The sequence below is a fragment of the Tachypleus tridentatus genome, chromosome 6, assembly GCF_004210375.1.
Source record: "Tachypleus tridentatus isolate NWPU-2018 chromosome 6, ASM421037v1, whole genome shotgun sequence".
NCBI lineage: Eukaryota > Metazoa > Arthropoda > Merostomata > Xiphosura > Limulidae > Tachypleus > Tachypleus tridentatus.
The window spans coordinates 129,305,813-129,438,440 of NC_134830.1; the positions used below are offsets into that span (position 1 = coordinate 129,305,813).

A 132,628-nucleotide genomic window follows, 5' to 3' on the forward strand; every position below is an offset into this window, starting at 1 on the left:
CAATTTCCTTTCTTAATACAAATGTATTGTAATACACAAACAAATAGTGCAACTTATAATAATAGTTATTACAAATAGTTATCAGAAATAATGATCTATATTAAAAAACTTTTACAAACCTACAAACAATATTTTGTCCTTTATTTGGTCTGGAATTAAATATTTTATCGACAGTTCACGATGAGCGAATTAATTCTGAGTTGATATAGGTACAATTTGCTTAAAAGAGATTTCGCTGATCACTCGTGAGTTTTCACTCCTAAAGTTATATGTCTTCGTAAAAATACCAGTGTTCAATATTAATCTGCTGAAGTTAAATGTTTTCTAATGTTTGAATTCTATAAACGTTCCTGGTCAAATATCTCAAGTTCCCATTTAATAAGCATTAATCACAGTTATAGCTTCAGATGTTTATAGCATATCAACTGTAGCAAATTAACAATATATAGTGTCTCTTGGTGTATCGTGTTGATTTATAAGCGTTAGGCAAGAATACAGAAATTTCAGTTAGCCCAATAATACTAAAGAAAAGTTGATTCTTACTCTCGAGAATCTTCTATAAATTTAGCAAATAAATAGTAATTTCGAGTTACACGTTTGAAAGTATAAGTTAAATACATTTTTAAACATATTTAAACGAAAAAACTTCTCTATTAAAATAAATATATAATACTAAATCCGTCACAGTTGTTATTTTTCAGTAAGTTTTATTTTGATACATTTTAGGCTGTTTATCTGTAATAACATGTACAATTACCTCTACTTATTTTAACCTGTAGGTTGCTTTGTTGAATGTTTTTACAATAATGAAATTTAAAAATATCGTTTTAATCACCTGTAAAACTGCAATATTTGAAAATACGTTTAAAATTATTCATAATGTAACTAGATATACACTAGGGAAAGTACAGAAAATTTACGTAAGGCCTTGAGATATTCTCTACCACCAGGAAAACTTTGGTATAATGGTTACCTGGCTCACTTTGAGCTTTTGTTAAGAAAAAATCAAAACTTTTAATGTTTACCTACCTTGCAATGAAACATTGAATGAAGTTAGTACACACCAAAGCCTCACCTTTTCGGGGTTGCATTCCCATAATTTTGAATACAAACACTTTGGCATCAGCAAAGAAGAAATTATAGCCTCAGACATAGTCAAATACAATGGTAATATTGTCATTACTAAACCAGACAAAGGAAATGGTACAGTTATCCTAGATAAAGAAGACTACATTAAAAAAAGGCGCACAAGTAATTCGTAACACTACAAAGTGTTCTAAAGACCCGACCACTTCAAGAGAAAACAATCTGATTAAATACTTGTTAAACTTGAAAAACTAATCTCATAGACAATGATACTTGTAACATTAAATCGATTGGTTCTCATGTTGGGACATTTTGCCTAAGTTTCACAAATTGGATCACTCTACAAGACCTATTGTTTCCAAAATACGTTGTTTTAATTATAAACTGTTCAAATCATAATATTAATTTTAAACTGGTTGTATTTTTGATAGCTACACAGTGAAAAACAGCTTTCATTTTTCTGATAATGTCAGAAATTTTAAATCAGATGAATATGTTTATTTAGCCAATGCAGATACTTTGTTTGTTTGTTTGGGAATTTCGCACAAAGCTACTCGAGGGCTATCTGTGCTAGCCGTCCATAATTTAGCAGTGTAAGACTAGAGGGAAGGCAGCTAGTCATCACCACCCACCGCCAACTCTTGGGCTACCCTTTACCAACGAATAGTGGGATTGACCGTAACATTATACACCCCCACGGCTGGGAGGGCGAGCATGTTTAGCGCGACGCGGGCGCGAACCCGCGACCCTCGGATTACGAGTCGCACGCCTTACGCGCTAGGCCATGCCGGGCCTATATTAATGGACAAAGTAGATAATCTTTCAGACAACTTATGGAACTAGGATGTTTTGATGTCGGTTATTATCAGAAACCCACCTACAATGGATTTTACACCCACTTTAACAGTGTCGTTCCACTTAATATGAAAAAAAACACTGTGAAATATTTTGTGTCTTACGCCTATTATATCATAAATTTCCTGGAACTTTTACAATACTTTAAAAGTTAGCCCATTTCTGAAATACTTTAAGGATTGCACCATCAATAAAACCGTTCAACAATTATGTTTACCCAGGTGATTGAATAATAATATCTCGAAGCTATATCTCACATTCACAAATCTCGAAGAAGAAACTATGTATCATAATCAACAGAGTTGATTCACAAGTTCATTGTCAATTTGTGTTCAGAATGTGAATTATGTCTTAAAAATCGTATCCAATTTTACCAACAGTCATGCTTTATTTATGAGCTTTGCTGCAAAGCGTGCGAGAGCACTTACCACAAATTGACTGTTAGGAAACTGAAGATCGATTACAAAGAAAACTAATTCTCAGTTTATGGTTTGGTTTGTTTTGAATTTCGAGCAAGGCTACACAAGAGCTATCTGCGCTAGCCGTCCCTAATTTAGCAGTGTAAGACTAGAGGGAAAGCAACTAGTCATTACCATCCACTGCCAACTCTTAGGCTACTCTTTTGCGAACGAATAGTGGGATTGACTGTAAAATTATAACGCCCCCACGGCTGAAAGGGCAAGCATGTGTGTTGCAACGGGGATTCGAGCCTGCGACCCTCGGATTACAAATCGAGTGCCTTAACCACCTGGCCACGCCTGGCCAGCTTCATAGGGAGCTAGCTTGCTCAGTATTTTTCTTTATTCGCCAGTCATTCGCCCAGTTTTCCACTGATGAAGTTAAGTAATGCTTTCGTAAAAATATTAATGTCCGATATGAATCCACTGAAGTTAAATGGTTTGTAATGTTCGAAATTTACATACGTTCTTGACCAAATATTTGAAGTTCCCAATTAACAAGCGTTAATTACAATTATGCCTTCCGAAGTTTAAAGCACTCGATATAGTCTTTTGGTGCGTCATGTTGATTACATTTATAGATGTGAGGAAGTTTCTCAAATTGCCTAATTCTTTTTCGTATTTAAGCCTATTTCCAAACAATCATTTCTCTTTTGTCAAAGTCCACACACTCAGGTTCAAATACTTTAGGACTCTCTTTCGCGAAATAAATTATTCTTCCTATTACTTTTAATACCATTAGTTTAACTGTAACCTACCCCTAATGGCACAGCGGTATGCCTGTGGATTTATACTGATAAAAACCGGGTTTCGACACCCGTGATGGGCACCGCATGTGTAGTTCTTCGTGTAACTTTTTACTTAATAATAATCAACCATCCAAACACACTCTTGTATATATATATGTATCTTCCGTATCTTTTACGCGACATTACTTTGCTTCTCATCTGCTCTATCATTGTCTGTCAGCTGTTTTCCCACTGGTCTCACATTATTTCTAAGTTTACCACTAAATCATGTGCTAGTTACATATTCTCGATGGTAATAAATTTCTCACAACGTTGTATAATCTTTACATCATGAGATATGAATACAACATATGATTCTTACCGAGTTATCTAACTAAACTCATCATAACATTTTCTTCAAAATATTTGCTTCTAACTCTCTTGTTATGAACAATACTGACCAATCAAAAATATTCACCAATAAAATAAATAAATTAATAATATCTACACTAAAGGATCTTTCATATCATGACAATCATTAAAAAAAAGTCAAGACATAAGAGATGGGAATTTAAGAGAGAGCTTAAAAGAAAGAGACATATTATTTAAAGAGGAATTAAAAACAAAAATAATTTTAATTGGAGATAAGCCAGATGAAGCTATTGGAGACGTACAGAAAAATGGCAAGACTGAAAAAAGTACAGAAAGATATTAACCAATTACAGAATGAAAACAACAAACTATTGAAAAGCTGTAATTAATAATAAGTTTTCAGAGCTTAGCTAACAGTATCATCCAATCAGGAAACCAGCAGATTGAGTAGAATGATACTGTGGGAGGCATATCATTGATGGCTCAGTTATAAATAATTTCTAAAGAGAGTGGTTGAAATAGTGAACAGCAACATATTATTTTTGTTGCCCATTTAAAAATTTAAAAATTAACAACACTCATTAGTCTTTCATTCAATTATAAAATTTTATTCAATAGAATCAGAGTTTCACTCCAGAAGGAAACATCCAGAGAAAACTTCAAAAACAGGTTATGGAGGAAAGAAGATACCTTAACCGCGTATTGTATAACATTTGGAAACACTTTCCAAATATTCACCATAAATACTCCACAAAAAGTGATGGAGACATTGGCTACTAGCCAATTTATAGAGGTAATAACAGATGAAAATATGAGACTGAAGTAAAGTAGGTGTAGGTCTTTTACCTAAAGTGCATGGGGTCAGTTTATTAGGCTGACCCCATGTTGGAGAAGATATGTTAACTGTAATTCTGAGTTTATTATGAGCATTAAGATTTTAATTCAACAATGGACAAGTAAAATGGACAAGTTTATTGTTCGTATAAAATCAGGTGTGTCACAAAACTATTTGTAGTCAAGGTCTATCTATGAATGAATTAAATAGTTCCAGTTTGACTCCGACTATGACATTTGAGGAATAAAAATACTTTTTTCTATAATAAAGTTTGCATATTGCATATATATCTTTAATTTTTTTCAGTGTTCATGTAAATTTTATTTCATATTTATTATCATTCGCCACAAACTGTCATTAAATCAGCAATGTAAGGTAAAATGAGTTACTGATAACTCTGGTATCAAATACATAATACCTTGTTGAATGGTACTCTATAAATCATTATGGCATGTGCACATTGACCCCTTAACCACGTACTTAATGTTTAATAAAGCTCTTAGTTTGGTGACGGAGCTTGAATCCCAGATACAGATAAACAAATAAAACCATGGGATTATTGGAGCAAGTTGTACTAAATTATCAACTCCACATGATCATAGTCTAGAGAAACTGAAAGTATTAGTTAGACAACTATTCACACAAAATGAAAAAATAAACTTTAGAGACCTGATCAAGAAACATATTTTCAGTATATATGGAATATTAACTCATCCTAAATGATACCAGAAAGAGAAAACTATTATAAATGCAAAACGCATAGGCAATTAAAGATGAAACTTCGAAAAATTAGCAAATTCTAGAAAGCTGAATAGACAACACCCTAAAGATGAGTCTCACTGCTCCATCAAATAAAAGAATCAGTAAATAGCTATTCAGACATAAAAATAAGAATTTACTAGATATATAGTTCAAAGTTCAACTGAAAAGTCCATTTGCCCACAAAATATACGGAATTTGTTACTCGTGGAATTAATGGGTTTCCTGATGGTAACCTTGCAATTCGTTAAAGTTTTAATAGTCCAACACAGTTTTGTAATGAAAAATGGGGAATTATCTCCAGTAACACTGAAAGAAGATGGATTGATGTGAACAGAAATTAGACACAAAATTCGAGCATGATTGAAGTTGGAAATTATCCCCAGTGTAGGACGCTATTCTAAATCTCACGATGTGTTGGTAATTAACATCAAGGAAGAGTATATGTTTGGAAATGACTTCATGTGGAGACATGGATGCACGGAAAGCTACTGTTGAATATATTCCAGTGTTAAGCTTGAGAATTATTATTTAACCTATTCTTGACTTAAAAATTTAATGATTTTTTAGTTTTGATCACAAGAGTGTTAAACGTTAATTATTTTAAAAACAATAATTGTGGCAAGGTTCATTACGTAACTCTGTATGAGTTGTACAAAGTTTAGTTGTTGTAATAAGCTTTTGTAATATTTTTGACCTCATCTTACTTTAACCTTCTACGTTGTTCATTATGTTAATGCTGTTGCTACTAGAGATCTGATTATGTGTAGATTTTTTATGTTGAACATTATAAATAAATGTAGATATTGAAAAGAAGTACCTTAGTGAAAGTAAAAGTGTAAAAAGTAAAATTAGATTGTGTGTTTGTCATTTGAGCCATAATGGACGATTTTTAAGGCGAAAATATCACAGTTTGTATTGCATCAGCAGAGATAAAGAAGATTTTATCTTCTCAAAGTATGTTCCAAAGTAACTGAACCTTCCAATGTTGACTTTGATGAAAAGGAGACAATTAATTACAGCTCTGGATACATCTATAGTAACCAACAGTTAAAGGGGTGGTTTTGAATGTTTGTTTCACAGCTTTTGTTGTAACAACAAAAATAAAGAAAAATAATTCGTCTTGTCAATTGAATTATAAAGAAACTGAACCAGACTGTGTGAACAATTCACATGTAAAAGAATTTTTAAAACTTTGGATACAGCTATGTTGACCCACGGAATAGCATACATGAATTTATCACTGATTTTTCTTTTGCAATAACGAAGGAGAGAGAAAGAATAATTCGTCTTGTTAGTTGGATTCTAAAGTAATTGATTCAACTTGTGTGGACTTTTGGTATTTAAGGGAATTATTTAAAGCTATGGATACAACAGTGGTATCAATGCTTTTGTGCATACATTTCACTTATTGTGGATTGTGTGCTGTCTATTTATTATAGAACATTTCGCCAACAAGTCACAGATACCTACTATAATGAATTCTAGCTTTATAAAATCTGATAGCTATCTTCAAATAACTTTAGATTCTGTAACTAGGAGATTTCTGTGCTCTATGTGACAAGTATAAGAGTCAGGTTTCAGCACTATGAGTCATCATACTTACTACTGTGTCATGGGGGCATACTGGAAAGAATCAGTGGCGTCGTTTGCGTAATCTAAACGAACAAATAGTTCAAGTCAAACGTTATCTATTATAATTATCTTCAGATGTGCATTGCCGAGAAAGTTATCAACTGGTAATTTCAGGAAAGAACTTGCATACAGAATACCAACATGCTGAAAGGCCCTGAGTCCATTTCCAAATTATTACTGAGGATAAAGATACCAGTTTATTTGTGAAACCACCTACCCAAGATGGACTTCCCTGATAATATAGTAAGCGATGAAAAGCGGCCATTCCATCTTTATCCCCTAACACTTGGGGAATAAATCACCAAAAGACTTGATGGATAGACAGTATTGTGTAGTGGTTAATTTTTTTATTGAAAAATTAATTGTTCACGAAAGTTTTAGAATAAAACATCAGTGTAATTTGTTGAAACAAGAGTATTGTGTGAATGCTAATAAAGTAAAATAATAAGTTCATGAGTAATGGATGAACAATTAATAAGAAGTGAGTTACTAAGCATTTAATGAATAATTAAGTTCAGCATTAGTGCTAACCATTATTGTACGTTTAGCAAAAATTTTGCTAGCATGTTCATTTGTAAGTCAGCTTTAATTGAAATTTGTATTGTAATTTTTGTTTAAACATTTATTCTGATATTTTCTTCAATTTGTTTGAAATTGAAGAAGACCTCAGAAACAGTCCAATGTATACTAAATGTTTCAGAAAATACTCAGCAACGATAAAATTAAAACAACTGGTTAAATGAAGAATGGGATAGCCATAATGACAATGACATGATCTTAAATAAAAACAAAACTATTAAAAGCTAAGGTCAGATGAATTTTAATTGGTCAGAAGTTCTAACAGTGAATAATTTGAAGGAGTTGGGATTTCTACTTGGGTCCTAATATTTTTACAATGAAATATAAAATAAAAGATGATGCATTATTACTATCAACTTAGTTTAAATCTTAAACATCTCAATCAGATCCCCTTAACTCTTTTTTTTAATAAAATAATTTAAGAAATTACAGTCTTCTTTCATATTACAACCCCTTCATCCCAGACATCATTCTGGTAACTCTTTTCTGAAATCTTTCCAACAATTCAATGCCTTTCCTAAGACAAGAAGCCCAATACTAAACACAATATTCCAAATGTTGCACAAGTGACCTTTACAATGAAATTATAACAGCTTTAGACTTGTATTTAATATTTTTGTAGATACAACCAAAAATCCTATTTGCTCTGCCACAACCAACAACATACTGCTTAGATGGCTTTAAAGACTGATCAACTATTACATCAAGGTCCCTTTCTTTCATGACGTTATTAAGGTTATTCCCATCCAAATTATACTTATAATTAAAAGTGTGATAACCCACTCATAACAAGAGTTCTAAATCGTTTTGTAAATCAGCAACATCCTCTGCACAACCAGCAACACCCGATACCTTAATATCACATGAAAATTTAAGTAATTTAATTACTATTATTTTATCTATGCCATTTATGTAAATAAAAAGAGTAAATATCCTAAAACTGAGCTCTAAAGTACTACACTTGTGATATTAATTCAGTTTGATTGAGCTCTATTTGTAACAATCTTCTGCTTTCTTCCACCTAACCACTCTTCTATCTAATGTTTAAACTTGTTTTCCACATCTATGGAGAAAATGTTTTTACAGACCTTTTATATGGTACCTTACCAAATGCTTTCTGAAAACCCAGATACACCAAATCTCTGCCTTTACCCTTAACTAGATAAACAATAACCTTCTCAAAGAATACCAAAAGATTTGTGAGACAAGATTTTTCTCTTAGAGAAATCAGGTTGACTACCAAATAAAATTATAAACTCTATTAAATAAGTTTGCAACGGATTTTTAAACAGACTTTCCAAACCTTTTCACACAACTGATGTAAGGCTTATTGTATTTAAAGGAATAATTTAAATTTTACATTTTCAGCCAACCTTTTTCATGGCCAGATGGGTTAAAGCGTTCGACTCGTAATCTGAGGGTCGCGGGTTCGAATCCACGTCGCACCAAACATGCTCGCCCTTCCAGCCGTGGGGGCGTTATAATGTTACGGTCAATCCCACTATTCTTTGGTAAAAGAGTAGCCCAAGAGTTGGCGGTGGGTAGTGATGACTAACTGCCTTCCCTGCTAAATTAGGGACGGCTAGCGCAGATATCCCTCGTGTAGCTTTTTGCGAAATTAAAAAATAAAACAAAAAACCTTTTTCATAAATCCTTTTTATGTTTTAATTTCCTTTTTCTCAAACTTTAATTTTGTATCCAGCCTGGTTTTGTTACTTGCGGCTACCGTTTTCTTTCTATAAGGAGCATGTTAACCTCGAATATTCAAAAAAATATCTTTAAAAAATTCCTGCATTGGATCAGTGTCTCCAAATAACTCAGCTGCTCAATCCACAACAGATAATTCTTGTCGCATCCATTCACACTCCGTGGGCTTAGCAGATAGCTCAATGTGGCTTTGCTAGAAGAAAACACACACGTAAACACACGCATCCCTTCAAAATTTGTTTTTGAAAATTTGTAACCAAAATATCACTATCCCTTAATTCCATATGCAGCAAAACATCGTACCTAATTTTAGCAATGATTTACCCAGATGTTCTTCAATTTCTACCCTCTCCATCGTATTTATATTTGAAGTTAACAAATAAATAGAGCCAGGTTTCAATAGGAATAAGAAGGACTGAGACTATAAAATTGATTTCTACAGAGCTGTCTTGAGTATGTTGTGTTAACTCTTTAGCCTGTTAAAATATACTGATATTTACCTTGTTTATGTGCTTCATTGTAAAAATTCTACAACAACAAAATAAAACAATGGATACTTCAAGTTTACATTTGTGATGATGCATAAGGTAGTGTTTGTGAATTTTACTTACTACTTATCATGTTTACTATTGTTATCATTTTATAGAAACAAACAACCTTATCATCTTACTAGTATCATCTTACTAGGCTCTATCGTCCTCCCTTCTTGTTGTACCTTTCCAGTAGATCAACAATATGCTGCCGAACTTACTACACTAAAATCTGGAGTTCGCTTTCTCGCGGTGGACAAAGCACAGATAGCGCATTTTTGAAGACCAGAAATCCACTTGAAATAACAATGTAGTTCAGAACGGCTGGTATAGTTATTAATACTTTTATACACATACCAGCCATTCTGAAATGCATTAGGGCCCGGCACGTCCAAGCGTGTTAAGGTGTGCGACTCGTAATCTGAGGGTCGCGGGTTCGCATCCCCGTCGCGCCAAACATTTTCGCCCTGTCAGCCGTGGGGGCGTTATAATGTGACGGTCAATCCTACTATTCGTTGGTAAAAGAGTAGCCTAAAAGTTGGCGGTGGGTGGTGATGACTAGCTGCCTTTCCTCTAGTATTATACTGCTAAATTAGGGACGGCTAGCACAGATAGCCCTCGAGTAGCTTTGTGCGAAATTTAAAAACAAACAAACTGAGATGCACATTCAGATAGCGTATTGTATATCTTTTCCCTAAATGGCCTAGCGCGTTAAGGCGTGCGCTTCGCAATCCGAGGGTCGCGGGTTCGCGCCCGAGTCGCGCCAAACATGCTCGCCCTCCCAGCCGTGAGGGCGTTATAATGTGACGGTCAATCCCACTATTCGTTGGTAAAAGAGTAGCCCAAGAGTTGGCGGTGGGTGGTGATGACTAGCTGCCTTCCCTCTAGTCTTACACTGCTAAATTAGGGACGGCTAGCACAGATAGCCCTCGAGTAGCTTTGTGCGAAATTCCAAAAAAACAAACAAACAAATCTTTTCCCTAAACAAACAAACGGAAACATTTCATGCATCTATTGCCAGCGTCATTTAGTGTTGGAATTAAAGGATGTTAACTGGAATTGCTTTGATTTCGTTGTGTAGGGCTGTATCTTTGTAACAGAATAACGATTTTGCAGTTTCATAGTTTTTACGGGTTGTTAAACATTTTATTCTGTATAAATTTTTTGCATTAAGCACAAACAAACAAATGCATTACATGTGCGACACCAACTGTGTAGTCTGTGCAACTATTACTATACTAGTATTGTTAATGTTAGTAGAGTAAGCCTACCGTTGTAATGACAGGTTTGTTTTAATGAAAGTTTTGTAACTGTGATTTAAAATAACGTGGAAGTTGTTAAGACTTGCTGTTCATACTTAAGGTGAAGTGTGATCAAGTGTTTGACCGTCATTATTTTTTTGATTCTACTAATCACGCATATATCTATCTGAAACATGGGAAGAGACAGGTAAAAAGGCATAAGTTCTGGTTAACTGTTATTTTACAACTTTCGTGTTCCATTTTGTGATTTTATTTTTAATAAATTTAGTGATATTATGATCACGGTAAATTAACCAGTGTCATATGGAAGGAACTCATAATGTAGACTAATTTTTGAGAGTACAAAATGTAATTACAAATACAGTTATAAAGTACTCGAGAATCGAGTACACCAATTTGGATAAACGCTCAACATGAAACTGAAAGTTTTATTTTTATATAATTTTATTGAAATTGATACTGTGTGAACGCACTGTTGTAAAAGGTTTCAAGAAAGTCATTCTGACTAGTGCAAAATACACAATATGAAGTATAAAATTGTAGTTGTAAACAGATATCTAAACTTCATGTTTTTGAACTTTTCTCATGGTTATTGGTTAAATGTTTATGATTTTTAAGCTTTCCACATGCATTATAACATTAAAAGAAGAGTTGGTTAGGTTTTTGCAACAAATTTGAATTTGATTCCAAAAGGTATATTAAAGTACCAGACCAATTTATACTAATTAAACTGTGATAAGGTCTCGTTTAGAAATTAAAGGAGTGTTTAATTTTGTTCTCCATATTAACATTCAAAGGGAAATTATCATTGTTTCTTGATAGGTGGTTATAAATCACAAGTTTTTAACAGTATTTTAGTATACTTAAGTATTAGGTTTAAAATGAAGAATCAACAGAAGTATCAGGTAGATAAAATAAATTTATTTTAATTAAGATTAAAATTATTGTTCCCACTTTTATTACAGTGTTATTTGTTAGCTGTTAAGTCTTTAGTAAGTTATTAAGAATTATTATTATTTAGTTAAACATAGCTGAACATGTGAATATTTAGCTACAGTACAAGTTAGTAATAATATCAGTAATAATTATATTAAATAGGAATTTTAGTATTAGATTGCTAAATGGTGAAATACCTAATTTTAATTAAATATATGAATACTGGATGGTTAGATTTATGATACTATTAATATAAAATCTAGATAAGCAGTAAGAAAACCAGTATAATTAGAGGCAATTCCTGAATAAATGGATTGAAGTTTATAGGGTGTAATAGGTACCAGGATTAAGAATCACACATTTGACAGTAATTTTCAGATGGTTCAGAGAGATACAGCACTCTAAACTTGATACATTTGCTTTCTTGAGGAAATAATGTTGGATAAAATTGTAATATGAAAGAATGGAAAATAGTTGATGAGGAACAGAAATCAAGAAAATGCATACATGTGAAGTGTTTAGAGTTAGAGATTGTTTTGAGAGTGTGAAAAGAAAAGTGCTTGGTTTACCACATTACAACAGATTAAAAAGTAAGCATTTAAACCCAATCTTTATTTTTTAGGAAATTGTTGATTTTTCTTTTAAAACCCCTTGGTGTGGATTCCTCTACATGGTGGGGGACCTCCCATAGAAGGTTCTGTTCTTTCAGTTTATCTCCTCTGGGATCTAAACATCCACCGATGTGTTTGCCTTGCGTGGCGACCCGTGAAGGTCAGGAGAGGATCCTGGTGGTTGAGTGGTCTAACCCTAACACACCACTTTTGCCTTGAATTCCTTTAGATGGGTGGCCCCCCTTGGGTCAGTCGGCTGGTCCACTTGGGCTTGGGTCAACCAAATACCAGTGTTGGTAGTTCTCAACGGGTGTTGTGGACATTGTGTCTGATGCTGGTGTTTAGGTATAGTGCTCATGAAACTCTGGCGTTGCTGCAGTGTCCTTGCTTGACATTGTAGTGCGTCCCCTCATAGGGCTCCATGGTGGGTGAGGTCAGTGGGCACTGAAATTTTTTTTTTCCTATGGATCCTCCAAATAAAAATTTAAATAAAATAGTGAAAAAACAGCCACTGGGTAAATGACCACATCTTGAAAACTCTGATCAGCATTCTTCAACATCTGTACCACCAGTTGTACCTCATTTTCTCATCCTACATTCTCTTTCAGAAAAACTTTTAGGGCAAATGTCCCCCTTTTTTATTCAAAAGGGACTGGAGAAACTTGCTGGCTCTCCAAAGTCAGTATAGAAGCTTCAATCTGGAGACATATTGGTGGAAACATCCACATCCCAACACCATAAAGTCCTCTTGAATTCAAAGGCAATTGGGAATACACCTATTGAGGTTACACCTCATGCTACTTTGAATTCATCATCAGGCGTTATTGTTGAGAGGTATTTGAAGAACATCCCCGAGTCGGAGATTCTCGCTGGTTTCTCCACCCAAGGAGTTTCTGCCGTGAGGCACATCTCCACTCATAAAGATGGAGTTATGCTGCTGAAAAATATCCTTATTTTAACATTTACATCACCACTTGCACCAGCCACCATCAAAGCAGGTTATCTAAATTGCAGAGTACGGCCATACATTCCAAACCGTCTCCAATGTTTCCAGTGTCACAGGTTTGGCCACTCAAAGACATCATGTCGTGATTCCAAGACATGTGCTCGTTGTGGTGCTAAGGACCATGATGCCTGCGAGTGTGAAACAGACCCACACTGTGTCAACTGCAATGGTTCTCACCCTTCCTACTTTCGTTCTTGCCCTAAATGGTTGGAGGAAAAAGAGGTGCAGCATTTTAAAACAACTCATCACATTACTTATCCTGAGGCCGGAAATTGCTGTCTACCGCTTCATTTTGGACATATGCTGCTGCACTTTTTCCACAACTACAGTGGGAGTGCAGGCAGATCTCTCTGTGCCTCCAAGAGAATTGTTCTCAAAACAAATGAAAAGCCTTTTGACCTCCATGGTTAAAAAAGTTGATGAATCAACTTCTAGATCCATCTCTGTTCCCCCATACATTCCAACAAACACCAAGATCCACATCCTTTGGTTCCAGATACAGGCATTTTTCTGGATACATCTTTTTCTCCCACCTCAAGATGCAAAACAATCATTTGTTTGTGTCCTCAGTCACTGGAATCCCCTTTCACCAACAAAGACCTGCCCAATCGATCCAGGACGGGATCCATCGAGTGAGACAGACTTCTCCTGAATAAGGACAGTAAGGAAAATAGACATGATTGTAAACAGAAGGGTTCTCCAGCCAATTCACCTGTGTGTCATAAAAATGGCCACCTTGATACAATGGAACTGTCGAGGTTTATGTTCTAATCTGGATGACATCAAAACACTGCTTTCGACCATCCTGTATGTCTTTCCTTACAAAAACATTTCTGAAACCTGCCGATACAGGCACCTTTTTGGCAGTTTTCTCTGTACAGAAATGACAGGCTGTGTGATGGACGAGTACATGGAGGGGTGGCACTGTTGGTTGATCAGCATGTGCCCACCCTGTGTTTGTCACTCAGCACACCCTTGGAGGCCGTAGCTATCCGTGTTTCCTTGGGTCATACCATCACTGTTTGTTCTCCCTACCTGTAACCTGGAGAGACATATGATAAATCATTGAACATTGCTCTTATTGAACAGTTGCCATCTCCCTTTCTAATCCCGGGGGACTTTAATGGACATTATCCCCTCTGGGGAAGTGCTGTATTAATAGTAGGGGTTGCTGTATAGAGCATATGCTCTCTGATCACAACTTTTCTCTTTTCAGTACTGGTTTTTCCACTTGTTTTCACACTAGCCAGTTCTTTACTGCTTTTGATCTCTTGGTTTGCTCCCCTTTATTATTCTCCCATTTTTCATGGATGGTTGATAATAATTCACAAGGCAGTGATCATTTTTCTATACTTTTGAGAGAGACTGGCTGTGGTCAATGCCACCCTACCTGCATGCCCTGGTGGAAGCTGGATCAGGCAGACTGGTCCACTTTCACTGCTCTCGCAGAACTTGATCCTGCTATAGTCTGTCAGCTATTAATAGATGATTGTATGTAGCAGTAACTGACTGTATTAAACAAGCAGCTACTCAATGTATTCCTAAAATCTCGACACTTTTTCCACTATATCCTTGTCCATGGTGGAATCCTGCCTGCCACATGGCACGGAAGGCTCAAAAACGGGTCTGGGATACTTTCCGTAGATATCTCACACTTTCAAACTGCATCACTTTCCAGCGGGCCCCTGCACATGCTAGGTGGATAAGACGTTAAAGCCAGAAGGAATCTTGAATTAAGTTCACAAGTGGCATATCTTCTACCACCAGTTCAAAGGTCATATGGGACAGGATTCAAAAGGTCAGTGGGCACTACAATTCTGTCCCACTCTCGATCTTACTCTCTGATGGCCAAGAAGTAGCTGATGTCTGGAGCATCGCCGATACTCTAGGTGAAAGCTTTTGCCAGGTATCTAGCACTTCTGCTCGTTCCTCCACCTTCTTGGCCATTAAGACTTGGGTAGAGCATTCACCTCTTTCCTTTCAAACTGACTGTCTCTTTGACTGTAATCGTCTCTTTACACTGGTGGAACTGAAACTGGCCCTTCATCGGTCTGGCAGTACATCTGTTGGACAAGATGATGTATGCTATGACATGTTGTGCCATCTCTCTCCTTCTCTTGCTATTCTGCTATTGAGAAGGCTTACGACACAACATGGAGGTGTGGCATTTTGCAAGACCTCCATATATATGGGTTACATTGCCATTCACCCAATTTTATTAAAAAATTTTTAATGGACAGGAAATTCCAAGTTTGTATCGGTTCAACACTTTCCTGTACTTTTCTACACGAGCTTAGAATCCCTCAGGGCTGTGTTTTGAGTGTCACACTATTCAGTATAAAGATTAATACCATCACTGAACAACTTCCTCTCACTGTTGCAAATGGGCTCTATGTCGACGACTTTCACATCTCATGTCAGTCGTCGAACATGAGATATATTGAGCGGCAACTACAAACTGCCCTTGATCGTGTACTGAAGTGGACCATGGCAAATGGCTTTAATTTCTCTCTCTCTGAAACAGCTTGCATACACCTTTGCCATCAACGGGGGTATTCACTCTGATCCCGAACTTTGTTCCTTACCAAAGCATCCCACTAAGGGGTTGTGTTTTCCTTCCTCGGTGGGCCATACTTTCTCAGAACAGAGAATCTACTATTGCTCCTTTTGGCCTTTGTGTCCAGGTACATTTGGATGAATTGGGTCTGTCCTTGAATAATATTGCAGAATCCACTGGTCAGCCCATTCCACCATGGCTTATTACAGTCCCCAAATGTAACCTTTCTTCAAGTCATCTGAGGAAAGTAGATACTCCTGATTGGAAGTACTGTCTTTCATTTACTGAACATTTTTCGAACAATCTTTCCATTCCAATTTATACAGTAGGTTCCAAATCAGGTAATTCTGTGGGCTCTACCATGGTTTGTTGCAGTTCAGTGGTTGCTCGCAGAATCCCCTCTACAGCTTCTGTGTTCACTGCTGAACTGTATGCCATATCTCTTTTCCTGGATCATATTGAAGCTGAGCAGTACTCCAACTGCACTATTTATACTGACTCGCTTAGTTCTCTGCTGGCCTTGGAATCACTTCACATTGGTTCACATCCTGTTCTCGCTGATATTCAAAACCGACTTGCCCATTACTCAGTAACATCTACTTCTGTCCAGTTTTTCTGGATACCAGGCCTCATTGATATTCGTGGGTATGAGCTTGCAGACACGGCAGCTAAATCTATCTGCTCTGACACTGTAACCACTCTGCCTATTCCATACATGGACTATGGTCCTGTATTCAAGGCTTGGCTCTGTGTCAGCTGGTAGTCAACTTGGAGTGAGAAGACGAAAACAAACTTTTCCAAATAAAACCCTATATTGGACTTTGGCCATCTTGCTTCTGTAAGGATTTGAAAGAGGAAGTTGTTCTTACTAGACTACACATTGGTCACAGTTTTTTAACTCATCATTTTCATTTATCTGGAACTGATGTAGCATTTTGTAGTTTGTGTAACACTCATATCACTATAAGCTACATTTTACTTTCTTGCCATCATTACGACTCTTAACAATGGCACTGTTTTAAACATGTTCTGTCCCAAGGTTTGTCCATAACATTAGACAGTGTTATTGGTGATGGTGACACTGTCCACCTTGATAAAGTTTTTAGTTTTTTAATGGCCATTAATGTTTTTGTCATTTAAGTGTTTTAAATTTATACATTAAACCTTTTTTAATGTGGTTCTCTTTAAGAATCACAATTTCTAGTTCGATTTGAAAAGCAGAAAACGGCTGTAACATTAAATAACTCAACACCAGGACTGGAAAGGCCAACTTAGGTGACTAATGCTGATGTTTGAATTATTTATTTGAACTACCCTTTGGTCATTCTGGCAAGTTATTATTACAATTTTGCTGCATGTCTTTTAAAACTTTTATTACTTTTTGAAAATGGCCACAATGACACATAACCCAGAACAAGGACTGGAAAGGCCAACTTCAGGTGATTGACGGTGGTTCTTGTACTTACGTGTTAGTCTTCCTGGCGGGTTGTGATAATTACCATTATGCTACAGAAAGTCCTTTACAACTTCTCTTACTGTAGTTTCTCTCTTAACATTGTAGACTGGATGTCAACATTGGTTTTATGCTACTTATATTTTTAAATGCTGTTTGTTATACCTTCATTTCCTTTTATGAATTTTACTACCATTATTTTACTTTTACCTTTTTACCAGATGTTTGGTGCAGATAGCCCAGCTGTTTTGTGCCATAAAACACTAAATCAACCAACCAACCAACCAATCCTTTTAAAAACTCCTGTGCAGTGCTGGTCTCTGCTGCTGATGACAGAAACCCACACCATAAGTAAACATTATTTCAAAAAATTAAAACCGTCTCCATTGAACCCTAGCCTGATTTTATCAAATTTTAACTGCAGAATATGGTACAAAGAAATAATAGGCCTTATAATTTCATTTTCCAAGATAATTTTATAAATTTCAGTAAGATCATCTCTAATTCACTTTTTTTCAATCTAAACCAATCCAAGGAATTATCTGAGTATCCATCTTGTGAACACATTCCAATAAGTCAGTATCCTTTTTTATATTAGGAGACAAAAAACTTAAGTTGTATTCCGAGTGATATGTAACTAGTTATTCATATAAACATATCTGTCTCTTTTAACTTGTATCAGTACTGCTATTCAGTGGAATTTTGTAATTTTACTACTAGCGACACAGTTTGAATGACTTTTCTACTATTATGCTACAAGATTTTTCTTTATTCTCCCTGTTGAATAAGTTCCCATCTGCATTAAATGTCTGGTTCATTCACATGAGTTAAATGGTGCAGAAGCTAAGCAATGTACACATGGAAACTGCTTAACTTTTGAACAATTAATATGTAACAACACATTTAAAAGCTACATTACATATCAGTGGTCTTGGAGAGCCATATTGAGACAGTAAACATGTTTCAGAAAATGCAAAATGCAGGTAGAATGGCCACGAGATTTCTAAACAGAATACCTGAATTTCCTCCATAAACACTTTACCTCTCTATGGCTTGATTTTGAAGACTTTTGTACACATATGATATAATTCACACACTGTGAAAATCTTTTTCACTGAACTTATGGCTTAATGGTTGAGTGAAAAAATGAAAAGATAATGTTTCTTAAAGTTGACAGTTATTAATAATACATATTTTTGTAATTGTTTACATATTGCCGACATAGTCATGGGTGGAAACGGTCATGGCTAAGCTTACTATGAAAACACCTAGAAGTTTGTCAAACTAAACAGTGAGATGAAAATGAAATAATAAAGCTAGCTAAAGATACATGAAAATCATGCAGTATGTTAAAATCTTTACTGAAAACTTTGTTTTCATGGAAAATACCTGTGAATGATAAATAACAATAAGTTTAAGTCAAATATAATGTGTTGTTGGATTATTTAAACAGGATAGTAAGAATAGCCATAAATTGGTCAACCTTACTCAGGAATGATTTTTCTGGTGGGAAGAAAAAAAAGATCCAATATACCTGTCAGATGAATGTTGTAAATATGGGTGAAAATGGTTTTGTATTGCTTTTTATTTTTTTATGTAATTTGCACATCAAATAATCCATGTACTGTGCTTGACTGAAAACTTTGTTTTAGATCAAAATCTAATGATCATAGAATTACTGGAGAAGACATTTTTTCAAATCTTTAAAAAATTATTTCAAAAGCAGTTTATTTCAGATAATCTCCTCTAAAGTTACATTGTCATAGATGGTTAATGGGTTTTCATGAATTGTGAGACATTTGTAAAATGGACTGTAAAAAATTTTGCTTGTACACAATCATACTGATGTTTTGTTGTTCAACAAACATTAAATCTGCATTGTTACTTGAAACTTGAAGCTAACAATTATGTTTGTGCTATAAAAGTGAAGGATATCCTTTCTTTAATGCTACTTTCGTTGACAGTAATAATTAAAATTTTTAATTTTATTTTTTTACTATTATACTTTTAATATAGAATTTACTGTTTTTCAGCATTATCTTATGGATTTAATACTAAACCATCTATACTGGCTGAGCTTTGTGAAATATTATTGGGTTAAAAGCAAAAGTAACAAATTGGTGAAATAATGTGTTCCAACCTTTATGAATAAAAGCATATTTGAGAAGTTCTCTTTGTTATCTGGTTGCTTATGAGTTTGAAACAAGTAGGTAACTTGCTTTGATCAGAAATGAATAGTAACCCAAATGCGTTATCTTGACTATAATGAAAGTTCACTACCTGCCATACCCATTTTTTGTAAAGGGAAGACATAGGGGTCTCCCAATTAGTGACACCTGGGGAATCAGATCTGATCCTTAATTTAGACTATTTCACTCCTGGGAAAGGGCTTAAGAGTACATTTTAGTTTTGATGACTGTTAGTCTGTTAGTTTGGAGTTGACAGTTTTAAACACATGTACACACTTCTATCAAATAGTAGTTTATATTTGCATTAGTCCAACTTACCAGTTTATTCAAGTGATTGTGTGATATCTAAACATCTTCAATTTGATGAATCACATGAAATTTCCTTTAACTGGTCTAGAATTTTAGTTACTTCAATTGCAACTGCCATTGATCTTACTTATAGTGAGATGGAGACATATTCAACTCTGCAGTGGGCTCTGAGGCCACAATTGAGGATGATCCTTGATATTCTGGATGGAATTTAGATTCACTTTTTTATTTTAGTCTGTTGGCTTTTTACTCCCCTTTTGGGGCATTGTTGAGTTTGCACTGGGATCTGGGGTTTGATTCCCTCTAGAGAGATGGGTGCATTCAGTGGCCCAATATAGTTTTGCTCTAATGAAACAAATTCACAAAATATTCTAGTCAACAGTAATTAATGGTCTCTAAAGGAAAATGCTGTTGGTCATTTGAGAGTGTTATGTTTTCAACTTTTTTCCTGATTGAGTTCAAGCCTGTTCCTTGTTTGAAGGCTGAAAGGTCTGGGAGCAAAGTTTTAGTTTTTCTCTCCATTCATGAATATTGTGATTCATGTTCGAAGGTTTACTTTTCAGTTACATGAAGGAACAGTTATACCTTGTCTTACATGTTGTTGGAACTACTAGGTGGAAGCCATTTTTTACTATCAAATAATACTTCTGTTTCTTGAATTTTGTGGTGCTGAAGGGGTGTTTGTAATTAACATGTTCAAAACAGAGTAGATCCATGATTTCCAACTCTAACATCCACCATTTTGGTTTTTCTTTGACTTCACTTTGCAGGAAGACTGTCAAGATTACCAACTTCATTGATGAGCTGGATCTATTGTTATTGTACACATTGGTTCAGTTTCTGGCTTCTACATTCTTCCCTGTTGTAGTTGAAGTCTCAAATTTCATCAGCTTTTACAAGTGAATTATAATTCCACCCCATTTGTAGGTCCTGACTCCTGACATCAACTCCTTGGTAAATTCTTATCCAGAATGGATTCTGTCAATATCCAAGGGTTCTGCTTTTCCAATAAACAAAAACATTGCACTAACTGAAAAGATCCCAGGGTATGAGCTATAATGTGGGATTTTTACACTTCATAAAGATTGAACAATATAATGGAAAAGTGCAACATATAGCAAATATTGAACATGTTTTAGAGAAAATTAATACTGGTAAAGTTAAGTAAACAAAATCAAAAGGAAGGACTGCATTAAGAACAGTAAGTCCAAACCTCTGACTTATTATATAATTTGTTATAACCTAAAAACAAGCTGAAGCAAAAATAAATTAAAAATAATAAACAAAAAACACTGCACTAATTTAAAAGATTCCATCAAGACTCAGGCAGAACAATCAGCTATTTCCTTTTGGATTGTTTGTCTCTATGGTTATAACCATCACTTTACATTGGTAAAACTCAAGCTTGCTTTTCATTGGTCTGGCAGTACTTCGTGATGATGAGAAACCTACTTGTAGTAAAAATGTATTCTCAAGACTTAGTATCTGAATGTTTTCTATGGTTATGCTGTGTTTATTTTATTTGCAGTGATTTAAACCAATACATACAAATCTGACAAAAATACATAAAAGTAAACTCAGCAAAATAGTACTACAAATGAAATAAAACAACACAATCTCCTTTTTTAAAGACTCTTTTAACTTCAAGTATATTCTTGATTAACTAAGCCATTAAGCCTTAATGGCTAATTTTGACGTAATATTCCTCTTCACAGAAGTCCCAACTATCAAAGCATGCAGATAACTTTAGAACTTTACGTCCAAGATCCCAACCCATTGATGTACGTCCCCAGCAACCCTTATAGAATTCACTACTACCAAAACTAACTTTATGATCAGTGACCAAAACTACCTACAAATAAATGGCTTAAGTATGGGCAGTCCTGTGTCATCAGTTCTAGCCAAGATTTTCATGACACGGATTGAATCTCAAATAATCAATTCAGCCTTATACCTGCCACTATACTGGTACAGATATGTTGATGATACAATTGCTGAATTCACATCTAAAGAACATACACTTAGTTTTTCAACCATGGTAGCTTCATACACCCCAATATTAAGTTCATCTGTGAACATGAAAGAAACTAACTAGATATTATGTCTCAACCTCAAGATAACAAGAACCGATACACAGTTCAAAACAGAAATCCACAGAAAAATCACTCGTACTGGACGATACTTTCCCTGGGATTCAGCACATGAAACAAAACAAAAACTCAACATACTAAGAAACCAAATAAACACAGCCACAAACATATGCTCACCCAATAAAATTAATGATGAAACCAACAAAATAAAACAAAACTTCATCAGCATCAACAAATTTCCTCCAAAGACCATAGAAAGAATTACACATACAGATGAACAGCAAACAAACCGTAATAAATCTCAAGAAACAACAAACTATGAAACCTTACATTGCTGCATACTGTATATTCCCCATATCAGTGAAAAATAACTAATATTTGAAAAAAAACTTAAAACACAACATTCCAGTAAACACCAAATTTATTCAAAAAACCAGGTACAAAACTAAATTTATACTCTTTCAAAACTACACTGACAAACACAACAACATTATTATTTATAAAACACAATGCAACAACTGCCACAACTTCTTCATTGGAGGAACAAGCAGAAAAATGGAAACCAGATTCTAAGAACACAAAGACACTATGCATTTGTGAACGTTGCAAGTCAAAAATGCAACCACAGAAAAACACAGATACAAAGTAGGGAAGCAAATATAAACAAATGCAAAATCAAAAAAGCCCTACTTATGAAACAGCTCAAACCCAAATTAAGCCATTATAAAGGAATTCCTTTATATCTATACTAATTAATAACCTAACACCTAATTGTAATGCTCACTATAATCCTGTATCCACTTACACTCTCATTTCTGAAATGCACCTGGCAACAGTCAGTTACAAACTGTCTTTGTTAACCTGAAGATGACTTGAGAATGGTGAAATGTTGTTCTGTACTTTACTTTAAATATTTAATCCTCATCCAGTGATCTGGCAGTACAGTAGCTGGATATTCACTAGGAGATAGTATGCCCTCCCTCTAATGCCTTTCTCACTGTTTTTCTGGTTGTTTTTAACTGAATCTGGCAAGAGAGTGCTTTCCCTGATGCTTGTGCTGAACTATTGTTTTCTGTTTCCTTAAGCCTGGAAAAGATCCCAAGATTCCTTCAAACTACCGTCCAATTTGTTTGATGAGCAGGCTTTGTAAGATCTTGGAGATAGTGGTTAATGCTCATCTTGTTTGGTTCCTCAAATCAAATGACCTCCTCTTGCCCATCTAGTGGGGGTTATAACAATAGTATTTTAATGTAGATTACTTGGGAAGTCTTTTTCAAGCGATAATATCTTGTTTTTGAATTTTTTTCCTTGAGAAGGCTTATGATACTATGTGGAGGTATGGTTCACCCCTGACATTGGACAATGTCATTGGCAATGATGAACTGTCCACCTTATAAATGTATTTAATTTTTTAAGGACCATTGGTCTTTATAACTCTATTTAAATTTTTATTCAACATTAGGCCATTGTTTTAACTTAAAATCTTTTTACACTTTATAATAATTTTACTGGTTATTTGGGGCAGATAGCCTTGTTGCTTTGTGCCATAAAATGCCAAACAACCAACCAATGTAAAAACTACTGACACAAGTGGTGATTTATTGGTTCATTTTCAAGGATGATGTACTTTAGTTGTTGACAGTAAAGTAAACACAGAAAATAAATGAGAAGTGTTTAGGACTTCATACTTGTAAGAGAAGTACTTTGAAACTTTGAGAATAATAATAATAGCACGAGAAAAAGACGCAGCTGCTCATTTTATTTTTAATTTTATAACATCTTTTCATTATACTGTTTGGAGTTGTTTACAGGCTTGAAGACTCAAGTATATCATTAAAAAGTCTAATAAAATATTATTTTATTGAAACAAATCTGTTTGAAATGCAGCTAGGAGATTTTAAAGATTATACAAAAGAAATGAGATTTTGTGGTTGAAAACAGTATTTTTAATCATAAAAGGAGAATGACTTCCCTTTGGACTAGTAACAAAACTGATTCAATATGCTCATAAAAAATCTTTAGTAAAAGTACATCATTAAAATATTTTATTTTTTGTGTACAAAAGACTTGTAATGTTTAGTAAAGGTATATCAAATTTGTGACAATTCATTAACTAAGTTAAAAATTATAGTGTAAATACTTAACATATGTAAACGTGTATATGAACTTGTGTATGTCATACTCTGACTGTTGCAAAAGGAGTAAATAAGATAATGAATTTAGGTCATCATAGCTTGGTATGTAGATGAAATATAGATTGAAATCTTTTTAGTAATGTGATAGCATCACCAAAGAAAAAATATTTTGTTATATTGGTAGATAAGTCACACAAGCTGTCATGGAAGCTACCTTTTGTTATTAGTGAATATAATAGAATTTCAGGATGTATTTCAATTTTAGAGGTATATTGATTGCCTGTCCAAATAGCTAATTATCTCTCAGTACAAGTCACCAGTTAAGCAACAATTAAAATATTATATAGTGTTTTAATTTTTTTATCTAACAAAATAATATGAACTTATTTAAAATATTTTTGATGTTAATATTTGAGCTCCAAAATTCAGCTCTTACAAATTCTTATATCTACTTTTGTTCTTAGGTGCACATAATATTTCTAAAAGACCATAGTTATTGAATTTTTATTTGTCAAAGTAATTGCGTGAATTATCTTATTCAATAAGAGTCTAGTACTTTTATCTTAACAATTTAATAATTTCATTGCAGGTATTCTCGAAGGCGTACAAGGTCTCGAAGTATATCAAGCAGTCCAGAACGAGACAGACGACGACTAAGTCGGTCACATAGTAAGGAACGATCTCGACGTTCTAGAACCCCTGAGAGGTTTCGTCGCTCACGTTCAAGAGAAAGGAGGAGGTGTAATTTTGATTTTTTTAATCTGTGTATTGCAATAATAAATTGTATTTTATACAGGGACCTTGAAAGGCTGGATCTCTTAAGTATTTTGTGTTTGTATATTTGAACTTATTTCAGGAAATTTGTATCGAACATGAACATTCACACACACAAATTTTGGTTCATATGTGTGAAAAAATATTTTTAAATGTATTAATTTTAGTGTTCTAATGCTGGTACTAACTCAGAAATAACTGTCATTGTCAAACACATTTATACTTGAGATTTTTGTTGGGTCAGGCTAGCTACTACATAAATGTACCTGTGTAAACAACAGCAGAGGTAATGGAGTTCACATTATTTCCTCTTTTTTACAGCACCTAAATCATCCAAATATCAGTGAAATGAAAGAGTACAATTGGATTGATCTGCATATTTTTAATTGAGCTTTCAAGCAAGTGATATGTTAGTCATATTATGTTAGTTCAATTTTCATACCAGCTTGTTTTATAATAAAAAATGACTAATCAGATTATCAGTAGCTTGTTTTTAAGGCAGTTGATAATTGATTATGTCCTAGTTGAAACCTTGAATATGAATGTTAGTCAGAAACCAACTCTTGTTTTGTAGGGTTTTTTAAGGTTTTGAGGGTCTACTTTATTGTATTTTATTCTCTTCCTTTCTTGCTGGCAATAAAGATTGCAAGTGACTACTTTGATTCTCTCTGATAATTGTTGTTCACACTTGGAGATTTGCCAATCAGTTTAGTGATGGGATAGCAGTACCTTGTCCCCACATTTATCAGAACAGCATGTTTTAGTGTATCACTGCCAGGAGGAGGTGTATTTAGATTTTCAACAGATGGGCCTCCTTTTTGAACCTGTGATAACTTTAAACAGATCTCAGTTTTCTTGGATGTCTTACACTTATGACTATTGTGAGGTATTTATCTGTAATCTATCTTTTGTTTCAAGCTTATCAACATTCCCTTCAGCAATATGAAGACAAGTTGGAGAATTTGCTGACTTCTATCTCAGCAAGATTTTCTTCCATTCTTTTTTGGGTTTTCTGGCTGGTTGGTTGTTTGGATTTATGAAACAGAAATACTTTGCTAGAAAGTGTTTTTTTACTGTCTTCTGCTCTCAGGGAGTTGAAGGAGGTGTCTTTTCTCTGTCTCAGGTTATTTCCTGTAGTTCCAGTTTTGTTAGAACCATGAATTGATATAGTCCATTGACAGTCTTCTTTATAATCATTAGCTTCTCGTCTTTCTTTAGCATTGGGTGGTAATTTTGGAGTGTCGATCTGTTGTGTTTCATGACTTCATCTTTAGGTTCCTATAATAGAGTCAGTCCTTATGCTCAAAGATCTTTGGCTTAGGTGAACTGATGCCGTTCTTGTTGGTGACTGTCCTATGGGTGAGGGAGCAGTGGGACCACAATTACATCACTTTCTGGGTGCATGGAGTTATTTCACCAGAGTTCATGGAAACTCTATGCTCTGGCTTCAGGGCTGGTCATTCAGTTTACATCACCTCCACTTTTATCTGCACAACCTGTTACTTTTTCACTCCAACAGACACATGGTGAGTTGAGCTTCATTCCCAGGTCATAAGAGAGTTGTTAGTTAAAAGGGTAGTAGAAAGGGGATCATTCTGGTTCTTCTGAGATTTTATTCTCATTTATTTGTTGTACTCAAAGATGACAGGAGATTGGTGTCCAATCATTGATCTGTTTCAACTCAACCAATTTTTAGATCCTCCTTGCTTTACAATGGAATCTTTTTTTAACCTATGATGGCATGGATGACCATATTTGTTGTCACTGGTGCTTATCTCCACATTTCCATAGCAGAATCTTCCTGAAGGTTTCTCAGGTTTGTGTGTAAGGGTCAGGTGCTACAATTCAGGTTTTTACCTTTTTGATCTTGTCTTAGCACCTTATGTTTTCTTCAGTTCAAGTTTTTCTTATCACCTGCATTCTTTGGGCCTATGCACACATCATTATATGGATGACTGGCCTCTTCTGGCAACATCCTGTCAATTAACAGAACAATGCTCATAGACTCTCCTTTCAGAAATTGCAAAAGCAAGTTTCTTTATCAGACTGAAAATATCCATTTTTGTCACCAATGCAATTTCATGTTCATCTGAATGTGTTTTTTAATACTTACTTAAGTTGTGTTCAACCAAACCCCATCAGGCTTCAAGCCATGGAAAGAGTAATAAGGCTTTCACTTACATCTCTTTCTCTTACTGCAAGGATGGCTCTCTCTCTCTTGGAGATGAGGGCATCCTTCAAGCATCTCATTCCTTTGGGATGAGTACATATGAGGTCTCTTCAGTTGTCACTGCCTAACCAATAGATCATGCATTCTGATCCTTTAGATCATTCTGTCTTCTTACTTAGGAGCAACATTGTCAATTGCAAATGGTCCTTGATTCGGAATAACACTACTATTGGGGTACCCATTCCACCACTTCATCCTGAGATTCGTCTGTTCAGAGATGAGTAATATTTAGGTCTGGAAATCCAGAGTATTTGAACAAAAGATGAGTCTACCCTCCATATCAACATTCTTAAATTCCTTGCAGCACATTGTTAAATGATTCAAGGTCTGTCTTTCTTGAAGAACAAAATTGTCATGATCCGTTTCAACAATTCCACAGTGGTATTTCAGATTTCTCATGGAGACACATTCTCAAGACCTTTGTTTTTGTATCTTGGATCTTCTCTGCTGGTTTCATTCCCATCATATCAGTCTCTTAGTATGTCATGTTCTAGGAGTGATGAATTTAAATGCAGATCATTTGTCTCAACCCAACCAGTTACTTCCAATGGAAGTATTACATTAAGAGGTGTTCAAGTGGATCTACTCTCAGTTCTGGTCTCCAGTGAATGATGCTTTTGCAACTCTTTGGAATCCTCAACTGTAAGTGTTTTGGTCTCCAGTAACTTGTCTTGAAGCATTGACAGTAGTTGCTTTCAGTTAAGAATGGACAGGTTTATGTCTGTACACCTTTCTCCCAGTTTGGCTATTGCTCTGGGTTCTGACTATGGTTCGTTCCACTCCCTGTTTACTTCTTTTGGTTGCACAATATTGGGCCTCTATCTCTTCCACATTTGATGTCTCTACTGAGACAACCTCAATCAAAACTTCTTCACCCACGTGTTCTGAAAATCAATCTTCGTGGCTGGAAATTATGCAGTATTTTGCCTGACATAAGGCTTTAACTTCTGAGGTTTCTCTATATTTAACTAAATCTCTCTGTAAAACAGTTATAGTCACTTATAAATGGAAATGATATATTTATTGTCAGTGGGGTATTAAAAGGAATTTAAAACTTTATCCTAAATCACTTATCACATCATGTGTTAGGACTTGGGTATCTGAGAAGGGTCTTGCTTTATCTATTCTGCTCAAATCATTTAGTATTTTTTAGCCAAAATGACATTTTCAATTATCTAATTGTGATGTTACAGTTGTTCAAAATTCATTTTCACATTGTCCTTTTGAGTCTATAGCTTCATGTTCTTTGTTTTTACCTTTCTCTTAAATTATTTTTTTGTTGTTGGAGGTGTGTGAATGTCATTAGTCTTAGTTGTTACTACTCATAAGCATAAAATGCTTCATAATTCCACATTTGTCTTGCTTTACCCTAATAGGTCTCTTTTTCCAAAGACTTTGGCAGCCAGGGATAAAGGAAAAGATCCTTCTCATTGATCTACTTGCTTTCTATTTCTCACAGTTATGATCAGTTTGATATTGATCAAATGTTATGTCCTGTCAGGGGCCTCAAATGTTATGATGTTCATACTAATGTATTTTGAAATATTAGGAATTCACTGTTTATTTAATGGGATTCTTCAGTTTCTCTTGATTTGTATTTCATAACCCTAGTGAGGTGGTTTTGAAAATTGATTCACATGGGCTACAATGGATTATTGTTACAGGAAAGAAATTGTTTGTGTCACATCTTACTAGACTTGTCATATCTCTATGTCATTAGCCACCTAGTTAAATTTCCTCTTGGAAGACATGCAAACTGTTGTATGGACTATTCTTAATACTTTTGCATTTTATTATTTACGTGATCTGACAGTTTTCTCTTCTGAGGGTTTTCAACGACCCATTGTTGCAATTTTGACCAAATCTGTTACACTTTAACCAGAGATGTGTATTTTCCTCAGTCATATACTCTTTTACCTCCAGGGTCCCTTTATTTTTCACTGGATCCTACTCTGTGGTGAATGTTGCTCAGATGGGTATTCTTTCTAATTTCAATTTGGCACTAGCAACTGCTTTCACTATAATTACTACATGTTGTATAGAAATGAGATGTTTCATAAGACTATCTAGGCATCTATCAGAAGATATTACCATGTTACCATGGAATGCCACTCATGGACTATTGTCAGTAAAGCTAAAGAAGATCCTACTCATCCTTGATGACCTTCAGGTTGAATAATGCAGGGTCAGTTTGCTTTTAAAAATATAGGAAACTTGGTTTACCTATAGCAGTGTTTCTCAGAACTTCCTAATGTGTATTATGCCCTCCCCCAACTCTACAAGTGGAGCTCAGAAACCCTTAACACTCCCATTTTCTGATTTCTGGGTAGCAGACAGATACTTTTCTTTCAGAGTGTTCAAGTGCATTGCTCCAGTCTCAGAAGAGGGTGCTCTCCTACTCATATTCCTATGTTTTTTCCCCAGATGTCAGTAGTAGCGCCAGTCTCCTTGGGAACCTATTTGTAATTCTAGTTTATATTTGACACTACACAAACTGGGTTGGGTGTTCATGGTTTTTTTCCTTGATCAATGTTGGTTTCCTACATTTTTCACTCCACCCAGTTCACCTACACATAATTAAAAATGGCCACCTTCATACAATGGAACTGCCAAGGTTTACATTCTAATATGGATAGCATCAAAACACTGATTGCTTCCAACCATACTCTGTGTCTTTTGTGACAGGAAACATTTTTGAAACCTGTTGATACAGTCACCTTTCTTCTGTTTTCTTTGTACAGAAATGACAGGCTGTGTGCTAGATGAGTGCATAGAAGGGTGACAATGTTGGTTGATCAGCATGTGCCCACCCTGCCCACTTTATACACCCTTGAAGGCCATATCCATGAGTGTTTCCTTGGGTCGTACCATCACTGTTTATTCTATCTACCTGTTGCCTGGAGAGACCTATGATCAATCAGACCTTGATGCCATCTCCCTTTGTAATCCTGGAGGGCTTTAATGGACCTCATTCACTCGAAATGCTGATATTGATAGGAGGGGGTTGCTCCTTAGCATATGTTCTCACATCACAACCTTTCTCTTTTCAGTACTGGTTCTTCTACTTATTTTCATGCACCTAGTCAGTCCTTTACTACTATTGATCTCTCAGTTTGCTCTCCTTCACTATTCTCCCATTTTTCATTCAGGGTTGACAATAATCCATGAGGTAGTGATCATTTTCCTATAATTTTCAGAGAGACTGGCCGTGGACGATGCCACCCAACCCGCTTGCCCTGGTGGAGGCTGGATCAAGCAAACTATTCCTCTTTCACTGCTCTAGCAGAACTTGATCCTGCCATTGTCTGTAGGCCATCAGTAGACAACTGTGTGGCAGCAGTAACTGACTGCATTATACAAGCAGCTGCTCAATGTATTTCTAAAACCTTGACACGTTTTCCACTATATCCTCGTCTGTGTTGGAATTCTGCTTTCCACATGGCATGGAAGGCTCAAGAACTGGCTTGCGATACTTTTTGTAGCTAACCCATGCTCTTGCACTTCATCGCTTTCCAGCAGGCCCATGCACATGCTAGGTGGGTAAGATGTCAAAGCCAGAAGGAATACGGGATTGAGTTTACAACCAGCATATCTTCTACCACCAGTTCCAAAGTCATATGGGACAAGATTTGAAAGGTCAGTGGCCAATATAATTCCCCTCGATCTTGCTCTCTGATGGCCAAGGAAGTAGCTGATACCCAGAGCATTGCAGATACTGTAGGTGAAAGCTTTTGCTGGGTATCTTGCACTTCTGCTTCTTCCTCCACCTTCTTAGCCATCAAGATTCAGGCAGAGCGATCATGTCTTTCCTTTCAAGCTGATTTTCTCTATGACAATAATCGTCCCTTTACACTGGTGGAACTCAAAATGGCAGTGCATCGATTGGACCTGATGATGTACACTACGAAATTCTGCACCATCTATCTTCTGCTTCTCTTGCTATTCTTCTGGTTGTTTTTAACCAGATCTAGCAGGAGAATGTTTTTCCTGATGCCTTGCACCAGGCTATTATATTACCATTCTCTAAGTCTGGGAAGGATCTAAGATTCCTTCAAACTACCATCCAACTGCTACAACGAGCTGTCTCTATAAAACCTTAGAGAAGATGGTTAATGCTCATCTTGTTTATTTCCTTGAAACAAAAAATCTACTTTCGCCAGCCCAGTGTGAGTTCTAATGACAGCACTCCACCATGGACCATATGATTTGACTTGAAACGTCAATCAGAGAAGCCTTTCTCAAATGACAACATCTTGTATCAATATTTTTTGACATTGGGAAGGCTTATGATACAACATGGAGGTGTGGCATTTTGCAATATAACCTCCATATATGTGGGTTATGTGGCCATCTGCCCATTTTTATTAAAAATGTTTTAATGGACAGGAGATTCCAAGTTCGTGTGGGTTCGACACTTTCCCGTTATTTTCTACAGGAACTTGGAATTCCCCAGGGGTGTGTTTTGAGTGTCACACTTTTCAGTATAAAGATTAATGCCATCACTAAACAACTCCCTCTTACTGTTGCAAACAGGCTCTATGTTAATGACTTTCGCATCTAATGTCAGTCGACAAACATGAGGTATATTGAGCTGCAGCTACAGACTGCCCTCAATCATTGTATGAAGTGTACCACAGCAAATGGCTAACTTCTCTCTCTCTTTTGCCACCAATGGGGTATTTACCCCGATCCTCAACTCCATATCGGTGCTGCCTGTGGTTTCTGAGACAAAGTTTTTGGGACTTATCTTTGACAGTAAGCTGACCTTTATACCACACATCATGCAGCTATGGGTTAAATGTACAAGAGTACTGAACATCCTCCATGTCCTCTCTTCCACCACTTGGGGAGCTGATTGATGTTTTATGCTAAAGATATATCGTACTCTTATTTGATTGGAACTTGACTGGATCACTGGTCTATGGCTCTGCCATGAATTTGGCCTTAGAAGGCTGGACCCCATTCATCACCAAGGATTTTGGCTCCACACTGGGGCTTTCAGAACTTCCACAGTTCAGAGCTTATACACAGTTTCATGAACCTTATTTGCACCTTCACAGTCTGCAACTGTTTTCACTATATGTTATGAAACTTTGTTCCTTATGAAGCATCCCACCTTGGGTTGTGCTATCCTTTCTTGGTGCGCCATACTTTTTCAGAATGGATGATCTGCCATTGCTCCTTTTAGTCTTCGTATCCAGAAGCAGATGGATGAATTGGGTGTGCCCTTGAATAACATTGCTGTATCCACTAGTCAGCCCATCCCACCTTGGCTTCTTACAATCTCCAAATGTAACCTATCTTTAAGTTATCTGAGAAAAGTAGACACTTCTGATTGGAAATACTGTCTCTTATTTGCTGAACATCTTTTGATCCATCCTTCCATTCCTATTTATACAGATGGTTCAAAATCAGGTGACTGTGTGGGCTCTGCCATGGTTTGTTGTGGTTTAGTGGTTGCGTGCAGAATCCCCTCTACGTCTTCTGTATTCACTGCTGAACTGTACACCATTTCTCTTACCATGGATCAGATAGAAGCTAAGCTGTACTCCAACTGCACTATTTATACTGACTCGCCTAGTTCTATACTGGCTCTGAAATCGCTTCACGTTAGTTCAAACCCTGTTCTCGCTGATGTTAAAAAACCAACTGGCCCATTTCTCTTTAACATCTACTTCTATCCAGTTTTTCTGGGCCACGGTGGTATTCACAGGAATAAGCTCGGTGACACCACAGCTAAATCTCTCTGCTCTGGTACTATCACTGGTGTGTCTGTTCCATACATGGACTATGGTCCTGTATTCAAGGCTTGGCTCCATGCCAGTTAGCAGTTGATTTGGAGTGAGCAACGTGAAAACAAGCTTTTCCAAATAAAACCATACATTGGACTTTAGCCATCTTCCTTCTGTAAGGATCGGAAAGAGGAAGTTGTTCTTACTAGACTATGCATTGGTCACAGTTTTTAACTGATCATTTTCTTTTATCTTTGACTGATGCACCAATATGTTGTGTGTGTAACACTCAGGTCACAATTAGCCACATTTTACTGTCTTGCTGTCATTGAAAGTCATAAGGATGGCACCATTTTAAACATGTTCTGTCCCAAGGTTCATCCATAACATTAGACAATGTTATTAGTGATGGTGACACTGTTTACTTTGGAAATGCTTTTAAAGGCCATTAATCTTTCTAATGCCATTTAAGTTTTGTAGTTTATACATTAGACCATTTTAATGGGATTCCTTTTAAGAATAAAAGTCAATCTAGTTCGATTTGAAATTAGAAAATGGCTGTATCATCAAATAATTGGAAACCAGGACTGGAAAGGCCAACTTCAGGTGACTAAAGCTGCTGTTTAAACTACTCCTTAGTCATCCTGGCAAGTTATTATTAAAATTTAGCTACAAGTCTTTAAAACTTTTATTACTTTACTTTCTCAAAATAGCCATGACATCAAGTAACTCAGAACCAGGACTGGAAAGGTTAACTTCAGGTGACTGATGGTAGGTTTTGAACTTACCTGTTCTGTCTTTTTGAAGTTATGATAATTACAGTTATGCTACAGAAAGCTCTTTACAACTTGTATTATTGTAGTTTTTCTCTTACTGCTGTAGACTAATGTAAACATTGGTTTTAATGCTATTTATGTTTTTTTAACTTTATTTTGTTTTACCTTAATTTTCTTTCACAAATTTTACTAAATTTACTTTAATTTTAACTTTTTACCAGATATTTGGCACAGATCGCCTGGCTGCTTTGTGCCATAAAACACCAAACAAATCAACCAACCTAAATTGTTCATGGAAGGAAATTTATTATCTCCTTGTAATTCAGAATGTGAAGTGGTCTCATCCTCAGCCATTAATTGAGCACAGATTCCACATCCTTTTCATAACTTCAGGGGCAGTTGGGATACTACTTTCTCACTTGGTTCATAATTTTAGACCTGATGAGTTCTATTCCTTTGGTTGAGTACAGCATATACTAGACAAACCTGTCATTCTAAGCCTAGGGTGTTGCTTTTTAGACTTTTTCAGGTGGAGGAGAAAGTTTGTCAACTTAGATGTTGCTTACTTTCTTGTCGTGCCTTCTGGTGCTTCAAAACACATCACCCTATAGTTATATGTTGGAATCTAATAAAATGTAATATATATAACATTGCAATCGAATAACTCTCACCACCAATGTCAGGTATAGGTGCAATGGCTCCTTAATTCCAACCTCAAGTTGTGGAATCTTATCTATCTGGTTGGGGCTGGCCTATACTGATGATTACTTTTATTCTATTTTACCTTTGATACAGGAACTAGGTTCAAGGTGAAGAGCATACTAGTTATGGATGTAGTGTGGTTTCCTCACTCTTGCACCATCTTTATGTTGGTACAACACTGTTCTATATAGATGTCTGCACCAGCCACTCCACCTTCTCAGTGAGGGATTCAATCTATATTGTCAGTGGAGGTATGTATGTTTTGGAAGTTCACATTTAATACTTACCTCCATTACACTCTTCCACCTCATTACCCACTAAAAGATGGTTTATGCCTTGAGAATGTGATTACATAATCTAAATGAGGTGCTTATATACAGTATCTAGGTAGAGGGTGCATTGAAGTTGGTAGAGAATTTTCCAAATTAGAATTTGGCAAGGGCAATTGAATGGATTATAAAAGACTGCAGCAAGTGTGTTCAATGCTTGGAGAGGCAAAGAGTGGAAACTCTAGAGATCATGAAAAAGCCATATTTTCAGTGGAAGTAAGCATTGTTGGAAATACATTTTCAGTTTATGAAGAGGTTAACTTTAGGTATTTATTCAATATTGAATGGTGTGACGTATTGCACTCGTGAATGACTGACTGCTTATAGATAATGGCTGACTAAGTAATTTTACATTCAGTTCACCTACGTGACACTTGAGTACCATTTGAAAGCTTATTTTGACAATATCTTTTGCTTTACCATCTTTGCTGTATGAAGTGTGTTCTATTCTTCATCTGTATAGTGTCCAACCAAGTGATGTCCCACTTAGATCTCCCACCCAAGTAACTCTCATGCTTTATGGGTCTTTCCATTGTTATGCTATGTTTACAGAAGAGAGATCACTTTTCCAAGTTGTTTATCTACACTATTCCTTCCATCATCTTCAGTGTTATATTCTAGAACTTTATTGTTGAGAGAGGTAGATAAATGTTTCAGATGTTATCATTTTACACATCTGAAAATATTTTCAGACAAATAGTGACCTCTGTACACACACATACACACATCTTTCCTTCCTACTTCTGGTTTATTTTTTCCTTAACAGGAATGAAGTTTTGTTAACATGGTAATGCTCATTGGGTTTATTGTATATGTAGGATATTTCCTCTTCTATTGCTAGAGAGCTGTAGTATAATGCTGACTACATTATAAGCTGGTGCTAAATACACTAATATTTGTAGGCATAGGAACTTTGTTCAAGGCATGTGGCATGTGCAAAAATCATCACTGCGATTGTATGAAGTAATAGCTAATTCTTATGCAGAGAGTTACCTATCTGAAATGCTTTTTCAGTTAGAGAAAAAGTTATATTTTTAGTTCTTAATTTTTTAAAATAAACTAATGTTTCGTTTATATTGTGTTACGAAATATAAGCTGATTAAAAACTTTAACTTTGTTCAACACATTTAATTTTAATTGTTTTTATTTGATGTTCAAGGTGTTCAGCTACCTGGTGTTGTTCACATTTTAAATCATATCTAAAATTTTATCACATTTTCACTTATAAAAGTGTGGGAATATTATCATAAAATTCAGTTTTTTTGGAATGAAACAAATGAAGGGAAACAAGCTTGTTCATAGGCTTTGGTTGTAGACTGAGTTCTTCTGAACAAAATCATTAGTTAATGTGCTGTTTCCATTTGTATACCAGTCCTGTTTCAAGTAAGTGGGTTTACATTTTGTAGTGCACAAACCTCAAACCTGCACACACTGAAGAATTGTTTGGTCGTAACAAACTAGGAAAGAAGTTTTAGTGGAGATAACCCATAATTACCTTTCTGCCATGTCAGAGCAGGCGAATTTTCTAACTTGTTAGTAATCCCTCTATCGTATATTTTTACCAGAATAATTTGGCTGATAGAACTTCTTTGATTTTATACAAAACAAAGCCATACAGTTCTGTCTTATCAATATGAAACATGGTTTTTTTAGACCTTCCATGAGTGGAATGCTTCATCGATATTCTTTCAGACCATGCTACTTACCTTTACTCAAAGAATTAGCTCATGCCTTTCAACACTTTTGCTAAAAAGTTTACCACATTAATCTGTGCTAATCAAAAAAAAAAAACCTTTCATATTTGCATACAAGTTTTTCCTAGTCTATGATGCAATCAACATTAGACTATCCCCTCCACCAACAGAAGAGTGGCCCAACCTTTTTGAACATTTTGTGTAAACAAAAAGCATTTTCTTTTCTTACCTGCTACTGTGGTTAGGTTTGTTATTTTTCTTAGACACTTTGCCAAAGAAAATATCTTTGGTACTGTACTTGTAACTGAAATCTTCTTCTAATAGCATTTATTATCTTTTTTATATTAATTTCATATATTTATATAACCAAACCATAAGTTTTGGGTGATATATTCATGAACAAAAATTATTTGGTTTTATTGACGTGCTTATTTTAGTATTAATTCAAATTATTTGTTGTCTTAGCTTTGTGTTAATTCTTAGTTGCCATGTTTTCCCTGACTATTGGGACACTTTTTTCATAGAACTCCAATTCTTTAAATCTTTTTTTCCTGCTTTGGGATTTTTATCTTCACTTACTTTGATTCTCTCTTACCTTAGAACTACCTTCTTGTTTTCATATTTTACTTTCTTAGCTCTTTGACTGTCTTTTGTCTGAGGCTTTACATCACAAATTTAACAACTTTACTAGGAAAGGTTTCTTCTTCCTGATGTCCACACTGCCTCAAATTTTCTTCACAATTGCTTGGATAAATTTATTTCTTTGTTTGTATGATTTGCTTGTTGAGAAGCTTTACTTCCTGGATTCAAGACTCCTTCACTCTTATCTCAAACAACTCTGTATACACTTTTGCTTTAAATATACTTGTTTGGGAGTTCCTTATCATTTGGAAATGGGCTGAAGCAATGCTGCTTATTTTCATTGCCACCTATATAGGTTTAGGGAGACCCAGCAGGTTTCTTGTCCTCTTGAGTTTCCTGAATCCCTCTTGCTATCCTAGGAAACACTTATTTCTTGAATCTTCCCTTGGCTCTGTTTTTTGCAGGAACTTGTCTTATTCCTTTTGCATACCTGAGGACTCATTTTGCAGAAGAACCTTGCACCACATAGACGTACTTTGTCTTTCGAGGCTCAAGCCACATCTATTTTCAACCAGAACCTAAGGACTTTTGTATTGAAGATGCACTTGGAGGGTCTTCATTTCTACTAATATATGGATAATTGGCATCTCATATCCCCATCCTGGAAGACATTCTGTAGGACATCCACCCTTCTCTTTAGGATAAGCTGGTTAAAGTTGTTATTGTTGACCCTTACATATTAGCTGACTTATTTGGGTATCTTTATTAACTTGTTTGATAGATAGATGCAACCTTCACCATTGGTTTCCAAAGCTCTAACATACCTTCCCCCCTCCTGTTTACAAGAGGATTTCTCTCTTTTGGGAATTCAAACCTTTCTAGTGCCTTTTATTCCTCTGGACTTACCCACTCTTATTTCTCCTATCAGTCAATAAGGACGTACTTTGGTAAATCTGTTGTCAAGCTCTAATGCTTATGTTTTTGCCCTGTATTCATAAAAGCACCTCATTCCAGGTTGTTTGACTTTTTTGTTATTGTCATGTCTGAGAACTTTGAATGTAGTGGCAGATAACTGTCTCTATTGGACTGGGCCATCCTTATAGAGTGGCCCTTATTATCTCTAATGTTTGAATATATTTGTTCTCACTTTGGAAGTCCTTTTCTTGATGCCTTTGTGACTACCCTTAAAATTAAGTTTCCACTCTTTTAATAACCAGTTCCAGACTAGATGTCCTAGTATTGGATGCTGTGAATGAGGACTGTTCAACCTTTACCTATGTGCCTGCTCTCCTTTTCTAATACTTTCTAGTGTGCTGTCTCTAATTTGCAGCATCTCTTGGCAAGATTTTTTTTTTCTCCCTTGGTCAACTCATTGAGGGGCTTTGCTGAGTTTGCTTCTTGACTCTTCGGGAGTCCCTATCTTTTCCATCTTGGAGGTCCATCTTACTTGATTACTTCTTGGAGGGGGATGAGGATTGATGACCTCGGATATATTAGTATCACATTACTTGCATCATATTGTGTTTCATTAACCTGTAGATTTTGTCTTACTCCATTCATGATTTTCCAGTTTCCAAGAGGCATTTAAGAAAAAAAGAATGAGGAATGAACCCACTGAATAATTGATGTTGTCTCACAGGGAACATATTTCTTTATCCAAAAACCAACATTCAATATTCTTAGTAACCCATTGCACTGTTTTTCAACAAAGGACTTTAAGGACTGTTTGGTCCATGCATTTCTGGATGTCTCCCCTGTGCAAAAATACTTTTGATATTCATTTAGAAGGTGCTAGAAGTTATTCAAATGAAGTATAAATAACCTTGCATTTTATTTGGATAAATGTTCTTCCCTAGTTGAAGTGATACAAACTGCATCAGCCAGCTTGTACAGATTTCCACCCTATGCAGTTTTTGGCTTAGACAGGTTTTACTGTATTTGAAAGTCACTGATATTTGTTAGTTTTTTTTAATGGTAGGAAATATTTACTAATATTACATTTACTGTTATATGTTCTTGCTGAATAATTTCTATTATGCTTCACAGTCATATAAAATTACAAAATATAACACCATGGCTTGACATTGATTCAATTTAGGACTACTTTCAGCGTTTCTTAATTTGGCGATGAGTGAGGATCAGGTAACAGCAAAGGTATGTTGTCATTGACAGCAGTTTATGATTCATGTTACAAAATTTGTTAATCCATTGTTATGGATTTTAAAAGTCATTGGTGGTCACAAGATATTTTTATTTCAATCAATTCACAATATGTAAACAGCTAGGTTCTTTGAAAGACTGACTTTGTTTTATGCAATGACAAGTAAGAATAAAATGTGAAATTAAATGTTTAGTCTGACAGATGAAAAAGGTTTAGAAAGGGGATACTACTGAATTTGTCTTACAACTGTAGCAATGTTTTTTTAAAGTAATCCAAAATGCTTGTTTTTTAGTAGGTTTTATGTATACATTATAATTCTCATGCAATGTATAATCTAACACACTGAATATTTTTTGTAAGATGAACAGAAGTTTCAATGAGAAATAACTTAATTTCAAAGAAACATAATTAGTACATATTGATGTTTTATTGATACAATTGAGAAAATTTGTGTAGAAAATACCATAGGAAAATACATCGAAAGTTATTAAATATACATATGTTCTTCTAACAATATCAATTTTTGGTTGTCAGCTTATATGGTTATTTAATGTCACTACAACAAAACATGATACTTAATTATTTTTATATTGTGAAATAATGTTAACATGCAGTATAATGAAATTTTTAATGGATGCAAGATAAAAAAAAAAAAAGCTGAGTTTCCTGTTAACATTTCACAGTATAAATTCTTTCCATAGTAATGCTAAACAAATATGATCAGTTTGTGATTTCATTTAGCTGTTAATTTGGAGACATTTAAAGTATGTGAATTTAGGTGCCCAACTTAATAAATGAGTTGTAAGTAGGCTTTGTGTACATTTTACTGTTGAAAGAATGAAGTTTTTGAGACTTATTTTTAAAGTGAAAATAATGACCTGGGAATAAATAAGAAAATAAATAAATTAGAAAAAACTTTATTCTAATTTTGAATGAAAAATAAATTACCTATCAGATTGCAAGTGAGAAATTTACAATATAAAAACATAAATAATTTTGCCATCCACTTTCTTTATTTGTTGCATCTGTGATAATTTGAGTCTATATCAAGGTTTTCTTTAATGTATGTATCTATTATGAATGCTCTATATTGAAAAATATAGTGAATATCATTTGGTTCCTTGATTTTTTTCAGTTGTGAAGTACCGTATTTTTCGGTGTATAAGACGCACTTTTTTTTTCAAAACAGGGATCTGAAAACCACCCTGCTTCCTATACACCAAAGGAAAAAAATGTATGCCTCCCTAGGTATACACCGTACCTTATACTGCAAGGTCCGAAAACTAGTGCAGCGAACCTTTACACTTCCCTGGGCTTGTTTTCTTTCTCTTATAAGATAAAGAAAATGGGTTATTATGGGAAACGACTGTAGAACAGTGTTCCATTAGGAGGACCTTTCTTTAATTTAAATTAGATATTGTACTAACAATACTAGTCATATCCACAGAGAACACAATAAAAACATATAACTTTGGAAATTGATAATAATTGTGAGCACAAAACTCTATACTGGCAGCTAACGCAAGTTCAAAATATAAGGAGTGTGTACACACCAAGATGGCTGCTGATGGTAGTGAAGATTATATCCTGTTTGAGGAAAGTGGTGACTCATATTAAAGTGAACCTTCAGAACTTGATTTCAATGACAATGAATGCAGTGATGCACAAGATTTTGAAGGTTTTTGTAATCAATGAATAATGTTTTTGCATTGAATATACAAAACAACCTTGTTTTATTTCCTTTTTAATACTGCTTTTAAATACTTCAATGTTTATGATGAGTAAGCAGATTTTTGTTTCCTTAATGCTTAAAATTACCAAACTTTTTTTCTTTCCCAAAGTGTGGAAACTGTAATAAAGGTATTTAAAAAATGTGATGTGAGCAATTGCCTTAATGGCAACAAAGATGTCATTGTTTGAGGACAAGTGAGAGTGAACTTTCAGAAATTGGTTTTAGTGAATTCCATGATGCAAAAGAAGATTTTGAAAGTTTTTGTAATAAGTGAGCAATGTTTTGATGTAAATGTATGAAACAACAACATTTTATTTTATTATTCTTTGGTATACTTCAGAGGTAGTGCTCATAATAAAATAAAATGTTGTTATAAAATAAATTTCATAAAATATAAAATTTTAACAAAAGATTTTGGATTGATGATCACACTAATCTACATAAAAAAAATTGACAGAATTACTGTATTTTTCAGTGTATAAGATGCACTGCTATTTTCATGGCTATTTCAGGGAAAAATATTTTTCACAGTTATCATTTATTTATTTGTAAATTATTGAATTCAGAAGTCGTTCACCTTTTCGACGACACTACAGAAGATCACGATCACCTAGACGCCGTCCCAGGTCTAGAGAGCGACGATCACGTAGTAGGGATAAACAATCTGATAATCACGATCGAGGCAAAGGTAGTCACTTGACCAGTAGAGACTCTTCTAAAAAAGGAATTGATGGGGAAGAAAAAAAAAGTGATGAAGCACTGAAAGGAACTTTTGAGAAATTTGATCAGTTAGATAAGGTGAAAGTGTAACTATTGTTTGTTAAATAATTATTTTTTAATGTTCATTAATATAGAATAAACATTTGTATCAAAAAGATTTTAGAACATAGAATGTGACTATATAGACTGAGAGTTCCATAGTGATATGAGATACAATTTAATAGTTCCACACAGTAAATGAAACCATTTTAATTTAGTCTAAGTTTTTGGAAAAAGTGTTATGAAGTTTCAATTTTAAATTTGCATATACATAAGATATTTTGTAATAATAATATTTGTGGCTTACTTGAATTGTAAAAATATAGCAACTTGCTGTTGAGCAGTTTTTCAAGTATATTGTTTTATTTGATGTTACGAATTAAATTTATTATTCTTAATCCTCTTGCCATGTCATCCTTTATTGCACATACTCACAAGGTGTTTAGTGAGTTTACTTTCTGTTTTGTTTACCAGTTAGTGTAGCATCAAACTGTAACTAATAATCCATATTTTAAGAGTATATATGTTTTAAATTGTTAATTTAATGAAGAAGTATTTAAAAAATCCTGAATTTTTCCTGGTGTGAGAAATATGATATTTTTTTTCTAGGTATATTTCTTCTCTAATTTATTCACAACCCTTCCAGTAAGTGTGAAATTTAATGTGAATTATGCATCATAATATCAATGTCAGTCAGACAAAGCATAATTTTCATAGACTTGAATCTTGTTTGGTTACAGAGCCAACAAATAAAAAAATCAGATTCCTCTTGCCACATCCACCTGTCACATCATCTCTTTCAGGATTTGTCAATAGTTGTCTTTTATATTTAATACTATATTACTTATAACCAGTGGAAACCCATGGTTTTCAATTTTAAACGACATATTATATTGCATTATTTTCTGCAGAGAATTGTCAGCTTCTCTCTCAATACAACCTTTGTTTCCACAAGAAATATGTTGAATAGTGTGAAGGATTTTGTAATGGCTTTTGATAAAAGTACCTAAAATGTAAAATAGGGAATCCTTTGGGTTGGTTGTTATGTTTAAATTATGTAAAATAAAGGATAGTATTATATCATTTTACTATGTATTTTACTAAGGCATACATGTGAGCAGCTTGGAGTAGCACATGCCCCAAGTGATTTACAACTTTTAAGGATACAAACAGTTGTTAGACATGGTTCAAAAGGCAATAAATAATAAAATTTAAGTATAGATAGGTGTATACTGTTATGAGGTAAAAACTATTTAGGATAAACAAATGTAGTTTAACGTTATGACTTGTAAACATTTTAGAAAGAAAGAAAGGGTAAATTAGATCTATTTCAATTGTTTTGCTTTGGTGTTTACAAAGGTGGTCAAATTGACCTTTAAAAAAATAAAATATAGTTCTGCTGAAAACAAATGATTGCAATGTATTTAGGATGTTTCAGAGAATATGCAAATGAAACTTAAGATTTTTGAGATGAAGAAAAGTATTTTCAATCTCAACATGAAAAGCCCTTTGAAGTCAGAGTAGTATTCACAAACAAATCTTTATTAAATATACTTTACTATAGAATCTGATTTTTGTTTGAAAGTTAGCATTATCAAAATTGTAACAAGTACAAAGTGGTCATATATTTGGTCAATTCGACTGATCCCTTGCAGAGATAACTAATGAAGCAATTTGATTTTTCTTATGAATATACAGGAAGCTCAACAGAAAGAATTAGAATTAGAAATGCAGAGAAGAAGAGAAAGAATAGAGAAATGGCGTGCTGAGCGTAAAAAGAAAGACATTGAAGAAGGTGGTGGAAGTCAAACACTCATTGTAATGCCCCCTAGTAAAAAATGGTCCTTAGAGGATGATGAAGATGAGGAACCACCTTCTGAATCAGGAAACAAAGAAGATATGGAAGAGGAAGAGGTTGATCCACTTGATGCTTTTATGCAGGTATTATTACTTTTTTAACTTCCTGTTACAGTATTTTCTAGTTTACTGAAATACTTCCAAAGATAAACCTTATTTTGTGAGAAATATTTAAACCCACACTTTATTCCTGCAAACATTGGTATTAATGCTACTGAGGAGTAAACTATATTATTTAGAATACCTGAATGTTATCAGAAACAAAACTTTTCTAATGCAAAATAACACAAAAACTAAATCTTCAGTGAATTGTCACTGAATCAATACAGTTAAGACATTTCAAAATTGTGTTATTTTTAGCAAAAATCAACATGCTGTTCTACTAAAATCAGTGGTTCTGATTTACAGGTAAAATTTTAGATTAAAATTTCTAGAACTCTAACCCCTTAATTTTGTCCCAATGTACAAAATTATATTAAACAACAAACTTCATCCATTTTGGACAATATTTAGAGGTTGCTGACTGAGATCAAGGTTCCTGACTGCAGTGGCCTTGTACCATATGTATCATATAATATGAAAACATTTTTTATATATCATGAATGAATTATTGGAAGTATATTATTATTTTATTGCATATATGATTTTGGTATGGTTAGTCACTTGCATTGTCACCATTTCCTTATTCTTGTTATGAAGGTGCATCTTCTATGATCCTGCATAACTTGAATAAGGAATTGTTTCTGTTCTTTCTTTATTATAATGATGTTACACTTCACAGGAAAAGCCACACCCTTTACAGCATTTTCAGTTACTACGTTACGTGTAGTTCTGTTCATGGTACCTCCTTGTAGTCATTCTTAGCTCCTTTAACTTGGGATCATAATCCAGTAATCTAGGTGTAATTTCAAGGTATCTCAAGTAGTTTGTTGCATTCTCTTTAATGAATTCTTCAGTTTACATGCCCTAAGATTCTCTGATATTCTGCTAGATGCATTTTGGGGTCCATCTGTGCCTTCTTTTTCATTTAGTACCTCTACCATTTGTCTCTGGATACAGCTTAACCAAAGAATATCAAACCATTGAGTTCTACATTGAGATACTATAAATGTCTAGCAAACCTTTGAACAGCAGGTTTTGAATGCAAACACACAACACATTGTGGTTGTTTCCTTTTAACCCTCTCTGCATGGTAATCCTTTACTGCACATCATGAGATTCTTAATAGCTTAAATTCCAAATGTAATTAAACTATAATTGTTATACCAATTAATGTAACATCAAAATTGTTGCTGCTAATCCATAGTTTAATAGAATATAAGTTTTACATTCTTAATTCAATAAACAACTATTGAAAAAGCCCTGAATTTTCCTTAGTGTGAGAAAGTTGATTTCTTTTTTGTCATGTCATCCTTTCTTCTGTAATTTATTCACCACTCTTTCAGTATGTATGAATTATAATGTAAATTACTCATTGTCAAAACAACTTCACTCTGATAAAGCATAATTTTATAGCCTTCAGTCTTGTTTGGTTATAGAGCCATAAAATAGAAAATCAGACCTCTCTTGCCATACCCACTTGTCATATCCTTTCTTTCTGGATTTGTTAATAATTCACTCCTACATTTAATACTATATTATTTATAACCAATAGAATGCCAAAGTTTGTATCTATCAAATGATGCATTATATTACTTTGTTTTCTGAACAAAAAATTGTCAGTTCCTCTTTTAGTACAAATTTCGTTCCCATGGGAAATGCATTGACTAGTGTGGATAAATTTGTAATTACTTTTTTTCACATAGTTAGAAAGCCAAATAAACTGTGACAGTTATGGCACATTGTCTGCATTTTGTCTATTATTATTCTACGAACTTTGGTGCATTATTTAGTTACATAAAAAATTATTTAGTTCATTAACACATTGACTAACAACAATATCAGATGGTAGTTTTGTTGCTGAACAACATGACATGAGGTCTTATGAAAATGCTCTGAATTTTCTATATTTTAGAAATTGTTAACCTATCTTATTTTTACCAATAATTATTATTTGACTATGCAACAATTACATTTCTTGAATTATCTTAAGTTTGATTGGCTCACAAAAGAAGTTCTGATGTGTAACTGCCTCTTTGTCATTCAAACTTTATTTCGGTCAGCTATGAAGTGCTAGGTTTTGGTGTATTATGGGGTGGGGTGGTAGTACTTGCTCTGTTATTTCTGATGGGCCACACACTAGTTTAACCATAAATAGATGTATGCTGTTATGAGTTTAAAGCTACTTAAGATAAACAAATGTAGTTTCATGTTAGAATTTGAAGTCATTCTAAAAAGAAAAAAAGGGTAATTTAGATTTATTTTGATTTTTTTGTGTGTGTTGGTTATGAGGTCAAATTAACATCATTTACAACTGGAGTGGAGAAAATAATAGACAAAAAATAAAAAGTTTTACTGAAAACAAATGTTTGAAATGTATTTCAAAGATTTCAAGATTATTGAGACTACAAATTTTTAATAATAGCATGAAAACCATTTAAAAATACTTCATTAGAAAAGCTTAAGTTTCTGGGTACAGAAGACTTTTTTTCCCAAAAATCTCCCAGATTTTGTAAAATTTATTGTATAAATACTGAAGTGTAAATGTGTATATGAACTTCCTGTATTATAGAAAGCCAGTTATGAAAGAGTCAAGTCATTTGATTCCAAACTCAGGAAGAATTCAGTGTCAAAGAAAGTAGGAATTATTACCCTTAATGCCACTGTTGGGCTAGCATTTCATGGAGGGTTTGGAAGGAAAGAAAACATGTACATTCACAAAGGTCTAGTGTGTGGTTTGAGATGATAATGGTGAAGGTATAAGGCCACAGATTATCAGCAAGCCAAGAACAGAGGAGTGAAAAGTTTCTCCTTCATGCTGACTTTAAATAGGGAATGTAGCAAAACCATTGGGTGGGGATCAGTAGATCCAATGCCCTTGATTTTGATCTGGAAAGATAAACATGAGTATCCCAAGAACGATTCACTTTTATTACCAATAATCTGAATGATCTGTCCCGATATTACCTTAGCTGTGGACCTAGAAAGCTTGTTGATTGGTGTGAATGAATTTCAACAGGTATTAACTAAATTTGGGGGAGATATGTGGGAGTGTGCCATGCTTCAGAAGTGGCTGAAATAGTTTAAAAATTCACTAGTTAATGGATTACAGTTCATTGCTTTACTACACAATGTGTTTACTTATTTGAGCATCCTATCTTTAACTAAAGAAATATTGGTAAAACTGATATAAGATATCAGTAAGATATATTACTAGAAGGTAGGTTGGTATCTGTAAGGTATTTTCATTATGCTGACCGATTGAATCTCTAGTCTATTAACAAGGTTTTTGGACATAATTACAAAGAGTTGTAGTACCATATTATGCTGAAGGTCTGGTGCAAGTTTTATATATGTGTATAATGTTTTAAATTCTCCTGATTTTCTTCAAGTAATGCAATCTCTCACTCATTTTAAGAATAACATTACTGATATGATTGCTTCATCTTAGTTTAGAGCTAGAAACTTAATTGATATAGATAAGATGACTTGATTGTCATATAGCTTTAATTTTTACTAGTGATATTTTTTTTATTTTTGTGCTTAAACATCTGTAGAAAATAATGACTTGCATTTGAAAGAGCAGAATTCATCTTTTACTCAACAAGACATTTCAGGAAGTTAAGGTCATTGTAAAGAACAGAAATGGCATCAGGAGTAGTGTACCATGCCCTAGGTAGACATGAATAACAAAGATAAATTTGTCACAGAGTTCTCTTTTCTTACAGCCAGTGATTTTAAATTGTCCCATAAACATTCAGATGTTGAGGCACATTATGCCATGGCTCTCCATCATACATGATTCAGTGCTACAAATTGTACTCCACTAATAAAAGTTATGGTTAAATAAAAAATCTTTTGATAATTGTCTCTAGGTTTACTGTCCTGAAGTTGTGCTGTAGCAAACTCATTTACATTGTTCTTAACTGTCTCTGTGGCTTCAGTTAATTCATCATGATCAGCTATAGTTTCATAATCAGACTAATCTTTGTATTAAGAATGTAGTGTAATAGACTGAGTACAAATGGCTTATGACAAATATAGTTGTAATCATTCTTCACCTGCTTGTAAAAGATATACATACTATAACATTGTTATTGTATTAGATGGCTTACAAAAATAATGGTCCACTCACCATTGTGTTTGTTGTATCCTGGAGACCTGAAGAACTCTGTATTGAGTGAATTACATTGTTAGTGATGGATATTAAAAATATACTTCTGTTGGAATATTACTATTATACACTCTTCTAATTTTTTTATAATCCCTAAGAAACCAGATGAAGAATGTAAAAAATGTAATAGGCCTAGTACTATTGTCTTATGACAAATATAATTGTAATATTTTTCCACAAGCTAGTCAACATATATGCATCATAACAATTGAAACAGTGTAAGCTAAAATGATACATGAGAATCTTTTAACGTGCTTATATATCCTCACAGGAATTCTAGAAACTACTGTAATGTCATACAGGATATTCCTCAAAGAGAAAGTAACAGCATAAACTTTTTATAAATGGAATTTTCTCGAACATTCTGAATCATGTAAAATGTGTTAGAGTGTTCCATAATAATATGGTTTAATATTCCAGAATAATCTAGAATTTTCCAGAATTATTTGTAATGTGCAAATGTAATGCAGACTTTAAAGTAAAATTTCAACTAACCAAGTGCATTCCAAAAATATTCCATATGGATAACATTTGGTATGAATTATTTAATTATGTATTGGAATAAAATAAGTGGGTGAGATTGTTGTAAATCAAAACTTCAGAAATCTAGACCACCCTTATAATAATTCTCATTTATATATGTGAACTGAAATTTTAAAAATTTTATCTCAGTATGTGTTTGTTTTTGTTGTTAAATGCATCAACTTCACATTCTGTTGCTTATTTTGTAAAATTTTGTGTACATATTTTTAGTCTTATCTATATTCACTTAGTAAATGGGAGTACAAATGGTAATATTAACTCTTACAAGTACTTACCTGGATGTAAAGATCCTACACTATATTGTACTATTACAAAATAGGAAAAAATAGTTTTTGAAAATAATTAGAAGCGAGGTAATATCATTCATTCATCATAAAGTAAACTTGTAAGAGAAAAATATTTTTAGAAATTTAATAGATTGCAAGCCCGTCATTATTTGGATAGAGAGTCTATATGAATCCCACACAAGTAATTATTGTTGAAATGATTTTCCACATTTCACTAGGGAATTCAAGAAGATGTTCGTCAGATGCACAACAAAGGTGTGAAAAAAGATCCAGACACTGAGGTAAGCTTTCTGTAAGAATATGTAATTATTGCTTGTGACATTGAATGTTAAAAGATATATTTCTTATTCTGTTAAGTAATTTATAAAATAGAAAACATTTAAGGATATGATATAAAATAATAGTTTAAACACTTAGCTGTTTCACTGGCAATAACACAGCATCATTTCACACTGGTTAAAAGTAGTTGATGTTTCACTATTAGTTTATATCTCATATTTGGCTGTTTTGTACCTATAAATTACTGCAACTTATGAGAAATCTCCATAAGCTCAAATGTGGTAACTAAGTATTATATTTAAGTAGATCGATTAGATTATTGTAACATGTATATTGCTGTTCCTCATGTTTAGTTTCTATTGTATATTAATATTTAGGAAAAACAAAGTAAAGTTACAGTTATTATGGGGGTAGCCAAGAAACAGAGTAGTACAAGAAAAGGTGAACTGATTGAACAAGACCAGGATGCTTTAGAGGTTAGTTTGCTTTGATCTTTCTTTACAGAAAATATATCTGTTTGAGCTCTGTAATGTTGTTGAGCATTCCAGTTCTTGTTTTAATTGAACCCACAGCTAAAACAGTTCTTATCATCAATATTTAGAAATATGTGAAATAATATTAATAACAAAAATATATATACAATTAAAATAGAAAAATTTAACAAATAGAAGTAATTCCATTAAAATTTCAACCATGTAGATATTTAATACATAAAGTAGCATTAGTATCTCTTACATCCAGTGCTTGAGGTATGGTAGGATGAAGGAGAATGTCATCCCACTTATTTTCTGTAACAATCCTGTTACTTTTTAGTATACTGTAAATTTATAAGAAAAGGGAAATGTTTGGTAGATGATGAAGTATTTACCATGGCAGAGGATATGGGAAAGGAATTGTAAGATGCAAATGAGGTAAATTAGTACATGCAAGCTTGGTCAGTGTGAATTAGTTCAGAACCACAAAGTAACCAGTAATAGTACACACCTGCTTATACTTACTTCCAACACATAAGCTGTAAATCATTCAGGAAATATGCAACTTATATTAACATATCAAATGGTGAAACACATAAGTTGTTTGTAAGTATACCTTGTGAAAATTGTATTAGTAGTAATAGTATTTTTTGTTATTTTACCTAAGCTAATGTAATACATTTCTATTTGTTACCTTTTAGGTACTTTATAACAACAATAAATGAAAAATACACATTAAAAGCAAGAAATAAAGTACCAAACTTCAAGAAATTCACAAATCATCCTATTTCATCTTTTCCTCCAAGCTCAAGCATTGCTTATGTATATTTTGCAAATCCTACACTTTTATTTTCAGAATATAAATATTTACTAAAAAAATATTTGTATGCTAAAAATGATTGATTTTGAATACATAGTAAATTGGTCTGGATGTATTGCCAGTTATGAGTGAAATTATGTTGATGAGAAGTGATATAATTTTGTCTGCAATATGTAATCATGCTTTTTGTTACAGTATTCTTCAGAAGAAGAAGGAGAAGATTTGCAAACTGCTATGTCTGACTTACAAGCAAATAAAACAAAAAAAATGGTCACTATCTCCAGAGATGATATTTCTTACATGCCATTTCGTAAGAATTTTTACGTTGAGGTTCCAGAACTTGCAAAAATGACTCAAGAAGGTGCAAAACTCACCTTGCCTATTAAATTAGTCTTCAATTAAGTAGTTGCAAGTGTACTTTATAAAAATTATTTTTTATTTTACTCCCTACAATAGAAATACTTAACTAAATTGTATTGTTCGTAAGTAGAACAATCTTACTAAATAGAATCTAGCTTGGGTTTGAAAAAATTTTTTGATTTTTTCTTTTTTTATGTTTTAAAATTTCCAAATTTTTTTGGAGACTGTTTTAAAAAAAAACATTATTGTTAATTTTCTTTTGAAATTGACTTTTTTGTTTATCACAAAGTACAAGTTTATACAACAAGTTACTTTCAATTTGGTTTCTATTTATAAAGTTATTTCTTTTGATACTTTGTTTTACTGATTGCAGCAGTTAATTACCACATTTATTGGTAACCTTGGACCAAGTCTTTCAAAATGATGACAGTTTAGGCTAGACAACAGTATTTTTGATAACATACTTGAACAAAATAATTTTATATCCAGTTAACTCTCTCACATGGGCTTGGTTCACATGACCTCTTTGTAATTGTTTGAAATTTTTTTTTTAGATTTAATATTTCTAACTTTAAATATAATGTGCATGTCTTCACAAAGTTTTGCCATATTTCACTTAATATTATAAGCCTTTAACTTACAAAAAATCATATTTCATAGTGAGGTATTTTAATAAAATAAAGATTTGACCATGAATATATTGAGTATTTGTTTTGAATAGTCTGTGTGCAACATAATTTTCATGTTAAAGATACTTTCCCTTCTCTCAAAAATCTTGAACTTCCTTTGTGTAATCTCTAAGACCTTGTAAATACATTTCAAATGTTTTTTTGTTTTTTTGTAAAACTTGATAGTTTATATGTTATTCACTTTAACCTAATTCAAAGCATTGTCACTCAAGTTGACCAACCTCATAACCACCAAAAAAAAAAAATCAAACTAAATCCAAATTACCCTTTTTTTCTTTTCAAGAATGACTTCATATTGTAATATCATACCACATGTTTACATACCTCTAAGTTCATAACAGTATACATCTATTTATAGAATAATAGTACACAAAAAGTAGACAAATACCATTACATCATAATAATTTTCTGGCTTTCTAATTCTGTGACAACAGTTGCTACTAATTTACCCATATTGGTGTTAACTTTCTCACAGGAATGATCTTCATGCTCTGAGTGAAATTGGCATTTAACTGTTCATTAGATAATATTATACAATACATCATTGAATAGAAGAAAACCTTGTTTCTATGGATTATAGGTAATATATAGTTAAATGTTAGATTGAACTATTAACAACTTATGAAAGAGAGGATGTGAAAAGCGGGTCTGACTTTCTATTCAGTAGCTCTGTAACTAACCAAAGTTGTAGTAAATGTGATTTCTCTGAGCAATGACAATTGTGTGGAGAATAATTTACGTTTAATTATACTTTTTCGAGGAGTGGAAGATAAAATAGGGATGATGGCATGCTAAGAGAAAATGTACATGTGTCACACTATGGGAAATTCAGGATTTTTTTAAATATTGCTTTGTAGAATTAAAAACTTGTATACTATTAAAATATGGATTATCAGCTAAGATTTTATGCTACACTAATTGGTATAACATAAACAAAAAATAGTTTAATATAACTTTGAATGTAAGACACTAAAACTATGTGTCTTGCCCAGTAAAAAATACACAGGTAGATACGATTAAATAAAAAATACAAAATCCTGTGACCCTTTATTCTCAATTTGCCCCAATGAAGAAAGGTCCACCTTTTGAAAGCACATGTATTATATATAGGATGTTGTAGTTTTGTCTTAAATTGATTTTAGTATCATAAATATATATTTAATTAAAAATAGTTTCAAGATATAAGTTCTTCTCTTTATGTGCATTGTTTGAATATGGTAAAATTAAAAATAATATTCAATGAATAAGAATTTTAGTTATTGGAATATTTAGCTGCTATCTGGCATGTTTGTTAAACCCACCAAGCTTATTTTATGAAAATTTCATTGGTATTCAAACAGATGTTATCTTGCATAATATTTTCAAGATTTGGAAAAACATCTAAAGAAATTATTAAAAATTTAAACTTGTGATATGTTCCTATGACTTCTAAGATAAATATTAAATTACATTGTTCTTCTCTGGAAAACAAGCTTTGTTTGTCAGTTTCTAAAAAAGAAAAAACGAATTGCTCATCATCTTATTCACTCTACAAAAGTAAGTAGATAATTAGCTGTTGTGTTCAAAGATGTTTTTTTTACATATCTTTCAAGTTGAGTTCCCAAATTAGTTCAGATTACACATTGTGTAGTCATAAAAGTGTGAGAATGGAAGGTTTTTGCTTATAAACTACAGTAAGGAAGGGATAAAAGGAAACATTATTTTCCAAATAATAGGTGTATTACTTAAAGCATTAGGCACATTTATTTTTTTGTATTTTTATTTGCAGAGATAGAGGTATATCGAGCAGAAATGGAAGGTATCCAAGTCAGGGGGAAGAATTGTCCTAAGCCTGTTAAGACTTGGGCTCACTGTGGTGTCAGCAAGAAAGTTTTAGAAGTACTAAAAAAGTATGTTATAGCACTGATGCTTTTTCTCTCCCTGATTATTAAAATCACTGTGTGATGTTTTAATAGAATTAGGAGTTATAGTATACTTAATTTTATGAATTTGCTATTTTGTATGTAAATTTTGAAATGGAAAGCTACAGTTTAGTAATTTATATACAAGTAAAGATTTGTGCGTGTATATTTTTGTTTATATGAAAGTGAGATATGAAAATATTCCACTGTTGAACTGTGTTTGGCTTATGGGTTTACTTTTTTAATATAGCAGCAAAAACATAATTGAATTAGTTTTTCTCCATAACAAAAACAGTCCAAGTTAAAGAATCAGAGGAAATAAAAAATATAGTATCCTTATTTTCTGATCTATCTTTCTATCAGCTAAATAACCTTTTTTTGTGTGAAATGTTAACCAAAAGCAATTATAGTTTTATTAATGTTCCAATGAATAAATCAGCATTTATTACTTTAGAGTTTGCTTTACTTCTAATAACACTGTTTTGTCACTAGAGTGTGCTTTCCTTGACAAAAGCTATTATTTACAAAGTGACAGTCAAAAAGTAAAATTGTATTGGATAGTCTTACAGCTAAGTACCAAATATTGAGTAACCAAACAGCTGATATACTTCAAACAGTTTAATAGCTTCCTAGGATATTTGAAACTATGGAATATGTAAGTCATGATCAAAATAAAAATGTCTTTTTGATATGAGGTAAATAATTCAGACTGAGTAGGATATGATAACAATACTTTAACAAAGAATAATAAAGGTAATTTCAGGTGAATATTCATGTTATAATTTCCCTAGGCTAGTTTCTACAACTGCCAATAATAGATTATATGTACATTAATTGTTAATAAACATAAACCTGTGTGATAATGATTATGTAGTTACCATGCTAGCTTGCTATATGTGGTGGTCACAAATATATAGTCTGTACTTTTTCTCTGCTTTAATGTTGTTGTCAGGTTTGTGATTTTTCTGACACTTTAAGGTGAGCAGGTGAGGAATTTCTTTTATGAGTATTGTCTGATCAGTGTGTGTTTGAGTTTATAGGACTTTTACTGTGTAAAGAAATTTGTATTCAATATTTATTGTAAAGAGAGCTGTTTCTGGTAGTCCATAACTTTTGTGTGTGTGTTTATTTACTAATTTAAAATTACTCTTCATGCAGTTTATATTAGATCTTCATCAAAATTCATAGTTATGGTGTAGGTATTTCATATGTTGTTAATCATCTGTGAAACCATGTTGTCTATTTGATGAAATTCTAAACTTTGTTAATTGACTTTCCAAAGCATCCTTTATCAGTTTTTTCACAACTGGTGTAAGACTGAAAGACCTGTAATTACTGGGACAACTTCTTTTACCTCCCTTGAAGATAGGAGTTACATTAGCTAATTTCCAATCTATAAGTTCACTATTCAAGAACTTACAAGAAATTGTAACAAAAGGCTCACATACCCAATTCTCAACCTCTTTTGAAACCCTTGAGGAAATATCTGGCCTACGAGCCTTGTCACTCTTTAAACTTCTCAATTTTAGTTTAACAAGCTCAGAATTCATGCAGTTGTTTTGTTCAACTTTGTTTTCATCTGTCAGTTGGTCAAGATGAGAAACACTGCTTAAGTCTTCATTAGTAAAAACTGAAGGAAAACGGAATCCAATAACCTAACCATTTCATAATCATCAGATACAAGCCTTTATTATTATCCTTTAAGGGTTATATCATCATCTTAGCATTTTGTTTACTATAATGTACACAAAGAAATCCTTGCTGTTAATATTTATGTTCTTAGCCAAATTGTTTTCACATATCCTTCTGCATGCCCTAATTTCTTGTTTGACCAACTTTTTTGATCTTCTGTAATACCAGTCAATTTACATTTCTCTAAATAACTTAGCTGCCCAATTCACAATAGATAATTCTTGTTACGTTTCTTCAAAATTTGGTTATTTTGAAATATGGAATAAAAATATCATTATTCCCGATTTCCATATGCAGCAAACCTACTATAGTAATGAACACTTGTATTTATGTGTTTCCAATTTCCACCCTTTAAACCATTTCTGTATTAGAAGTTAACAATAAATCTAAAATAGCATTATTTCTAGCAGGTTCCCTGACTAATTGCAGAGATGCCAACCATTATGATTTGAGCATAATCATTACGACTTTGGTGTATACATTACAACTATATGCTCATACAGACAAATATTACGACTTGTTGCAACTCCCAAATTATTATATATTATATAAGCTTATACAATAAAATGATAAATTGTTCCCCCCAGGGCTTGATAGGGGTGAAAAGAAAATTTCTAGATAGATACAAAAAAATTTTGATAATAAGTAAAAGGCATAATCCAAATGGCTACTTGAGATAATCATGTTTGTGCTTGAAATAATAAAAAAATATTTGTATCTTTGACGTCTACCAATAGTTCGAGTGCGGTGCTTCTACATTACTGGGTACGTGGGGGAATCCACAGTTACGTCATCAGTGCTTGTCAGCCAATCAGCGCTTGCGTAGATGGGTATTTTTTTTTTTAATGGTATAGAAACACCTATGTGATCGTTTACAAGATGGAAAAAAAGAGGCCTTGTTCACCAGATTGTCTTGTTTCTGGCAAATCTAAAAGTACTACAACTGTGAATCAAAAAGTTAGGAAAGAGTATAGTGCAAAATATCTGGTCATTGCATCAAAAGTTAGTGACAGTCATGCATTTTGTACAGTTTGTCACATCGATTTTTCTGTGGTGCATGGGGCCTGCATATCCAAGGGCGTTAAAGCGTGCGACTCGTAATCTGAGGGTCGCGGGTTCGCATCCGTGTCGCGCCAAACATGCTCGCCCTCCCAGCCGTGGGGGGGGAGCTGCCTTCCCTCTAGTCTTACACTGCTAAATTAGGGACGGCTAGCACAGATAGCCCTTGAGTAGCTTTGTACGAAATTCCAAAACAAACAAACAAACTGTGGAGCATGAAGGGATAAACAATTGTTCTAGACATGCAAATTTGGCATCTCACCAACAAAAGGCTGAGGTGAAGACAAAAACGATACAGATAACGACATTTATGAGTAAGAATTCAGAATACGAAACCATAAATGCAGAAGTGATATTCATGCAATTTGTCATTGCTCATAACTTACCCCTAGCTGTAGGCGATCATGCAGGACATCTATTCAGAAAAATGTTCCCAGACTCTGATATAGCGAAAAAATATGGCTGTGCTAGAACCAAAACTACAGCCATTGTACAAATGTTGGGTTGTGAAGATGACAAAATGATTTCAAGCATACTTATTAACAGTGTTTACAGTTTAGCCACAGATGGATCCACAGATATGGATGAATCAAAACTGTATCCAGTCATAAATGAGCAATCTATAGCAGTAATAAATAATAATAGTTATAATAATAACATAATAATAAACAGCTTAGAGACATTGGTCAGTGCTAGTAGCTGCAAATAATAAAGGGCTCTGTCTACAATCATTACACTCAGTCATTTGAAATAGTTGGCATCTCTGTAATTGGTGAAGAAATCCGTCTTGAACAGTTTCCAGTAACCTTTCTCTCTCATCGTTTGACTTTATCATTTCTCAGTCAGTATATCTGAAATTAAAATCACTTATAAATATGACTTCATTAACAGCTGAAATCTTGATCTCATTGTGAAGTTTCTCACTAATTTCATCAGTTTCATCTTTTGATCTGCAACAAATTCCCACTAAGACCTTTTTCCCTTGCTATTCTTGTAATATGAGGGTCATGGGTTCAAATCCCTGTCACACCAAACATGGTCTCCCTTTCAGCCGTGGTGGCATTATAATGTTATGGTGAATCCCGCTATTCATTGGTAAAAGAGTAGCCCAAGAGTTGGTGGTGGGTAGTGATGACTTACACTGCTAAATTAGGGATGGCTAGTGCAGTTAGCCCTCATGTAGCTTTGTGCAAAATTCAAAACAAACCAAACTCTTGCTATCTGCAAACTGAAACCCAAATGGATTCAGTCTCCTTCCTGTTATCTTTAGTATTCTTAACTTGACAGGATGTAACTCACACTTTACATACTATCTTTACTACTCTGTTCTATTAAATAATTTATAACCATGTATTTAAAAAAAAAAAAAAAAATTATCATTAAAACCATCTGCATTAAATCATATTTCAATTTTCCCATTATATTAAAATCTTCAATTACTACTGCTCCTCACTGGCACAGTGGTATGTCTGCAGACTCGTATTACTATAAACTGTATTTTGATACCTGTGGTAGGCAGAGCACAGATAGCCCATTGAGTAGCTTTGTGTTCAACTCAAAACAGACAAATGAAATCTATTCCTACCAGTGCCCTAGAGTTGTGTTTTATTCTTATACTTCTAGCATTATAGTAGTAGGAATTAATCCTATTCTTATACTGATTTCTTTACTAAACTTTTCTCTATATATCAAGTTTGTTTCATTTAGTTTATCTTTGTCCTTACAATACAGTTGAGTTAATAGCCCTTGCAAACATGTCACACTCTCTCTGACTGAATTTTAAACCATTCATTCCAAAATGTCTCCTACTTTCACTGAACTAATCTCACAAGTCTAACCAGTTAACCCTTGCATTATTAATTTCAGCCTAACATTTAGCCCTAGTAGCTAACTCAACTTTGTTGCATGTATTAACTAACTTAAAGAGGTCCTTATTTTTATATTTTAGTTACTTTTATAATAGTAAATAAAGAATAAAGATGAAAAACAAGATATAAAGTATTTACTTATTTCTCTTTTTTGCTGTTGAATGTCAGTGACATTTAAACTTACTTCTTTGATACTAATGGTAATAGTACACTAAATAATTTTTATTTAATTGAATAATGCACCAAAGAATACAGAACAATAACATAAAAAGTAGACAGTTTCTTTCATCATAATTTTTCTGGATTTATAACTGTGCGATAAGAGCCATTACAATTTCACCCAAGCAAGTCATCTTTGCAAAAATTGACAATTTTCTGTTCAGAATACGTTGTCATACAATGCATCATTAGATAGATGAAACATTGGCTTTCTATTGGTTAGAGATAATACTAAATTAAATGTAAGATAGAACTATTACTAAATCCTGAAAGACAGGATGTGACAGGTGTGTATTACAAGCGGGATCTGTTTCTCTGATGGCTATTTAACCAAACAAAATTAAAGGCTATAAAAATGATGGTTTTTCTGAGCAATGATGATTTTATAGTAAGTTACATTAAAATTCATACTTGTTGGAGAGGGTGGTGGATGAAATAGAAAAAGAGATGTTTAAACAAAATGTTACCTTCCTCACACTAGTTGAAATTCAGGACTCTCTTTCTTGAAATACTGCTTTCTATACCATTTTTTTTCTTAAGGTTTTCTTTTTCTCACCTGTGATTGCCATTGTTCAAATGTCTACTTTGTTGCTTTTCACACCCCTTTCCACAGCACTTTGATACTTCTCTACTTGGTTCTATCTTTATCTCTTCAGACTTCAGCCATTTGAAAGGCTAACTGTCTTTTCTGTCTTTCTTCCTTTTATATCTAAGCTGTGTGATCGTTCAGACTCAGACCATCTCCTGTGTTCTGTTTACGTCATTCATTGCTACTTATTATAGACATCTTCTTTTCAAGATGTACCCCATTGGTACCACGGTAAGTTTACGGATTTACAACGCTAAAATCAGGAGTTTGATTCCCCTCAGTGGGCTCAGCAGATAGCCCAATGTGGCTTTGTTATATGAAAAAACACAAACTTTTCAAGGTCCCATTCATTGTCTGTTCTTACTCTGGAACCTCTCTCCTTGTATGTTTACTAGATGAGTGTATGTCAGTTCTTCTGATTGGTGTATTCTTTCCTGCATGCTATTTTGTATATCTTTATTGTAAAATTTTAATAGAGTAAATATTTCATTTATTTGCTTACATACTTTTAATGATAGTCCATCTTCACCTTGCATCCTACCCAGTGTGTGGTCTTTCTTCATATAGTATACTCATTTCCCTAATCTGTATCAAGTCAAGGGTAACAAAGAATATTATGCCTATCCATCATATTTCTTATTAGCCCACTCATTAAGGTGGGGTTTCCCACTGCTATGGTTTATATATGTTGTTCTGTGTCTGTTCCACATTGTAGTTCCATTCACTATTGTGAAAAAAACCCAGTGCTGGTGGAGTGGATACCTACTTCAATAGCTTTTGTATGTCAAATTTTCAAAATATTTTCTGTGTTAACCCATCGCTTTTTTCCAGATAAAGATCTTTGTAGTGGTTAGGTCCATTTGTGTCAGTGCACCTCTCCATAGTCTCTTTAATATGAAATCTCTTCCTGGTCTTCAAGTGAAACATAGAAGACCTTTCCCTTTCTTAGCTGCTGTTCCTAGGTGGTTAATATATAGATTTCCTTACTAATTGAGCTACCCCTTCAGAGGAAGTTTGAGTGAGTAACGTAATGTGATAAGAAGTAGAGCAGAGGTTTATGGAGTATAAATCATCCCTGATTGTACTGTATGCCAATTTCCCAGTGGTTTTTAACCAGCCAGATAGAGCAAAGTATTCTAATTGGGAGAAAACTTAGTCCTCATCAGAATGTATACCAAGCTGTCATTTCTCTAGCCTCTTTTCATCTTGTAAATCTGATCTACTGTGTGCAAAATGTTGGTTGGCCATGTATTTTTCTGTCCATCTCTGTGACACATTGATTTATTTTTGCCTTCCTCCGATCAAACTTTCATTTGGGCAGAAAGTTTACTCTGCATAAGAAGGATTTGGTCTACCATGAGTGCTACCTCTCTAGTAAACCCCCACTATTGGGTTTTACACTCCTTGAGCTATTACCATCTGATACTTCTCTGAATGGGGCTCATGTAGATTTTCTATTTTGCACTAATCCCCTTCAACACATCAATGTGAAATTTTACTACTGTGAACACAAAAGAAAGTGGATCATTTTGAGAGCTAACATTTTCCTCACTTGAAAATATATTTCCAGTAGATTCTTACCTCTTTTTATATCATCCAGCCCTTTCTCCTACCACTAGTGCACATCCTTCTGCCTCTTTTAGAATTTTGTTAAACAGTACAACATAGAAATTTTTTGAATTTGCTTGTTAATGGGTTAATAATCTTTGTAGAATGATTGTTTTCCATAAAGTTTGTATAAGCAAAGTAATATAGTGTCAAAATTGAGGGAAAAATGATAATTATATATTTTACACACACAGAAATCAATGTTTATTTGTGTTTTAGTTATACTTTTAAATTTAATGGCATAAATTCATAAAATAGTAGTTCAATAAGATTTTGAATGTAAGTGAACAAACATGATGACTCATGACCTATCATGATAGTTAACGTTTACTTAATAATAGCTACATGCACAGTAAGTGACTTGAAATTTCATGCAGTTCTAAGTTTAGTAACTGTACAAATAAATCACAAATAACATACTGTAAGTCTCCATTTGTGTTTTTTAATTTAAAATTGCAGTGTGTTATCAGTCAATATTAAATGTTTGAACATGGGAGCATATAATTTTAATTTACAGTAGTACAAAAGTTCAACAGTTTTAGTTGTTGTAAGCATATTTTCACATTTATAATTTTTGGTAACACTTCTTTATTTTGTTTGTTTTATGTGTCTTAGTTTGTGTCTCTGGATGTTGTCGAATATTTCAGGCATAACTATGAAAAACCAACACCAATTCAAGCACAAGCTATTCCAGCTATAATGTCTGGACGAGATGTTATTGGAATAGCCAAAACTGGATCTGGCAAAACTGTGGCATTCCTGTTGCCAATGTTACGACATATTCTTGATCAGCATCCACTAGAAGCTGAAGACGGACCAATAGGTAAAAAATAAATACATCTTAACACTAGTTAATGCTGTGAAAGGGTGAGTATCATTATAATTGGAGCATTTGCTGTCAGTTCATAGGACTGAGAATAAATCAGAGTTGTAATCTTTCTGTCACAAGTAGTTGCATTAAAAAAAATAGTTTTTCAGAGTAATAAGTACTGCAGTAGTAGTTACATTAAAGTAATGTTAGAGTAATTGTAAACAGAAGGATAAGTAGCAGAGTAATGATTATCAAAGCAGTGAAAAGAAGGGTAATAGTTTACAACAAAGTAAAGTTTAAATTAACAGGGTAATGGTTAACAGAGCTGTATCAAAGTAATAGCTGTCAAAGAGGTAAGTAGCAAAATAATAGTTATATTAAAGTAATGTTAATGTGGTAGAGTAGTGGTTATCAGATTGTGATATGTAATGGAATCATAGTTATATCAAAGTATTGTAGTGAGCAGTTAAGATAATGTTTAATTTTTACATGTATTATATTACTGCTTGTTGAAATATTTTGTGTTAGTTATGTGTTTAAATGATTTTGTAAAGATGGCACTGTATGTATTAACATTGGTAAAAACCTAATGTAAATAAAATTTGTGAATTAATGTCAATTGGTAAAAAATTATTATAAATTTTAGACATTCTGATATCTTATTTAATCAGTGTTTCAGCTTTAGGTCTTAGAAACATTTTTGACTAAGAGATAAATATATAGCACAGTAAGCAAAGCTTTTAAGAGTCTTGTAGTCTTTGTTGAGTCAATGAAGATTCCAGTATAAGAGAAACTGATTATTTAACATTAAGATTGAATAATTAGGCTATGTCTAGTATTGTTTATGAATGTGAAATATTTTGTACCAGTAGCTAATAAATTAGTTATCATGAAATACAACAGTGGCTCAATAGGGATTGTAAGGAATTGCACAAAACCTTAATATTGCAAATGTTCAAGCAAAAGACACCTTTATGATAAAGATTTAATTTAAGGAACACTAAATTTTTTTTAATGTTAAAGCGGTACATATATACAAGTGCACAAAAGTACACATCTGCTCAAAATGGTGCATTTGTAATTATTATTATTCTCTTGCCAGCCTACAACAAAAACAGCTTAGTATATTGCACTCAAACCTTTTGTAGAACACTAAATAAGTTACTGTGAATATTGTAGAGGTATTCAAAGGTTGATTTGTTTTTTTCTGTATTTTACTTAAGCTAAATAAAACATTCTTATATAATCAATGTTATCATTACCCTTTGAAGTAATTTTTTTTACAAATTGGTTTTCCTTTAAAAAGCTTAATAACAGGGTGAAACAGGAATTACCAACCAATAATAGATTGAACATTAGATTACTAACAATTAAGAGTTCAATATTCACTTGTTTGTACAATATAGAATCAGTGTCTTTAGGGAACCAACTTTTATATTTATGTATGAAGTGAAGGAGTAAGAAAAAAAGTCAATGCAAGTAAAATGTTATGACACACATTCAGAGACTTCAAGAGACATGAAGAATAAATACTACAAGAGACATGAAGAATAAATACTTCAAGAGACGTGAAGAATAAATACTTCAAGAGACGTGAAGAATAAATACTTCAAGAGACGTGAAGAATAACTACTTCAAGAGACGTGAAGAATAACTACTTCAAGAGACGTGAAGAATAACTACTTTGAGACACATTAAGGTTTATTAAAAGTAGTGTACTAGATGTTTGTGTTCTATTCCAAAACATTAACCTCCTTTCACACTTTGACTTTATCCCAACATGATTTCTGTTCTCTGTCTACTTAATCACTGGTATGAATTATATGTTGCTTGCTTCAGTTGTTATACCCCACTATACTGCCCATTGTGATTTTGATATCTTGTATGCTATGTTGTTGCCAACAACTCTGCTTCTAGAAATAGTGATTCAGATATGAAGTTGTTTGAAGAACAGAAAAATAATTCTAATATTAAGATTCATTATCCCCCATTTTGAGCAGTCACCAGAAGAGCACCATGGCAGATGATATTTTACACAAGCCCTGAGACCAAATCATATTGATCTCAGTGGAACATGTTGCACCTATAATCTAGTATACTACAAAGAATGTGGGAAACCCAAAACAAAAGGGTATTGGCAATAAATCATTCCCGAGTCAGTGCAAACAGCCATTTTGCCAGATAATGTCCAAAAGTTACTTGATCAACATTTTGAAAACTTTTATTGGAATGTGTGAAAAGAGTTGTTGAGGAATAGTGTTAAGCATGTAATGTATGTGTTGGGACCATCTAAATCTAGGAGAGCAACACTCAAACTGATCCTGACTGTAGCAGCATTGGAAACAACAGCAACCTGTGCCGTGGGGCCAATGCTAAAAACTGATTGGAAATACATAGAAACTAGTATCTATAGATTATCTTACAAAATAGCCAGAAGCTTATTTAATTCCAAATAGAAAAGTAGCTGTAGTGACAAAAATGTTCATTGATTAGGTTTCATACTAACCAGTAGAGAAACTTTAAATCAGCAGTATTTATATTTAACCACATTGCCTCTGGTGCCATTTTTAAATTTTGTTTCTGTATATGGTACTGCACTACATTAAAAATTTAATTAAACTACTTTACTATCAGTATATGTAAGTGAAAGTAATATTATAAGGTTGTTGTAATTTGAATTATCTTATTTAAATATTAATTAGTTTGTTTCAAAGGGAATCTTCTCTTTATTTTACCTGTCACCCCTTCAGTAACTTTGTACTTCAATGTAAATTTACTCATTATGAAATCTCGTTGATCAGACTAGCCATAATTTTTATAGCTTTTAATTTTATTTAGATAAAGAGTTATCCAATAGAAAATTGGAACCCTCTTGTCATATCCTTACTTTCTGGATTTGTTAATAGTTCTTTCTTACATTTAATTCTGTATTATCTCTATCCAATAGAAAGACATGGTTTTCATCTCTTCAATGGTGTATTATATTATATTGTTAATTTGAAATTGATGTATACCTTTACGAGTTTAAAGCTACCTAGGTAAAGAGAATGTAGTTTCATGTCACAACCTGAAGTCATTCGAGAAAGAAAAAAAGGGTAACTTAAATTTATTTTGATTTTTTGTTTTGTTTTGGTGGTTACAAGGTCATTCAAGTTTACCAACCCTATAGAGTAAGAATAGAGAAAATAACAGTTTAAAATTTTACTAAAAGCAGTTGTTTTAAATATATCTAAGAAGTTTTAGAAATTACCAAATTAACTTTCAGATTTTGGAGATGAAGAAAAACATTTTTAAGCTTCACAGGAAAATCACTAAACACAGACTATCTAAAACAAATACTTGGCTTATTTGTAATTAGTTCATTTAAAATACTACAATAAAAATATGACATTTTGTATGTGAAAGATGATGTTTGCAAAAATAGTTTTAAATATTTTGAAGATATATGATATGTTAAACATTAATAGTATCAAATTTATAATAAAGATTTTAAATGGGTCCAAAGAGGTCACATGATCAGTCATATCAACCAAACCTGCATTGAGAGAGTTAGATAAGAAATTTTTTTTATTACAAAATACAAGAAAAAATCCAAATTGTATTATTTTCTAAAGCTGCATACTTTTAAGAAAGTTTAAACTCACAAGAACAATTTCATCCACTGGTTTTATTTTTGGAATGAAATGTGAAGAAAGTGATGTTTCCAACTTAAAATTAGTAGCTGGTAGTAATAGGGTTAAGGAATGCTATGAATTACTGGAAATAAAGAAAACCAGCCTAACACTATCACACTCTCAGTTAAAAGGAATGATAGAATGAATCAATTTGAAAGTTGCAAAATTTAGTGAAGAATATAATATCAGTTGGGTTATTAAATTAACTAATATTGTTCATAGCCTAAGGGTCTACTGTACATATGAAGCAAAAGGCTGTACTCCAACCATAATGTGGGACAATAACATTGACTGTCAGTAGATATGATCATCAGAAGACCACTGAATGCCAGATAATATTTATAACTATGAGAGGAATCTGTAGGAACAGCTAGCAGAAAGATACCAACATGCAAGAAGGAAAACCTTATCTTAACAAGAAAGACAAGGGAGTATTACTATCATGTCAAGCCACATTCACATTAGTTTGATGCCGGAGGTCTTAGTTGTTTTCATACATTTTATAGGAAGAAAGGGAAGTTTTCAAAGCTGCAGAGGAACAGCTTTCAGATGTCACATGCTAGATAAATAGGGATTACCAAAAGAGGCTTAGGTGATCCTTGTGAATTGGCTGTGAAGGTACTGTGTTCTTGGAACAAGAAATACCAGAGGTCTGGAAAATGGCAAAGGAGCTGACATTCCAGGTGAAACTGATGAAGACCATACCCATTGCTCAAAAGCACTGGCATTCACTTCAATCCTGCCTGTGGTGAAAGACCAAGTGCTTCAAAGAAAGTTACTCAAAAAAACGACAGATTTACTGGTTTGATTGGGAGTGAACTATAGACATAAACAGTGTGAATTGTTTTCTTTATGTATTTTTAATTTTGCTTAATCATTTGAAATTTGGGCAAGGGATAGTTTTGTGAATAATTAAAATATTTTTATATGTATCAGAATTATGTTAATGTTTGTGGAAAAACATTTGTTCTATAGCTGTTTATTTTGGAAATTATTTCATAGAGAGGGCACTGTATGCATTACCATTGTTTGATAAAACCTTGTATAAGCAGTTTTCTTCAGTTTTGATTAAGAATTATATATACAGTTACGACAGAAAGTATTCATACCACTGCGTCGTGAGTAGTTTTTTCCTCATAACTTAAAAAGTATCATGATTATGATAATGAAAGTATAATATATTATAAATATTATACTTACACACATCTACATAAATTTTTATGTAAATTTAATGATAAATAAACCGTTTACAAACAACCAAACATAGGAGGGACAGAAAGTGTTTGTGCATCTACTTTAATGGTCAGTTGTGTAGCTTTACAGGTGAATTATTTGGTGTAATCTCTCCTCATAGCCCTCCATGATAGTTTGACAGTACTTGACTGGTATTTTCTTCCATTCTTCTTTAAAGAAGGCCTTCAACTCTTGCAAGTTTTTCAGATGATGCTGATGAAACCTGGTCTTCAACTCATGCCAAATGTTTTCAATTGGGTTGAGATTGGGTGACTCTGATAGCCACTCCAGAATGCTTATATGGGTCCTCTGCAACCAGGATTGCACATATTTTGATATGTGCTTAGGGTCATTGTCACGCTGGAAGATCCAATGATGCCCAAGCCGCAAGTTCTGAGCATCATTCTTGATATAAGTGCCTAATATATTAACGTATTCTTCTTTTTTCATGATTTCGTTGATGTGGTGAAGGCTGCCTACACCAGAAGAGCTGAAGGAACCCCATAGCATGATCAAGCCACTTCCGTGTTTAACTGTAGGGACGGTGTTCTTTGGAAGATTTTGTTCCCCCTTCTTACGGAAAACATTGTAAACTTCATTGTTGCCAAAAAGCTCAATTTTAGTCTCATGTGACCAAAGAATACTCTTCCAATAGGTAAAGGGTTTATCTACATGCTTTCTTGCATACCTCAATCGTGCTACTAAATGAATATGGCTTTAAATATGGAGTTCTACGAGGACGGCATGCTTTGAACCCAGAAGAACGTAACATGTTCGTAACTGCAGAGGTGCTTATTTCAACCCCAGTTTCCCTTACCAGTTTCTGTATGTCATTACGTGTTAAACGAGGGTTCCTACTAACTTCTCTGAGAACCTTCCTGCTGGTTCTCTCTGAAATTTTGGAGGGGCCTCCAGAACGAGGGAGGTTAGCAGTTGATCCTGTAAGCTTAAACTGGGAATTATGCTTTGAACAGTAGATTTTGGCACATTAAGTTGTGTAACAATACCAAAAAGAGACACACAAGACTTGTATTTTACAATAATTCGTTTTTTTAAATCAGTGGACAGTTGCTTTCTGTTTGCCATGATGACCAAGCAGATAATGATGGAGATGGCGCTAAATTGCTGGAAGTAAATGTTTTGCTGGCTAAATTCCAATAATTATGAACCTAGTGTCTAGTTCTGGAATGATATAATGTTGTTTATTTGCCAAACTAAACAAAATTTTTACAGGAATATCAGTTTTTTCACATGTGTTGAAATGTACAAACACTTTCTGCTCCTCCTATTTTTGGGTGTTTGTTTATAACCAGTTTATTTGTCATTTGATTTACATAAAAATTTATGTATATGTGTGTTAGTATAATATATATAATATACTATACGTCTATTAGCTTAATTGTGATACTTTTTAAGGTATGAGCAAAAAACTACTTGGGATGCAGGGGTACGAACACTTTCTGTCATACCTGTATGTAGTACAGTAGGTGAAGCTTTTGGAAGACTTAATTTTCTCAACGAGTCAATGAAAAGTTCACTATAAGAAAAACAATTTGGTTGTGTTGTTTAAAAACTGCATAGACCTGTCTTGTTTTGTTTGGGAAAGTGAAATTTTTTGTACAAATGACCAATAAACAAGTTATTCAAATTAATAATTATACTGTTCACTTTTGTTTTGATTGGCCCAGGATAATATTTAAGTAACAGGATGATAATTATATCAAAGTAACATCCAGGAAGCAGAGTAAATGGATGTTGATGTGACAAGTAGCAAAGTTATGAATATCCAAGTAACAAGTAGCAGAACAAAGAGTATCATAGTGATAAATATCAGAGTAATAGCTGTCAAAGTATGTGTGAGATTAATGCATCAAAGCAAAGAAAGTAGCAGTATAATGATTAACAAAGCAGTAAGTAACATATAGTGATAAGTAACACAGTAGAAGTTATTCTAAAATTCTATAAGTGAAAGCAAAGAAGAATATTTTATAACATTTGAATTGTACTACATCTGCCATGTTCAGTGCTTACAAGGTTTCAAACCTGATACTAGTACTCATCAGGCCAGCAGAGAGATGATAGGCATAATAGTGTTTTAGACATTGTATGTATATGTGTGTACATATTTTTTTGATGTTTTAATTTTCATTTATAAGGTTTTAGAGATTATTGAAATGAAATATGAGAAGTACAAGATGAAAAAAAATTTAAGTGAAAAGCATCTGGCACTCAGTAAATTTGCAGATCAAACTTTAATCAAAGTTTTGTTATAAATCTTAACTTCTTTTGTTAATAAAATGTTGACAGATTTCATAAAGATACATTTTGTAAACATCTGTTTTCACAGTGTTACGTCTGCAGTCATATTACTAGAAACCAGATATTGATACCTGAGGTGGGCAGAGCATAGATAGCCCTTTGTGTAGCTTTGTGCTTAATTACAAACAAAGTAATAGTGACATTAACTGTATTTTGTAAGTTTGAAATTATAGTAAATCTTACAGATGTTAATTCTCTGATGGACCATCCTCATGTGTAGGTTTAAGCAAGTTAATTGTAATTATTATGAATATTTATTTAAGCCACTTACAAATAAAGTTTTAGGGTAAAAATTAATAACATTGTTAAAGTAATGTTAAAATAGCAGAGTTATGATCATCTGAGCAATCAGTAGAGAAGTAGTTACATATTAATAATTTTAAAGTAGCAGAGGTGTCATTATCAGAGAAGTAAAAAGCAGTGTATTAGTTGCACATTATCAAAGTCATAAATATCAGGGGTAGTAACTATAGTAAATAAATGCCTAAGTAGTAAAGCTATGGTTATCAGAGTGATATGTAGCACAGTGATATAACAGTACATCTCCAATCTTATGACACCAGAAACCAGGTTTTGATACCCATTGTGGGCAGAGCACAAATAGCTCATTGTGTACCTTTGTGCTTAATTACAAAGTAATAGTGACATTATAGTAATGTTAAACTAGCAGAGTTATGGTTATCAAAGAAATAAGTAGCAGAGTGGTGGTTACTTGTAATAATTACCTAAGTATTGGCTGTAAAATTGGTAAGTAGCAGAGTACATATTATAAAAGTGGTTAGTTGTAGAATAATAGACATTATTAAAGTGATCAGTAGCAAAGTAATACTAATCTGTGCTTTTAATTTTTTATTTTTTTAAGTTAAAGAGTTTGAAGTGTTTGTTTGGTATGAAACAATGAAATGTTTTCTATTATTTTTAAAAATGCTTTCATATTTTTATGAAAACCCATCAGACACTTCATTTTCTAATTTTAAGCAGAATTTACGATGGTACTCTGGAGTTTAGACTAAAAACTGTGTTCTTTGTTTTGAATAATTGTTTGAGCACTAAGTTTGATTACTCAGCTTTGATTAACAACTGATCTTCCAGATATAACCCCCTCCATATGGATTCCTGTACGTGGTGAGGGGACCTCCCAGGGAAGGTTCTGTTCTATCTGGTTACCTTCTCTGGGATCTAAACATCCACCCACGTGTTTGCCATGCTTGGCGACCCGTGAAGGGGAGGAGAGGATCCTGGTGGTTGAGGGGTCCAACCCTAACACACCACTTTGGCCTCGAATTCCTGTAGATGGGCGGCCTTTGGTTGGCCCCCCTTGGGTCAATCGGCTGGTCCACTTGGGCTAGAGTCAACCAAGTACCAGTGTTGGAAGTTCTCAACGGGTGTTGTGGACATTGTGCCTGATGCTGGTGTTTGGGTATAGTGCACACGAAACCCTGGCGTTGCTGCATTGTCCTTGCGTGACTTTGTAGTGCGTCCCCTTGTAGGGCTCCATGGTGGGTGGGGTCAGTGGGTACCGAGATTTTTTCCTTTTCCTATGGATCCTCTAAAAAATTTAAATAAAATTGTAAAAAAACAGTCAATGGGTAGCGACCACGTCTTGAATACTCAGAACAGCAATCTTCAACATCAGTAACACACATTTTCTTATATTACATTCTCTTTCGAAAACCTTTAGGGCAAATGTCCCCTTTTTTTATTCAAAAGGGACTAGAGGGACTTGCTGGCTCTCCAAAATCAGTAAAGAAACTTCGATCTGGTGACATATTGGTTGAAACATCCACATCCCAACACAGTGAACTCCTCTTGAATTCAAAGGCAATTGGGGATATACCTATTGAGGTTACACCCCATGCTACCTTGAATTCTTCACGAGGAGTTATTGTTGAAAGGGATTTGAAGAACGTCCCCAGTCAGAGATTCTCGCTGGTCTCTCCACTCAAGGAGTTTCTGCAGTGAGGCATCTCCACCGCAAAGATGGAATTACACTGCCAACAAATACCCTCGTTTTAACATTTACTTCACCACGCACCTGCCACCATCAAGGCAGGTTATCTCATTTGCAGGGTTCGCCATACATACCAAACCCTCTTCGATGTTTCCAATGTCAGAGATTCGGCCACTCAAAGACATCTTGTCGTGGTTCCCTGACATGTGCTCGTTGTGGAGGCAAGGACCATGATGTTTATGACTGTGACATGAACCCACATTGTGTAAACTGCAATGGTTCTCACCCCTCTTACTTTCATTTTTGCCCAAAATGGTTGGAGGAAAAAGAGGTGCAGCGTTTGAAAACGACACATAACATTAGTTATCCTGAGGCTCGGAAATTGCTGTCCACAACTCCATCTCGGACATATGCTGCTGCACTTCATTCCACAACTACAGTGGGAGTGCAGACAGATCTCTCTGTGCCTCCAAGATAATCGTTTTCAAAACAAATGAAAAGCCTTTTGACCTCCGTGGTTAAAAAGGTTGATGAATCGACTTCCACACCTATCTCTGTTCCTCCCATACCTTCCAACAAACTTCAAGATCCACGTCCTTCAGTTTCAAATACAGGCATTTCTTCTGATACATCTTTTTCTCCCACCACAAGAGACAAAACAATTATTCGTTCGCGTTTTCAGTCACTGGATTCCCCTTCCAATAACAAAAACCTGCCCACCCGACACAGAGCAGGATGCATGGAGGTTGATCGACCTCCTCCGACTAAAGACAGTAAAGAAAAAAGACGTGGTCGTAAACCGAAGGGTTCTCCAGCCACTTCACCTACCCGTTCTTAAAAATGGCCACCTTGATACAATGGAACTGTCGAGGTTTACGTTCTAATCTGGATGATATCAAAACGCTGATTGCTTCCTACCATCCTGTTTGTCTTTCTTTACAAGAAACACTTCTCAAAACTGCTGATACTGTCTCCATTCGGCAGTTTTCTCTGTACAGAAATGACAGGTTGTGTGATGGTCGAGTACATGGAGGGGTGGCACTGTTGGTTGATCAACACGTGCCCACCCTGTCTTTGTCACTCAACACACCCTTGGAGGTTGTAGCCATCCGTGTTTCCTTGGGTCATACTATCACTGTTTGTTCTCTGTACCTGTCCTCTGGAAAGACATATGATCAATCAGATCTTGATGCTCTCGTTGAACAATTGCCATCTCCATTTCTAATCCTAGGGGATTTTAATGGACATCATCCCCTCTGGGGAAGTGCTATTATTGATGGGAGGGGCCGATCTGTAGAGCGGATGCTCTCTGATCACAATCTTTCTCTTTTCAATACTGGTTCTTCCACTTACTTTCATGCACCTAGTCAGTCCTTTACCACTATTGATCTCTTAGTTTGCTCCCCTTCATTATTCTCCCATTTTTCATGGAGGGTTGACAGTAATCCACTAGGCAGTGATTATTTTCCGATCCTTTTGAGAGAGACTGGCCGTGGTCGATGCCACCCTACCCGCGTGCCCCGGTGGAAGCTGGATCAGGCAGACTGGTCCACTTTCACTGCTCTCGCAGAACTTGATCCTGCCATCGTAAATCAGCCATCAATAGACGACTGTGTAGCAGCGGTAACTGACTGTATTACACATGCAGCTGCTCAGTGTATTCCTAAAACCTCGACACGTTTTCCACGATATCCTCGTCCGTGGTGGAATCCTGCTTGCCACTTAGCACGGAAGGCTCAAAAGCGGGCCTGGGATACTTTTCGTAGATATCCCACACTTTCAAACCGGGTTTCTTTCCAACGGGCTCGTGCACATGCTTCTTGGGTAGGACGTCACAGCCAGAAGGAATCTTGGATTATGTTCACAACCAGTATATCTTCTACCACCAGTTCCAAGATCATATGGGACAGGATTCGAAAGGTTAATGGACACTACAATTCTATCCCCCTCTCGATCTTACTCTCAGATGGTCAGGAGGTGACTGATGTTCTGAACATCGCTCACACTCTAGGTGAAAGCTTTTGCCAGGTATCTAGCACTTCTGCTCGTTCCTCCACCTTCCTGGCCATCAAGACTCGGGCAGAGTGATCACCTCTTTCCTTTCGAACTGACTGTTTCTTTGACTATAATTGTCCCTTTACCCTGGTGGAACTAAAAATGGCCCTTCATCGGTCTGCCAGTACGTCTGTTGGACCTGATGATATTCATTATGACATGCTGCACCATCTATCTCCTGCTTCTCTTGATGTCCTTCTGATTGTTTTCAACCGGATCTGGCAGGAGAATGTTTTTCCTGATGCCTGGCACCAGGCTATTATTTTACCTTTCTCTAAGCCAGGGAAAGATCCCAAGATTCCTTCAAACTACCGTCCAATTGATTTGACGAGCTGTCTCTGTAAGACATTAGAAAGGATGGTTAATGCTCGTCTTGTTTGGTTCCTTGAATCAAACAACCTCCTCTCACCCACCCAGTGTGGGTTCCGTCGACAGCACTCCACCACAGACCACCTAATTCGTCTTGAAACATCTATCAGAGAAGCCTTTCTCAACCGCCAACATCTTGTATCAATATTCTTTGACATAGAGAAGGCTTACGACACAACATGGAGGTATGGCGTTTTGCGAGACCTCCATACATATGGGTTACGTGGCCATCTACCCATGTTTATTAAAAATTTTTTAATGGACAGGAGATTCCAAGTTCTTGTGGGTTTGACACTTTCCCGTTCTTTTGTACAGGAACTTGGAGTCCCTCAAGGCTGTGTATTGAGTGTTATACTCTTCAGCATAAAGATAAATGCCATCACTGAACAACTCCCTCTCACTGTTGCGAATGGGCTGTATGTCGACGACTTTCACATCTCATGTCAGTCATCAAACATGAGATATATTGAGCGGCAACTACAAACCGCCCTCAATTGTGTACGGAAGTGGACTCTGGCGAACGGCTTTAATTTCTCTCTCTCCAAAACTGTATGCCTGCACTTTTGCCATCGATGGGGTATTCACCCTGATCCTGAACTTCATATCGGTGAAGTTTTGCTGCCAGTGGTCCCGGAGACCAAGTTCTTGGGGCTTATTTTTGATAGTAAACTGACCTTTATACCATACTTAAAGCAGCTTCGGGTCAAATGCACAAGAGCACTGAACATCCTCCGTGTTCTCTCTTCTATCAGTTGGGGGACAGATCGCTGTTAAAGGTATATCGTGCTCTTATTAGATCGAAACTCGATTATGGATCAATGGTCTATGGCTCTGCCAGACCCTCGGCCTTAAAGATGCTGGACCCCGTTCATCACCAAGGACTTCGACTCTGCACTGGAGCTTTCCGTACCTCTCCAGTTCAAAGTATATACATTGAATCTCATGAACCTTCTTTACACCTTCGCCGTTTGCAACTATCTTTACAATATACTTCGAAACTTCATTCCTTACCAAAGCATCCCACCTGGAAATGTGTTTTCCTTCCTCGGTGGGCAGTACTTTTTCAGAACAGACAATTGGATGAATTGGGTCTGTCCTTGGATAACATTGCAGATTCCACAGGTCGGCCCATCCCACCATGGCTTATTACAGCCCCCAAATGTGACCTTTCTTTCAGTCACCTAAAAAGGCAGATACTCCAGATTGGAAGTACCGTCTTTTATTCAATGAATATCTTTCAAACAATCATTCAGTTCCCATTTATACAGATGGTTCCAAATCAGGTAATTCAGTGGGCTCTGCTATGGTTTGCTATGGGTCATTAGTTGCACGCAGAATCCCTTCTACAGCTTCTGTGTTCACTGCTGAACTGTATGCCATATCTCTTGCCCTGGATTATATTGCAGCTGAGCAGTACTCCAACTGCACTATTTATACTGATTCGCTTAGTTCTATACTTGCCTTGGAATCGCTACACGTTAGCTCACATCCTATTCTTGCTGATATTCGAAACCGACTGGCCCATTTCTCATTAGCAGCTACTTCAATCCAGTTTTTCTGGATACCAGGCCATGTTGGTATTCGCGGGAACGAGCTTGCAGACATGGCAGCAAAATATGTTTGCTTCAGCACCATCATTCCTATGCCTATTCCGTACATGGACTATGGTGTTGTCTTCAAGGCTTGGCTCCGTGCCAGCTGGCAGTCCACTTGGAATGAGCAACGTGACAACAAACTTTTTCAAATCAAACCCAAAATTGGACTTTGGCCATCTAGCTTCCGTAAAGTTCGGAAGGAGGAAGTTGTTCTCACTAGGCTACGCATTGGTCACAGTTTTTTAACTCATCATTTTCTTTTATCTGGAACTGATGCACCAATGTGTAGTTTGTGTAACACTCAAATCACTATCAGCCACGTTTTACTTTCTTGCCATCGTTACAATTCTCAACGACGGCAATATTTTAAACATTTTTTTCCCAGGGTCAATCTGTAACATTGGACAGAGTTATTGGTGATGGTGACTCTGTCCACCTTGATAATGTTTTTAATTTTTTAATGGCCATTAACCTTTTTAATCTCATTTAAGTGTTGCATATTTATTCATTACACCTTTTTAATTGTGGTTCCTTTTTTACAGTTTTATCTCTCTCCTTCAATTTGACATTGGACAATGGCCAGAACATTAAATAACTCGACACCAGGACTGGAAAGGCCAACTTCAGGTGACTAACGCTCCTGTTTGAACTATCCGTTTGAACTACTCGTTAGTCATCCTGGCGAGTTGTTATTATACTTTTGCTGCATATCATTTCACACTTTTACTACTTAACTTTTTAGTACTGGCCATATTGACTCATAACCCAGAACCAGGACTGGAAAGACCAACTTCAGGTGACTGACGGTGGTTTTTATACTTACCTGTTAGTCTTCCTGGCGGGTTACGATCATTACCATTTTGCTACAGGTAGTTCTTTACAACTTTGTTGACTGGATGTCAACATTGGTTTTTACGCCATTTTCTGTTTTAATTGCCGTTTTGCTTTTATCTTTAATTACTTTTACAAATTTTACTCCATTTACTTGACTTTTATCTTTTACTGGACATTTGGCTACTCATTATTACGATTTTATGGAGTGTCTTTTAAAACTTTTATTCTTTTACATTTTGATACTAGCTGCTATGACACATAACCCGGAACCAGGACTGGAAAGGCCAACTTCAGGTGATTTACGGTGGTTCTTGAACTTACCTGTTAGTCTTCCTTGCGGGTTATGATCATTAACATTTTTCTAGAGTAAATATTTTACAACTTTGAAGACTGTATGTCACCATTGGTTTTTACACCATTTTCTGTTTTAATTGCTGTTTTGTTTTTACCTTCATTTACTTTTACAAATTTTACTCCATTTACTTGACTTTTATCTTTTTACTGGACATTTGGCTACTCATTATTACGATTTTGCGAAGTGTCTTTTAAAACTTTTATTCTTTTACATTTTGATAATAGCTGCTATGACACATAACCCAGAACCAGGACTGGAAAGGCCAACTGTAGGTGATTGACGGTGGTTCTTGAACTTACCTGTTAATCTTCCTGGCGGGTTATGATCATTACCTTTTTGCTAGAGTAAATACCTTACAACTTCTTATACTCTGCTTTCTATCTTAACATTGTAGACTAGGTGTCAACATTGGTTTTATACTTTTTTGTTTTACCTTCATTTCCATTTGTGTCTATTAATACATTTATTTATTTATTTTTATTTTTTTTTACATTTTTACCTAATGTCTGGCGCAGATAGACTCGCTGCTTTGTGCCATAAAACACTAAATCAATCAATCAATCAAACAACCAGATATAACTTTAAAAAAAAATTTGGATTTTAATTAAAGCATAACAGACAAGTAGGTTGTTGAACCTTTTGAGCATAAATTATTGATGGATGTTATGTATTAGTAAAGAATATGTTTCAGATGAAATTTTTAGGGTATTTTCAGTATAGCTAAGCTATATAGCACTGCATGGACACGTTTTATAAAATTATTCATGCACTGTATTGGAAACTTATTCTCAATTTCAAATGGTAAGAAAAGTCATAATAATTTAGAAGATTATAGCAAAAATAAAAGTAAGAATTAGAATGTGTATCATACTGCTGTTGTTATGAAAATATTATGATTAATCTGTGTGTGTTTATTTTTCAGGAATAGTAATGACACCCACAAGAGAACTTGCTATGCAGATAACAAAAGAATGTAAAAAGTTCACAAAAAGTTTGGGACTACGTGCTGTTTGTGTTTATGGGGGTACAGGTATCTCGGAACAGATTGCTGAATTAAAACGAGGTGCTGAGATCATAGTTTGCACTCCTGGTCGAATGATTGACATGTTAGCTGCAAATAGTGGTAAGTTAATTATTTTAAGACTATTACAGTTTTATTGCACCTTAAACTAAAATGATTTGATTTAATAAAATTAATGTCTTGCAGTGTCAGTAATTTAATAGTCAAGCATATTACAATTATTATGGTGTACATGACTTTTTACATGCTAGTGAAGCATTACTACAGTTGACTAACTTGTCATTAGGTGTTAGTATGAGGCCTGTTATATTTTCTAACTCTGTGTTCTATATCTAATCCTTTAGGGGTTTTCAGGAATTAGAAAATTTGTAGTAATAATATTTTAGCCAATGTATGTGCTGTATCCTATGCTAATGACACTTTCATTAAATTCAAACTTATCAAACCAGCTAGTACACAACAAACATAGTAGTGAGTCAGAATACTACTTATATAAGATATTTGTTACAACGACAGTTATGTATGAATGCCTTCAAGCCAGTAGAACATGGTTATATTATAAACAATTTATTTTTCTATTATATTTTTAGTTTCTTGGGGATTTTCAAGAGTTAGAGTGTATAAGAACAGTATTACAAACACACTGTGTCTGCCGAGCACATTTCCAGTAATTCTCTGATTTATTGATCTCAGTGTGAGCCTTACTGATTCAGTTGGTGCGACTACAGCAACAAAACAATAAAATTAGAAGTTAGCAGATGTGAAAAGGTTAAACTATTGTAGATAAATAATTTGGATCTTCTAAATCAAAATTATGGTCAAAGTAAAGGTAAAAATGGTGCCATTAATTTTGTTTCACATCTTGCATCTTTTCACTTTACTTTCTAGATATAATTGCTAATTATTTTTTGTACAAAAGACTTGTAAATGTACCATATATTGCCAACTTTTATGAAGAGGTATATAGTATATTTAGAATTATAAAAATTATTATATATGGCAGATGTAGAGTCATTTGTGTGATCTAGTGTGTGGAGATAGTTAATAAGATAAACATATACAATTAAACATACAGATATTTGACATTTTTACTCAAAAACACTTAAAAATATATAAAGCATCCCACCTGGGGTTGTGTTTTTCTTCCTCTTTGGGGCATACTTTTTCAGAACAGACAATCTGCCATTACTCCTTTTGGCCTTTGTATCCAGGTGCAGTTGGATGAATTGGGTCTGTCCTTGGATAACATTGCTGTATCCACTGGTCAATCCATCCCACCCTGGCTTCTTACAGTCCCCAAATGTGACCTATCATTAAGTCATCTGAGAAAAGCAGACACTCCCAATTGGAAATATTGTCTGTTATTTGCTGCACATCTTTTGAACCATCCTTCCATTCCTACTTATACAGATGGTTCAAAATCAGGTGACTGTGTGGGCTCTGCCATGGTTTGTAGTGGTTTGGGGGTTGCGTGCAGAATCCCCTCTACAGCTTCTGTTTTCACTGCTGAACTGTAGGCCATTTCTCTTTCCCTGGATCACATAAGAGGTAAGCAGTACTCAAACTGCACAATTTATACTGAATCACTTAGTTCTCTATTGGCCCTGGAATCACTTTACATTAGTTCATGCCCTGTTCCTACTGATATTCAAAACTGACTGTCCCACTTTAATGTCTACTTCTATCCAGTTTTCTGGATACTGGGCTATGTTGGTATTCACAGAAACAAGCTCGCTGACACTGCAGCTAAATCTATCTGCTCTGGCACTATCATTGCTGTGCCTTTTCCATACGTGGTCCTGTATTCAAGGTTTGGCTCTGTGCCAGTTGGCAGTCAAGTTGGAGTGAGCAATATGAAAACAAGCTTTTCCAAATAAACCCCTGTATTGGACTTTGACCATCTTGCCTCCATAAGGATCAGAAAGAGGAAGTTGTTCCAATTAGACTATGCATTGTTCACAGTTTTTAACTCATTGTTTTCTCTTATCTGGAACTGATGCATCAGTGTGTTGTCTGTGTAACACTCAGGTTACAATAAGCCACATTTTACTGTCTTGCCATCATTGTGACTCTCAAGGACAGCACCATTTTAAAACATGTTCTGTCCCTAGGTTTATCCATAATGTTAGACAGTGTTATTGGAGATGGTGACACTGTTCACCTTGGTAATGTTTTTAGTTTTTTAAAGGCCATTAATCTTTTTAATGCCATTTAAGTTTTTTAATTTCTACATTAGATCTTTTTCATGTGATTCCCTTTTAAGAATCAAAGTCCATCTAGTTCAATTTGAAATTAGAAAATGGCTGTAATGTCAAATAACTCAAAACCAGGACTAGAAAGGCCAACTCAGGTGATTAACAGTGGTTTTTGAACTTAACTGTTAGTCTTCCTGGCAGGTTATGATAATTACAATTATGCTAAAGAAAGTCCTTTACAACTTGTATTACTGTAGTTTTTCTCTTAATGCTGTAGAGTAGATGTAAACATAGGTTTTATGCTTTTTTTACTTTTGTTTTATTTTACTTTAATATCCTTTTATAAATTTCCTAATTTTACTTTAATTTTAACTTTTTACCAGATATTTGGTGCAGGTAGCCTAGTTGCTTTGTGCCGTAAAACACCAACCAACCAACCTACCTCCTTGAAAACTTGGATCAAATTAATGTGAAAGCCTTTTCAAAATTAAAATGGCAGGGAAAACTACTCTGGGAACACCCAAAGCTGTTGATTGGTTATTCACATGTCATATACTGTAGTAAAAATATATAAGCTATTGCTTCAAAAAAATGGAAAGAGTTGAACAGAGCCACCATGTTTTACTCTGTACATAACATATCTCAGCAAAGTAAAAAATATGAGGTTTTTATTTTATTCTAGCTTCACAGTATTAGTAATTTGACTTTCTAATTTGTACAAAATTGTAGGCTTAGTCTTTTGACTTAGTCATAAACATTTAATTTTAAACAGCACTGCATTCTATATGACTCACTGAAATCTATATTTAAATGTGTTTTTCTGATATTTACTTTTAAATTGAGAAATTAACTCATATAGGATATTAAAGTTTGAATTGTAATCTACCATTAAATTTCACACTGATAGACTTTACATTTATAAAACAGTAGCTCAATAAAATTTTAAATGTAAATCAACAAATTAGATGATATGGCTTTTGAGCTCTGACACATTGAGAAAGGGTTAATAGTTTTTTTAATTACATTTTTGTGTTTTTCTGTTTCTTTTAAAATCATGCAGAATTTGATTCAGCTATACCTAAAAATTCAAAATATTTTTCTTTTTTGGACAATTATTTCGTTAATAATATTTGCCAAAGTGTTAAAAGTAACTATGAATCATAGAGTTCATTTGGTATCGTGTATTCATGAATAGCATTAGGGGTTACTGGGTCTCAACAGACTGTTTTGAGAGAAAATAGTAGATGGGATAACAACCTTAATAGGTGTTTGAATTTTATGATATCTGTTAAATCCTGGTACACATAAAGAGATAACTTACAATATATAATTGTAATGATGTTAGAAAAACAAATAGGTTCAAGAAGCTTTGATAGAACATTTTAAGAACTCTAACTCAAGCTTTCAAAAGGATTCCAAGTTCCCCCTGAAGAAAAAAACATCTTTTTGGAAAGCTCAGGTTATAGGGTTGTCATTGTACATAATAGTAAAATGAAGCAAGTTTCACATTATATGTTGTTCTGTAAGCATGTTTTACACTTGTAGGAATGGCTGATATTCTCCAAGTTATAACATTTATAGAGAGAAATATTTAATAATGCTCTAACCTTTCCTCAATGAGATATTTTAAATTATCTGACCTTTACACCTTCAGAATTTTTATGTAACACAAAGATGTATACATATATTTGTATTATTCATTTGTTAAAGTTCTTCATGCAGTTAAAATTATTGCTCTGTGTTACATTTCATGTTTTCCGTTTATGATATATGATTCGTGAATCGTAAACAGTACTGAAACACGAGAAAAGTTTATTATAGTGTTTTCTTTGTTTTCTCATTAACTCTTATCTTTTGTTTCTCTCTCTTTCTCGAAGAACAATTTAACTTACACTGAGCAATAACAGAAGTATATCTCATTCAGCTTTGATAGAGATATCAAGCTGTTGTCAGAACAGAATTTGGGGTTTATTGCTTATACACATTTGCATTGAAGAATATATATAGACACTTCTACACAAAGGATTAACAGTTATGTTTTAGTAAAAAAAATTAATCCATCTGTTTTGATTTTGAATTTTATGAGAAAACTTAACTCAGTCTGTTTAGATGCTCATCAAGGTTTTATAATCTTCCTGTTTATTCTTATAAGTCAAAACATCTTAAATATATATATATATATATACTGTACATAAAACAAAGTTATAAACTTGTGTTATCTGCCTATATGAAAGAGATTGTTGCAGAAGTAAAAATGTTAGTTTGTATTTATAGGAAGAGTGACTAACCTAAGACGCTGTACATATGTGGTATTGGATGAAGCTGATCGTATGTTTGACATGGGATTTGAGCCTCAGGTAATAAGGTTACTTTTAACTATAACTTATTACTAAGTAATATATCTATATATTAGCTAGAGGACTCAGATCAGTGACTACAAATTTTATTATAGATCAGTGTTTTAATCATTAATCTGAGAGAAATGTTTTCACTTAATTTTTCTATTACTGATTTTGGCATACCAATTTTATTTTAAAATTTATACAGAACCACTAGTAGAATTTATTGTAAGAAAGCATTTTCTGCTGTATGGTAAACTTTCTCCTAGTTGGTTCTGCTTGATAGTAACAGCTGTTTCATTTTACTTTATTAATATTGGTAAACTAGAAGTTGTCCAATTCTACAACTACATAACAGAAGGAAAAAACAAAAGATTTTATGAAATTATGTATCAGATGTAGCTACATTCTGATAAGTATGTTATGAACAAAACTTGAATGAATAACGGAAATAAGAGTGAAAAACTTCTAAAGCTGACCTTGGATGTTTCTCTCTTCTTGATGTTCCTTCTGCACAGATCTTTTGTGAATTAATATTATATCTGACACATTACAATGCTTACTAAGCATTTAACTCTGTACAAGACAAATCATTACCTACTACTATGCATAGTTTACCCAAAATTATAATTTTTGGTGTGTGTTTTTCAGGAAATTTTTAAGTTTGTGCAGAACTTGTATAATCAGAATGAATAAATCTTTTTAGAAAAGTCAGGTATTATGCTTTTGATTATACAACATATTTGTGCATTTCAAATGTTTTGGCATAGCAAATTACAGTGACGTATTAGTTGTATTTACAGTGCTATAACAACTTTTTTGGAAACAGGTAATGAGAATAATTGATAGTACCCGTCCAGATCGGCAGACTGTGATGTTTTCAGCAACATTTCCACGACAGATGGAAGCTCTGGCTCGTCGTGTACTAACTAAACCGGTTGAAGTACAAGTTGGTGGACGTAGTGTTGTTTGTAAGGATGTTGAACAGCATGTTGTAAGTTGGTTAACTGGACTTCCTTTACAAATATTTCTTATCATGCTAGATATTTTGGTACTATCAAGGAACAGAGATTTTAAAAAGATATATTTTTTTTAATAAAGTGTTGGAATATTAATTATAGAATAGCTTTTGCTTGTGTATCTTTAAGCACACATATCTAAAAGATTATTTTTTAGAATTAAAATGCTTTATCAGTGCATTTTACATAACTGTTTAGCTGCTTTTTTGAAATTTATAAGTTCATGAAATTTGACTTAAGTGCAATTAAGTTTTACAAAACAAAAATGTTTCAGTACCTTGGTTTAAGCTTTAGTTCAAACCAGCATTTCCCAAATTTTTTCAGCAATGATACATTTTTGATTTCAGAAAGTTTTACAGAATCTTTAAAAAAACATTCTCATGTTAAAAAGTTAAAATGTAAAAAGATTATCATCAATTTATAGAACTTTATTTTCTTACAATTTTACTCTAATTACAATTAAACAATTTTTTATTCAAGGAAGAACTTAAGTCATAACTTCATAACACATAAACAAAGTCTGAAAGCAGTTTTTGCTTGTTTTGAATGGAAAAGTGCTGTTGCTTATTTTGTTGGGAGAGGTGCTAAGGAGTTGGATTCATGTGCAACATTCAGTCTGTCCCTTTATTTTTTGTCACAGTGTAGTTTGAGAATCCAGATTCATATGGTTATGTTGTAGTTGAAGGGAAGGAGCTCACAAACTGCATGTTTTGCCACATTTCAGTATTCTAAAGTTAGCCTGCTCCAAAAATTAATTAACAGAAGTTTATTGAAGGGTTGTTTTAGTGAGGAGTTGGAAATAGTATCAATCAAATTTTCATAATTTTTTACCAATAAACCAACTGGGCTGGCTTTAAGTGCAAATGTATTATGCACCAATTCATTGTAGTCATTTGATGGAAGCAAACATTCCAACAAAGTGAAATGTAAATCATACAAGTGCTGTCTAATGTCACTGAAAACATTTTCATCAGTGACAGAATTAATTTCAGAGAGAAGAACATTCAATGTTGGGAAACAAAGTTCCTGTTTTCTATGTATGTAATCCAAGTTGCTAGTCTCCACAACGTTAATAAAATTTTCTCCTTTCCAGTAAAAATGGTAACTTCCTTTTGTTACAGCAACAAATTCATTTAATTTAGTTTTTTTTAAAATATATCTACAAAATATACAAGTCTTGGAAAACATTAGGTATTTAACCCTATCGACACCAGTATCCTTTACTGTACATGACACAAATGTTTAGTCTTACATTCAAAATGTTATTAAAGTGCTTTTTGTTTATGTTGTTCCAATTAGAATAGCATAAAATATTAGCTAATAATTCATATTTTAATGATGTTTAAGTTTTAAGTTCTTAATACTACAAGGCAATATTTAAAAATAATTAAGAATTTACCCCAGTGTGACACATGTAACACATTTTTTCTTAGCATGTCATCATCATCCCTATTTTATCCACAACCCCTAAAAAAAAGTATGAAACTAAACATAAATTACTTTTTATAAAAGTATCATTGTGCAGATAAACCATATTTATTATAATCTTCAACTATGTGTGGTCACAGAGCTATCAATTAGAAAATCAGACCCCACCTGTTATATCTTAGCTTTCATAATTCATTAATAATTCAGTCTTACCTTTAATTATGTATTACCTATAGCCAATAGCAACTCGAGGTTTTCATCTATACAATGACGTGTTGTATTACATCATTATTTGAACTATTGAATGTCAGTTTCACTCAAAATACATGCATTGTTCCCACAAGAAAGTTGACTAGCTTCGATGAATTGTAATGACTTTTATCGCAGAGTAAGAAAGTCAGAAAAATTTTGAGAACTAAGGAAATTGGTCTACTTTTTGCATGTTATTAGTCTATATTGTTTGGAACATTATTTAATTGAGTAAAAATAATTAATTGCAATACTATGAGTAGTATAATAGATTAGGGTTAACTCATTTCAAGTTCTGAGAATAATGGAGAAAATTGGATCAGAAATTTATTTCTTGTTTTTAATGTTTATTCTGTATGTATAATTATGAAAGCAACTAATATGTAAGAATAAGGATATTTTTAGGTTAGTTATGATTAGATTAAGTAAAATAAATAATAATATAATAAAAATGCTTCACAAAGCATGTGTACAAGCTGCTAGTATTTGTACAACATGGTAGATGTAAGAGCTTGTGGGAAATGTTATTTTTTGGTGTAACATGACTGCTCATGTCCTGAGTTATTTTCAATTTGTAAATGGTGAGGACAGCAGTTAGTAACAGTTCAAAGAGCAATGAAACAAAATTTAATTATAAATAGATGTTTACTGATGTGAACATAGAGCTACTTAGGATAAACAAATGTAGTTTCATATTACAATATGAAATCACTCTTGAAAGAACAAAAGGTTAATTTATATTTATTTCAATTTTTTTTGGTGGTTATAAGGTCAGTCAAATTAACCAATCCCATCTTGAGTTAGGGTAGAAAAAGTAACAGATAAGTTACAAGTTTTAATGACAAAAAAAAGTATCCCATGTCTTAGGAGGTCTTAGGGATTACATAAAGGAAATCTGAAATTTTTGAGATAAGGAAATGTATTCTTAATTCTAACATGCCAACTACTTTGCTCACAGACTATTCAAAACAATTACTCAATATATTTATAAACAAATCTTTATTTTATTTAAAATACTTCACTAAAAAGTATGATTTTTTTTATTGTTAAAGACTTGTAATATTAATGGAAATACTGCCAAATTTTGTGAAGATATACACACTTATTGAAAATTAGAAGTATTAAATAAATCTAAAAAGACATTAAATAATTATGAGAGGTCACATGATTTGTCATATAGACCGAGCTTGACATGATAAAGTTGACAAACAAACTGATACACACAAAATACCAATACTTCATAACAAAGCTATAAGAGTTTCATAAGCACTTTGTCTTGTGACAACCACTTAATCTCCATATGAAGAAACAGCACTATGTGTTGACATCCATTTCTTTTCACAAAATTTTAAACAGTCTAGATTTCAGTTGTCAAGTTTCAATACAATTAATAACTTGAACTGATTCATCTTTTACAGTGACTTCTGGTGCAGCATAGTGACACAGTTTTGATTTGTGTTACAACACCAACTGTTTTCTCAATCACTGCTATGGACCATCATTGCACAATTTAACAACTAATTTCATGAAGTGTTTAATGGAGATGAATATTACTTCACAAGTTATGTTGCTTTGTAAAAGTTTACAAGTTCTTAACAGATTTGTCTACGTAATGCACAAACTTCAGCAATACTGCAAGCCCCGATATGTCATTCTTTAACTTAACTACTAAGGATGTTAGTATAGTTTAAGATAAATCTCTTAGAAAAAGTGAATTTGAAAGTAAATTTGTTTTTATGAAACTTGTATGAAGCACAAGTAAGACATTTTTATACAGTACTTTGTCTCAGTCTATGAAAGTTTTTTTAAAATTAGCACAGGTTTTCCACTTCACAATAATATTAAATATAGTCATGTGACATTTCTACAAGAAAGGTATTTTTCTTAAATTCATTCTTTTTTTTTTTGAAACTATTATTTTTCAAATGGTTTATGTAAAGGTTCACAATAAGAAATTTCAGTAAAGTCGGTTGTAAAGAGAAACCTTGATTTAAGCTTGGTTTTAATTTTTTTAATCCCTTTGTCTGCAGTGATCCTTCACTTTCTGAGTTTCTAAGCTCTCTCTAAACTTGTGCTATTAAGTGTAAATAGGACAAAAATTCAAAATTTGGTCACCTTGAGATGTCAAACTAATCATGATGTTGATTTTGACCAGGTGTAATTAACTAGTGTTTTCATGAAATTATTTTAGTTATTTTGTTGTTTGGATATCAAAATTTAAGAAAATTACTTGATGTAAGGTTAAGATATCATCACCAGCAACGTATACATCTCTAAAACATTAACTAATCTGTCGTTATCTGGTAAGGAACATACACAGTTTACACATGCATAGAATATTTAATAGTATTGTTTCTTAAACAAGTACATTCTGTAGATGTCTTTCTTGTTGTTTTATAAACTTCAGTCACTATTTTGAACTTAATATGTGATGTAATTTTTTTTATGTATTATTGGAAACATCAGAATATCCTCTCAAAATAGTTTTCTTACTGAAAAATTATAATATTTTTATAATGTTTGTTTTCTGGTAAATGATTACTATATAAGTATGTGTTTGAAATTATTCTGTTTTTCTGTTATAAAGTGTCCTTACAACTAACTGGTTATAGAAAATTAACATGGAAATGTGCTCATGTACCTTCCACTATAATGTGTCATTTTGCAGTGTATTTCTGATTTTATATATATACATGTAGGTGATTCTTGAAGATGAAGAGAAGTTTCTAAAACTGTTAGAGTTATTGGGTGTTTACCAGGAACAAGGCAGTTGTCTAGTCTTTGTTGACAAACAAGAACATGCAGACATGCTTTTGCGTGACCTCATTAAGGCATCATACAATTGTCATGCTCTTCATGGCGGCATTGATCAGTTTGATAGAGACTCCACCATCTGCGATTTCAAAGCTGGAAAAATTAGTGTTCTGGTATGTCAAGTGAAAATTTGAATCATTTCTATCTGTTTAAATAAAGTCTTGTTTTGTTCTCATTTAAAATTAATTCAGAAAGAAATGTTAATTATGCATTATGAACATTTTTGTAAATTTAACTCTTTCATTATGCAGCCATGCATTATTGTTCCAAGTGTACCTTTAAATTGGTATATTTAAAATTTAATTAAAGAATATGATTGTGGTGTATTTCAAGAAACTACATGTCAAAGAATAGTGTAGAAAGAAACAATATAATAATCTCAAATGATTATTTAGTTAATATCGTAAAAATTCAAAAATTCCGAAGGTTTTTGCAGGTTTCTGCATTTTTTATGAACAACAATCTATTTTTGGGAAATTCTTTCGCAACTCATAAGTGTAATGAATTTCATTCGTAATAAATGAATGACATAAATATTGCTGTTTCTTTTTTGTTTGTTTGTTTGTCTCCTCATTTCATCATTTATTGATTGATACCTTTGAGAGATTCCCCATAATTTCAACCAGTCCAGTGGCCTTGATGACGAGAAACCCACCTGAAGTAAAAATGTATTTCAGAATGGCTGGTATGGGTACCAACACTTTTACTAATAAAACAGAGAACTTTTCAATCTTCCTAGGTCATTTTCAGGTTAACAAAGAGAGAGTTTGCAACTGACCGTTGCTGGGCCCATTTCTTAAGGATGAGAGTATAAATGAGTACAGAATTATAGGGGGTGTTGCAGGTGGTTGTTAGGTTATTAATTAGTATAGGTATAAAGTTGTTCCTTTATATTGGTTTAATTTTGGTTTTAGTTGTTGTATAAATAAGTCCTTTTTTTATAAATGAGTACAGAATTATAGGGGGCGTTGCAGGTGGTTGTTAGGTTATTAATTAGTATAGGTATAAAGTTGTTCCTTTATATTGGTTTAATTTTGGTTTTAGTTGTTGTATAAATAAGTCCTTTTTTTACTTTTGTTTATATTTGTTTCCCTACTTAGTATCTGGGTGTTTTCTATGGTTATGTAGCATTTATTTTATTTGCAGTGTTCAAAAACATGTGAAGGTGTTTTTTGTTTTGTGTGTGTGTTCTTTGAATCTAATTTCCATTTTTCTGCTTGTTTTCCAATATAGAAGTCATGGCATTGTTGCATTGTATTTTATAAATTATGTTGGTGTTGTGTTTGTCAGTGTAGTTTTTACATATTATGGACTTTAGTTTTGTATCTGTTTTTGTGAATAAATTTGGTGTTTACTGGAATGTTGTGTTATGTTAAGGTTTTTCCAAATGTTGGTTATTTTTTTTGCTGATGTCAGAAACATATGGTATGCAGCAGTATAAGATTTTGTAGTTTGTTGTATCTTGGGATTTATTATCATTTGTTTGTTGTTGATCTAGGCATGTGCATATATTTTTTTCAACAGTTGTTGGAGAAAAGCTGTTGATGTTAATGAAGTGTTGTTTTATCTTGTTGATTTCATAATTAATTTTATCAGGTGAGCATAGGTTTGTGGCTGTGTTTATTTGGTTTCTTAGTATGTTGAGTTTTTGTTTTGTTTCATGTGCTGAGTCCCAAGGAATGTATAGTCCAGTATGGGTGATTTTTCTGTGGATTTCTGTTTGAAATTGTGTATCAGTTCTTGTTATCTTGAGGTTGAGAAATGATATCTAGTTAGTTTTTATCATGTTCACAGATGAACTTAATATTGGAGTGTATGAAGCTACCATGGTTGAAAAACTGTACCAGTAGTGGTGGGTGTAAGGCTGAATTGATCACTTGAAATTCAATCTGTATCATAAAAAATTTGGCTAACTGGTGACACAGGATTCCCCATACATAGGCCATTTATTTGTAGGTAGTTTTGGTTATTGAATATAAAGCTAATTTTGGTGGTAGTGAATTCTATAAGGGTTGCAAATTGGTTGCTGGAAATGTGTATCAGTGAGTTGGGGTATTAGATATAAAGTTCTAAAGCTGTCTTGCAGACTTAAATCCCAACCAATGAAGCCACAGAACACATACTTAGTTTTTTCAACCATATTAACTGTATACACTGCAACATTAAGTTCATCTGTGAACAGGAAAAAAACCAACCAAATAGCATATCTCAACCTCAAGATTACAAGAACCGATACACAATTCAAAACAGAAATTTACAGAAAAATCACCTGTACTGGACTATACGTTCCCTCAAACTCAGCACATAAAACAGAAAAACTCAACATATTAAGAAACTAAATAAACACAGCCACAAAACTATGCTCACCAGATAAAATTAATGATGAAATCAACAAAATAAAACAATGCTTAATCAAGAAATTTCCTCCAAAACTACTGAAAAAATTATATGCACATACCTAGACCAACAACAAACAAATAAACACAACAAAAACATAGATAACACCCAGATACTAAGTAGGGAAACAAATGTGAAGAAATGCAAAATCAAAGAAGCCCTACTTGTACAGCAACATAAACCAAAATTAAACCAATATAAAGGAATACCTCTATACCTATACTAATTAATAACCTAACATCTAACTGCAACATCCCTGTTTATACTCTTGTCCCTAAGATGTGCCTGGCAACGGTCAGTTCTGAACTTTTTTTTTTTTTAACATGAAGATGACTTAAAAAGGTCGAAACCTTATTTTCTGCTATATTATTGAAAGTGTTAATACCTATACCAGCTGTTCTGAGATGCAGTCCACTGGCTTGTTATTTATAATGCACACTTTTGGATTTGAAGAGTTTCCACAGCTAAGGGAGTAATAACTAATCTGATAATTATTCTGGTCTAACTGCAAGTAACTTCATTGCAGAATGAATCATTAAAAAATTTTCTTGTTCCCAATTTTTTGTAGTAATTTGTGTCCCAAATAAGGTGTAAACTCTTTGAAAATTACTGAGAGACCCAGCATTATTTTGTGACAGTTGTGTGTAATTTAGCAGGTTGATAAGGGTAACCAATCAAGAGCTGGAAGATAATGTAAAGAGGAGGAAGAGGTTAATGTCATAATTGTCAAGACTGGCATGTGTACATACTGTGATCATTGTTTTACTTTCGTGTTTGATATTATTTACAGTGCTAGTCCTCTGTTTGATTAATAATAATAATTAATGATATGTACCTCTGGGCTTATAATGTTGGGTATGTAAACAATGTTATTTCAGAATATCATAAACTTTCTTGTTAAAATTCTGAAAATATTAGCACATTGCCTTGTGTGTTAAGACAACTTATCAGCAATTTGTAACAAGATTTGAATACTTGAACATAGTGTGTTCAGAAATCATTCTGAAGTAAACAGAGGTGTAAATATTTTTCTTGTAGCACTTATTAACATATATCTTTATTCTGACACTAGTTTCAATTTATGTCTCAATGAAAATTAGATAAATATTTTTCTGTAACAAGACACACAAGAGTATTTAGGATTGGTATTTATAATAGTCTATTGCAGTGTAAACAGTTATCATGTAAATGTTGTGTAAAAGAAATAAAGGATTTACTGATAACTGTACTAAAGGTAGGTACAGGCAAGAACATTTTATAATCTTGTATGCCAAAAATAAGACAGTAAATTAATAAGGTTTTAAGCAAGCTACATAAAATTAGAAATTCTGAATATAATTTTTTGTAACAGTGATTCATAAGAGAATTTTGGAATATAAAAATTGAATTGATGCAAATAACAAATAATAAATCAACTTCTATGATTTTATTTCTCCATACAAATCTGATACTTTTTTATAACCAAGTGTCAAGCAGTTTGATTCATTAGTTTTAGCTTGTGAAATTACTAGTTTTGAGTGCATCAATTTAATGCACCCTGAGAATGAAAGAGCAAACTAGGATAAGAAAATTTAAAATGTAAATGTAATATTGTGATGATTTTCATGTAGATGGTTCTAGAGATTATGAAATATGAAAACTAAGATGAAGTGTTTTTAACATGAAAATCCTCTTGTACTCAAACTAATCAGTCTGTGTGTGACTGATTAAAGTGTAGAATAAAGTTTTAGTAGAAATACTTTACTGAAAACTGATATTTTTGTGTACAATATAGTTGTAATGTTTACTAAAAATTTTTTGTATTTCATGAAGATACATAAATTGAGAAGTATAAGCGTTAATTCTTCAGTAGGGTTTATTTCAAAGGACAGACAACATGTAGGATTAAACCTTATATTCTGACCAATTTAGCAAGGTAGAACTTCCTTGTTATTTTAAACCCTATATTTTTACTAAATACCACAGTTTTCATTTTGAAATAATTTTATATATCTAGATTGCTACATCTGTTGCTGCAAGAGGATTAGACGTCAAACATTTAATTCTGGTCGTAAACTATGATTGTCCTAACCACTATGAAGACTACGTTCATAGATGTGGGTAAGTCACACGTATGTTGATGGAAGTACCACACTGATTTTTCTGGACTTGTGTACATAATGTATTGAATAAAATTATAAAATGCAACCTGTAACTTTCTTGTGTGCTTGTTTCTAATGCAACCTGTAACTTTCTTGTGTGCTTGTTTCTATAAAACTGAATAAAATATTTCATTAATATATCACGACTTACATTCATTAAATGAAATTGATTTCTTAAATAGTTGTTTATTTTTGCTTAGAAACTACACATAAATTATATTTCCTCTCTGTCTAACAGTACATATTTGTACTTGTTGTGATGTCTAATTGCACATTTTGGTTCAAAATTTTGCTCTTTTCATTAATTAAGTAATTGAAATAAATAGTGGCCTTGAGCATTGAGATAGTTAATTCATTAAGTAATATATAGGGTTTTAAAAAATACCTGAAGAATTCAAGCATTGCTGTTCTTCAGGTAACTAAATGGAAGTTTATGGATCTTTTATGTGGAAATGCACTTACTAATATTTTATTATGTGATGATATGTGTAGCAGATGTGATTGTGTTTATGCAGATCTGTTGAAATACCAATTTTAATGTTAATATGTAGTGTTCATAGTCTTATGAAAGTTTTTTGCAAACTTCACTTTTTAACTACTTGCATATCCTTAAACAGTACCTAAGACGTCAGTGAATCAAGGTCAAATCAGCTTTTTTCTTGTAATTAATTTGTTAATTGCTAATACAATTGTCTTCAAAGAAAAAACTTGTTAACATGAAAGTTACATTAGAGAACAAGAGCCCATTATCTCTTCTAGTACTGATTACATATTGTAATTTATCTCAGACAAATCTTTGATTTATTTTGTTATGCATTACAGTTTCAAAAAGCTGGAAATTTTAATTTATAAATTAACTGAATGTTGTTATGTATCACATTTATGATATTTTCCGAGATCGATGTACACAATTTTCTTACTTAACACAAATGTATTTTAATATACAAACAACAATACAATTTATAATAAGGGTTTTTGCAAATGTTGATTTATGTACAAAATTTGTTAAACTTATAAACAATACTAATTCTTCTATCTGGTATGGAACTAAATATTTTATTGATGGTTCATGATGAGCAAATTAATTCAGAGTTGATATTGTTATACTTTGCTTAATAGCTAGCTGGCTGACCTCGTACTGTTTACAAGATGACAAGAAACCCACTTGAAGTAAAAATTTATTTTAAAGACAGCTGGTATTGATATTAAAACTTTAAAGTATGTAGCGTTATGAGACTTAAGCTACTTGGACTAAACACTTGTATTTTTGTGTTATAATATGTTATTATTCAAGCACGAAAAAAACATAATTTATATTTATTATCTAATTTTATATGATGGTTATAAAGTTAGTTAAGTGCCAGATCCCACATAGTTACAGTGTGGAAAATAACAAACTTTGTTATTATTGAAAACAAGCATTTGAAACCTATTTAGAGGTTTTAAATATTTCACTAATAATATTTGAGATTTTTCAGATGAAGATTTTTTTTATAAAATCATAATGTGAAATCAGTTGCAATCAGACTAGTAATGAAATAAACTTTGTTTTTGCAAACAAATCTTTAATTAAAATATATTGTTAAGGAAATTTGATCTTTGTACACAAAATACTTCTAATCTTTACTAAAAGTCTATAAAATTTTGTGAAGATACACTTGCTATATTAAATGTATCAAAAGTTGTAGTGCAAATGTGTAGATGAACTTGTGTATATATCATATATATATATTTTATTTGTCTTTACTTATGTATACTTGATAGTTAATTTTCTACAGGCACAGGTCGGGCAGGAAAGAAAGGCTATGCTTATACATTCATCACTCCAGATCAGGGCCGTTATGCTTGTGATATTATCAAGGCTTTAGAACTGTCTGGTATACCAGTTCCAGCTAATGTTCAGGAACTCTGGGAGATGTACAAAGTTAAACTGGAAGCAGTAAGAGTTCATAAGATGTTTGTTTTTGTTGTCATAAACATTTTTGACATTACTCTTAAGTAAGCATTACATGTTGTAACTACAAAGTGAATTTTCTTACCCGCATACTTTCAGTATTTGGTTTTTTTTTTTTCAGTAATCTAAATTTGTCTTATAATAAATTTCAGGTATACTGAACCTGAATGCTATATTTATGTAAGAGAGAATAGTTCAGTTTTTATGATGGGTTAATGAAGTATTCTGTGAGTAAACTATTTGCATGCAGCTTCTGAATTAGTAATTTTGCTCAGAACAAAATCTTTTTACAGCATTAACCCTATGACTACTGGCTACTAATTTTTTCAGTAGACTGTCATCATAGTTTGTTCTAAAAATAAAATTTATGGATGAAATTGTTTAAAATTTGATAAGAATGTTCCTGAAAATAAGTAGTTTCAGAAAAACATTTAATTTTGATTTTTTTTACTATTTGTAAATTATAAAAATCCTTATTTAATGCAGATATTTACACTTGCACTTTGAATAGTTCACCTGCAAGGTGATTTCTGTATGAAATATACAAGTACTTTTTTTTACCTTACAGTTTTCACATTTCATTTGTATAATCTCTAGAACCTCATAAGTGAATATCAAAAGTTTTCTAAGGTAAATATTTATTTTGTCCATTTTCTCTATTATATCACTAACTCTGTCAGTTATTTATGAACATACAGTGCAATGAAATGTTTAAGATTAACAAATGGAAATACACACATACATTTCAGTTCTTAGTAGAAATCCACTAGAATTGTGTTTTCTTTTGTGCATAATTTCACATATTATAGCTTATTTCTAGTTGTCAACTTTCCTTTCAAGTTCTTCATATGTTATATTGTATGCCCATATGTTAACTGATGCCTGTTGGTATTTCAGCAGTTTCTGTGTGGAGACTTGTTCAAGAATCCATATGATGTGCACATCATTTTGATTATAACCTTTCAAAATCTAGGCAATGAATTCATCTTATAAAAGTCATTAAACTTTTCAAATTTTTAAAACAGACATAATACATATTTAACTAAAGTATAAAAGTGAAACCTAAATACAATTTAACTATATTTCTAACTATAGCACATTTAGGCAAAAAGCATTTACATCTACACTGCAAGGAAAACTATGAGCTAGTTTCAAATTAACTGTTGATATAGTCTAAACCCATCTCTATCTAATGTCTGTACATACTGGTGTCAACTACTTATGCATACATTGTAGATCTCTAGGCAAAGTATAGAAGGTGGGCATGGCAGCCATCAAGGGCTGAAAAATTATTTCCCTTTCCCAGTGAATACAGTTGTAGGATTCTAGTTCTCACATATCATTTTGGTCAAACACCCATACAGTTAGTGTGTAGGACAAACTTGTGTACATTATCAGCTTGTATATTTGTTAAAGTTAAGATTTTCCAAAACCTGGAGATCACGTGACATTAAAACTGCAGTTTAAATGATTAAATGAAAAACTTCCTTAAAAACAAAGTAATTAAACTTAGATAACATAAAATTATAACACATCTAACAGTGTTACTTTTATTGACATGTGTTTATAGTACCATATGCAGAAAGGAATTTTAAAATGACACTGGGAGTAATAGGGTTAAACGTTGGTGAATTTACAAAATGAAAATTAGCATATTTATTCAAAAATAATTAGGACCTTCTTAAATATGTTTTATATTAAGAAAATAAGTTTGTTCAGAGTGTAAAACAAATGAATATTTTGATACAGTTAATTTTAGATATGTTTATTTACAGCATTCAGAATATTTTCCTTAAAGAAATATTTTACAAATAACTAGTAATTTATGTGTTCAACTTATATATATGTTAAGGTGCATATGAGAGCCGACAATATGGTTCTTTTTACCAATTTATGATCTTCTATCTACCACACTACAGAAAAGGACAGTGACTGTAGTAATGCTTCAGTTATCTGAGATTTTCAATTATCCACTGTTTTTTGTTTCCTCCAGATATACTCAAAGTATTTGTGTTGTTACATTCTAGACAATAATTTACATGTTTTTGAAAATTGCTGCTTAGAAATTAATTTTATTTACAAAAGTTCAGGTGTTACATAATATTCAAGGTTTTGTATACAGGATCAGACCCGTGTACACAAATTGTAAATTGGTTGGTTCATGCCTGGCCATGCTTCTTTTATTTTTAGATGTTAAGACAGGAATACCAAATATATGTGGTTTAGTTAACTTTATTTGATTAGTGGTCAAAAACATAATGTACAAAAATAAACATTAAGATTTCTTAAACATTTCACTTATTGTCCACTGCTCTGTGCTACATGGTGAGCTCCCTTTTACCATGTATGATTGACCACATGATTGCATACACACCAGTTCTTCTTCTACAGCAAAATCATCCTCTTCCCTAGAGATTAACTGGTAACATCAGTCTGTTTAACAAAGATATTTTTCATAATAATTTTCAAGCAGGGAATTTTGCTAATTTTTTACTAATTTTTCACAAGTGATGGAAGGGTTTGAATGCATTTCTGTGTTTGTAGCAGTAAAAATCTTAATTTTAGGAGCTAATTATACCTATATTACCAGTTAAATTCAACTAAAAAGGGAATTTACAATCAAAAGATAAAGTATTATAGGAGAGAAAGTGAACTTGTGTAACTCATGAAATTCAGAGTAATTGAGTGTGAGTGACTGACTGACACTTGGCTTTTATAATTATAACTTTTATAATTTTTCATGATGATGTGAATAAGTTATAGTGAAAATATTATAAATTAAAACAAGAAATTTAAATATATTTAAAAAAATATTTCTTAGTTTTGACAATGGGTTAACTAGTGAGGTACTTTAGTGCCTCAATTACTGTTTGCTATCTTCCTTTTTACTTTTCCTAAACTAGCACTAGTATACTGTAATTTGTATTTAGAAAAACTTTATGCATTCGTTAATTTTATGAATATCTACATTTAGGAAGGAAAGAAAGTGAAGAGCAGTAGTGGGTTCTCAGGTAAAGGGTTCAAATTTGATGAGGCAGAAGCACAGTTGGCCAATGAGAAGAAGAAATTTCAGAAAGCAGCTTTAGGTCTACAAGATTCTGATGATGAGGATGCAGAAGCTGATGTAACTTGGATGTTTACTTTGTTTTTTATTTTAAGTGTTTTGTAATAAATAAACTGTAAGAAGTGGAATAGCAAAACATGTATGTGTGTCAGCTCTTTGGAACTTTATATATTTTAGTGTTATTGTAGATTTATAATGTATTGATAAGGGACAATTTTAGGAAGTTCTCGTAATAATTCCAAAGTCTCCATAATTACTTTTTATTTACTTAAAATTCTGAAGAATCTTTTGATAGTAAAGTTGCATTAATTTCAGTAAGCTATCTTGGCAGACAACAATCTTGCATGTTGTACGCACGAAGACAAAATGGGATATTAATTTAAAAGTAGATGATTACATTCTTTTAAATCTTATATCAATTTCTGTAGGAAGCAGTTTTCTTGATAAAATGCTTTACAGACTTGCTAATGTAGAAATATTGATAGCTTGTTAAAAACTATGTAATAAACTCACACATAATGGTTTCAACTAGCAACAAATTGTAATATTTTTGTTGCAATAAAACAATAATCTTTTTGAGTAAATTCTGGTTTACAGGAGAAGTAAAGACATTGCTATGTTACATTGTTGACATTTGTTGTTTAAGTTACATATTAATAACATCAAATAGAATAGAATAAGATGTTAACAGCATCATAGTCAGTCATAAAAAAAAAAAGTAACAAGGCAGGTAAAAATACATTAAAAAGTCTCTCAGGCATGTTCTGTTTTAAAAAGTGTGATTACCTGAAGTAATCTTTGCTTATAAAAAGTAATACATATATTTCACACAAGTGGTTTAAACTAGTTTACTGCATCCTACTAAAAGCCAGTGAAAGTTGATGAGGTTACTATGGTGTCATGATGAATAACATAATCTTGACACTTAAACCATTCCTCTGTAGGGGAAATGTATGTTCTTTGTTTATTTAATTGTGTTATATCAAATCTATTTCCTTACATATGATTAATACATGACTTTAATTGTTGTGCCTCATCAATGCCAATTTATTTGCAGATATACACACACACACACTTTATTATAATCTATTGTATTTCTATTGTTGCATCTTTTATCTCAAGTAACAATTGTTTGTGTGCAAAAGCAGCATCATAATAAGTATACTAATTTTCATATTATTATAATTGTTACAAATCAAATTGATCTTGATATATTTTGCACTTATTCTAGACCTGAAGTGAGATATTTTATCTTGAATATTTTTTATTTTCAATTTAATGTTTCTGTTCACAGTATTAGAACACATCATCAAATTTTATTGTTTGTAATGCTGAATCTCAAATTCTATCTTGATAAACAAGGTTTGGAGGGAAATATATATGTAAAATCAGCTGGTATGGGTAGAGAAAGCTATGTTTGCTCCTCTACATAGTGCTTTCTCTATCCACACCAGCTGTTTTTACATATATATTTTTCTCTACACGTGGGTTTCTCATCATCATGGAAGGTTTGGAGGAGGTCTAATGCTCATTTAGAATTGGGTATTCAGTCTGAATTGTATCAGGATAACTTATTTGAAGATTGGTTTCAGTATTGATTTTGGTCACAAGAAAATTCACACTGGGCTCTATAGAAGTTTCGATTGTTTTGTTCCTGAATATTTCATATTACTTAAAATTTTGATTTTGAAACCATGTAACCTAACTTGTACTTTTCATACTTTAAAATTGAACTTTCAGTATCAGGTAAGTGCCTGTAGGTAACTATTATCCTTTGCCATTCATCAGTAAGAATTTTGAGGAAATTGTTTAATGTAAGTGACCCTATTAGCACTTTCACTGTTCAAAAATACTGAATAATTTTGTATATATGTCATTTTTGTTCACAAACTTCATGACAAAGATTTTATTGCAGATTAGGCCTAAGTGCATCTGTTAATAAGACAAAATTATAAAATGTGCTTCCTCAATTGCACCAGTTATTTAAAGGTTATCATTGCACTTGTTTTGTATCTTAAAAAAGGCCTTGTGTCTGCAGATGTATTAATGAATATTCAGATCTCTTCAGGAAAAGAGTCTTTCATCTACTTAAAAACAATAGCATTGCATTAACATTTGTTATTGAAACAGGTTTTTGAGTGAAGTAATCTTTTGCATTTAATATTTAGTTATTGTTATATTTTTATGTTGTAGATTGACCAAGAGATTGAAACATTACTTGCACCTAAGAAAAGAGTGAAGGAAGTTACAATGGCTCAGCTGGCCCAGATAACAACAGCTGGTAATTTATCAACGATCACTGGGCCATCTGCTGGTAGTGCAGAAAAGCTAGAACTGGCTAAACGTCTTGCATCTCGCATCAATCTTCAGAAGAATTTTGGTTTGGATCCCAAAGGTGCAACGCAGCAAGCTACTGAGGCTGTTCTTAAAGGACAAATGTCAACTCCACTCATATCAGTAAGGCATCTATGTAGATTTTCCTTCCATTTTATTATTATTATTATTACTTGTTTGTCATTAATACTATTCATTCTTATAGCAACCTTTAAAACAACTGTATAAAATTATCCACTAACAATTTATGTGAAGGGTTTTTAAACAGTGATTTAACTTAAAGCATTAAGCCTTTTCATATTATGTTTCTTGAGCTTTATTATTATTCTTTCTGGAGAGTTTAAAGTTTTATTAAAATTATAAAACTAACTAAAATTTTTTTGAGATTCAAGCCAATAATGACTGAAACCTTTAATAATACTAAATTGCACTGATACTAAAAGTATTCTTGATTTACATCTCTAAGTGTGATGAAGTATTATTAACATTTCTTTTAAATGTAGAAGTTTAAGATGCATGATTTAATGAAAATAACATCAGTTTTTACACAATTTCAGGCCAAAACTCTGGCAGAACAAAGAGCAGAAAAACTCCATGCCAAACTCAATTACCAGCCTAAAGCTGAAGACGAAGATAAGGATGAGGAACAGTTAGAAGCAGAAACCTTCAAGAAATATGAAGAAGAATTAGAGATAAATGATTTTCCACAGCAGGCTAGATGGAAAGTTACATCAAAGGTATGGGGTGTAAACATAAGACTTGACTGAAATATATATGTAAAAGCAGCTCATTTTGGTTGAGAAAATTTTTTACGTAGAGGAGTGAACAACGTTTTGACCTTCTTCGGTCATCGTCAGGTTCACAAAGAAAGAGAGAGGTAACTGACTGGACGCTGACCACATCTTTGAAAGGGGTTGTGTAATGAGTGTCAGAATGTAGAGGGCAGGCTTAGATGTTGAATATACAATTTAATTTAATTTATTTTTTTATTATTATTATTTATTATATTATATTTTAATATAGATATAAAGGTGTTTCTTTGTATCGGTTTATTTTGGGCTTGAGTTATTGTATAGGTAAGGCTTCTTTAATTTTGCATTTGTTTATGTTTGTGTCTTTATTTAGTATTTCAGTGTTTTCTATGGTTATGTTGTGTTTATTTGACTTATAGTGTTTGAAAATGTGTAAAGGTGACTTTTTATGTTCTTTGAATCTGGTTTCCATTTTTCTACTTGTTTCTCCAATATAGAAGTTGTGGCAGTTATCACATTGTATTTTGTAAATAATGTTGGTGTGGTGTTTGTCAGTGTAGTTTTTACATAGTATAGACCTCAGTTTTGTGCCTGGTTTTTGAATATATTTGGTATTAACTGGAATGTTATATTTTGTTACTTGTTTTTGCCAAATGTTGGTTATTTTTCTGCTGATGTCGGGAATATAGGATATACAGCAGTATATTGTTTCGTGATGTTTTGATTCGTGAGATATATTTACTTTTGTTAGTTGGTTTTTCTTCCTGTCTACGTATGTGTGTATAATGTTTTCTACGGTTTGTGGCGGAAAGTTATTGATGTTAATGAAGTATTATTTTGTCTAATTCATTGTTAATTTTATATGGTGAGCATAGTTTTATGGCTGTGTTTATTTGGTTTCTTAGTGTGTTGAGTTACTGTTTTGTTTCATGTGCTGAGTCCCAAGGAATGTATAGTCCAGTATGGGTGATTTTTTGGTGGATTTCTGTTTTAAATTGTGTATCAGTTCATGTAATTTTGAGGTTAAGAAATGATATTTGATTGCTTCCTTCTTGTTCACATGTGGAGTTGATGTTGAGATGTATAGCGTTAACGTGATTGAAACAAATTAACTGTGTGTTCTGTAGATGTGAATTTCGCAATCGTATTGTCTGTATATCTGTACAAGTATAGTGGTGGATGTAATGCTGTGTTAATTGCTTGTGTTTCAACTTGTGTCAAAAATATTGGCTAGAACTGGTGATACTGGGTTGCCCATGCTTAGGCCATTTGTTTGTATATAGTTGTGGTTGTTGAACATGAAGTTGAACATTAATACATACACAAATATTATCAAAAAATTACAGAAAAAACTACTTAAAGCCATGTTGAACACGAAATACAAAGAACTGCATGACTTACAAAAACCAAAAATGAACCTAGACCATCAACTGGCATGCTGCATCAAACCAGAGATTTACGGACTTATACAACGAAACATAAACCAAATCAACACTAGGAATGACAGAGACAAAAAACTAGAAAAACTAAGATGTAAACAACAGAAAAGACACCAACCCGACAAACCATTGACTAACCTCATAATTAGCAGATTCAACTGACAATTAAACACAGACGAGGTACATTTACTTAACAAAGGACTCAACTTCACAATAGCACCTAGGTACATTCGAACCTTAGAAATAAACACATGTTTAGAAGATCTAGCCAGAAGACTTGTGATACTTTCCACAGAAAACAAAAACAAGAAAACAACCAACAGAAAGAAGACAACTTAGATAATTTTATTGACATCCAACAGCCAAACTTCCTAGGTAAAATTAAAAATTTATATTTTCCAGAAACACCTAAAAACAACATCTTAAACAATTTTTTCAAAGAATTTTCTCACAAAACCATCAACATAATTTCACAAAACAGAAAGTTAAAAAATAATCTTATAAAAAGAGACATTAATTCCATTAAAAACCTAAAACAAGACAAAAACATAAAAATTCTAAAAGCAGATAAAGGTAACGCTATAGTCATAATGAATACGAATGAATACATTCAAAAAATGAAGAACATCCTATTAGTTACTAACAAATTTAAACCAGTACACACAAATCATAAGCATCCTTTACTGTACTTGATACAAGATGTTAGTGACTTGTATTCAAACTTTTATTCATCTACTTTTTGTATAACATAAAATCTCAACTAATAATTCATATTTTAATAGTTTTTAAGTTTTAAGTTCTTAGTTTTATGAGATAATATTTTTTAAAATTCTGAATTTCAATTGGTGTGACAATTTTGTCTTGGCATCTTATCTATTTTATCAATTATCCCTTCAATCACTATATAATTCAATGTAAATTACTTACTATAAAATTATCATTGTTTAAACAAATCATAATTTTTATTGCCTTCAATTTTGTTTGGTTACAGAGCTATCAAATAGAAAATCAGACCCTTCTTTCCACATCCACCTGTCACATTCTTTTGGAATTAAATAATAGTTTTCTTGTACATTTAATTCTACATGATCTATAACCAATAGAAAGCCAAGGTTTTCATCTATCAAACAACATATTGTATGTCATTTTCTGAATGGAGAAATGTGAGTTTTGTTGTTACTACAAACTTCTTTCCCACAAGAAAGATTAATGAGCAGTTTGTATGAATTTGTAACTGCTCTTGTCACCTAGTTAAAAAGGAAAAAATATTCAGATAGTTGGGGAAAATAAACTGCATTCTACATGTTATTAACATATGTTCTGTGGTGCATTATTTAGTGCAGTAATACCACTTGCTCCTATGTGTGCCTCATGAAACATTTTGATGATTAATATATATGTAAACAGGTTCACAACCTGACAATGACCGAAGAAGGTCGAAACGTTGTTTGCTCCTCTACATAAAAATTTTCTCAACCCAAACGAGCCATTTTTACATATATATTTTTCTCTACAAGTGGGTTTTCTCGACATCACTGATTTTGATGATTATTGTTTATTTTATCTAATCTAACTTTAACTAACCTAAAGAGATTTTTATTTTTATATTCTACTTGCAATTATAATATTAAATAAAGAATAAACTTGGAAAAACAAGAAATAAATAACTTACCCAAGGTACTTATTTCTTGCTTTTGGTTGTCAAGGGTTCATATGTCTACTATATCATACAAATGGTGTTAGTGCATAAATACTTTTTAGTTAATTAAATAATTCACCAAACAATATAGACTAACAAAGTGTAAAAGGTAGACAATTTTCCTTAACTCTCAAAATATTTATGGGTTTCTAACTATACAACAAGCCATTACAAATTCATCCAAGTTTGTCATTAAGTTTCTTTCAGAAATATTTCTTGTAGTATGAATGAAATTAACTATTATCTGTTCTAAACAGTATTATGTTGTTTTATATATGAAAACCTTAGTTTTCTATCAGTTATAGATAATGTATAATTAAACACAAGAGAGAACTATTAACAAATCCTGACAGAGAGGGTGTGTATGGCAAGAGGAGTCTGATTTTATTTCCAAGAGTTCTGTAACCAAATAAGTTTAATGCTATAGAAACTATGGTTTGTCTGAGCAGTAATGATTCTATAGTGAGTAATTTGTGTTTAATTTCATACTTTTTAAAGAACTGGTGGATAAAATAGAGAAAATGTCATGTGTCAGACTAGGAGAAATTCTGGATTTTTTTTAATATTGCCTTGTAGAATTAGGAACTTAAAACTTACGTACTATTAATAGCTGAAATTTTATGTTATTCTATTTGTTGCAACATAACCACAAGTATTTTAATAAAATTTTGAATATAAGATATTAAAACTGTGTCATGCAGTAAAGGACACCTGGAACAAAAGGGTTAACTAGATATGTTGCAACAAAGGTATAACTTTAAAATAACACTAGGTTTATTGGCAGGATATATCACAAGAAATATATATACATGTGTATTAGAAGAATAAAACCACATTTGTTAGAGAGATAATATATCAGAGTAAAGATATGTGTTGGAAAGATAACCATAAATTGTTTAAGTAGATAATATGTAAAAGAAAACAAAAACAACTTTGTATTGGAAGAATAACACTAGATTGATTTACTGGTTGATGTGTCACAAAAAAGGTACCTGTTGGAATAATATCACTAGAATGGTTAACTAGATATGTTACATTAAAGGTATCTGTTGGAAGAATATCACTAGAATGGTTAATTAGATATGTTACATTAAAGGTATCTGTTGGAAGAATAACACTAGATTGATTTACTGGTTAATGTGTCACAACAAAGGTACCTGTTGGAATAATATCACTAGAATGGTTAACTAGATATGTTACATTAAAGGTATCTGTTGGAAGAATATCACTAGAATGGTTAATTAGATATGTTACATTAAAGGTATCTGTTGGAAGAATATCACTAGAATGGTTAATTAGATATGTTACATTAAAGGTATCTGTTGGAAGAATATCACTAGAATGGTTAATTAGATATGTTACTTTAAAGGTATCTGTTGGAATAATATCACTAGAATGGTTAACTAGATATGTTACATTAAAGGTATCTGTTGGAAGAATATCACTAGAATGGTTAATTAGATATGTTACTTTAAAGGTATCTGTTGGAAGAATAACACTAGATTGAGTTACTGGTTAATGTGTCACAACAAAGGTACCTGTTGGAATAATATCACTAGAATGGTTAACTAGATATGTTACATTAAAGGTATCTGTTGGAAGAATATCACTAGAATGGTTAATTAGATATGTTACATTAAAGGTATCTGTTGGAAGAATAACACTAGATTGATTTACTGGTTAATGTGTCACAACAAAGGTACCTGTTGGAATAATATCACTAGAATGGTTAACTAAATATGTTACATTAAAGGTATCTGTTGAAAGAATATCCCTAGAATGGTTAATTAGATATGTTACATTAAAGGTATCTGTTGGAAGAATATCACTAGAATGGTTAATTAGATATGTTACATTAAAGGTATCTGTTGGAAGAATAACACTAGATTGATTTACTGGTTAATGTGTCACAAAAAAGGTACCTGTTGGAATAATATCACTAGAATGGTTAACTAGATATGTTACATTAAAGGTATCTGTTGGAATAATATCACTAGAATGGTTAACTAGATATGTTGCATTAAAGGTATCTGTTGGAATAATATCACTAGAATGGTTAACTAGATATGTTACATTAAAGGTATCTGTTGGAAGAATAGCATGTTACAATAAAGTTATCCATTGGAAGGATAACAATAGATAATATGTCACAATATAGGTATCTGTTGGAAGGATTATAATATTCAGTAAATCTAACACTAATCTGTAACATTATGTAGTTAAATATTCTATTGTTATTGTAGTTTGCCATTGTAAATTAAGTTGTTACTGTATATCTAAACATCTTAGGAGCTTTTTTACTCATTTCAAGTTTGTTGGTGTGAAAAAGGAAATTAATGTTTTTTTATTCTAAAAAGTTGTATGACAGCTTTAATTTTCTTAACTTTTGTAATAAGAAGCCATATAGGTTAAACTATAAAACATTTTATAATTTGCTTGTATTTTTTCTGTTACATGAGACATTTTTCAATTTATTTATGTATTCCCAGTTGCACCCTTATTTTCAACACAAGAAATAGTCAAGGTTTCTATACTATCCAATTTTCTCCAGTTACTCTAATATAACATTCATAAGTATAAAAATCCAATCTATAAATAACAGTTTTTATTTTATGCTTTACGATTGATAAACTGAGGAATGAAAAAGTCTGTTACCAGAAGCTTCTTATTTAATAAAAATATTAACTTTTTTGGAAGAATTATCTTTGGTAAAATTATGCACATTGCAAAGTTAAGTGCAATTTTGATCATAACAACTTGAACTCCAGTTGAAAACAAACCAAAGCCATTTTATCATGGGAAAGCTTCTAGAAATACTAATGAAACAATCAGTAAATAAATTAGCCTGTTTTATTTCTCTTATTTTTTTAACAAAATAATGTTTCAAAGGTACCATCAACTTTCTAAACTAAAAATAATTTTAATAAAAAACTGTGTACCATTAATTTTTTAATAGTAAGTATGAAGTTAGAAAACACAAAATAATGTAATATTGCAGAAATAAATTATTTTAAGATATAATAACATATTCTATATAGAATAAACTAGATGTTATATGGTAGAGAACTTTAACCTCCATGCACATGAATATTGACAAGTAACACAACCATCTGATTATGCATACTTGATTTTGTGGTTCAATGTACAGTGAGAGTAAACATTAATAATATCCCCAAAATATGAGAACTCAGATAAGGTCTGTGGCTATCTTCACATTTTAGGCAATTCAAGGTTTGTTTTATTGTTTTGAAAGTGGAAACTTGTGTAAAAGGGAACAACATTGTTACTAACCAACTAGGTTTAGAAAGAAAACACAATCTTTATTTCAGGTAGTTTGTGTTCTTGTACCTAATATTAGACTAATATGTTATTAGTCATCTTGTCTGTTTATAAATATGTTTTCGAGTCAATTGGGCAATACAAAGAAGTTCAGGTGTAAACACTGTGACTTTGTTATTATAACATCATATTGGTGTAGTAGTTGAACAATATTAGTTTTCTCTTATTTTTCTGGATGAAATATAGTTTCCACTGTTAATAATATTATACTGTGACTTCCTTTAATTAATGATTTTAGTGCTTGTTAAAATGTTAAGCTGATAACACTATGTAACAAAACTTTTACTTTTCTTGTTCCTGGACAGAAAGTGTTATTTCCCAGTTGCTTATGCCTAAAGTAAATGGAAAAGACCTATTTTTCTCCTCAAGCTTTGCTTTTGGGACCTGGGAGTGTATTACGAAAACATGATGGAAGACTATATTTGGTGGCTGGTACATGAAAGTGATTTACGTTACAGTCACAAATCTCAAAAACCTACTCGCTTCTAAACATTTTTGTATACTTTAGTATTAATACATGTAAATCTTGATTCATATGTTATTTTATTCAGACCTTGTGTAAATGAAAATGTGCAAATTTGCCTGCTTTTACATAAAAAATAGGTTAATTTCTAAATTTCATTATCAAGGTCACAAAAGGAAAGTTTGAAGGGAATAATGGCCATTTTCTGTATTCTTAGTTAAGAAATAACATACTATCCAGGAACAAAATTTGTGTTACGTAGTGTTATTTTATACAAAACAAAAGTAGCCATTGCAGTGTTAAGTTCCTTGGAGGTGAAAAGTGGAATAGCTATAAACATAATTTAATGTCAAAAATACTGTTAACAAAACAATCACCAAATTGGAAGTTTCATTATTGTTCAGGAAGCTCTGGCACAAATTAGTGAGTATTCTGAAGCAGGAATTACTGTTCGAGGCTCCTACTACCCTCCTGGAAAAGATCCAAAAGATGGTGACCGTAAACTTTATTTGGCAATTGAAAGCACTAATGAACTTGCAGTGGCTAAAGCTAAGTCTGAAATTGTGCGTCTTATCAAAGAAGAACTCATCAAAATGGTAAGTATTTTTCTTAGAAACAACAACTCTGTGAAACCAACCAAGTTTGGTAAAACATTACAATAGTTTCATGCAATGTCTACACCTAATTAAAGAATCTCAGGTGTTGTTCAACATGTGTAATTGATTGCAGATAAACTGTAAAATAAATTTTGTAATAAAAATAACTGATCAATCTTGCTGGTAAATCCTAAGTAAATATGAAGTCTTTATTTTTTACTTGTGGTATAGCAACTCATAGAAAGGCTCTGAGTATGTTTTTTGTTTTGTGTTTTTTCAAGCACAAACATTTAGCTCATGGCTTTGTCATTTCTTGACCAATTTGAGATTAATTACAGTTTTGGACTTAGGAGGTCAAACCCTTTCAATCGATGTATATGTCCAAGATATTATAGGTTAATTTACATTAATCTTGCTAAAATTAATTTCAGTTTTAGGATAGGCTGGTAGAGGTCCTAATGAGTAATATAACTGAATTGGATGTATACATGCTTGGTTTGGCTGAAGCACAAAACTATAGCTGATAAAAATGGAAAAAACGTTTCATAGGTTAATTTACTCTAATCCTGCCCGAAAGAATTCGAAGTGTCAAAGGATTCCCTTTTGCTTGACATTAAATGAGTAAGAAACAGTGTAAATAGTAATTAATAGTTATGTATTAAATCATTTTAACAAAATTATACTGTGCGTAATTCATTCTGTGTTTTAATGCTTTATAGATAAATTTGATATCTTCTTTGAAACAGTGAGTTGAAGCTTGTAATTAAAATATAGAGAAGAAAATTTAAACATTTGTTTCTTTACTTGTTACAGGTATAGACTTTGCATTTTCATATTTATTTTAGTCAACTTTCAGTGCTACCTGATTAAAAATGACCTTTTCCTTTCCTTTTTTTCAGCAAAACTCTTACCAGCCAATCAACAAAGGCCGCTACAAAGTTTTATAGTTTTTATAAGTGCACTGAAATATTGTTTTTATCTTCATTATATTCAGTGATTTCCATGTGTAAGCATTGTATAAAATGTATTACATTCAAAATTGACTTCTCAGAATTTTCTTAAGATCCATAACATTGTAAATGTAATAAATGAAAATAAAGCACATTAGTTTTAGCCAAAAATTAATTTTCCCTTTTTTGTTGTTTACAAAACTGTTTAAAAGAGACTAATTTGTTTTATACAATATAACTTAATTGTGTAAGGCATTCTTCCATCTTTATTTTAATTTGAACTTTAAAGAAATATTTCTACTGGTACTAATTAGTACTATGAGCTGTTTATTATCTTAGCTTGTTACAGTAACTTTGGAGTTTTTCTATTCAGTAAACTGTAAGTATAAGCTTTCTTATGAATAACAAACAGAACTATAAATTTAACATTTTTGAAGACAAGTGCAATTAGATGTGTGATCCAAAGAAATATTAAACATACTTTTTATTGCAAAACAGCTACAGTATTACCAAAACTGTTTTGTTAATAGAAACATGACTTACACATTCTTGTGACCATTAGTTGAAGCATTGCTTAGATTTTCATTATAATTATTTATTAAACCACAACTTACACTGCATTTAAAACTGTTCCTTATTACCAAAAAGTTTTCTAATTATCAGGTTTTATAACAGAAGCCCTTGTCTATTCAAGTAAGTCACAGCTTAAACTTAGCTTAAACCAAATAACAAAACAAAATGTAAACTATTGTTTTGTTTTAATTTACACAGTGTATTCAAATTATCTCATTAGGCCAACAGGTACAAACCAACCTGATTTTTTAAGTAACATAACATTAATTGATATTAATGAAAATGATATGGATATAGACAAAAGAATATTTAATAACAAAAAGCTAGTCTGATATTACTATTAAATGTAAGTGACATGACAGTTTGAAATCTCACCTAAGTTTTGGTTGACAATAAACACAAAATTGATCACATGTTTTGGCACATTGATATGTAAACTGTTATCAGAAGTAATACTACCTAAAAGTTGGTTTTTCATCTCCTTTGTGTTATAAACCATCTTATGTTTGTGTATTGCTATTCCTGATCTCTTGAATATATAGCTTTTTATATACTTTTGTCACTCAGATTATAAATTCTATGTTCTTTTGGACTTGCTTTATAATTGAATTTTCTTATAATCTTATAATTAGTTGGAGATTTTCACCAAATATTGTTGACTAAGCTTATTGAAAATTTGTAAATTGATATAGCTGTAAGTGATGATAATTTTAAACACAAAAACATTGTCTCCAACTTTTCTCTGAGATAATCTATTAAAATTATTAGTTTTTCTCAAAAACATTTTAATTGTAAAAGTGTATGTACACTTTCCCTAAAATTAATTCCATTTTTATCTATCCTTAAATATTTTTTTAAATATTTTCTGTTAAAGCCATTTTCAACAATATAAACTTTAACTGGCTATATACTTACAGTTATTGAACTAAGAAAATTTTAAAATGCTTTCAGAGGACATCAGTTAACCCAAAATAAAAATAACTTCATGTATTCATCTTGACCAAACGTGTTACACAGTTTGGTAGCAATCTGAGTGAGTGCATGATGATTTTTATGTTAAGAATAAAAAATTTTTTTTTCATCTTAAAGTTTTCTTATTATGTTCACTTAATGTCTATAATCTCTTAAATGAATATCAAATTTTTTAAGGTAAAAGTGTATATTTTATCTGCTATTTTCTCTACCTTAATGTGCTAATTGTAGCAATGTGCAATGAAATAAGAAATTCCAAATAAAATCAATACTTTTCTCAAATGATTTGAGATTGCATGAAGCAGTTATATTTATTTATCTCAACAGATTCAATTTCTAACCTTTTTACATGTGCTTATTTTTAATTTTCAATGATACAATGCTCTTTCAACCTTATTTAAGTATGTGTCAGGAAATTAACCATAGTGGGAGAATTTAGTGTAAACAACTAATCAATTTAAAATCTTATGATGCATTTAGCTTGAACTAATCTTATGGAATCTTTATTAATTTTTTTGCTCTTTTGTCACCCAACATAAGTTTCTAAGTTTTCCATTTTAGTGACTTTTTGTTAAAAATATATAATCATAAATAAAAACATAAATGCAAAAAATGAAACTTGTGTTTAAGTTGAAGCCTATTTCAGCCAATTGTGCTTAAGAGTGCACTAGCTGTTTTCACACTAAATTGGTTCTCCATAAAATTATTGTTTCTTTCAAATATGCATTTTAGAGCACAAAATATACTGGATGCAAGAATAGAATGTATTTAAAGTTTAGGTTAACTCATTTTCTAATTAAATTCTAAACAAAAAAAAATGTGACTGGTCATAGGAGGAAAAAAGTAATTGCAAGCAATGAAACTAAAGTTGAATATGTACTTTCAGGCACCAAAACAGTATGAATGTTTAATGTGCCTTTCAGAGTTAAAGCTTCCCTTCATATTGGTTATAAGTAACCATATGACATTATCAGAAAGGAAGAATTATCAACTTTTTTTTTAAGACAATGAAATGTGAAGGAACATTATATAGTTCTGACATTTTTTATGCTTACATAATTTAGTTCTTTATTAAATATAGGCCATACATAGTAAAACCTCAAGTAATTTTAGGCCTGTAATTTAGTTCTTAACTGAATATAAGTCATATTTAATAAAGCCTTAACTAATGTTAGGCCTAAGACAAGTGTACTTATAAAGATTTTAGTATCTACAGTTAGAATCCTGTACATGTACCTAAAGGAGTACTGTTACAATAAATATACTAATTTCTAATTTGACTGCACATGTTATGCAGATATCTGTTATTATTAAGTAAAAGCATTAAAATTTGTAGACTGTTACAAGTTAAGATATGGTATAATGTAAAAATTGTAACTTAAAGAGAAAAAAATAATACAGAATATTAAACATATGAATAATTAATTTGGATACTGACATTTTGAAGTATGTTCTAGAAATGTTATGGTTAAAATATGAAACATGTATCAAAATGAATGATGAAACAAAATAGCTTCAATATGTATAGTATAAATAAACATAATGGAACCATTCTGATTCATTTTCTTTCTGTTCATTCACTTGATTTCATTATTATTTAAAACTTGGTTTGAGTGTTTGAATATGGAGTTTAATATTATTAGTTAAACACTTAATTGAAGGAAGTTTCAGTAAAATTTGTTTATTTTGTAACTCTGACAATACTTTTCAAAAACACGAAGATTTTCATCTCTGTTTTTTTTTTGGAATAAAATGTTTGGAAACTATTTTCTCAAAGCCCTTAAATTTTCTAACAAAAGTAGGTCTTATATCAAAAATTTCTAACAATCTATATGTTGCTGTCATCAATAAATTTTTTTAGGCCATTTTATAAGGCAAGCTAACAAACTCCTGCTGTAATTGCCATGGTATTTCCCTGCATTATCGTATCTGAGGTAAGCAATACAATGTCATGCTGTGTATGTCATAGAATTTCCCTGTTTAGTTTTAAGCAATGTCTTAAGTGGCTTTATCATACCCAAATATTGCTATTCTTGATGTTTATAAATATATATTCAGAGTTTCATAGGTTTATAATATCTCAATTTCCAAAGCTAAATTAATTTTGTGTAGAGAAGTATAGTGAAATCATATTAACCTGGTGGTTGTAAAATCATGCTCCCATTTTCCAATGGAAGAATGGTAAGTTTAAGGTCTTGCAATGCTAAAATCTGGGATTTGCTTCTCCATGGTGAACAGAATACAGTTAGCCCATTGTATGACACTGAAGTTAAATAACAACATAAATCATACTTTTAATGGATATTCTCAGTTTATTGTACAGTGATGCTGTCTGCTGAACTATTTTACAAACCTTTTTAATTCTTACTAAAATTGGTTGTTTACCAGAAATTCTAGCTGTAGAAGTAGATAAAAGTATTGTTTACTTGCATCAACACATACATGTTTTAAATATTTTTACTCTAAAATTAGAGGTTCGATTCAATTTGGTGGACACAGCAGTGTGGTTTTGTTATAAGAAAAAAATGCACATTCACTGCATCAATTTGCAGAATGCAAATTTTGTCACTTGTTTGTTTTTGTAATGGTATGCAAACCATTGATTCTTGGATCCATGGTTTGGTCAGCTAACCATTTGGTTATGTCTAGTTTTGAAACTGTAAATAAATCCTATAGCTACAAAATTATAACAACAAACTGGTTAAATGTATTTTTGGAAATGGCTTAAAACAGCCTTTTCCTCCAATTGCTTAACAGTGTTCAGTCTGTGAAGATTTGAGTTTAAATAAACCAAAATAAAATACACCAGTTACAAAGTTAATGATGTTCTCTAGTCATACTTTGTGGCATTCTTGTACAATTTTGTTTTCTGTTAACAAATGAAATGTTTATTTTACAATACATAGAATTACAGTCATGTGAAAAAGTTAGGACACTATATGAAAGTCTGTGTATTTTTTTAACATTTTTCAATATATAGATATTTAATCTCAATTTCAACAATACTGAGAAATTATAGGAACATAACTAAAGAATTAAAACTGAAGAAAAGACTTTTCAAGATCTTCTGTAAATATTATTCTACAAAAATGCATATTCTAACTGAGGAAAAAGTTAGGACACCCTACCTCCTAATAGCTAGTGTTACCCCCTTTGGCTGAAATAACTGCAGTGAGATGCTTCTTGTAGCCACCTACCAGTCTCTGACATCGATCTGAAGAAAGTTTGCCCCACTCCTCAATGCAGAATTCTTTCAGCTGTGAGATGTTTGAGGGGTTTCTTGCATGTTTAGCTTGTTTCAAGTCACCCACAGCATCTCTGTGGGATTAAGATCTGGGCTTTGACTTGGCCATTCCAGGACTCTGCATTTCTTAGTTTTCAGCCAGTCCTTGGTGGATTTACTGATATGTTTTGGGTCATTGGCATGTTGCAGGGTCCTGTTCTGCTTCAGCTTTAATTTTCGTACAGATAGTCTCACATGATTCTCAAGCACTCTCTGATACACAGTGGAATTCATGGTGGATTCTATGATTGTGAGCTGTCCAGGTCCTGCTGCAGCAAAGCAGTCCCAAACCATGACACTTCCTCCTCCATGCTTCACAGTTGGTATGAGGTTCTTTTCCTGGAATTCTGTATTTGGTTTATGCCAAACATGTCCTCTGTTCTTGTGTCCAAATAATTCAATTTTGGACTCATCTGTCCAAAGAGAACTAATCCAGAAATCCTTAGAGAGCAAAGGTTTCCTCATTGCACACCTCCCATGCAAGTTAAACTTGTGCAGTCTCTTTCTGATTGTAGAGGCATGCACTTTCACATCAACAGTAGCCAGAGCCTGCTGTAGGTCCTGTGATGACATGTAAGGGTGTTTGGAGACCTGTTTTAGCATCTTGCGGTCTGCTCTCGGGGTGAACTTGCTTGGACGACCAGACCTGGGGATGTTGGCAGTTGTTTTGAAAGCCCTCCACTTGTTGACTATTTTCTGGACAGTGGAATGGCTGATTTCAAAATCTTTTGGGATCTTTTTAAATCCCTTACCAGACTCATAAGCTGCTACAATTTTCTTTCTGAGGGCCTCATACAGCTCTTTTGCTCTCACCATGGTGCTCACTCTCACTTCAAAAGTCAGGACCACACCAAACTAAATGTCTGAGGTTTAAATAGGACAAGCCTCATTCAAAATGCTGAGTAATGATCTTCTAATCATGTGCACCTGGTGTGATACACTTGTGTGTGAGTTGAGCCATTTTAAGTGAGAATAAATATGGGGATATCCTAACTTTTTCTTCAGTTAGAATATGCATTTTTGTAGAATTACATTTACAGAAGATCTTGAAAAGTATTTTTTTTTCATTTTTAATTGTTTAGTTATATTCCTATAATCTCTCAGTATTGTTAAAATTAAGATTAAATATCTATATACCCAAAAATGTTACAAAAATACACAGGCTTTCATGTGAAAAAGTTAGGAAACCCTATGTTTCATGTCGTGTTTACAGTCTGTTTTCTTGATGTTTCATAAAGGGGTTGATAATATAAGTATGGAAATTCATGGTTTAATATCTAAAACATGAAACTTTTATATAATACAGATGTTGAGTATATTATATTAAAATCAACTTTGATTCCCACCATTTTATTATAGTACATGTACCATGCCCAGTCTTGCCCCACCTGATGTTCATGTATCATGAGAGTAGTTTTGCAGCATAGTTACCATTGCAAAAGGCTTAATAAAGAATTTAACATATTCATATTCCACCTCTCCTCCTTACATAACTTCCATAATCGTTCTGGTGTATGAGGGTAACAGTTTCCTAATGTCATTTTAATACTCTGATCACACACAAATCCATAGGCATTGCAACTGGTGACTTATCCAGAGTTTTTGTACCCATTTCATTCATCACTACATGATATATACAGCAGCATCATTATGTTGTGAAAATAACTTGTGAATTGTGTCAATGTTTCATGCAGAGATATTTGTTGATCATGTTGCATGCAGCATATAGACAGCTTTTGCCACACTTTGCTTTCCAAAACTGAGGTATAATATGATTCTGGTCTCTTTCTGGATAGATCAGTGTTCCAAGTTGTTTCATAGTCTTTTGTATTTTGATAGCGTGAAGAACAAGAATATTTAAATTCCCAATCTGAACTCTATGACCTATATGTGTGAATACTTTATATCAGAAGGGGCTGTTATATACCTTTACCAAAAGTAAGCAATTATTGGTAGCATTGTGTTACCTATGAAATGCAAACATTCATGATGATGAGAAACCAACTTGAAGTAAAAATGTATCTCGGGATGACTGGTTTGGATATTAACACTTACTGATAAAGCAGAGAACGTTTCGAACTTTATAGGCCATCTTCAGGTTAACAAAGGATATGACCTAAGAAGGTTGAAACATTGTTCTCTGCTTTATTAGTAAGTGTTAATACCCATATCAGCCATTCTGAAATGCAAACATTACCAAACTGTAGTTCTGATACATTCCATTCCATAGCAATTTACATGATTTTGATGTAACTTGGTAATTTGTATATTTCAGATCTTCCTAATATAATATACCCATACCTCATGTTTAAGTTTTTGTCGGATTGGATTTTAGATAATTAAACATGAACACAGAAATCTAGTTGTGACTTAGTTTATTCCCACAAGGAGATCCTAATAAATATATTTTTAAAGTAATTTCTGTTTTCAATATTCACTCATATTGAACCAACACCAAATCTGTTCAATGATGTCACATTAATTACATTTTTCACCTATTGATACTGACAAAGGTAAAATACATTGACTGACTTTATAAATATGTAAATATTGTTACTAAAAACTGTATTAACTGATCTTCGGATAAAACTTAAATGAACTGTATAGTCAAGAGTTAAGCTGAAATAAATATTTAACTTGGTTTCTGAATATACTATCAATGATAATCACCACGATTACTGTCCTGAAATCTGCATTATATCTATAATTAGTTAACTTGTATTTCTTATCTGGCATGCCGTGCATATTTTTTAGCATTGATTATGTTCCATAGTCTTATTTAAGTTGTTTTGTTTTTGAATTTCCATAGTCTTATTTAAGATGTTTTGTTTTTGAATTACGAGTCGAGTGCCTTATCCACCTGGCCATGCTGGGCCCTATTTAAGTTGAATAGTGTTCCAACATTTGTATTAGGTTCTCTATAATTTCTTCAACCAAACAAGACACTATAATGTATATCAGATGTCATTAATTCTGTGTATCTCCATTTTCATTAACAATCTTACTTCTGTATAAAAAAATTTTCATCACTAGCACACCCTTATGTTTTTGTAGTGTATGTTTTTCATAAATTTAGAAAATATATATCTATTTATTTAGAGAGAGTTTGAAAGCTTAGATAAGTATTTGAGCTATTTAACAAAGCGAGATTACACTGACGAACAAGTCATTTTCTTCAGATATAATTAGACAGACAGACTAGATAGCTCTTGAGACGTTAATTCCAAACATTTTTTTGGATTTCCTCTTGCACGTCACGTTTCCATGATGCAACCAATCAAATTTGAAAAGTTATTGCCCTAATTATAAGGGAATTATCACAAATACACAGCATCTGACAGGCGCCTCTTCATCGACTTCTCACAGTGAAGCTTGAAAGTGGTTCTCCTTTATAACTGAGAACTTAAGGCCACGCATCCAAAGGAGACACACGATACCATGATACTACTTCAGTACCGCACTCGTCAATGGAATATGGAATTCGAGAGGGTTTCAACACTTTGTTGAGAAATTTCAAAACAGTGCCATGACACTGAAGGAGGGAATCTATATGGGGCCCCAAATTAGGGACATTCTACACAATGAAGGCTTTGAATAAAGCCTCAATGTTTTAAAATAAAAGTATGGCAGTTCTTCAAATGAATTTATGGAAACATTTTGGATAACCACAAAGTATCTCACATACAAAAATTGTAAGTAATGAGTAGGGATAACGCTTCCCTCAAGACATTTAAGCAATGGAAAATCACTATCAAGGGTTCTGAAACGAAAGCATGCTGGTAGACTACTGCTAGATGTTGTACCGCGACAATCTAAACAAACATTTGTAAAAGAAAGGCGTACTCGCAACGTTTCTAAGTTGTAGTTTTCCATTTTCGTGTGTACTGTATAAGTTTAACTAATGTATAGTGTGTTTAATGTTTTTAAAAATTATACTGAAAATCAATAAATTTGTAACATTAAATAGCCTGATAAATAATTTTTACCCAAATTTGGTGGAAATTAACTCTAGTCATGTTTCAATAACAAGACGTGATAGAAGAAAATCGAAAACAGATTTGTAATCAGTATGCGAAACTGGTCTAGAAAAGTGTACTTATATCTTTGATAAGGTAAAAAGTTCGATTTTATCAACCAGCGTTATTGATGGATTTCTGAGTTTGTTCTTATGGGATTGGTAACCAGATTACCATGTTTGAAGTCACTTTGTCTGTTACATCACACTTATTAGCAATGAATATGTTCCAGTAAATAAAATACAGATATGAGAAAATGGCATACTTATAACAGAAGTTAGTAACTAAAACATTAGCTTATGAGCACACATTTATTAAGATAACTTTCTAATTCAGAAATAAAACACTTTTTGGACTAGTATTTTTTCTTTTAACAGATAAAAGAACTTGTCTGACAAAAGAAACCATTACAACACTGTGAAAATGTACTACAGAATGGTCTTATGTTACTACTATCCCCTTAGTTAAGATGTCATATCAATGTTTTGTGGTCCATTTTCTAATATTTCTATATCCACGTTCGCTCTCATTTAGGCTTGTAGTAATTTCAGATTGCTCAAGAAGTGTGTAATGTATTCCAAATATTAAAGAGTGCTTTAGTGAAAATTCGCGTGGTGGCAAATCTGCCACATTACAGTGAATTTCTATTGGATGCTAATGCCAATGATGAAGGACCTGAGGCTATGTCCTCAAAATGTGTATGTATGTGAATAGTGTATTGAAGCTCCTGGATGCAAATATTGCAACACAAAGTAGCCCGTGAACTTTAAAATTCCGGAAAATATGATTGCATGTTGGATCACAAAGTTGCAGATTATAATGTGACCATACTTCACCATCTAGAAATGCAGTTCTATCTGTTTGATGAATGTCCTAACCTAGGGCATCACGATGACATGAAAGTCATTTCATATATAACATTGCAGATCAAAACTGATAACGACTCCATTACCACTGTATATCAAACTAAAGTCACAGGAGTTCCAAGGTGAACAATTTTAATGCCTAGACTTAGCCTGGAAATTATTTTATGTGCAACACGAAAATATATGGCCAGTATATATTGAAAAACTGAATGTAGATGTGCACAAGTATTTGCAGCTACTGGTACAACAACTTTTGTGGGAGCGTATTTTCCAGACAATACATAGCAAGAAGATTGAAGGCTGTCAGGGTTTTACTCAAATTATAGTTATAATCAACATATGATTATACTGGCCAGGTTTGTTTTCAAATGTATTGTGATGATTCTGGTATGACACTGTTTCTGTAGCACCACTTAAAATGGGGCAAGCTCTAGTAAGAAACTGGTTATTCTCCCCTGCATAGAATAGCAACGATTATCAGTGATGTCGAGAAAACCCACTTGTAGAGAAATATATATGTAAAAACGGCTCGTTTGGGTTGAGAAAATATTTTACGTAGAGGAGCAAACAACGTTTCGACCTCCTTCGGTCATCGTCAGGTTCACAAGGAAAGAAAGAGGTAACTGACCGGAAGCTGACCACATGTTTGAAAGGGGTTGTGTAACTGAGTGTCGGAATGTAGAGGGCAATGTTAGATGTTTGAATATATAATTTTATATTATTTATTTTATTATTTTTAATATAGGTATAAAGGTGTTCCTTTGTATTGGTTTATTTTGGGTTTAAGTTGTTGTATATGTAAGGCTTCTTTACTTTTGCGTTTCTCTATGTTTGTTTCTTTATTTGGTATTTGAGTGTTTTCTATGGTTATGTTGTGTTTATTTGACTTGCAGTGTTCGAAAATGTGTGAAGGTGACTTTTTATGTTCTTTGAATCTGGTTTCCATTTTTCTACTTTTTTACTCTAATATAGAAGTTGTGGCAGTTATCACATTGTATTTTGTAAATAATGTTGCAATGGTTATCATTGTGTAGTCCCCTACAATAGACCAAGTGAGATAATGGATCTATGTATGTGTCGCTATTAACTTCTTTACAGAATGAACAAAAGTAAATTCGTTATTCGATACTTCCACATAGTGTGTTGTTGATGCGTTGGCAGATACGTTTATAGCATGCTTTTTAACCCCTGGATATGTTCATGCTATGCTGATCATGGAATTAGTTTCAACATTCATCTATTTTCTGTGTTGTGCAAAGTGTTAAGTGTGGTACCGATGAGAACTTCACATTATGAACTCAGTCAGATTATATGATGGAAGTGTAATTACAGATTTCAAATTGATAGTTGAAAAGTTTGCTGCACAAAGTCAAGCCAGCTGAGATGAAAACTTACTGTGTCTATCAGTGGTGTACCACACAAAAAAACTAAGTGTGCAATACGTATGCTCATGTTTGGTTGAGAAACTAACATTTTAGAAGATATAATGTATGGTCCACCTCCTATATCAGATGCAGCACAATGCTCACAGGTTAATCTGCAGCATCTGCCAGATAGAGATGAGTTTGTATGCAATGTAACAGGCAATGTTGTCATGTAGCGAAAGATGGATTGTGATAAAGTAGTCAATGAGAGGGCTTTCCAGCCTGGAGACTTGTTATGGTTGTTTTACATGCTGGCAGCAGGTAAGTAACTTAGTTCTGGTTCGACTGGTTCCCACCTGGTAACTCAATAAGTTGGCCACTTGTTGTATGAGATCCAATATTCATATGGTACACATGAATCCAACACATGGGTAAACTGAGATTCCACATTATAGCCCCACTGGAGGTCAATAATTATGAGTTGGATAAAAATGAGAGTAATATCAGCTGTCTAATGAATCAGATGTGAAAGCATCTGAAGAGATAAAGAGAGCTCTAATGGTTGGTCAAAGTGCCAATGTTTTTCTCTAGATCTTTATTGTTGGAATTAATTGCCAAAGCATATTTATGACAACTACTGGTTTGTACATTTACTGATTGAAAGGAAATGATAGCCACCTTGTGTGATTTTTCCACTTGATTGTCAAAGCTAGGATGGTTACTTGGATTTGCCATTAATGACTGAAAGGGCTTAATGACCCTTGCTTTCTGAACTCCCAGATTATGATGTAAGATGGTCATGCCTGTAGTCCATGGTGCAATCACTACTCGTACACCAGCCAGAGTGGTCATGCAGTCAAAATATTACTAAGTGAAATGATGTTGCGATCTCTTGATTTCTGACTGTTCAAGTGATATTCCTCATGAGTATCAGCACCATAATCAGTGTAATTACAGCTCTCTTGAATAGATTGTCACTTGGAAAGGAAGTAACTGTGTGTAATTTCTCTGTGAAGTGTGAGAATACTGTAAAAATAAACATTTAGTAAATTGAATGATTCAGTTGAATAAGTTTTAGAGTTGCTGTTTACTTTCCTGTGAAACTATGCTTGATCAACTTGTCTTAAGGTTAATAACTTGGCATAAAGATCTACAGCTGATGGTCAATTAGAAAAATTAGTGTGTATTTACTGTGGTCTCATATATTTATCCAGTGCTGTCAAGGAAGTGAATTGGTACACAAAGTCGATACAGTATGAATAATATTGTTGGTTTGTGAAAGTTTAAGCTGAATAATATAGTAAGTAAATTCTACTAGGAAATGTATATTTTGTTAAGCTAGTAAAAGGATGAGTTTGCACCTTCACAGATGTAGGTTACTGTGGAAATTGCGCTCAAGCTTGAGGCAATCTGATTAAAGCTACTGGTGTATACAATGACGTATGGAAGTTCCTGCTTTGTTCATAAATATGCGTTTGTGGTTATGTGTAAGATGTAGCATGTATGTGTGTGTAGCTTTACAGAAGGACATTCATAAATATTATTCAACAAAAAATAAAAATATCACAGAGAACACAACAGAAAGACTTAATGGAGAATGCTAAAGTTTAATTTGAATGTTGAATAGTTATGAAGTGAACTGTGGTAGTTGAGTTGTAGGGCATTATTTAAAGGAACAGTGAGCTGCTCTCTTAATTCACATGTGCATGAATTTTTAGTTTGAAGCGTATAGCAAATATTGCACTTCCTGGAAAACGAGTTCATTCCACTGTTACAAGAAAACGTATATTTACTGTGCCATGTGGGTATCGGACAGAAACATTTTAGGTGGATTTATCTGGAATATGATATGACCAAAGTGAGACTATTAGTAAAAAGTGAAATTCATAAATATTGCACCAAACATAACAAATGTAGGATTGGTTTACTAAGGTTTTATTTGAGTGTGAGGAATATTTTTCAGAGTGTCCTTAAGTGTCAGATTTTCTGAATTATTTCTAAACATTCATTAACACCAAAGACGAGTCACAGTGAACTAAAATGTGGATTTTGCACGGGTGTTGGAAATAAATTATAACACCTCCTTCTGACGTGTAGAAATTTACCTCTGTACTTGACTTGTATCAGAAGAAAATACAGGCAAAACCAAGATGCTGTTATTATTGTGCTTCAATAGCTAGAGCAACTAGTCAACATCAAAACATAGTTTCAGTTAATATCAGTCAATTGTCAAGATAACTATCTTGAAATATATAGTTTAAGTCAAACTTGACATGCAAGTTTGCATGCATTAACTAAACAGTCTACAGGTATTAGAGATTGCGTTCTACAAACATGTTAAGTATGATCTATTTAATGCTGGAAAGATTAAAATTGATCAAAGCTTTATTTTCAATTTTATACTTTTGTTCTAATGAAATTTTTCAGGCCCAAGTGTTGCTTTTGCATTTAAGACACTAAAATCAATGGTAGCAACCTATCTCTATTATGGTTTGGAGTTGAAGGCCAAAAAGACATGATTCCCCCTCCCAGTCTGAACCAAATAGTGATTTTAAAGATGGACGGAGGCACGCCATCTGTTAAAACATAAAAGTCTGCCTCTATGTCAGCACAAATTGAGATGAAAGTGCATTTAGCTGTAGGTGGATTTGGTGAATACTTGGAAAGCTCTTGCAAGAGCTAAAAAGTTTGTTCATCAAATCATAATGGTACATCAGAAATCTTCAGCTATGTTGGAAGATTTCCTATCAGAGCTCCCATGGATGAGTAACTCCAACTTTTCGTCTTAATTTTGTGCCCCCACTGGCACCGCGATACATTTGCAGACACACACTCCTAGAAGCCGTGTTTCGATACCCGTTGTGAGCAGAGCACAGATAGCCCATTGTATAGCTTTGTGCTTAATTCCAAGTAATCAATCTTAATTTTGCATGAGAGCAGTGAATTGTATATTTGAATTTATGTATTTAAAGGAGCTGTTTTTTACTTATTGTTTCAAAATATCAAAAATATTGAACTAAGATTTGTATTCGTAAGTTAGATTTAAGAGATTCCATTTTATTTGGATAGTGTTTATATATACGCACGTGCGCGCTTTATGTTGTATTTAGGTTAAGCTATAAGCAATATGTATGTACATGTATATATATATGTATGTGTGTAATGTTTTCTATTGTAGTGCTTTGCTGTCATAAATAAGCTACTTTGTATCTTCATGTGTGGGAAATTAATGAGTTTGATTAATTTAAATGTTTATTTTAAAGAAGTTTATTTCATGTATTACATTTTTTTGTTGTTTAAGAGTATTGTTTGATGTAAAGTGCTAATTTTAAAAGGTATTTCTGCATTAATATTTTTTGCTGTAAAAAAGTTTGATTTTTCTCTATTTTCATTATTTAAATGTATTGCAAGCCTTTCGTTGTTTAAGAATTTTTATTTTATTTTGTATTATGTATTATACAAAATTTGTTTTACTACCACCTCCTAAAAGGGATAGATGATCCTTATTAAAGATATATTTTTGATGTATTTGTCTTTGTTGACAGGCATTTTTTATTGTTTTTCTTTTCTGTAAACCACGTTTCTGTTTTAGTAAATTTGTTTTAACAACTGCGCTTGGTTTAGCGATAGTGAGTTGAATTATTTAGTTCCTGAGTGCTGTGCAATTAAAGCTTGGTTTGTTCTTATTAGTTTTAGACTTAAGGAAAGCTGGGCCGGCCTGGAGATAAAGGTTGTAAAAGTGATGTATAGAGTGGTGATATATGTCTGTACCAAACAATTTAGAATCGTTGTGTTTTTCAAAGTTCTCGATTTTGACAGAGAATTATTTAAATATTATTTTAGGTTTCTCTGTTTTGAAAAACATGAAGTATGCCAGTTTTACAATTCATTTTATTCAGATCATTTCCAGGAACAGCAAATATTACAAGTATATGATGTCAAAGAACTCACAGTAACCACCACTACACAGTTTTCCATGGTTTACTCCAGAAAATGTTTAGTGTGTTCATTCATTGCAGTGTTGAGATAAAAATATTGCACTGTTTCCATTAAGGAAGTAGTAAGAATTACCCCGAAAATGTGATGCGGTCCTAATATGCTTTTAGCACCTATTAGCAGTCTGCTGTATAGCTTCTCAATAGAATGGTTAGTGGTACTGTAAAAGAAATTGAAGTAGCCAAAATTAATGGTACTACTAGTATTTCCTTTGTTGACCCATTTGTGAAAGTTAATGCAAGATTGCTAACACTTGTTAGATCATTGATTGTTGATTATTCAAACAGTCTTGATTCATCACAGAGGCAGAAACTGATTAAATATGCCAACATCTGAGAGGGTCAAACAAAGGTGAGTCACATCACATAGGTACAGATGACTCTCTTCCAATTAAACAAGCACTAAAACGTCAGGGATAAAGCTAGTGCCAAGATACAACATTTCATAAACGCCAGAGTTGCACAACATTCACAGAATGCATAATTGTTCCCAGTAGTGATCACCAGGAAGAAAAAGGTTTCAACAAGATTTTGTGCTGAGTTTATACAGGTGAACAAGGTTATTTATGTGTATGCCTTTCCACCCCCAGAATCAAATGAATATCTGGGTGCAATGGAAAATGTCTAGTTGTTCAGCTACTGGCATGTGAAATTAGATTATTAGATCACATATAAAGCTACTACAATAATATTTTGAGTGGGTTAATATCTGCAGAGGAATATCAACAGCTAAGAAAGACACATTGCAGAAGAAACGAAAAGTTTCTTATTAGGACTGTGTGTGTATGTGATTTTGGTAAATGTCAATAGAAGCAATACAGTTTTGGCTGAACAGATTCTATATATCATCTTTTGACAATTTGATCCATTGACTAACGATTTACAGTGGTCGTGTAATACACATAAACTCATTGAACACGTCGATAATCTAAGAACGTAGATCACTCATAAGTCTCAAAAAGAGTTGATAGACCAAAAATTAAAGGTTAAAGCTGGCGAGTCGCAGGAAAATTATAGTTTTGTTTTATATCATCTCAACTCAGTTGTTGAGGAAGAGAAGATTAAAAAGCATATTTGACTGATTATATAAGAGAAAGCACGAGGTAGCTGGTCATTATGACAAGGATTAACTGGAAGCACGATATAGCTGGTCATTATGACAAAGATTAACTGGAAGCACGATATAAGTAATTGAAAACTTAATATGTTTCTAATGGTAGTTAGACACGGTTCAAAGGACAATAGAATTTGTGTATCAAGAGATGTATAATGTTACGAGATTAAAGCCAACTAGAATAAACATTTCAGAAAGAAACAAAATGGCAATTTAGATTTTTTTTCTTGTGTCTTTTGCTTTTGTGTGTGTGTGGTTACAAGGTTAATGAAATTAACCAGTCTTGTATAGAGTAATGATAAAGAAAATAACAAATAAAATATGAAGTTTTACTGAAGAAAACAACATTTTATATTTATTTAGAAGGTTTTAAAGACTGAGTAAACACAATTTCATAATTTTCTGAATAGTATTTTTAATATTTACGCGAAAAATCATTTTCCACTGGTAGCAGTTAACCCTGACTCCATATGTTTACAAACGTATTTTTTGTAAAAATTCTTCATTATATATATGTACTATTTGTGTATAAAACATTTATAACGTTTACTGAAAGCTTACAAAATGTTTCTGAAGATGTGCAAAACATATTAAAAGTTATAATATGGAACCTGGTCACTCTGGGGGTTATGAGCTCGATTGAATTGACCAAGATAATAGGAGAAAATCTATGTTGTATAAGTAGACAGATATTCAGGTGGTCTGAAGATTTTCTTATTATTTTTTTAAAAGTTGGTTTGTTTTTGTTTTAATTTCATGCAAAGCTACATGAGGGCTATCTGCGTTAGCTATCCCTAATTTAGCAGTGTAAGACTAGAGGGAAGGCAGTTAGTCATCACCACCCACCGCTAACTCTTGAGCTACTCTTTTAACAACGAATAGTGGGATTGAACGTTACATTATAACGCCCCCCTCGGCTGAAAGGGCGAGCATGTTTGGTACGACGGGGATTCGAACCCCCAACCCTCGGATTACGAGTCGAACTTCTTAACCCACCTGACCAATGAAAGTTAGTAACAAAATCTAGTAGCATTAAAAAAAATTAGATATCAGTACTTTTATTTGATTGGCTTAGCCAATAACTGATTATTTCCAAATGGATACAACAATATAAAGATTTGCCAAAAAAAAAACAGTTTGGAATGTACTTAGGAGGTTTTAAGATTGAGATTATTAAGGAATTGAAATTTAAGATTTTGAAAAGTAAAAAAAAAAAAAGATTAATGGACTAACCTTAATTTTTTTTCAGTTTATTAGAAATATAATTATTTTGTATGTGAAAGATTTGTGCTGTTTACTGAAAGAGTGACAAATCCTGTAAATGTATACATAATCTATTAAAAGTTAGCAGTATAAAACTATAACGACTTCAATCGAATATAAAGTGGTCGCATATTCGGTCAATCGAAAGAGAAAATGCAGTGTACTGCTTGTTTACTTTTGGAGGAGAGGTTTTGCAGTTTGTAAGAAACGTTTTATGTGGGAAAGTGGTTGCTCTGAGCAGTAATCGAACTTTAAAATTCTATTTATACTTATAGTAGTTTTATTTATACTTTAGTTGGACAGTGAAGTAAATTATAGCCGTTTTGGAGCATTACGTTAATATCTATGGTATGTTTTTTGTGTTCTAAACTGAATATTTGAAAGCTACAAAAATATTTTTGACGCCCAATATAGTGATAAAAAGTGGGTTTATGAAAGCAGGAACCAGTGTACAAAAGGTTTTGAGGCTGAAGTAAGCCCTGCATTTCTAGTTTTTGTGTATATTTTCATTTATTGTTCTACATATTATAACAAATGAAACTAAAAGCTATTATGTTAAATAACGAAATATTAATGAAAACATCAAATAAAAAGCTTGTAACTAGTGCGTTACCATAAATGTATTGCTTTTGAGAAGGATGCTAACAAACGGTCTTTTACAAAAACTATATATCCATACACTTAAGTAAAAAAAAAAACCCATTTCAATCAGAGATTTATAATTTGCAAAATAAGAACACCCCTTATACTTAAAATAGTTTTCACGGTTGACTGGGTGTTATATGACTTACATGTAAGTGGATGTGGAAAGCTCCATTATAATTCTCCTTGAGAAGTGTTCCTGCAAGAAGTGTTTAACCTGATTACCAGCCTTGTTACTAGCTGTGTCTGTCACATTTTGCAGCTGCAACATAAGAATCACATTGATTGTGAGCATTTCATGGTATCATGCAGTACTGACTATACAGGCCTGCAAGCAATATGTTGAAGGTTCTTCAAAAAGATATCAGTCAATGACAAAGACCCTGTGAATCAACATTCCCACGACGTTTAGATTACTAGTCGAGTCCCTTAACCACCTGACCATACTGGACCACTTATAAAAGTTTATTTTCATTTGTTTTTGTGACCCTATGACATTCAATTATAAGTTGATATTACTTCATTTTTGCTACTTATGCTCATATTTACATACTTTTTTCTGGATCATTTTGAGGTTTTTTATACATAATATTATCCCACACACAGTCAATGCTAATACATTATTATTAATTTCCCAGTATGTCAAAATGATGGTCATTAGGTAGCAATGATATTTTTATTGCAATAGATATATCATATGGTAATATGTAGATTACTGTGTGAAAATAAAAGTTTAGTAAAAACCAGCACCGAAAACTGTTACGCCAGACATTTAAGAACAGAAATAACAGACTTGATACTAGGTGAAAAATTAATGTGCTCTAAATTATAACTACTTGATAAGGGCCATACTACATAGTGTGCGATTGTTTTTAATTACACCCTTGTGCAAATTAATTGAAACAAGACGGAAAATTACGATTTTTTCAATTTTTTGCGTTTTATTTCTGAGAATCCAAAAATTTCTCACAGATTAATACATGATATGACCACCTTTATTTTTCAGAAGATCATTAATCCGCTTTGGCATCGAGTCCACGAGTTAACTGCAATCTTTACTAATTTTTGGATCGCTTAGCTTATCTTTCGCAGCACAGTCTTTTCCCCGAAGTCTTTCTTTACAACTCGCCCAAAGATTTTCAATAGGATTTAAGTCTGGAGAGTTTCCAGGCCAGTCAAGCCCCTTTACTTGCGTTGTAGTCATAAAATTCTTCACAAGTTTCGATGTATGGCACGGAACCAGATCTTGCTGAAAAATGCCAGATCCATCTGGAAATCTCTTTTTCAATTCTGGAACGACTCTTCTCTGTAAAACTTTGATGTACTGTGGTCCTCGTATCATACCTTCTACGATATGTAAGCCTCCGACTCCATAGTAGCTGAAAAAACCCCAAAACATCTTCTTCAAGGGAGGTTTTACGAAATGATTGATGTGAGATTCTCAAAGTTTCTTACCTGGAGATCTGCGAACATGCAGACTTCTTTGACCCTGTACGAAGAAATGAGTCTCGTCACTGAAAAACACCATCCTCCATTGTTCGTGCGTCCAGTTCTTGTATTCCAGACCCCATTGATACCGTTTTTTCTTCATTGAGTTGGTAAGTTGTTTTTTGACTGGTCTCCTTGCCCTTCTAACGCAATTTCGAATGACGTAATATTCCTCAAAATTTCGTCATATATTCCAAAAATAGATCGACCATACTGTAAAACACAGCTAATGACGCCGTCTGTGTGAAAAAATGACTATTAAAGGAAATCAGCGGGTCCGGCGACCTACACCGGTCGTCTTGCTGAAAATGTTGTAAAATGACCATTTGTTTTAATTAATTTGTACAAGGGTGTAACCACAAAGTTGCATAGTAGTTTATCTGTGCTCTGCCCATCAAGGTATTGAAACCAGGTTTCTAACATTATAAGTCTGTAGACATATCTTTGTGCTACTAGGGGACATTACAATAGATGTTTGTAGATAATTATTGAATCTGTTTTTTCTCATCCTTTTTTTTAAATATAATTCATTGTTTTAAAGTTCTTTAACGTTTAGGTGCGTTGTTTGTAAAATTCGGGACCAACATTTTCGTTTTGTGGCTGTGTAATCTTTTTTTTTCTTTACTATTTACTAATGCAAATAAATAGTCAGTTTATAAAAGAATTCTGATATTAACTTCTAAACCATCGTGAGTTTAGAGTAAAGAATTTGTTACAATTAGCACTCAAACAGCGTTAGAGATAATGTAAATGATAATTCAATGTAAATACTTAGCTATAGCAGTAGTTGTGGCAAGTACTGAAGCTATATATGATTTGGCTTTACTAAAAGTGTTATTATTCTGTATATAAAATTGTTACGAAAAAAAATAGTGTTTGTTAATTTATAAAATAATGTCTACTTGCTCACAGTAAAAGAGCGAAAGTAATTATTAATGAGCATTCCTTTAATTACGAAGATGAAACCAGTGCCTACACATAATAAACCGTGCAAATGAGACACAATATTGAACGTTGTATAAATAGGCCAGCGTATACAATTGTCATAAATGCAAACCTTTAATAGTATTCCATTTCTATTGTCAAGTAGAAAATTTGATGGTAACTGAGAATTCTAGAATTCATAAAGATTAAAGAAATACTCCTGTACTTGTATCATACTCCAGAAAGTAGGTGAGAAGATATAGTAGCGACCTGTCTGTCTGGTGTTTCTGCCAAGAGATGGAACTCTGAACTAGATTTTGAAGTATGGACAACTCTTAAGGAAGCTGTAATCGATTTTTGATATCTCTATACCAGCACAAGGATGGTTTTATAGAAATTTAAACTGAACGAAAACCCAAAATTACCAACACATTTATTTGGAAAACAGTTCACTTGTATAAATTACATAATTCTAAATACTTTTGTTCAAAAGATGTGAAATACATTATTTCTAAACTTCTGTATTTCAAAAGGAATATTTATAATTGCATCTTACCAGTGTTGTTGTATTGGTACTAAACTTTACAAAAGGAAAGGTATTTGAAAGTCGGACCTCTTATCCTTCAGTGTCCCAACTCTGACAGCACTGTTTATGTTTTAAAATTTTGTGTGTGACCCGATATTCATATTTTTGGAAACGTCGCCTGGTCTGGTATTTCTTTTTAGATAAGTTAATTAGCTTGTTGTTTTTATCATATTGTTCTGCTTGTAATGCCTTTTGTACCAGAGATATTTGGTGGGCATCGCGTGTTATTGAATAGGTTTAATCTCGTAGTCAGTGAGACCTACCGCTCAACCATCAGACTGATTCTGAACTCCACATACCTAATTTTTATGTGAGTTAATAGGCAGGTTAATTAATATTTTAAGTACACGATATTATCTTTACACTTTATTAACTTTGTGAATTCAAATACAAAGTGCTAAAGCCAAAACAAAATGCTTTATAAGCGAAACATGAGTTTCTCCCCCTAGTTATTCATTGTTTTAGTTGAAATGAAATTGAAGATATTTAGAAAAGTTGTCAAACAACCGTAGGCTAAAAGTAAAGAGAAAAAAAAGCAAAATTAGAGGTTGGGAAATGACAGAATAGATCAAAATCTATAAAAAACTAAATCCTCCATATTATGTTCAACAATTATATAAATACATTTTTTCAATATTAAATCAAATATATGTAATGTGAGTTTGACTAAGAGTATAATAACTGTACCCAGTTATTATTTGATAGTCTAAAACCTTGGTTGAAAATCACGAAAAATAAATTTAAATGTTCAGTTAAGATGGAAGAAAGGAAAATATTTTCTTTGCTATAGAACCAATTAATTATAAATGTTTAGAATATTTAAATGTTGAATGGACCATAAGAAATTTCACCATGTAACGATCACCTGTTTTGAAAACATTTCCGTTACTATGTTAGTCTCGAGTAGAATTCATACCACAAAAAGAAATAGCTTTAAATTATATATTTAGGTAAATATTTTCTGTGCAATGTCTAATAAATAAAGCATATTCGAGAAATTAAATTTGTTGTTATTGTTATGAAGCACAAACCTATACAGTGAACTGCCTATGCTCTTTCACACGTATCGACACTTGTAATGGCACTGAGGTTCTTTTCGCGATAGCTAGAGTATATGGTCTATGTAAATTTGTGTGTCGTTTTTAATTAAGGTGATTAAAATAATCGTCCTGCTTTGAACTGTAATCCGTGTTAGCAAATTAAGTTTAAAAGATTTAAGACCTGTGTGTGTATTTTCTTAAAGCAAAACTACATCAGGGTATTTATTGAGTTCACTGAGGGGAAACAGACCCCTGTTTAAGACTTTTATAACATTTCGTTATTTTATTTTTAATTAATAATTAGTCTAATGTAATGTCAGAGGATGGAGTGGATTCATATGTGCGTTCAGCAACAAGCTTCAATATCACAACTTTGTTATCATTACGTGGAAATGCAGAATTACCTACGAAGATAAAACATGTGTCATTTTTCATAAAGTTTGCTCTTCAACATATTAATAACAGATTTAGCCCCACCAAAAACCAGTAAAAGAAGCCATGAGAACGTACAGAATAGATCGCTTATACATAAGATTGTGTTAGAAATACTGAGTTATAATTAATCAGTGCTTGTAAAGATTGTACTATCAATGTTTGTATGTACACGACCGTGCTGGTGTTAGATTTGGTGATTTTTAAATCGATAGGTTATCACAAGTTTTTTTTTATTTACGTAACTCTCTGCGATTCATACGTAATGAATTGGTGAATATTATATTATTACGTCATGTTCCCAGAACCTTTTAAGATTTTTACTGTTGTTTTAATTGAATATTATTGTGTCATAATATATATAAAGTGTGGAATGTTTAAACTCCTGTTGGGGCATAAATATGCATCAGAAATTTAGTAAAATAGATAGATCTGAACTGCATGATCATTAGTTTAACTATAAAGAGCATATAGTAGCGATTTTAAATATCAAATTATCACGTATTATGTTCTAATAACAGAGAAGAGAATAATAATTTGTCTTGTCAAATTCTGTTCTCAGGTAACTGAACTAATCCATGTGAATTTTGACAAAAACGATACAATTATTTAAAGTTCTGGATACAACCGTGGTTTGTTTGTTTGTTTTGGAATTTCGCACAAAGCTACTCGAGGGCTATCTGTGCTAGCCGTCCCTAATTTAGCAGTGTAAGACCAGAGGGAAGGCAGCTAGTCATCACCACCCACCGCCAACTCTTGGGCTACTCTTTTACCAACGAATAGTGGGATTGACCGTAACATTATAACGCCCCCACGGCTGGGAGGGCGAGCATGTTTGGCGCGACTCGGGCGCGAACTAACCAAAAGTGTGATGAACATTTGTTTATGGTAAGCAGGTTTATAAGGGAAGTTTGGGGATGGTGGGTATCATAGGTGGTTTGACAAACAAATGAGTTAGGAATGAGGAAGTTATTTTCTTCAATAGTTGCACAAGGTAGCTGTTTCGAAAGAGAATTTTGTATGGTCGTAATTTCTTTGTAAAGGGTTAGACAGGATGAGGTAACTTTGTAGGCCCTATTTAGTAGGCAGAGAACAAGACTGCGTTTGAAAGAGAAAGGAATGAAACTGTCGATTGAAAAGGCCAATAAATGTATTTTTCGATACACAGAAGCTTAAAGGCCGTTGGCATTATGGTTAACAAGAACGTCTAGAAAAGGAACAGAAGTGTCGGTCTTAGTTTCATGAGTGAAGTGAATATAGGGGTGTTATGAATTAAGATAGTCAAGAAAACATTTATATGATCAGTATGGCAGAAAATAAGGAAAGTAACCTCAACACACCTTCTGTAGAGAACAGATTTGTAACTTAATGGACAGTTGTCAATCTAGCGCTGTCCGTGGTGGCAGAGAAGAATGTTGGCTAGCATGGGACTCTGTGAGAAGACCATAGCAACGCCATCTATTTGTTCATATAACGTATTGTTAAAGACAAAAAGCCTTTAGTCGAAAGTTCAAGCACAGATTTGAAATCAGACTTAAAAATCCGCTGATAAGAATGTTTTCAGAGAAGAGATTAAAAAGTACAATATTAATGGTTTCGTCCAGGATAATTTTAGCAAAAAGGGAAGTAATATCGAAACTAGACATCACGTGGTTGACCTTAAAGCTATTTGGAAAGTCAACTTTAGACTTAAATAGCTCCCTCATTCTTAACTAATTGGCTCGACATGGCACTCGATGGGACGTTATAAAGTTACGGTCAATCCCACTATTCGTTGGTAAAAGAGTAGCCCAAGAATTGGTGGTGGGTGGTGATGACTAGCTGCCTTCCCTCTAGCCTTACATTGCTAAATTAGGGACGGCTAGCACAGATAGCCCTCGAGTAGCTTTGCGCAAAATTCAAACAAACTAAATCTAACTAATTTGTCAAACCGTTTAAATCACTTACTGTACCCAAAGTTCCCTTGTACACCTGATTACTACATCTCAAGAGACAGAGCTCTCTTATCGCGAGGCCCGGCGGTTAGAGCGATCAACTCGTAATCTAAGGGTCGCGGGTTCGAATCCCCGTCACACCAAACATACTCATTCTTTCAGCTGTCGGGATGGTATAATGTCACGGTTAATTCTTGTATGCGTTGGTAAAATAGTAGCCCAAGAGCTAGTGGTAGGTGTTCATGATAATCGTCTTCTCTCTATTTTTACATTGTTAAATTAGAGACAACGAGAGCAGACATCTCTCGTGTAGCTTTGCGCGATATTAAGAAAACAAACAAATTATTTTCACGAAACAGTTGAAAAAGCTGTGTAATACCTACTACTCACCAACTGACATTAAAGTTATTATGAAACCCGACTTTAGACTAAAAATTTTTTAGCTACAGGGATCGTTTGCTGACTGTCTAGTGTTCACATCTTGTCTGCTTATACACGTGCAAAGAATGTAGGCCTCCTTTATTAGCAAAACAAAGCGTCAACATAAAGTACAAGCACGTGAACACATGGGCATATTTATAAAAACTGGAAGAATGATTAAAAAACCTCCAAACTACGCTGTCTGTCAACACTGCAGAAACAGAGCATTCGATTTATCTCTCCAAAT

At 32.9% G+C, this 132,628-nt stretch overlaps 1 protein-coding gene across 1 annotated transcript; it reads left to right on the top strand.

Annotated features, from left to right (window-relative positions):
* The first annotated feature begins 10,758 nt into the window (after window positions 1-10,758).
* Prp5 (pre-mRNA processing factor 5) lies at window positions 10,759-107,640 on the top strand. Its single transcript, XM_076507836.1, is given in 20 exon segments — window positions 10,759-10,993; window positions 24,682-24,831; window positions 41,371-41,602; window positions 43,262-43,504; window positions 48,742-48,804; window positions 49,180-49,278; window positions 50,291-50,456; window positions 52,913-53,033; window positions 60,728-60,903; window positions 76,199-76,399; window positions 80,767-80,849; window positions 81,661-81,825; window positions 86,227-86,454; window positions 90,735-90,849; window positions 92,658-92,818; window positions 95,808-95,957; window positions 98,091-98,354; window positions 98,789-98,968; window positions 106,328-106,519; window positions 107,419-107,640. Coding segments are annotated over 20 exon segments (3,051 nt in total). The 5' UTR covers window positions 10,759-10,979; the 3' UTR covers window positions 107,467-107,640.
* The last annotated feature ends 24,988 nt before the right edge of the window (window positions 107,641-132,628 follow it).